Source organism: Octopus sinensis, linkage group LG1 (assembly GCF_006345805.1).
Source record: "Octopus sinensis linkage group LG1, ASM634580v1, whole genome shotgun sequence".
NCBI classification, from domain to species: Eukaryota; Metazoa; Mollusca; class Cephalopoda; order Octopoda; family Octopodidae; genus Octopus; species Octopus sinensis.
In genome coordinates, this window is record NC_042997.1 from 176,450,027 (window position 1) to 176,578,711 (window position 128,685).

General features: G+C 33.0%; 2 protein-coding genes across 3 annotated transcripts; both read left to right on the forward strand.

Moving 5' to 3' along the window:
- The first annotated feature begins 2,478 nt into the window (after positions 1–2,478).
- Positions 2,479–98,591, forward strand: LOC115229790 (trafficking protein particle complex subunit 8). Its single transcript, XM_029800109.2, has 16 exons — positions 2,479–2,844; positions 25,147–25,347; positions 38,028–38,117; positions 40,185–40,359; positions 42,056–42,218; positions 47,688–47,711; positions 59,092–59,133; positions 83,405–83,573; positions 85,736–86,049; positions 88,626–88,732; positions 90,639–90,789; positions 92,399–92,496; positions 94,906–95,011; positions 96,709–96,843; positions 97,223–97,294; positions 98,541–98,591. Exons 1-16 carry the CDS (start codon positions 2,688–2,690, stop codon positions 98,589–98,591), a joined length of 2,055 nt encoding a protein of 684 aa, XP_029655969.2. The 5' UTR covers positions 2,479–2,687.
- A 194-nt stretch (positions 98,592–98,785) lies between these two features.
- On the forward strand, positions 98,786–120,997 carry LOC118765329 (trafficking protein particle complex subunit 8-like). Of its 2 annotated transcripts, none has more exons than XM_036507129.1 (15): positions 98,786–98,953; positions 100,088–100,276; positions 101,412–101,560; positions 103,105–103,179; positions 103,630–103,848; positions 104,987–105,393; positions 106,002–106,152; positions 106,695–106,797; positions 107,288–107,362; positions 108,961–109,019; positions 111,295–111,468; positions 113,025–113,129; positions 114,806–114,951; positions 115,681–115,770; positions 119,905–120,997. In XM_036507129.1, exons 2-15 carry the CDS (start codon positions 100,114–100,116, stop codon positions 120,242–120,244), a joined length of 2,256 nt encoding a protein of 751 aa, XP_036363022.1. In that variant the 5' UTR covers positions 98,786–98,953; positions 100,088–100,113; the 3' UTR covers positions 120,245–120,997. The 2 variants fall into 2 exon arrangements, with proteins under 2 accessions (XP_036363022.1, XP_036363025.1); XM_036507132.1 differs by having other exon boundaries at positions 114,809–114,951.
- Positions 120,998–128,685: the final 7,688 nt, after the last annotated feature.

Below are 128,685 nucleotides of genomic sequence, written 5' to 3' on the forward strand. Positions count from 1 at the left end.
CGACTCTTGAATTACTGTGTATGTAGTCAGGCACATGGCTCAGTGGATAGAGTGTCTGGATCACAATCATGCGCTAGTGAGTTTGGTTCCCAGATCAAACTGTGTGTTGTGTTCTTGAGCAAGACACTTTATTTCACATTGCTCCAGTTCACTCAGCTGTAGAAATGAGTTGTGATGTCTCTGGTGCCAAGCTGTATCAGCCTTTGCCTTTCCTTTGGATAACATCAATAGCATGGAGGTGGGGAGGCTGGTATGCAAGGTAGACTGCTGGTCTTCTGTAAACAAATTTGCTTAGACTTGTGCCTCAGAAGGTAACTTCCTAGGTGCAATCCCATTGTTATTCATGATCGAAGGGGATCACTCAGTCAAGTATTTTTCAGGTAGACTCGGCATGACTGTATGGTAACATTTGCTTGCCAAGCACATAGTTTTGGGTTCAGTTCACCATATGGGACCTTGTGCAAGTGTCTTCTACTACATCCCCAGACCAACAAAAGCCTTGTGCATGTGGATTTGGTTGACGGAAACTGAAAGAAGCCTGTTATGTATATATATATGTTACTGTCTCCTTGCTTTAATATTTTGTGATAGTTGAAAATAAGTATCACTGTCCAGCAAGCTGTGTCCTTCATTTCTAATCTTCTTTGAAAACATGTCTAGTCTCAGGGATTATCTGGAAACAGGTGAGGGTTGGTGACAAGAAGGGCATTCAGCCATAGATAATTTCCTCTCAACAAAATCCTTGAGCATGGAAAAGTGGAAGTTAAACTTATGATGATGATGGTTCTGAATTACACAGAGTATGCCAAGGTTGAGCCTTTTAACTACAGATACAAAACATTTGATGGGCGTTCTCAAAATTTCTTTCTGCTCAGTTTCACTTATAAGGCTTGGGTTGGCCCAAGGTTATTTACAGTAAAAGACACTTGCCCAAGGTGTCATGCAGTGGTATTGAACCCAAAAGTGTGGTGAGCTGGCAGAAACGTTAGCATGCCGGGCGAAATGCTTAGCGGTATTTCGTCTGCTGCTACGTTCTGAGTTCAAATTCCACCAAGGTCGACTTTGCCTTTCATCCTATTGGGGTTGATAAATTAAGTACCAGTTGTGTACTGGGGTTGATATAATCGACTTAATCCTTTTGTGTCCTTGTTTGTCCACTCTATGTTTAGCCCCTTGTGGGCAGTAAAGAAATGGGTATTGAACCCAGACCTCCTCTCCTTGATTGCAAAATAAGCTTCTCAACCACTTATCCATCATGATGTCTATACACACATTTAATAAACAATAGTCTTATCAATGGTTTACACTATTCCAGAGAGAGGTCACAAGAGATGTGTGCATTTCAACTCTTGAATGTTTGCATTTCTTAGTCTGGAATTATTCCAATCGTAGCTCATGGAAAACTGTTCTAGGCATTGATGGCTGAGTACAAGAAGCTCTTATTGGTATCTGGTTAAAAAAGTGTAAGAGCTGGTTTTTATTCTTTGCTGCCTTTCATACTGTGGTATGACAGGATTATGTTGCCGTTGGTGGTATATGGAGGATTTTAAGTGCTCTAAGCAAAACCCATTTTGGTGCCTCCAACTTAATTAGCAAGCATGATGAAGACAAAATTTTGCACGCCATCACACTTGCGCTAGGGGGCAACTCTCCTCATCCTCCTGCTGACTACGCGTCTAATTGTATAAGAAGCAACTTAAATCTTACTAAGCAGTATATTTATTTGGTAGAGTGTTGTTGAAAGAAATTCTACCGACTGTATAGGATGTCAAAGGTATATTTGAACACAGCACTACAAGATAATACTCGTCAGTTTAAGAGGTCTTGCTATCAACTGTAGTGAGATGTACGTCTAAATAGCATCTATCTAGAGCTGAGAATTCCTACAATACATTAATTTCTAATTCTTGAGATTCCATTATTAATTGAACTCTAGATGTCGTTAACTTGAAATTTTGAGTAACTCAATGTCTTACCAGATGATAAAAGTAAAAGTTATAGGCAAAGAAATTTAATAGCGACGGAGTTTGTTTTGTAAGAGCAGTCTCTGTGGCTAAATATCTAAACCATTTTATTTCCAGAAAGTCGCTATGAAATAGAAATCTGTTCATCATCACCCTTATCTTCTCGATATTTAAAAGCACCACTTACACAATATATATAACTTCTTTTGCTTTCGTTCATTCTTTATTGCTTTCCGTTCATTAGCTTATTTTTCTTCCAAGATGCGAAAATTATGGTAAAAATATATTTAGACTAGATTATGTAATTATATATAAAAAAAAAACTATTTACATCTGAATCTTAAAATAATATCATAGATTATTCCTTAGTTCCAAGGACGATAAAATTTTGAGAATCCATTTTCTCATCCTACACGGATTAATTTCAGATACGGAATTAATAAAATAAAATACAATAAAATAAGCAGATTAATGCGAAATGTGCTAGAGTTGTCCCCCTTCTCCATACACGGAAGTTCGAGAGCGCATGATCGTTATCTTAAACGATGGCTGCCGACCAGTCGAAAAAGTATTTAGCTTACAACCAGATTTTATCAGAAAATCGCCCTTGTCTGGGGTTGGGATAACTTTGCTGTAATTATTAATAATCGTAGTTTGATAGTTATATCGTCATTCGTTCATTTCATTGTACAGTTAAACCGAATAATTAAAAAAAAGTGAACGATGGCGCAGTGCAAGCAGACGGCTCAGGAGTTTATCCAGAACACGTTTAGTCCGCAGGTGGCTGTACTGTGTAGTGCAGATGCTGAACATTTGTGTCAAAAAAACAATTTGACATTTGTTGAGTTAGTACAACCATTCTGTCGACTTAACAGCGAAGGTAAGATTTACATTTTACAAGATATTACTCTCACGAAGTGCCATAATATTGAAAACAAGCGATTATTTTGAGGGTGACGCTCTAAATTGGATCAAAGGGGTGGGATATCTTCCTTCTTTTTCTTTGACATATAACGTCTAAACATAGCATTCTGTTTTCTTTTTGTGATCTGGACTTTAAACTTATGTTGTTCTTGTATGTTTTCGATTAAAATTTACCGTGTTTTCTTCTTTATTCGTTAAATTATTAATAACCAGTTTTACAAGTCGATAAATTTTCATTAAATTAGCCATGAGTTTTATTTTTTTATCGTTTACATATTTCTCCTCGGTAGATACTTAAAAATGTTCAACGTAAATATTTTAATCAACTTCATTCCATCTTCGTTACCAAGTTTTCGTGATAAAATCTCTGTACGGTTTTGAATATTCTTATTTTGACACGTTTTATTTTCGAACCTGCATAATAATATTTTCATTTACGGATTTCAATTCATGCTTTTTATCTCCATCGATTCAATTCATAGATTCCTCAATAATGCTGTAAGGCCTTCAAAGTCATTCTTTATTTTAGCAGTAGTAGTAGTAGTAATAATAATAATGACACACATTATTTTGTAATGAATAATAAATAACATTCAATAAATCATTATTTGAAGCGGGGAGGGTGGAGTATTTTTATTGTGTGCTATGTCTTGGGAAAATTCCAACTAATTTTCGTTATTGTGTTTTTTGTTTTAATTATTGTGCTGTTCTTATTTTCAAATGTTGGCCATAACATCCTTTTGCCATAGTGAAACGCCGTGCTGTGAATTGTGTACAAGTTATCGATATGAATATAATTAGCTCTTATATATGTACAGTGTGTCGCTTGCGCTTCATTCAGAATTAGTATTTGTCTGGATTAATTTAGAAGCCAACTACATTTAATATACACTACACTACCCACACGTATTTCAAATCAATACATTATTACAGGCCCTGGATATAGACTTAATTGTACAACTGCATAGAATTTCTTACGTTTAAAAAATTCTTGTATAGTTTATTAACGACTGCATTACTCGAAGCACTACAAATATTGAAATAACTAATTTATACACATATGTTATATGTATGTATGTATGTTTTACATGAATATTTTTGGCTGAAATATTTTTATTTAAATCTATAAATTAGTAAAATTTTTCGAAAGTATATACAAATATAGTTGAATTTATACATTTATTCAAGCACACACACACACACACACACACACACACACACACACATATATATATATATATATATATATATATATATATATATATATATATATATTATGTATTCGTAGCTTCATTACTCAAGATCACTGTTTATATATTTCCTCTTTCAGTGTGCAGTTCTCCATTGAGTAACAATTTAGTTTCTCACTAACTGCAATTTTGGTTTGGAATAGTTATTGTACCTTTACTTTGAAATATGAGTTAATTACTTCCTCGACAATTAATAGATGAACACTCGAAGAGGGGTGGGTCCACATGAACCACAGCCATGTTGTCGATTAACGTGTCATCTAGTTTGTAGTTTTTTTTTTCTTTTTCCTTTCTCGAATTCGTGTAGCTACATCCTTGCATCCATTATTGAATTCATTCATTTATTATCGTTTCTTGTTTGAGTTTTTCAGAACGATTCACCCGATTGCCCGTATACAAAGCTATTTGCATTGTTTTATGCAAACATTCTGAGATGCGGAATATATTTTAAAGACAACTATACTCTATAATAAACTTGTAAGGATGAATAAGAAATATATTTATGCACATGAATATGTGCATATTTATAATTCCAGTGAAAATATTTACATGTCTTCCACCGAAAAATGTTTTTTTTTTTATATCCTGCAAGATTCTTGACAGTAAACCATTTTAATAAGATCATGATTTTGAGAGATGAAACATTTTTCAATATTTACACTAATATTTACATTTATTGGTTTGATCTCCGATTCTCATCAGGTGTCTTATTCATGGATATGCATATCGTGACACAATAATTACTAAACTAAGGGTGATAACGTTCTTAATTGACTTCAAAGAGTATCAAAATATACGCAAGATAAATAAACCAATTAAGGGCGAAGGTAAAAAATACGCACACCACCCGTTTTCGGTGGTTAAACCTAGGGTTAAGGTTACGCCGAAAACTGCTGTGCGTATTCTTTACTTCCACTTCAATTAAGATTAATTAAATATTTTTCATAGTTTATCGAATATATATTTAATAAGGAATATTGTATCTACGTTTATAATAAATCACTTGAAACGAGGAAGAAAAGCAGTACCATGCCACTATGAAAAACACTTAGGTAAATCAGTTTATGGTTGCCAATAATTACAATTAATAAATTGTTCAAATTAGAACTTAATTTTCTAGAAATCAACTACATTGAGGTAGTCTAATAGTCAAAGTATATAAGAAACATTTTTCATCCTACTTTAATTTGGGATTTTGACATATGGTATCTTTGTTTTCTGAGAGAACATTTTATACCATTCAGATCCAACATATTATTTTACTGTATTATTATACATTATTACCATCTCAAAATGAATTCACCTTTAGTTGTTCCACATGTCAGCTGTTTGTACCAATTTTCACGCTCATTATCTTGACACAGAGGCCACATTTTTTCTTTCTATGTTGTCTTTTACATTGCACTTATTTATCCCTTTACTCTCTCACTCACACGCACAACTTTTACGATCTTCAGTTGGTCAAAATTAATGTTATTCTGACAAGTATTTATTAGCAATCCTTTGAAGTTTTGTGTTTATCGATTAGATCAAAATGAAAGCTTTTGAGTATTAGAAACCAGCGTTTGCTTGCTAGAAGCATGGTGACACAGATCTTTTCCAGTTGTTGGTTGTGAATTATTTGCTCACCAATTCTGTTTCGTGAAAAATACAACTTATATTCATAAACTTTGAAAAATCTCCACATTTTGATATTGATTTGGCTTCATTTTGGAAAATATATTATTAAAATTAACAGCTTTGCATATTTCAAATGGAAAAGGAGACTGGATAGAAGATTACTGAGAACTTTTGATTAGAGATTATTTGTAAAATGTTGAGAACTGATCGCATGAAAATGATGCTCTATTTTACGAGAGATAGCGAGCTACTTGAAAAGAAAATTAAATCTTATGATAGTTAATTAATGAAATTGTTTATTTTCTTTCATGTATCTGTTGGGCAGAAGAAATGTTATGGTCTTATATATATTAGACAACAACAATGGAAGCAGTACTGCATCAGTTGATGTTTTTTCCATCTTGCTTGAGCTAAAATCTTTTAGAACTAACTTTGTATTTGTGTGGGATATGTAAAATATTTACCTGTTGTATATTGACCATTGGCGAAAGCAGCAATAGGTATTGCCTAAGGAATCCTATATTTCTTGAATGAAAATTCACGTAAATTATATTTTCTTTGATGGTGGTGGCATGGGGCCATGCACTGTAACAGCACATCACTGCATCCACCATTTGTAGATGATTCCCTTCTCCTGGCAGGTGACAACCCTCCAATTCATAGGTTTGTTTGGGTAGTCATTTGCTGGCGAGGGTTTATGAGGTTGGAGTGCAAACCCTATTTCAGCCTCTATTAGTTGCCTTTTACAACACACAGTGGAAACATTGAATCTATTCTTTGACATGCTGGTCCCCACAGCTTTTGATGAATAGAACCATATTAGTTTCAGATTTTGGCACAATGCCAGCATTTTCAGGGGAGGCTGTAGGTTGATTATGTTGACCCCTGTGCTCAGGTGGTACTTTATTGATCTTGAAATGATGAAAGCTTAAGTTGACATTGGCAGAATTTGAACTTGGAATGTAAAGACAGATGAAATGCTTTGTAGCATTTAGCCTGGCATGCTAATGATTCTGTCAGCTCATTGTATTAATGAGTGAAATTATATTAACAATGACTTATCTAAACTTTGTAATCTATCCTTGGCTTGGCAACGGATAAATAATCTGAAGGCAAAAAAAAAAAAAGAAAATATATATAATTATAAAAGAAAGATAACAAAAATTCTGAAGGAATAAAAAAAAAGTTCATACCAACCAAATAGATAATTTTGTGAAGTACAGGTATATTAAATACATAGCTCATTTGAAAAAGGGGCCTCTGTGGATAGTTCTTTTTCTCATTATATTGAAAATGAAGTCAGTAGAAAGACCTGTATTTAGTAGTTTAGTTCCAGGTTAGCCCTGATGAATGAAGGTTTTTCCAAATGTGTCTATCCCCTTGTTTTCAAGAATAGTGTGCTTTTTCCTTTTTTACAACAGTAGGCTGTGAAAGGAAAATTTAACTGTTATTTTTAACAGGGTAACTGACTACATAGAGGCTCTTTCATAAGCTTGAAATATATTCAATTTTCATTTTGGGAAATACTGCTATATAGGATTAATGCTTCAGGATACATAAAAAAAAATGATTTTTTTTCTTGAAATTAAAGGTATTGCAGATTTTTCAATTCTGTGACATTTCTTTAATAAAAGATCTTAAAATGAATCTATAATGGCAGATGTCTCAATCTACATCTTACATTAAAGTCAGTAGTCTCTCCTTGAATTTTTGGAAAGTTTCCTAAAAATGTCCATGCACATATTGATTTGAATTCACACACAATTTGTTTCTTTGTATATGATTTTTTCTCTCTGTATGTACAAGCATATCCTTGCTCAAGTCTATAGATTTATCCATATACACGCACACACACACATCTTAGCATACAATGTATGATTATATGTGTGTGTGTGTGTACGCATGCATAATCTGTTAAATCTTAGATTTGTAACCTCTGTTAATGATTTAGACATTCTTCTAATCATTTCTGTTTCTTCACATGTTCACACTAAAACTTGTAAACATCTGTGAATTAGTAAAATGTTCTTGGTTCTAAACCATGTATTTTGAGGAAGAAATGCTTTTAGAAGGAAGCAGTTCTTCCAAAACCAGTTGTAAATTTAATCATATTTAATTGCATAACAAAATTATTTTAATTAAAATATTGGTTTTTAGAATTAGGATTCTAATTTTTGAAAATAAATTATCAAGAAGTTAATCTCAAGGGAATGATGAGTCATCACCTTTTTATTGTCAATAAAAATGTAAATATAAGAGAAATCCAGATAATGTGAGAAAATTAATTTTTTGTCATAACAAAAAAAAAATGCAAGGAAATAGTGTATCATCATCCTTTAACATCCATGCTGACATGAGTAAGATAGTATGACAGGATCCAATTGGTCTGAAGACTGCATTGTACTCCAATATCTGTTTTGTCATGATTTCTATAGCTGGATGCCTTTCTAAAGCCAATCACTTTATGGTGTGTACTAGATGCTTCCATAGAGAGGGAGATGGCTTTATGCTAGGAGATGATGGGTTAAAAAGAGCAAGAAGGGGCCAGAACAGAAAAGGTTTCTTGCTGTTGGGGAGCTACATGCTTATTCACATTATAGAAGAAAGGGCATGGGAGTGGATGAGGTAGAAATGGAAAGAGATAAAAATAGTCATAAGTTGTTAAAGTGGACCCTCAAGATTCAAGGTGAGCAGAAGATTGTGTGGGACAGTGAAAGATAGAGATGGGGATTGAGAGATAGTGTGAATGTTATGAACAAGTGTTGAAGGATGATAGCTGGGAGAAGTAAGGAAAAGTATGTGTCAACTATAGAAATTAAGCAGGGTTGAAGAGGTTTGAAGGGTAACCAATGACACATGAGTAGAGGAGAGGACTGAGTGCAGAAAAGATGGGGTGGTGAAGAGCAGCACAATAGTAATGACACAGTAGACAGCATGGCAGGGGAGGAAGAGGAGATAAGTGGTTAGGTATGTTGTGAGAGTGTGGAACAAACAGTGAAGGGCAGGGAGATGAATGGTGATGAAGGAAAGTGATCAATATAAAATATGAGTGGAGAGGACAGTATCAATAAAGGTTTTGAATTTTTGTACAGGGCCAGTAATTTTGAGAGAGGGGTTAAGTCATTTATATAGACCCTAGTGTTCAACTGGTACTTATTTTATTGACCCTGAAAGGCAAAGTCGATCTCAGCAGAATTTGAACTTGGAATGTAAAGATGGACGAAATGTTGCTAAGCATCGCCAGCTAGCTGCCTTGAGGACAGTATTGATAATAAAAGCTAGATAGATAGTGAAATGGCTCTGAGTAGTAAGTGGAGTAAATGGTATTGGGGAGAAAAAAGCTGAAATATGCAGTTTTACTTGTATTTGATTGGAGCAGCAGACGAATGTAGTTAGATAAGTGGTGGGAATGTCTTGAGAAATTTGATTGGGAGAGGGGCAGTTGTGCATATATACATACATTATGCTTCCAGAATCGCAGTTTCTCCAACATGGGTGGGTTTTATTGTGACTTGCAAATGGCTAGATATCCCAGTTCTTTGTCATGTCCATGAAGCTCAGGGTCCTGTGGTGACTTCACCACTTTGTCTTGTGTCTTCCTGAGTCTCCCTCTTCTGCAAACTCTATCCACATTGAGTTGCACTTCTTTGTACAGCTGCCTTCATCCAAATGTACATGTCCATACCAGCACATTCTTTCTTGCATACTTCATCTGATTCCTGTTGTGCCTAGTTTTTCTTTTAATGCATTAGTACTTTGTCATTTAGGCAAACTTATGTTGCACATTCAGTGGAGCAAGCTAGCTTCATTTCTTTCCAGTCTTTTCAAAAATCTGCATTTAAGGGCTATGTCTCACTACAAGGCAGCATTGCAGTTCTGACCACAGGCATCATATAGTCTGCCCTTCATTCTGATGGAAAGGACCTTTGTTGCTAGCAATGATGTAAGCTCCCTGTTCTTATCTTGGCTACTATATTTTAAAAGCCACCACCTCCCCTGCTAATTACATGTCCTAAGTAACAAAAGTTTTCAACTACTTTTAGTGAGCCATCTACGCATTTAAGATCCATTTTCAGTGTACTCAAAGTACATATTACTCCAATACATCTATCATATATGAAGCTTATGTTCTCTGTTAGTCTACCTATGATTTTACTACACTTCTTGTGTGTTCATAGCTTACATTGTGTACGGCATATGAAGTTTTTATTTACTTTTCTGTGTATCAAGCAAGGCCATTTCTCTGAAGATACTAGGATCCTATCTTCTTTCGTACTTACTAAAATCTTAGTTTTTGCTAAGTTTACCTTGAGACCCCTTGATTTTAGGTTTAGCTTCCATGCCTGAAATTTCTTGTCTACTTACCCTATAGATTCAACTATTTGAATTAGAGCATTAGTATATAGGAGTTCCAATCGACAACTAGTAATAAACTTTTCTGTGAAGGTCTATAGAGGCTTCATGAAGTGGAGAGGACTGAAGACTGAACCTTGATAGACTTGAAGCAGCTAAGCATTTATTTTGCCTTTTTCTGTTAGTTGTTTCAGCTGTTAGATTGCAGCCATGCTGGGGCACTGCTTTGAAGTATTTTAGTCGAATGAATTGACCCCAGTGATTATTGTTTTCAAGCCTAGTACTTATTTTATTGTTCTCTTTTTGCTAAACTGCTAAGTTACAGGGATGTAACCACACCAACATTAGTTGTCAAGCGATGGTGGGGACAAACTGAAAGACACACAATGATGGGCTTCTTTCAATTCCTGTCTAGCAAATCTACTCACAAAGCCTGAGACTACAGTAGAAGACACTTGCACAAGGTACCATGTAGTGGGATTGAATTTGGAACCATTATTGTAAATGTTTTATATCTCATTATTTTTAATTTTGATGACTCTACTTTTAATTTAGATTGTTAATGTAAAGTTATTGGATAAAAGTGCCATTTCCCTCTTGGTTTAAAAGATATTTGCATAAGCCAATGTACCATTAGATTTAGTAGGGAGTTATATATAGAACAGTCCTTGTTTAATTTGAATGAAAGATGAGGTTGTTCTATTACCATTGTCTTAATTTAGTTTTGTGCCTCTGTAATGCAATTTATAATTTTATTAACAGCATTGTATTTCCCTGAAGATTCGGTTTTGGGATTTGTTCATGCCACATTCTTGGCAATATTATTTGTTAATGAGGTCTGACTGCAGGTAGACTCTATTGGGATAAAAACAGGTTTTTAAACTTTTTTCTACTGTCAGTATATAAAAGTAAGTACGGTCAGTCTTTCAACTGACCTTACTGTATTAGTTCATAAATTATGATTGAATATCATAAGTTGAAAAATATTTCTTACAACTTTATAATTTCAGTTTGTAGATGCTATGATTATTCCCAAATATTTGAATAAAATTTCTGCACATTCAGTTAATTTCTTTCATTAAAAGCATATTTCACTATAAGACATTTATGATATGGATGTAGCTGTGTAGTTAAGTTTGCTTTGCAACCACATAATTTTGGATTTAGATCCATTGTGTTGAACCTTGGGCAAGTGTATTCTTCTATAACCCTGGGTCAACCAAAGCTTTGTGAATGGATGTTTGTGTGTGTATGTGTATATATGTATATGTACAAATATGTATTGGACAATGGACATTAAATAATAATGATATATATCTTTTGTCTCGTTTGTCATTAGACTGCTGCCTTGAAGAATTTTAGTTGAATGAATTGACCCTAGTACTTTTTCTTTTAAGCCTGGTACTTATCCTATCACTCATTTATGGGGACATAAACACACCAACACTGGTTGTTAAGCGGTGATGGCGGAGGATAAACACAGAAACAAAGATGCACACACATAGATATATACATATATATATACATAAATAGCAATCTCAAGATTAATCAGCCGAAATTGCGAGGATGATCCAGTTCTTGACTGAAGATACAAGGCTTTGAATGACCCGTCCGTGTTTTTTGTATCGTCTATCTGAATGTTTTGTTGTCCCATTTTGTATTTATCTATCTATCTATCTATCCACACACACACACACACACACACACACACACACACATACATGCACATACATACATACAATGGGCATTCTTCAGTGACTGTCTACCATATCCACTCACAAGGCTTTGGTTGGCCCAAGGCTATAGCAGAACACACTTGCCCAAGGTGCCATGCAGTGGAGCTGAATCGAGAACCATGTGGTTGAGAAGCAAGCTTACCACACAGCCATACCTGCACCTATTATATGCACACACACATTTGTGTTTGTATTATTCTTTGCCTTTACTTCATGCGATAGTTGTAAATGAATGTCACTGTCATGCATATGGTGTCCTTCATTGTCAGTCTTCTGTGAAAATATATCTAGTTGTGGGGAAATATTGCCTTACCTGCAAACTGATGAGGGTTGGTTGCAGGAAGGGCATGCAGCTGTAGAAAATCTGCCTCAGTGCATTCCATCTCACCCATGTGAGCATGGTTAACTGGACATTAAAATGATGCTGATTTTGATGGTTTTCAAACATTTGCAACCAATTATATAGATATTTTGAATTTTTAGTTAATAGATACTAAAAAGGAAAAAAAAATTAACCCGCCTGAATTTGTTCCATTAGACTAATTTTTGAGAGTCACTAGGTTAACTACATATGTAAAAAAATGGATTTATTCCTGGAAGTCACATTGCTGAGTAGAATAAAGCAGTAACATATCCAATGCATTGTGTTAACTACATTAATTGAATTGTATCTCATAGGAGTGAGGTCAGACTTTAGTAGGTTAGGTTTCACAAATGAGATGATAAAAGTCTGACAAATACCATAATCTACCCATGATAGCTTTGGAAAATAAATGGTGAAATGTTGATGTTTATAGTTAAGTTTTCCTGAAGAAAGTTTATATACTAATTTTATTAGATAATTAATGTACAGGCATTGCTTTGTTGTTCAGTTCCATTGTATGGTTTTTGGGGCGAGTGTCTTCTATAGACTCAGGCCAACTAAAGCCTTCTAAGTGGATATGGTAAACTGAAACTGTCTCCATTTTCTTGTGTGAGTGAGTTTGTATTTTACCTCATCTACACATGTTCTGTGGTTTGTAAACAATGATGTCACTGACAATGTTGTTTGCTTGCAGTCAGCTATGAAAGCATGTCTGGGCTGTTTGTTGTTCAGTTGTCTGGAAGGTTATTACCTTGCTTGAAAACAGGTTGAGTGGGGTTGGCAAACTGACAGAAATGGCATCTGGCTGTTGAAAACTTTGTCCTGATGTAAGTGCAACCAACAGGAGGAAAGTAAACATTAAAGCAATAACGAAACTGATCTCTACATTCCAAACTTTAACCTCAGTCTTCTCTTTGTTGAATAGACTACAATTAATTGTATTTGAGCTATGATCATCTGTCTTTTTAAAGATTAGGATTATCTTATGTATTCTTCCTGTTTTTTTTTTTTTGAGGCGGTAGGATGTGATTTGAGGGAATTTTAGCTACTATTTTTAGTAAGTCAAGCAACCATGTAGGGACTCCTTTTTTAGTTTGATATTCCAGAATTGTTAAAAGTGATGAAATATGGACACATTTTTTCTCAATTTCACATTCCTTTTTCTAGTAGCATAAATGGGCTATTTTATGAAATTTTTAGTATTTGCATTTAAAGTGAATGAGTGTTCTCCATTTACATACTCATTTTAGCAATCTTTTACTTGCAGCAGAAGTGATACATATTAACTTAAAATTTTAACTCGTGATAAAATTTAAAGATGCAAGCATGGGTGTGTGGTTGGGAACTATGTGGTCTTGGGTTCAGTCCCACTGTGTGACACTTTGGGCAAGTGTCTTCCACTATAGCCCTGTGCTACTAAAACCTTGTGAGTAGATTTGGTACATTGAAACTGAAAAGAAGTCCATTGTGTGTGAATGTATATATTTATATTTTGTATGTGTATGTATGTATATATATATATATATATATATATATAGGGGTTGGACAAAATAATGGAAACGCCTTAAAATTTCAAACAAATTTATTTTAATATGGGGTAGGATCGCCTTTGGCGGTAGTTATAGCTTATAGCTTGAATTCTTTGAGGTATGGACTTGTACAAAGTTTGAATTGTTTCCAAAGGAATTTTTGTCCATTCTTCAGCTAAAACAGTCTCCAGTTCTTGTTGTGATGATGGTGGAGGATATCAACTCCTTACTTGTTTTTCTAAAATGCACCATAAATGTTCAATAATATTGAGATCTGGGGACTGTGGTGGCCAGATAAGATGTTCAACTTCACTAGGCTGTTCCTCGTGCCATTCAGTAACAACTTTAACTGTGTGAATTGGTGCATTATCAACTTGAAAGATTGCGTTTCTCTCCAGAAACAGTTCCACAACCATAGGATGAATTTGATAAAATTAAATGCTTAAATAGTCTTGACTATTAATTCTGCTATGAAGGTAAACCATTGGGCCAATGTATTTCCAAGATATATCCCCCTCAGATCATCACAGATCCTTCTCCATGTTTAACAGTTGGAAGAAGGTGTTCTGGATCAAATGCTTTTTTTGGCTGTCTCCACACATATAGTCGGAAATAAAGGCAAAGGATGACTCATCTGAGAAAACGGCATTCTTTCACTGCTCTAGGGACTAATTCTATGGGTTTTTACTCCATTCTATATGCTTTGCAATGTTTGTTTTTGAAAGTAGTGGTTTTCTGATTGCAGCCCTCCTTGAAATCTACCTTTGTGCAGCTCCTGGCGAAAAGTTTTTGTGGAAAATGGGTTCTCAAGGTGGTCATTAAGCTCTGCAGTAATTTTGGAAGCTGTAGTTTTGTGATCCCTTCTAACAATTTGCTTAAGAGTCCGACAGTTCCTATCTGAAAGTTTTGGTTTTCTTCTGGATTTTTGTTTTGATGAGGTTTTTTCCTCTTTCTCAAAGGCTGTCATTACTTTCGAGACAGTACTTCTTGATACACCATACATTTCAGTTGTTTTCGTTAAGCTAGCACCTGCCATATGAACACCAATAATTTGACCTCTTTGAAAGTCTGATAGATCTGTCATTTTAATGAATTTTAATTGTCCTTTTCTGATGATATCTGAAAAGAAACAGCAATTTTAGCAAAACATATTAAGCAACACTAATAATAATTCAAAAAACATAAAAATAAATAAGTTTTTGATGGTTTTACAGCTATTTCAAAATTCTGATGCTAGGTATTTCCATTATTTTGTCCAACCCCTGTATGTATGTGTATGTGTGTGTGTGTGTGTGTGTGTGTGTGTGTGTATGTATATATATATATATATATATATATATATATTGTATGTTTGTGTGTATCCTTACCTGTGTACCATGTAATGGTTGTAAATGAGCATCATCATGCAAGTGAATTTGTTTGCTTCCATTTCTCTCTGAAAGACTTCTTGCTTGGAAACAAATGAGGATTGACAACTGAAAGGGCGTCTGGCCATAGAAAATCTGCCTCAGCAAATTCCATCTGACCCATGCAAGCAAGAATAATTGGACATTAAATGATGATGATGAAAGAGACAATCTAAGTAAAGTTACTGAGGCACTACAAAATGACTGAAGAAAAGTCTGAACTTATAATCTTGAAATTAGTTGACAAAACATCTTTTCTCATAGTCACTATTCCTATGATAGTGTGGAGACAGACAAATATTTGTATATCAGCTGTTATACTGACAAAACTGCTTATGAGAAATAGGATTTGAATGGGACTAAATACCTTGATCAGAATTAAGATAACTTTCTCGGTCTGAGACAATGCAAAGCAGAATTTAGTTTGATACTTTGTAGTGTAGATTTTACTTGGAATATATATACTTTTATAAGACATCCTTCCAAAGTCAATATAATCAAAAATATGTCATGTGAATAAATAGATGTATAACTTTAAAAATAAATTGTTTTTGTATGAATAGAGTAAGTTAACATATTTCAACAGATGCTGACAAAAATAGCTAAAAAAAAAATGGAGTGGTTGACTTCCAAATTTATATACTTTTTGCAAATATAAGAAATAATCATAAATATAAAATGTCAGATTGACTTTTTGATGTTAATCAAATAATTTAAATGACACAAAGAGTAGAAAACATAGGAAGGAATAATGTAAATTTGACAAATAGAAAAATATGAAAGCAGTTCTAATACAAAGGTAATTTTTAGGCAATTTTTATTCTGAGAGGTGAATAAAACCCTGCCTGAGACCTTATGTTTTAAAAGTTTGTATCTAAATTTAAGCATTCCATCATCATTTAAAAAAACTTTTTGGTAAGTTCTAAATGCCAGCTTAATGACAAAGTTTGTTATTTTACTAGATACTTCAAAATTATTTTAAAAATTAGTGTGATTTCATTAGAAATATGGTCAGTTAGATTAAAGAGAAATTATTGTAATCATTATGTAAGCAAATGATTGGATAGAATATTTGGTTGGTTATGAATTCAAATGTTACTAAGTCCTTAGGTAGATGTGTATTGCAATGCATGCAAACATCAAACTTTGTAGGTCTAGATTGCCAGAGTTTACTTAGACTCCCACCATATTTTCTGGCCTCTGGGTACTTTTGATGGAGTTGCATTACTCTGACCAGATGATAACCTGGTCTTTTGACATGCAGATCTCAGTGGCACTTTTCTTTACATGGTTCTACTGTTTCTCAGAGTGTGGAAATGAAAAAAGTTTCTCCACAGGAAGCCCACTATCAGATGGGGTAGGTGCCAAAACCCATGAATACTACTTCAGGAGGCTGCACATCAGCTGACATATTCTGTACCTTCATCTCTCCTAGTTTGTGACCTGTGCTCCAGTAAGCACATGATTTTAGGAAACCTATATTTAGCTGGGTTACTTAAAGAGTCTAGTGACCACTCATGAGATGTAATCTCTCTCCTTTCTTTCTCTAACTCCATGCAGACAGTTGCATCAAGAAGTGCAGACCTCTAATTGTTGAAAGAACATGTAGGAGTAGACCCAGCAAGATGTGGGACAAAGTGGTGAGAAAAGATCTACAGATTTGGGACTAACAGAGAAGATGGCAGGGGACCCAATACTCCTGATGGTTTGCTGTACTTGAAAAGACATGGCAAGCTAAGTAAAAGCGTGGTTACCTTTGCATACAGACTTGTCCCCTGCAACTCTCCAGCTGAGCATCCCTAATCTTGTGGGCTTGTAGGTGCTGGTTCTACCTAAAAGACACCTAGTACACTTTGTAAAGTGGTTGGTGTTAGGAATCCAAGCTAAAACAGACATGGAACCTTCAGCTGGTCAGCTCCTGTCAAACCGTCCAACCCATGCTAGCATGGAAAACAGATAAGGAACAATGAAATAAATTAAAATAGAATATGAATTAATTTTCTGGACAATTTTCTCCTCTTTTATTAGTATCTGTGAATTTTGGTCTCACCTGGACATTGCCTTTCATATTTTACTGACATACAAGCAAAACATTCATTTTACTAACACAAAACATCTCTCCTTTATCTAGCTCATCTCATACCCTCCAGACTACATTTTCTATTCCAAATCTATTCTGTACATAGAATTAACACTTTCTGCTATTCTTCTGTTTCACCTTGATATCCACAGTAAATAATTCAGTTAATTTGGCTCAGTTTCCCTTCCTCTCTTCCTTGTGTTCACTACTATAGGTTCTCTAGATCTAAATCTATGAAAGCTATACTGCTCATAGTAGCCCCTTGCCCATAAGGTTTAATGCAAGTAATGTATTTCACTATGCCTGTCATGAAAACCTAAGTTGTATGCCTATGGATTTACCCAATATCTTGTCTCTTTGATTGGAATGTTTCTATCAGTTTCAACCATTGTGGCATGTATTGTCAAAAACCTGCACTGCCTCCATGAACCTAGACCTAAAAAAAAAAAAAATCATCCAATGAAGATCACCAGTCACTTTCAGCAAACCAAAGTCACAGTCACTATTCATATCTAGGAAACAATCTTGTATTTTGTTTGTTGTAGTCTTAACTAAAACCCTGAAAGTCCTTACACAATCTCTGGTTTTCTTTCTGGTGACTCCATATAATGTAATGTAGCTAAAACTACATGCCAAATATTAGCTTTCTTTTTAGAACCAGAAAATACTTAATTTATGATCAGTTTGCTAACCTTATATAAAACTCCTCTTACTGGTCTTATATCTGGAACAGTGTTGCTGCTTCACACAACTGTTCTTGTTTGCACCTAAAACACCCACCCATCAATACACAGTACAAATTGTTGATCACATACATGCTTTCTCTTGTTTGCATATTCCATCTCTGTTATGACAGCCTCTGCATTTTGAAATAGCTAATTGTATACCATTTCAACCCAACATATCCAGTTCTCTCAACTACCCCTAGTCTTTGATTCAACAGTTTTTAAACCATAATGAAAAAATTAAAAGCACTAAATTTTTGGAAGTAGTTATAATGATAGAAAACAATTTAATGGTATTAGTAAATTAGTTTGATTCTATATCTTTACTATATTCAAGTACAGTAGTGTTGTCTGAATGCTGAAAGTATTGACATTTTGAATTAAGAATCATGAGTTCCAAACAGCTACCCAAATTTTGGGCTGGATATTCTAAAAGCAAAATTGTTTTGCTTTAAATTTTGAAGTTGTTTCTATCTTTGTGTAGTTTATTAAACACAATTATTTATTTCGTTTCTTTTTGCAGTTAATAGATCAAAGTCTTTAAATTTAATTATTTAGGGATGCCGCTAGTAAGGTGAGGGTTGGCAATGAGTACAGTGAAGAATTCCGGGTAGAGGTAGGAGTCCACCAAGGCTCAGTCCTCAGCCCCCTCCTATTTATCATAGTCCTACAGGCAATAACAGAGGAATTCAAGACAGGATGCCCCTGGGAGCTCCTCTATGCTGATGACCTTGCTCTAATTGCTGAGTCACTATCAGAACTGGAGAAATTTCAGGTGTAGAAGCAAGGATTAGAATCGAAGGGCCTTAGAGTCAATCTAGCTAAAACCAAAGTCCTAATAAGTAGGAAGGTAGACAAATCACATACGCTTTCAGGTAGATGGCCCTGCTCAATCTGTAGAAAAGGTGTAGGTAGAAACTCTATAAGATGCACCAAGTGTAAGCTATGGACACATAAGAGGTGCAGCAATGTCAAAGGAAGGCTAACTAGGAAGATAGTTTTTGTATGTGGCAGATGCTCAGGAGCAATAAACACTGAAAATACTCTGAGACCAATTTCTGCCACATTCCAGGGAGAAAAACTAGAAATAATTGATAGCTTCCGTTACCTAGGTGACCAAGTCAGTAGCGGGGGCGGGTGTGCTGAAAGTGTAACTGTTAGAGTAAGAATAGCTTGGGCAAAGTTCAGAGAGCTCTTACCTCTCCTGGTGACAAAAGGCCTCTTGCTCAGAGTAAAAGGCAGACTGTATGACGCGTGTGTATGAACAGCCATGCTACATGGCAGTGAAACATGGGCCGTAACTGTTGAGGATATGCGTAAGCTCGCAAGAAATGAAGCCAGTATGCTCCGATGGATGTGTAATGTCAGTGTTCATACTCGACAGAGTATAAGTACCTTGAGAGAAAAGCTGGACCTAAGAAGCATCAGTTGTGGTGTGCAAGAGAGACGTTTGCGCTAGTATGGTCATGTGGTGAGAATGGATGAAGATAGTTGTGTGAAAAAGTGCCATACCCTAGCGGTTGAGGGAACCTGTGGAAGAGGCAGACCCAGGAAAACCTGGGACAAGGTGGTGAAGCACGACCTTTGAACTTTAGGTCTCACTGAGGAAATGACTAGAGACCGAGACCTTTGGAAGTGTGCTGTGCGTGAGAAGACCCGGCAGGATAAGTGAGTCCATAACCCGGGATGTGCCAGTCGACTTATGCATACCTTTCCTTCTGGGGACACAAAACTCTACTTGTGAAGACCTGTTGAGGCAAGTGAGAATCGAAATCGATCAACATCAATGGAAATTGCAGCTGTGATACCAGTGCCGGTGGCACGTAAGAGAACCATCCGAACGTGGCCGTTGCCAGCGCCGCCACGACTGGCCTCGTGCCGGTGGCACGTAAAAAGCACCATCCATTTGTAGCCGTTGCCAGCCTCGCCTGGCCCCCGTGCCGGTGGCACGTAAAAAGCACCATCTGATCGTGGCCGTTTGCCAGCCTTGTCTGGCACGTAAAAAGCACCCACTACACTCATGGAGTGGTTGGCGTTAGGAAGGGCATCCAGCCGTAGAAACATTGCCAGATCAGACTGGGCCTGGTGCAGCCTTATGGCTTCCCAGACCCCAGTCGAACCGTCCAACCCATGCTAGCATGGAAAGCGGACGCTAAACGATGATGATGATGATAGTATAACATTCTCTTATGTTATTCAGTACTCATTGTAATCCATTTCATTTAAATATTTTGTTATTGCATTCACATGTATTTAATAAGTATTTATAATGTTTCCAAAATGGCACATGAATTGTGAATGCTAGTACTGTAGGTACATGTTTTATGACCTCTAATTTGCTGTTTAACTGCTTTGAATTTATTTAGCATTTCTCTGTCTAAAATAAATGAGAAATATTTCAGCTGATCTCAGAAAATTAGGTGCATGTTTCATGAAAAGCAGTCATGTTGTAAACCATACAATGTCCAAAGTGAAAAGATATTTTAATTAAAGTACACAGTGAGTGTTTTTAGTCAATCCATTTTTAGAATTGGAGAAAAGAAATCATTTAAGTGTCTGTTATTTAACAACCCAATGAGTTTAACCAGATTGATTTTCTCAAATGTCCCAGAGGTCCTAGAGGATCAAATTAGTTGTAGGGGAGGATGTACAAAAAGTGTAGTAGCTAGGAGTAAGTATAGGATAAAGAAAATTCAGGAAGCTTTTATCTGTGTTGGCAATCCAAGATCTCTCTCTCCAAATGAAAGGAAGATTGTATGATGCATGTATACGAAAAGCAGTTCTACATGGTAGTGAGATTTGGGCCCTGAATGCAGAGGACATGTGAAGGTTAGAGAGAAATGAGGTTAGTATCCTCCACTGGATGAGTAACGTTAGTGTACATGTGCAACTGCTAGTGTGTTGAGAGAAAAGTTAGGTATGAGAGGAATTGGATGCAGTGTGCAAGAGAGAAGACTCTGTTGGTTTGGTCATGTGATTCAGATGGATGTTGATAGCCTCATGAAGAATTATCAATTACTCAAAATAGATGGAACTCCTGGAAGAGGGAGACCCAGGAAGACATGAGACGAAGTACTGAAGGATGGTCCTAGGACACTAAACCTTATGGAGGATATGACAAAGGATTGAAATATCTGGTGCCTTACTGTATTCAAGAAGACTCATTCTCCACAGCAGAAGTACTAATGCTGCTCTGCTTGCTGAAGAGGATTGGTCTGCAAGAATCCTGTGCTGGCACCACATAATAGTTCCCATACCAGCACCAGGTAAAAGCACCCATGCCAGTGTCACATAAAAGCACCTGTGCTGGTGCCACATAAATAGCATCCAACACAATCTGTAAAGTGGCAGGCATTAAGAAGGGCATCCAACTGTAGAAACCAAACCAAATCAGACTGAAACCTGGTGCAGCCCTCCAGCTTGCCAGCTCTGGTCAAACTATCCAACTCATGCCAGTATTGAAGACAAATATTAAAAGATGATGATGATAATTGATATGGAATCTTTTTTTGCTGTTTAACAGAATAAGCACTTCAAATTGAAAGATTACATCTCACTTGTAATTGCTAATTTCAATGATGGTAATAATCAATGATGTATTGGACTTGTTGGTCGATATTCACTCAAGTTCACAGTAACAGAAAAAGGTTTTTTGGAATTTCTTTTTCTTTTCTTTTTCTATTTTGTGTGCTGAAAGAATTAATTACCTTACAGAAAATAGTCATATAATTTTGAAAGTTAGATAAAATAGATGACAGACCTACGAAAAGGTGGAAAGAAATAAGATAAGGCAGATTTGTTGGTTGGATATATAATATTCATTTGAGAGATAAGCCAAGTTCATTGGTGCTAAGTTGGTTTGATTGAGCATTAGTTATAAACTGCTAATGAGAAATGCAACATGATAGTGTGGAGAGGCAATTAATATTTGCAAAGCATTTAACTAGGTTTAGCATGAAAATTATCTAGCTATGTTGCTTGTTTGTTTACACACATCTCTCATTTTTTTGGATTAGATGTTTCCTGTTTGGAGAACACTTGTGTGGAGTGTCAGTGGATTTTTCCCTGAGCCACATGCTATTGTCTCTGGTATACACTATTCATTCATTGTATGAATGACCAACTTGGTGTTGTATACTGTTTCACCATTATTGTTTTAGTATCCATTTCCCATGCTTACATGGGTTGGACATAATTTGTTGAGACAGATTTTTTATGGTCAGATGCCCTTCCTGTTGCCAACCCTTACAAGTTTTCAAGTAACTTAATATTTGCTTATGACCAGACATGTTTTCATGCAAGATTGGAAATGGATATCACTAGCATGATGGTGATATTGTTTACAATTATCATACAATGCCAAGGTGAAGACAGTAACACAGATACACACAATGAGTTTCTTTCAGTTTCCATCTGCTAGATCCACTCAAAAGGCTTTGGCCTGCATGGGATTACAGTAGAAGACACTTGCTCAAGGTACCATGCAGCAGAACTGAACTCAGGACCAAATGGTTGGGAAGCAGACTTCTTACTACACAGCTATGCCTTCTTGATCATGTAAGCAAAGGCACCACATTCAATTTAAATACCTCACAGCAGACATGATCAGTTGTTAACCCTCTATGAAGCTGAAGTAAGAACACTAAAGTACCACTTACATCTGAATGGGTAGTGCTGTATATCACTATACTGGGTCACATCCAAAAGTAGGCTGTTTGACTAACAGAAAATTCACTTACTAATACACTTCAGCTGTCTACCAATACATTGATCCTTTTCTTTATTACTACAACAATAACTTCTGCTTCTCTGAACTAGTTGCTGCACATTCTTTCCTCTGTTCTCTCTTGTCTTTCACCCACCTATTACTTTTACTGTCTCATATCATAGACCCTATACACGAGATGTTTTTTTTTTTTTCAGTCCTTCCTTCCTAGAATTGTAAACCTTTAGAGATTCCACATTTTTCCTTGAGACTGACCTGCAGATGTTACAGTTGACATTTATTACGTCAACTAATAGGTACATTCCAGAAGCTTTCTGACATTTTTCAGGAGATTTATTAAAATCAAAGAAGTATAAAATTCTAATCTCTGCCAAAATATGATACCCTGATTTTAATCCACTTGTGCATTCTGGCCACTTTGAGAAGGTCCCATAGAAGTCCTTCAAAGTAAAGGTGCTCAGGACCCTTGTCTCAAGCCTCCTTCATTTTTGAAATGACAGCTCCTCAGGTTCTTCTTTAGTTTGGGGAACAACCAAAAGTTACAGGAAGCAAGGCCCTGATTGTAGGGAGGATGAGGAACAGTCTTTATGACCATCTCTGACAAATAGATGGTTACCAGGATGCTCAGTTATGAGCATCCTGGGAACAAACTTGGCACAAATTTTGCACATGTTCAGATATTTATGAATAATTCTGTGTACAGTTGTCATACCAACTTCAAATTATATGATTATTTTCTTTATAGATAGGACAGTTTTCATCCAAAAAATTGTGAATTTTCTCAATCAGCTCTAATGTTTGGATGACTTTTTCTATCTCACACCTCATTGTCTCACTCCCTCTCTACCATTTTTTGAACTTCTTGTGCCAGTAAAAAAGTTAATCCATAAGTAGTCTGGTGCATTTCATAGTTTCTGTAATGTTTTTGTCCTGTTTAACACAAAACTTTATAGCAATAGTAAGCTTTAAAATGTCCTGACTGCATTCTGAAAACTAGTCAGCTGTGACTAGTGTGTGTTTAGTAGAGTGTGTTCAAAGTGCTGTTACAACCATCTCCTTCAGTCTGGAATAACAAAAGTTGGCAGGTCAGCTTCTTAGATTTATAGTAATGATATGCTAAAATTACAATAATCTGGGACAATTATGACTGCCTCTCCTAAAACCTTCTGGAATGTAACCTGTATATCAATCTTACCAGTTTCAGAAGAGCTATAATGGATATAATTACTGCCACCTTTCATCATCTTACTATCTTATGAAACAAAATTGTAATGGAGAACTAGTGAAGAAATATTACAAACTTGAAGGTTTTTCAGTAATCTTTATTCTTTAGTTTATCAGTATTGTAATATTATTGATTTATTATCTGATTTGAATTTGGAGACATCTACAATAATAATATTTATTTTTGTTTTTATTTGTTCTAAAACATAAAATTTGTTTCAAGTTCTTAAAGCAAATTTTGGAGTTGATAAAATGCCAATGAATTCCTTGGGTAGACATGCCTTTCCCATACTTTGTGATATTAAGACTGTAGAAATCATGATTATAATAATAAGTTCATGAATTTTTTTTTTTTTTTTGCTTTAGTTTGTATTTAACTGGTTAACTACAGAAACTAGGTTATTTATATTTTTAATATTAGATTATGTTCTGTAAACCATTTTCATGTTTAAAAAATTTACCTCTAACAGATAATTAAAAATATTAGATTTAAGTATTGGAAATTTTATTAGTCCACTTGTTTTGGAATTGCATGTATTGAAAACAATGAAATGGAAAAATGTTTTCAACCACTTCATATTGTGAATTAGCTTTTGTTACATTTTTTAATTTCACAGAATTTTTGAATTCATCTTCTGCTTCCAGGGATTTATTTGGTTGTGACGATAATGAAATTTAGTTACATTCTTCTCAATATTCAGGTTATCTCAGACAATGTCAGTACTTTGAATATGCTGGAAATATTTTATTTTACATTAGTAGATATTTTGAAGCATTGTAGTCTTCATAAATTTTATTATAAATGTAATGCTTAAGTCATATACTTATTTTTACTATTAGCACAATTGTGCTTTTTCTGGTAAAAGATTTTTTTTTTGGCAACAATAAAGTGAACATCTGCCTCATGAGCTATGTGTTTAAAACAAGTAATATAATTGGTGGATTAGTATTTTTTATGACCCTTTCTCTAAAGTACTGATGTTGTGTCTAGTGAGAAGAAATCAATATCTATGTGAAGTAGATGATCAATGGAGATTGCTATAATAAAATTACTTCAAACTAAATATTTTATTGTATCAAGTTAAATATCTAATTTTTCTGAGTTTAAATCATGCAGGTGCAAATACATGTACCAGTAATACATTTAGGACTAAATACTTACAATTCCATACAAAAGCCAAAATTAATCTTGTGCATATGATAAGCAAGTATTATTCTTTAACATACTCTATTTTCATCTTCCAGCTCATATTCGAGATCCCAACAATGTCCTTCACTCAATACATAACTTGAAAATAACAGTGAAAGATTTGAACACACCTCCCCCACAACAAGCTGTTGCTCGGAAAATGATGACCGATACTGTAGCTAGTGCCCAGCCTCAGCTATTGGATGGCAATCAAAGAAATGTTATCTCTGTGGGTGATTATGATCTGCAGCTAAGTGGTAAGTTACAAAGTTATTATTACAATGTGAGAGAGAGGTAGCATTATAAAGGCTTTATACATCTCTGAATAACGAACTTAAGTAATTTAAGTTTTTAAATATGGTAATTTTGCATGGCTTATGTATAATATTGTACAACTATTTAGTAATCTTTTTTTATTTCTATTTTGATAAGTACAGAGAAGTCTGTACTTTCGCTGGAAAGGTCTGATGAGACTGGAACATGTCTAGACTTGTTTCTCACATTTGCAGAAATAATTAAAATAATAATAATTATTGAACTAATGCTTTTTTTTGCCCTTAATATATACTTATTTTAAATTGTTTTTTTATACTCACTTTATATATAGTTGAGTGTCTCACTGAATTGATTTCACTTACTATTCAAACTAATTTTGGTGTTTGTCCTTTCAAGATTATTGATTAAAAGAGATGATTTTTAGAATGTCTTTGTTTTACCTCAGATTAGTCCTGATTGAGGAGACCTGTGATAAAAGGCATTTTCTAGGTAGTGTGTATTTAGGATTACATTATTCACTGCATGTTTTCCTTTGATAAGACAAGTAAATGTGAAAGGATGGATGGAGATTGATGATTTCAAGCAGATTAAGGAACTATGTAGAAGTTTCTTCTTTTGTTGACGTAGTTTTTAGTTTGTTGTTGAGCCCCAAATTAGCACTGATTAAGTAAACCTCTGATGAAAAGATTCCAAGTGTGATCAAAACAATATTTGAGATACATTGGGTGTGAAACAGTGATTTATCTAACTTATATGGTGATTATTCTCCTGAGTAGTATTCGAAGTCCATGTCGGTTGGTCACTAATTTATAACGATGTTGATTATCTGGTTTATAATGGTTTTGACTTGGAAAAGATAATAAATATAGATGTTTATTGAGTAGGAATCTATGGTGATAAACCCGTCACTTATAACTTAATTATAAGTATTATCACTATACATAAATCTTAACTCAGGCTGTTAAAAGGCTGTGATGAATTATACACACCAAGATGCGGAACATGCATGTGTGTTGAAGATAAATAAAGCTCGCTCTTTTTCACTGCTATAAGTTTCATAGTTGCAGAAATAAATTTCATTAACAGGTTGAAGAAAATGAAGAAAGAGAAATTATTTACTAAATTAGTTTATTTAATTTCATTTAACCCTTTAGTGTTCAGATTAATTTGTCAAATGTAATGCTTATCTGTTCACATGAATTTTGATTTATTCAGGTTCAAGTGGGGTGTCCACAATATTTGCTTGTAACTTTGTTAATTTTCTGCATATAGATTTGAAATTTTGTAAATGGGTGCTTATATGCCAGTGGTTTATAGTTAAGTAATTTTAGCTGATATTTCTGATTAAAAACAATAACATTATGAATAAACACTAAAATTCATATTCTTAATACATCTTACCTGTTTGATTTGTTACTAAAATTATCCCAGATGTCAACTGCCAACAATTTTATATTTTTCAAGACGAGGTACATTATTTTGAATTAAAATACAGGTGTAATCGGTACAAGATTTTATTTTTCTATATTTCATCCAAACATTTTTATTGAAAATAAAGTACAAAACTCTTTTACTAGTCAATATACTATTGGCTTTGTACTCTTATACAATTTAATGAATTCATTTACGTAACAAAATGCATCTAATAAAAAAAGCTCATTAACAGGTGAGACAAAGGTGAATACAGGTGTGTAACATACTGAAAATTAATATGCATTTCTCACTTTCAAATATTATTTATAATAAAATGAAAAGGAATATACAAAATAATACAGTTATGACATATTTCTGTCATGAAACTACCCAAAGCACCCTTTACACAAGGGCACTTCGCAAAAGGAACACATATATGAAGTCTTAATCTGATACCCTTTTTCAGTTTTTCTTTTTTGCAGTAAACACAGTCTGCAAACTTTTTTTTCTTCCATTTATCTTTTCCACTTTATGAAAGTCAATATTTTCTCTGTTGATATCCACCTCAGTTAATTTTGCTTTTCTCCCAGTTCTGTACTTTCTAGAAGAAAAGCCCTCACGTGACTGAGATGTGATGTCAACCCAAAATTTCAAATGGTCATAGTCCTTTGGTAGCAGAGGTACCTTGTGGCTTTTTATATATACAATATATGAATTTACTACAGTTAAATTAACTAAAAACCACAAAATGTACCTCCACCATTTCTTCCTAATTCGACCAACTTGGTAATATGTCCAATATTGGTCAGATTTATCAACCCCACCCATATATTTCTTATAGCAAATATTCACTAGGGGTTTCCCCTCAGCAATAACATCAGGTTGTTCATTAGAAGACAGAAATAAAATCTGTCTTGTCTTTGAAAGGAGTAGCTAATAAATTTTCTTTTTGCAATTGTAAAATGTCCACTCTTTTTTTTAAAAATTTTGTTTTCATTTCATGGGATAAACCTTTATGGTTTCCCATAACAGTACTGCACATGTAAGTGCTTACATGGGCAAGATTTTCTGCCAAAGCCACTGAAGGGAAAAAAAAAAACAATCAAAATAGAGGTGTTACTGTTGATGGTGAAATGGTTCAGTAAGAGACCCTACTACATCGTGTCCTAATCCATATGGTCTGTTTCCATTATATTTTTTTGCCTGTGTAAACATCGAAGTTTACACAATATCCAGTGTCTGATTCACAAACTTTCCATACCTTGATCCCCCATTTAGTAGGTTTGGTAGGCATGTACTGCTGAAAATGTACTCTGCCCTTATAGCCTATCATGGCTTCATCTACACTGAGATTTTTCCCAGGTAGATACAGTTTTATAATTATTAAAGAGTAAATCAATTACTGGACGTACTTTGTGCAGAGGATCGTAGTTTGGGTCGTTTTTGCTGGGGGCATTAGCAGAATCAGTTAAATGTAAATACTGAGATATTTTTGAATACCTCGTTTTTGACATTATACTTGAGATATGCAGATCATTATCAGGACTCCAGTAGTTCCACAGTCGAGGAAGCTGTTTAACACCAAACATAATATTGATTGTGAAAAACACTTTCATTTCCCCAGTATAAGTTGGCTTCCATAGTGGATCATTTCTTCCGTGAATAGAAATTATACGTTGCGCATATTTGTTTCCTCTGCAACATTTCCCAAAAAAAACTTTCTGGTAAAAATAAAAATATAGTCCAATGGTTGAGCATCAGGAGGTAAACTGTGTTGTGGACCAGTGTTTTCTATGAAATCGGGAATAGTGATTGGTGTTGTAATCTTTGACCATGTTGCCATGTTTATGATATCATTTTCATCACTTTCGTTCTCAAAATCTTCTTTGTCTGAATATTCACAAATATCGATATCAGATTCATCTGAAGACAAAATACTCTTGTTTTCATTTATGTTTTCTATATCGTCAAGAGTAAAACCTTCAAAGTCAGAATCGCTACTTGCTGATGCCATTTCATTAAAAACTAAGGTACAGACTTCTCTTCAGATGTTGAAAAAAATCATGTAGTCTAAACAATTTCACAGTATTTATACTTGAATAAATGCAGGAAAGGCTTCATCTCGCATTATCTCAAAGCTATGAGAATTCAATGTGATTTGTTTATTTTTTTAGTGATTTCGTAGAGCAGTCGGATATGGCTGGCTTGAACAAATAAAGAGGATTTAATTTTGGCTGGTTTGAACACTAAAGGGTTAATATTTACAGTACATTTATAAGTCAAAAGAAAACTGTCGTAGAGGATTACAACAAAATTTATATTAACTAATTCTTCCATACTAATCTACTAGAGTTTTACACCACAATTCAAAATACCCTTGTTGAATTAAGTAATAGATCTGGCATAAGAATAGCCAATATCTCAGAATGAGTGTTGTGGAATCAAGTGACAACCAACGAACACTGAGAGTTAGTTGTGGAGTTGAGTGACAACTAACAAACACTGATTAATCTCATAAAAATCAGGGTTTTTATAACTGCTCATACCTGAATTCTAAGAACCATATTTTGTGAAAGATTTCTCTGAGATGAAAGTTTAGAATTCAAATATGGGCAGTAATTTTAACCAATAGGAAACTAACAATCATACCTATTTGGGTAACCTGACCATTACATCATATTACCACTGATAAAGGTTTATTATGACTTGCATCACTACATAAGCCCTCAACCAGAAAAATTGTTAAAATTTTGCGAAAAAAAATATAATATAAAATTTCAATACATAGTTGGAATTAATATTTTAGCAAGTCAAATATACAAATTTACAAATGTATCCACATGTTAAATAAATGAAAATAACCACGCATCACGGTTTTACAATAATACAGCGTTCTTGGAAGGGTTATCCAATTGTTCAATACAATTTCTCTGGAAAAAAATTATAAAATCTTTTTTAAAAAAAAAAAATTCCAAGAATATATTCAAACAAACTGAGAAATTTTTTTTGGAAAATGTACAATTCTACCACTTCTAGTTTTCTTTTTGCTGGTAAGTGATTTTAAAATTGACTTGTGGATCCTTTCTTCAACCTTAAGAACTATGATGCATTTAAAGCCCATTTTCCATACTGGTGTCGGTTTGACAGGAACTGGCATACCAGAAGATAGTGCCAAGGTCTATTGCCTACTTTTGTATAGTTTCTACAACTGGATGCCCTTCCTATGCTAACCACTTTTCAGATTGTACTGGGTTCTTTTTAGGTGGCATCAGCAAGGTCACCAAGTAACTTGCAAAATATCACACCTCAACTGAAGAGGGAGTAGTATTGAGGTGGTTTTGTACCTGATGAGAGAGTATGATAGAGGGACAGAAACAGGTGTCTTACTGTCAAGAAGATATGAGGTGATATCAAAAAGTTTCTGGACTAGTTCTGTAATGTGCCAACAGATGGCAGTACATAGTTGCATGTGCAGTGAGAGCTAGCAGTGACCTTCATGAGGCAGTGTGCCAAATGACATCACAGGTGTTTATTTCGCAAGTTATGAAATTTGTGTTTTTGTGATCATGTATATGCTGTAGTCTACAATTTTGTAATGGACAGGAAGTTAGAACAAAGAACCGATGTGAAATTTTGCGTTAAAATTTGGGAATTCTGGTACAGACATTGAGCATGCTTCAGCAAGCTTATGGTGATGAGGCAATGGGTTGTATGCAATGTTTTGAGTGGCACAGGTGCTTCAAAAGTGGGAGAATATCTCTGAAAGATGATGAGTGATCTGGAAATCCTGCCACAAGTGTGACTCCCAGAAATGTGGTATTGTGCATCAAGAACTCATTCCCCAAGGCCAGACCGTTATTCGAGAGTTCAGCTGTGATGTTTTGAAGTGTTTGAGGGAGGACATTTGGTGAAAGTGACTGGATTTGTGGATTGTGAAGAGTTGGAGCTCTCCTCACTTGTGAGTTTCTTGCCAAAAACATGGCATTGCTTCCAAACCTGCACTATTTGCCAGATTTAGCAACTGCAGACTTCCATCCATTCCCTAAGATGAAAATATAGCTCAAAAGTCACCGTTTTAACACCATTGTTAAAATCCAGAGCAAATCGCAGAAGGTTCTTGACTTGGTTATGGAAAATAACTTTCAGGCTAGATTCCAAAAGTGGCAGGAACGCTGGGACTGGTGTATTGTTGCTCAGGGTGATTATTTCGAAGGTGAGTATGTTAAAACTTAGGAGAATAAGTTATTTTTTATTAAACATAACTAGTCCAGGAACCTTTTGATAACACCCCATGGCTACCCCAGTTGGAAAAGAAAGAGGGATGAATAGAGAGAGAAAATGGTGAAGATGTGTCAAGGCATACTCTCAACTTATAAGGTGTATGTAAGCGAAGTGGTACAAAGGATTAAATAGGGTAAGTGGGTAGGTAAATTCGCAAGAGTGCAAAAGGGAAGTGGGAGGAGGTAGGGCTCTACAGTTATATACATATATGTATGATACATCAATTTACACTTAAATACAACCACACACTCTTTTTCTCAGATATACACACACATGTGTATATATACATGCATATATTTATACATACTTACACATGCCTACACACACATCATCATCATACATAAAAATATATACATATGCATATACCTCCCCACCAGACAGTGAAACATTTAGATATATTGATGTAGATATATAAACAATTATATGCATAGAATATCAGATATCTATTGACATATACACACCTTGTGCATATAAGCAGTGTCTATACACAAATATATCAACAAAATATTTAGTTACTGTGCATTTATGAAATGTGTCAGGAATGCATAAAAGCATAAAATGATGCAGTATTCTATAATCAAGAACACTATAAAGCAAATGATATATAGATGTCATAGTGTGTAACATGTTAATGTAAAATAATAGTAAAACCCTACATACAATATAACAGTGTGTCAAAGTGCAGATGAGTATTTAGCAATAATCAATATATGATCAAATGAAATCATTAAGATATATAAGAATAATGTGTGTATACCATAGGTATATATGTGTGTGTGTGTGTAAACTATATATGTAGTGTGTGGTGTGTATATTATATGTGTATAATCATAATATATATGTGTGTGTGTGTGTGTATACATGTGTGTGTAGTGTGTGTGTGTATACATGTGTGTGTGTGTATACATGTGTGTGTGTGTGTGTGTGTGTATATGTGTGTGTGTATGTGTGTATATATGTGTGTGTGTGTGTGTATACATATGTGTGTTGTGTGTGTGTGTGTATATATATATGTGTGTAGATGTGTGTGTGTGTGTGTGTGTGTATATATATATGTGTGTAGATGTGTGTGTGTGTGTGTGTGTGGTATATATATATGTGTGTGTATGTATATACACATGCATGAAGTCATAGCCAACGATTGGTGTAGCAGCATCATAGTCACCTGCTACAAAGGCAAAGGTGACATTTAAGACAGGAATAATTACAGAGGCATCAAACTTCTGGACCAGGCGATGAAAGTCACAGAGAGGGTCATAACCCAATTAATTAGGGAGCGAATTAGCATAGATGAGATGCTGTTTAGATTTGTGCTAGACAGGAGCACGACTGATGCTGTATTCATAGTTAGGTAACTGCAGGAGAAATATCTAGTCAAAAATAAGCCCCTGTACTTGACTTTTGTCGACATGGTGAAAGCCATGGAACAGTCTCCTGCTCCATTATCTAGCAGTCAATGCAGAAGCTAGGGATAGATGAGTGGTTGGTGAGAGCTGTACAAGCCATGTGCAGGGATGCTGTCAGTAAGGTGAAGGTTAGCAATGAGTATAATGAGAAATTCAGGGTACAAGTAGAGGTTCACCAAAGATCAGTTCTCAGCTCACTCTTGTTCATCCATGTCCTCTGAGCAATAACAGAGGAATTTAAGACAGGTTACCCTTAGGAGCTTCTCTACACTGATGACCTTGTTCTTATAGCCAAATCCCTACCTTAACCAGATTAGAAATATCAGCCATGGCAGCAAGATCTAGAATCAAAGGACCTTAGAGTTAATCTAGCAAAAACCAAAGTCTTAGTAAGTAGGAGAGCAGACAAATCACAAATCCCTTCAGGTAGATGACCCTGCTCTATCTGTAGGAAAAGTATTGGTAGAAACTCCATAAGATGTACTTGGTGCAAGCTATGGACACATAAGGGGTGCAGCAATATCAGAGGATGGTCAACTGGGAAAGTGGTTTGTGTGTGGATGATGCACAGATACAATAAACACTGAAAATGTACAGAAAATAGACCTCATCAACCTCCAGGTGGGTAAGCTAGAGGTAATAGATATCTTCTGTTATCTTGGTGACCAAGTTAGTAGTGGGGGTGGATGCTCCTAGAGTATAGCTATGAGAATACGAATAGGCTGGGGAAAGTTCAGAGAGCTCTTACCTCTGCTGGCAACAAAGCGCCTCTCTCTCAGTGAAAGGCAGATTGTATGATGCCTGTGTGTGAACAGCTATGCTACATGGCAGTGAAACATGGGCTGTGATAGCTGAGGACATGCATAACCTTGAAAAAAAAATGAAGCTAGTATGTTTTACTGGATGTGCAATGTCAATGCATGTATGACAGTGTAAGCATCTTGAGAGAAAAGTTGGGCATGAAAGGCATAGGTTGCAATGTGCAAGAGAGACAACTGTGTTGGTATGGTCATGTGATGCATGTGGACAAGGACAGCTGTGTAAAGAAGTGCTGATCTCTAATTGTGGAGGGAACCTGTGATAGAAGTAGACCTAGGAGGACATGGGATGAGGTGGTGAAGCATGATCTTCGAACATTGGGCCTCATGGAGGCAATGACTAGTGACTAAGACCTTTGGTAATAAGGCATACTTGAGGAGACCCGTTAAGCCAAGTGAAATTGTAGTTGTGGGCCAATGTTGGTGTCATGTAACTGGTGCTGGTGGCATGTAAAAAGCACCTTTTGAGTGTTGGGCCTCATGGAGACAAGGTGGCTGATGCTGGTGGCATGTGAATAGCACCTTCTGAGTGTTAGGCCTCATGAAGGCAATGACAAATGACCAAGACCTTTGGTATTATACCATGATTGAAAAGACTCATCAAGCCAAGTGAAATCGTAGTTGTGGCAGATACTGGTGTCATGCAAATAGCACCCATGCCAGTGGCATGTAAAAGCACCCATTACACTCTTAGAGTGATTGGTGTTAGGAAGGGCATTCAGCTGTAGAAACCTTGCCAAGTCAGCCTAAAGTCTGGTACAGCTTGCCAGCCCTAGTTAGACTGTCCAACTCATGTCAGCATGGACAGTGAACATTAAATGATATGTACATATTTGTATAGGCCTACTCAGCAATAAATGTAGTCATAGAGATGATCAAGCTATTGCTGAAAGGGTAACTTGTGGTCAGTGTGGAATGACTTGTAGGTTCCTTGCAGGCCTTAACCCTTTCGTTACTGTATTTATTTTGAGATGCTCTGTGTTTCTTTCAATTAATTTTAAATATAACAAAGAATTTAGTAAAATAACTTAGTTATCATTCAGCTAATGTTAGGAACATAAATTGTGACTAAGGTTTGGTGGAAGATTTTAATTCAAAACTTATGAAAACAAGGCATTTGTTACTCAAAGCCAGAGGCAGTTTCAGCCGGGTTGGTAACGAAAGGGTTAAGAGCCATATCAGATGCCATCAGTTATGGGGAGACCAAATGTGAAATGGGTTTAAGAAGAGGTCTTACTTGGTCATGAGTCACATTCTATATGTATGTATATATACATGTATGCGTGTGTGCATGGGATGTTTCATGTTTTTGCATGATTTCTGTGGTTGAATTTACTCATACCAACTGTTTTACATAGTGTACTGGGTGTATTTTATATTGGCACCGGCACAAGAGATGTAGACATTGATTTTGAAGTTTAAACTTTTTTGTAAAATTTTAGCTTTTCAATGTTTTTGTATAATTTCTTGTTCATTTTGTGGTTGATGCATAACTAAGAAAGTAGGTGGGATATAGTGTATTTTTTGTGGCTTATAAAGGTGAGCAGAAATAAATTGTGAAGAAAGCAGTAGTTGGAGAATATTGAGGAAAGAAGCTGGACATTTATAAGGTGGTGGCAGAGAGGAAGCAAAGACTAAGGAAGATATTCTTCTGGCTGAGTAGGGATCCTTACTTTTCTTCATGTTAAGTAGTGAGGATTATTTTTATATTATAGTTTGGTTTCATTTAGACATCTATGTAAACACAGGTGTTATGTGGTTTGCATTGATCATTTGCATTCAAGCACACTGTCAGCTGAGCAAGAGTTTTTCTTTAAACACTGGCTTTGTAAATATAGAAGAATTTTAGTAATTGTTTAAATATTTCATTGGTAGCAAATGAACTTAGACACACACAAGTATTACTACAAATTTTATCTGCATCCTTGCAAGTTAGTACTCATGTCTTCATCAATGTGTGTGTGTGTGTGTGTATATATATATATATATTGGGCCATCCCATAATGTGATTTTTTTTTTATTCGGAGAGGGGGCGGATAAACTACCTGAATCAACTTGCTATAAAAGCAGGTAGTAATTTTATCTGGTCTTTATTCTTAGTGTAAGTTTTGAAGAGTGCAGTTCAATTTTAAGTTATTTTTTCAAAGCTATAACAGAAGTGACAAAGGAGCATATTCAGCATATTTTGCTTTATGAGTTCAATAAAGGCAACAACACAATGGAAAGTGCGAGGAATATTAATGCAGTATATGGGGATTGAACAGTAAGCGAAAGTCAGTGTCAATGGTGGTTCCAGAAATTCCAAGTCGGAAACTACAGCCTAGAAGACAACCTTTGTTCTGGAAGATCTGTAAAGCTTCGATGAGGATGTCCTGCAAACCCTGGTAGAACAAAATCTCACCGTAACTGTTGAACTAGATTAGAAGCTTGGATTTGGTCATTCAACCTTTCATCAACACCTGTGTGCCATCAGAAATGTCAGCAAATTGAGTCAATTTCTGAGTCTAATCGCATGCAGAAAGTGAATGTGTGCTTTTCTTTGCCATCATGTCTCACGAATGAACCTTTTTTGGACTGAATAGTGAATGTTGACGAGAAACGGGTTCTCTATAAAAGTGTCAGACATTGAAGACAGTGGGTAGGGAAAGGAGAAACACTGGCACCCCAGGCTAAAGAAGGTCTTCACCCACGTAAGATGTTATCTTTCATGGGATATGAAAGGTTTAGTCCACTTTGAACTTTTAAACCCAAACCAAACAATAACAAAGGAGATCTGTGAGCAGAGTTTTCTATTTGAGTTATAGAATGTATGCATGTGTTGGTTGTATCTTGTTTTGAATTCAATAACAGTCAAACCTATTTTTGAAACAGAAGTTGGTGTTATAGCATAAGTGATTAACACTGTGCCATAGGTTGTTATTAACAAGGCAGTTTCTATTTGGGGGGCAGGATTAAGAAATGTTTCAATTACAATTTGTTGGGTTAGGTGTGACATTTTGGTTTTCATATTTAGATAATTTAACTGATTGTAATTAGCAATAGCTTTTCTGCAAAATTGCTTATAATATTCTAACATTATGTTTGTACCAAGTTGTGATACTCACAGTTAGTTGGTCTTTCTGTAGGATACTGAAGCATAAGCTGTCTATAACTGTTGGGAGTTGTAGGTTGATGGGTGGACTGAATAAAATGTATTTTTTTGTTTGATATTGTTTTATTTGTGAATTGAACTTTGTCACTGTACCTGCTATTATGAAGTGCTTGTTCTAAAGTCTTGTGATTTTCTTGAATACAGGTTTATTGGATAACAGAATCTTAAATGTTCTTAACTAGGTTTTTAATATATTGGGGTGGTTGAAGAATTTATGAATTGTATTTTTTATTTTGTTTTTTTTTAAATTTTTTAAAAATAAGTTTTATCTATGGAGGGTTCTGAGTTGATGTCTATGAAGTTAACTGCTTTAAGATGTATGGCAATTGTAATAGAGAATCCTAAGATTCTCTCTCTCGTCCTTCCCATCTCTACTGGATCATTATTACAATTTTGCTGTTTTTCATCCTCCCCACTGTTTTGCACTACCAGTCCTTTCTTACCTGCCCTAATTTGTGTCATTGTTCATACCTTATTTACCATTTACTACAGCCATCCCTCACTCATGTCCTATTTTTGCAGTTTTCATCTGCTTTCTTTCTTTCTTATCCTTTGATGCTTAATTTTCATAGTATTTCACCTTCTCATCCATTCATATTTCTAACCATCTCTCACTCTTCTATATGCTTCTGCAACTCCTACCCATCCTCATTCCCTGTTATGTCCTTACCTACCTTGTATCAAGGGGATCCACCTTGACATTGCTTCACCATTATTTTTATCTTCTCTGCTCCACCTTGACTACTCTCATTCTCTCTTCTATGTGTGTAGCTATGTAGCTCTTCTACAGTAAGAAACTTATTCTGTTCTGGCCTTTTATTTCATACTTTAACTCCTTATCTAACATAAAGCCACCTCTCCTTCTTGACTGTTGCTCCATTCAGACAAAAGGGATCTTAGTCTTGCAATCTGCATGATGACTTCACTAGTGCTGGTGTCATGAAAAAAGCACTCAGTACATGCTTAAAGTGGTTGCTGTTTGGAAGGGCATCCTGCCGTAGAAACCATGCTAAAGCAAACATTGGAGCATGATGCAGTTTTCAGATTTGCTAGATCCTGTCAAACTATGCAAGCTATGCCAACATGGATATGTAATGATGATGTTAATCATGACTCTAATCCAAAATTGATGAATTTAAAGCTTGTTCTATTTATGTCAAGATTTGAAAAATACCCCCCCCCCCCCCAAAAAAAAAAAAAAATTTAATAGCTGTTAGAAAATTTCATACTACCATCAATTATCTACTTATACATTATTTCTATGCAATATAATTGTATTTATAATTATTTACTTTCCAAAAAATTTGTTCTGATTTATGCAATTTTTTTTAATTAATACATTTCCTCTTAAACAATTTAATCTAAAATATAAATGGTAACCAATTCATTTAATTGAGTTGCATCAAATTTTATTGTTAACAAGCTGTTAAAATATTTGAATTTACATTTTTATTTTTTACATCAGTACATTCTTAGTATTGTTTTCATTTGTATAGACAATTTGATTCATTCAAAAATACATAAAAAAAAAGATTTTTTTAAAAATTGGCTATTTTTTAATTTTCTTTTTTTTTATAATTCTATCTTTTCAGCAACCACTCCATGGTTTGAGGCATATCGGGAATGTTTTCTTCATTTACTGCCGCCATCTGATCATGAATTCCTGAACCATTCTATTGCATGTATCCTTAAAATACCACATAGTCATCTTTTTAATATATTAGCATCTTTCTTGAAGATGTTTTATTTTAGGGAATTAGAAAGAAAGTACTTAAAGTTTTGGAGTATTCTTTTGTATTGAAATTGTTTGGCTTAAATTTCATCTTGGGAAAATGACCTTGACATTCGAGATATAGCTTTAACTTGTTTCAGTCATTGGACTGTGACCTTCCAGTTAAACAAATCAACCCCAGTATTTAATTTTTTTTAGTCTGGTCTTTATTCTATCAGTCTCTTTTGCGAAACTGCTAAATTATGAGGACATTAACAAACACCAGTTGTCAGTCAGTGAGTGGGGCAATAAACACACACAAAAATGCACACACACACACAATATATCATTATTGTTTAATGTTCACCTTCCATGCTGATATGGGTTGGAAGGTTTGACAGGAGCTGGCCAGGAAGGGGCCTGCACCAGACTTCTGTGTATTTTTATGGCTGTACACACACACACACACAAACTGGCTTCCACACAGTTTCTGTCTATGAAATTCACTCACAAGACATTGGTTAGTTCAGGGCTATAATAGAAGCCACTTGTCCAAGGTGCTGCACAGTGGGAATGAACACAAAGCCATGTTATTGCAAAGCAAGCTTTTTAACCATGCAACCATCCCTCTAGATAAACACATTAAAATTTTTTATTTTGAAATTCACTTAAACTTTTCTTTTCTTATTGAGATTTTTTATCAATAAGATAATAGTACTTATATAGGATAACTGATATTATAAAATCATGTTTGTTTCTATGAGAAATTGCTATAAAAAAACAGACTGCTTTAGAGATATCTGAATATTTATAAATTATCATTTATTTGGATTTTTATAAATATCTATTTCTATAAATGGAAATAGACTTTCAAAGGTAAACTGAACATGCACATGAGTATTTTGGGAATTGTTATATTTTCTAAACAAGTTATGTGAAGAATTTATTCTGACAAATGAATTTAAAGATTATATTTTTTTTTAAATGTTGTTTTTGTTCCTTAGTTGAATAATTTACAATTATATTTTTAATCAAAGATCCATAAGTACTGTTACTGAACATTATGATCATCAATTTGAGGCAGAAAATATCAATAGATTCACTGACAGTCTGTGAGACTATTGGTCTTTTTTTTCTTAAACCTTTCACATTATAATCTTGGCAGTTAATTCATAAGCCAGAGATAGTGTTGACACTGTGGTTGTGTATTGGTGCAGGTGTGGCTGTGTGGTTAAGTTTGCTTCCCTACCATAAGCTCTTGAGTTCAGTCCCACTGTTTGGCACCTTTACAAGTGTTTTCTTCTATAGCTTCAGGCCAATCAAAGTCCTGTGAGTGAATTTTGACTGATGAGTGCACAAGTTAAATTAGCAGAAGAGAAAAAACTAAAGTAATATAGATTATGCTATGCTGAAGAAAGAGAAGCTGTTCTTCATTATTTCAACATGGAAGGCAACAGATACCAATATGAATGAGCTTAAGGTTCAGTGTTTTTTATATGTTGCCAGATCAGTGCTTGACTACTTTTTTCCTCCAGTGAAACTGGATCTCCTGAAAGTTTTTTTTATCAAAAAAGCTAATTCATTGGGATTGTCCATATCACCAATTTGTTATATATTTGTAGATCTTATTTAATAGTAACATTTATTGAATCTCAGAATTTGGCTATTTTAATAAAGCTATATTGATTGAGGCAGAAAACCAGAAATTTTTGTTCTTAATCAGTTATAACTGAAGTGTATGTACAGTGACATATTTATATTTTAACTAGTCAATGGGAAGATATATTAAACATTAGCATTATTTAAAAAAAAAAGATTTCCTACTTAAGTGGAAGGACCTACATTCATACCAGAAGGGAATGAATGAAGTGTTCGTCTTTATTGATAGGAATAGTATAAAGAAATGAAAGAAAATGCATGGCCAATATTTTTATAACTGGCTTTATTGAAGTATATATGTAAAAGATAAAAGAAATGGAGAGAATGATCTTTGTTTTTCTTTTTTTTTTGTGACTATTTCTCCTTAACACCAATCTAGGTATGTTTGTTGTGTCTTCTGGTCACACAGATCCAGTAGGTGTCTTCAATACTTTGTCACAACAACAGAGCCAACAGCATAATCAATTTCCTAACAAACTGCCTAAATGGTTCTGTCCAAATATTCTAAAGTACTATGTGTTATTACATGATGTTGTGGAAGGAGAACAAGCAAAGTGAGTATCCTATCAATTCGTTTTTTTTTATCTGTTATGTGTGGAAAGAAGAGCTGTTAGGTAGGCATGTGGGAACATCTCTCATTTGGGAAATCTGCTAACACAGAAATGTTAATCTTATTGTAAGACCACTTGGATTCATGGTACTTGTATTTAACTAGTTTCATTAATGACAAGGAGGTGAGAAATATTCTCTTGGATAGAATGCTATTCTATCACATGTAGCTTTCCCAGTGAACTTTCTCCATCTAGGTAAACTAGATGAATTGTTTTCCTGGACACATCAAAATATTTACAGTAGATATGAATTTATTTGTAAGTCAGTATGTTATTGTTTTATTCAGATTTTCTAAATGTTTACAGCAGATTGGACTCTGCTAAGGACACCCAAAGACCAGATAGTAGTGTTAAATCAGATGACAGATTAAGTCTACTACTCAAGAATAGGTTCAGTCCATTTGACAGGCTGCTGTGCAAATTCTGTATACTCAACTCTCTAGATTCGGGTCAGCTCGGGGCTATTGTAGAAGGCATTTGCCCAAGTAAATCTTAATAGTACCAACATTGGTGAGGTCACCAAGAACCTGCTAGACCTCACCTGAGTAGAGTATAGTATTGAGGGAAAATGCTATAATCTGAAAACAAGAAGTTACCAATGGAGCAAGCTTTAAATTATGAACCGTGTTAATGATGGTAGTGGTGGTGGTAGTAGTGGTTATAAATAGGCCATAAATGTTGGTGGGGGTTTGTTGATGATGGTAATAGTGGTCATGATAATTTCTTTTATAGGCACAATACTAAATAACTAAATTAACCCCTATACTTGACTGGTACTTTATTTTATCACTCCCAGAAGGATGAAAAGTAAAGTTGATCTTGGCAGGATTTAAACTCAGAATATAAAGAGACAAGAAATACTGCTAGGTATATTATCTGATATTTTAGCAGCTTCACAAATCCATCATCATCGATGGTAAAACTTACATTATCTCTGTCATATTACTGAGAACTGGTCTTTGGATTTTATGAACTGTTCCTGGAGTAACATCTGTTAGCATTTTCTAGATCTTTAGACCTCAGAAAAATACAGTTAATTAATATTCATGCTGCCAGAATATGATGGTATTGCAAGTGATAGATATCAACTGGCTCATTTTAATATTATGATAATAACAGATTATATTGTTTGAAAGACATTTGTACTGTTTGTATATATCTGTGTATGTATGTGAACATAGTTATTTTATCTTGCATTGTTTGCTTAGAGATGTCAGGAATGAAAATATTTTGATAAATTATCCAACTGACAAATATTATTTGTTGTTGTTTTATTGTTATAAGCTGAATCTATAGATTGTGCTTTGGCAAACTTTGAATTTAATATTTACTGCCTAAACTTTAAAATCTGCTGTTAAACATTGCTTTCTTTTTTTTAATTTTCATAATTTTTTGTTGTATAAAATTTGAATTGATATGAATTTATTCATTTCCCTTTATTATTGTTGTTACTGCAAAATCAGTAGTTTTAGTTATGCCAGAATCAGTTATTGATAAAATAACACCAGCAAAATACTCAAGTCTAATTAATTGTCTATAACATCAATCCTTGTTTTTTCTTATTTGCTTTGTTCCTTTGTTAGATTTCATTATCATCATCATTATTATTATTACCATTAATATTATTACTATCACAAAGGGCTGAGGCTGTCTACCAGAGCATGAAAACCACATTTGGTGCCCATCTATGCCATTTACTTCAAATAAATTCCCGTTCTGTGCAAACTGCAGAAACCTTCAAGAATGATCAAAATATGCCAGACCCATGGAGCCAATTTTTACATCGGGCACCTGAATCAAATGTAAGTGTTCATTGTTATTTTTTACCTTATAATTTAGAAGTTCAGAATAGGTTAATTTAAGACCTTGCTAAAAGAAAACCTAAAAGTTATTTAATACGGTGTTATTTAAAATTCTTGAAAAGTTTCTTAATGCATGTAGCAGAATATTTTGAAATTATATGTTCTCCTTTCAAGGATGAGTGTTTCTCTCAAAATTCTTCAAACTGAGTATTAGGTTTTTCTGAGTAAATATATCTCTGCTGAGTGAAGCTTTTGGATTTTTTTCCTATTAAGTGTGTGTTTGTGTATACATACAGACCTTTGTTACATTTTCACCAATATCCAAATAAATTTTAACATAGCTCATCTGTTTGGCTTATGCTTTTTCATTTCCAAGACAATTTTATGTACTTGTTTTTTATCTTCACCTTAAAATCACTCAGAGTAATAATAGATGGATGTTTTTAAAACCTTGTTTTTTTTAATAATATATACATATATTTATGAATGTGTATATGTTTATGCATACATAAATATACACTTAATCATTTTGAAATGTCCAAAAAGTTTTCTTTCTAAGGTAATAACCATGTTATTTATATTGATAAAATTCTTATTACACTGCCATGGTTTAGGGAGTTAGTAGATATGCAATTAGTAACATTTCTTGTGTAATATAAGTATTTACATTACATACATACTGACATCTATACAGTGAACAACAATAACATTAATATTATTAAAAGAAATTCAGGACTGTTCTTTTCAAATGAGTTAGTGTATTTCAAAAATATTATGTCTTTAGAATAGTAAACATTTAAAAAAAAATAATAAATATAAGAACTACTGTAAATATTCATAAGAATGCTAATTAGCTTAATTCCTTAGCTTAAATGTAACCAAACAATAGTTTCAGTTCCTGAACGCTATATGATTTGAGAAAAGATTAAAAAAGAATTGCTAATTGTTGTATAATTTTTATACATTCTTAATTATTCAGCTGAATTAAAATCTTCAGTTATAATGTTAAGTGCATAATCATTTTGAAGGGATACTTTGTTCTAATACTAATAATCTTATAGGTTACTGAAATATGCACATAAAAATACATGCAGTGTGTGTGTATGTGCAATGTGGAGTATGCAGAGAGAATAATTCTTTTTGTACATTATGCTGGACATGTTTTACTCTGTTGGGGTGAATTATATGACATGCTTTCTTAAATAGTGAGTTGTTGGAGTGAGTGAATGTAGCTATTGAAGATGATTGTTGTAGCTAGTTACAGATTCATCACCTACTTTCACCATGCTGAAATACAGATGATTTGTTTTAGAAACAGGTTTGTTGTCAAAAATTATGTGCAAATTCGGAATAGTCTTCCTGTTGAAACCGAAAACTGTATGTAAAAAAATGCTTTCCTTGTATAATTATACATCTACAAATATATATATAATTTTCAGCAGTTACCAGCTGATAATAATGTACTGAAACAATTTGAAATAAAGCCTGTCCATTCCCCCTTATATAAAAATTCTTAGACACACACATTCACTCATGCACACACTCACACACACATGCACATTCACAGACACATGCACATACACACACTAACACATGCACACTCTAACACACTCACGCTGTAAAACACATACATGCTCTAAAACACATACACACACTCCAAAACACAGTTATACATAGTTACATACACTACAGTTACACACACAGAGAAACTTACATGCATGCATGCACACACTGACACGCACACAGACACACTTGCACACACTCTCCAGCACATGCATGCACACTTGTGCATACATTCACACAAACATGCACTTGTGCACACAAGCACTTGCATACACTCACATTTGCATGCACACTTGCGGAAAGACAAGCAGTTGTGTGCACACATACTTGCACACACACACATGCGTGCACATGCACACACGTTTGCACACACACACAGTTGCACATGCACACACACATTTGCATGTACACACCGACTTGCACATATACACACAAGTGCTTGCATGCACACACATGCTTGCACACACACACACATACACACTTGCACACACACACACACACATGCTTTCACACACACCCACTTGCACACACATGCTTTCACACACACACACTTGCACTTACACACACACACATACACGCTTACACATACACATACACGATTGCTGAATCTGAAGGAAGAGGCAGTACTTTTGGCTTTGCAAGATTTGCAAGACTGCTGGGAATGTTTCGCTTCAACTTTTATGAAAGAGATGGACAAGGTGGGAATTTGAGAGGGTCAGTATTCTGAGAAGAAAGGACTGAGTGCAGGTCTTAGTCTGGGGCCTGGGAAGTTGGTTGGAGACAAAAAGAGTGATGAGAGGAAAAACAAATAAATGGGAATGTCTGAGTGGAAGTCATTTGAGCCTAGTCAGCTTCAATTATAATTAGTTGTAAGAAAGGTAGAGAGAGGAGATGGCATGCTTGTTAGTGACTTTATGCATACACTATGTTACTGAGTAAACTGAAAACAATTGGTGCTTTACAAGTGAAGTTCCTTTTGATGGGTTAAAATTTTCTTTGTCACTCTTGTCATGACATGCAGAGAAATCAAAGATTGGTGAACTGGAATGTTGTAACCAATTATTAACAAATTCGGTGGCATGTAAAAAGCACCATCCGAATCGTGGCCGAAGCCAGTGCCGCCTCGACTGGCTTCCGTGCAGGTGGCACGTAAAATGCATCAATCCGACCGTGGCCGATGCCAGCCTTGCCTGGCACCAGTGCAGGTGGCATGTAAAAAGCACCCACTACACTCACGGAGTGGTTGGCGTTAGGAAGGGCATCCAGCTGTAGAAACATTGCCAGATAAGACCGGAGCCTGGTGCAGCCTTCTGGTTTCCCAGATCCCCGGTCGAACCGTCCAACCCATGCTAGCATGGAGAACGGACGTTAAACGATGATGATGAAAGCATAATCCCTTTAGAACTATGCAGCAAATACAATACTTTTTTGAATATGTAAATTTATTTACCACATTTGAAGCAATTAGTTTGTCATCTATGAGATCACTTCATTAAGAGTTTACTGATCTTCAAATTTCTTACTTTCAAGTTGCTTATCTTTGACTGATTAAAAATAATATACTGCAGCTTTTTAACCATAAGTGACAAAAAATTATGATGGCTCTTATTTTTATGACATTATGTACATGATATAAGAAACCCTAATTGAAAATTGAGCACTACTTCATGTATTTAAATGTGAGTTGTCAACAGTTATGTACATCATAGCCTATATTAGATATTTGCAGACACAGTCATAGTTTATTCATTCAAAGATGAAGCTTTCTTGTTGCTATTCTAAGTTTCCTATTTCAGTTCTTCATTATGGAAATAGAGAAACAGAGTGAAGCATGAGTTTTGATGATTACACAATATTTTGAATTTAGTTGTAAAAACATTAGTGTTGAATGCATGCTTACAAGAAAGTGTGTATAGTCTCTTATGTGTATGTGTTGGTTTAATCATGTAAATCATTAATTCCTTATTTTCATGCCGGTATCCATGTTGATATAGGTAATCTTCAGAGATTGTGAAGATGAGATAAGCATATCTCTCTCTCTTTGCACTCACTGTTCATTGTCCAGACTGATATTGAACTGGATATCTGAGGAATCCAATGCAAGATCTAATGGTCTGTTTACCAACTTATGTAACTGATATTTGAGTGTATATGTGTTGGATTGACTTCTGTATCATATCTTGTTTGAAAGGACTTTTTAGTTGTCCAAGAATAAGCATTAGCAACAGTCTGTCATTCAGAAACTAGATATATCAAGCCATTGATGGACACATCACATTGCTGAGGGAAATTGAATTCATTAACAACTGCATGAAAATGTCTATTACAATATTTTGCCATGCAATTTTACAGAAAATATATACTATGCCAGTCTTTCTAACAGAAATATGATAGAAATTACAATGAAGTTGAATTCATCTACTTTGAAAGCAAGGAATGTTACTGGGAATAGTTAAATCAAAGCTTAAATAAAATTCAATCATAACTTCAACTGGAATTGTTATTGCCAAAAAATGCATACTGTTGTGAGAATCAGTTAATATACTGAACTGAATTTTGCATCAGAATGTGTGTAAAAGGAGAATCAAATGAACCTTTGCAGCCTTGTTTTACACACATACACACATATATAGACAAACTTAGAGATAGATTTTGTGCAGGTGATTGTAGTATGCCCAATAAAGAAAGCACCCAATGTTATGAAGAGAGTAGGGACACTTAGGAGTTATCCTCTGCTTACAACATGGCAAGATATTGGGATTGTCATCTCTTCAGAGAAGACTCTTAGAAGATGAGTTGTAACATTAGGACATGCAAGAAGACAAACACTGTATAGAAATTTATATACTTATTTGTTGGTGTTGCATTCATCATCTTTATAATGTTATTCTCACACACACACACACACACACACACACATGTGCACAAAACATATTCCAGCAGTACTGTTAAAAGATGTTGAATAATTCAAAAAGTTGTACAGTACAGATTTGTTACAATTTATTTTAATCAATTTTTATACTGGTTTATATAAATGATATACTGATATTTCAACATAAAATGTCCGTTTCTTAGCTTAAAAATGTTTTATTCAAGACTTGAGATGTCCTCTATACTTTAATCTGTTGTTAAAATCATTCTATAATGTTTGTACTTTTTCGTCCAACAACTTTTATTGATCTCAGAAAGAGGGAGATTTTTAAAAATTCTTAATCAGAAAAGTTGCTAAATTAATAAAGTGCTTAGGCTATACTACGAATTTAATGACACTGAAGTCCAAAGAACATTTGAAATTGTGACTTGTGAATTTTTCAAGCTGAGTCATGACATTTTATGTTGGAATATCAGTTATGTAAACAATTTTTGATAATGGTGTGAATAAAGTAAATTGTAATAAATCTGGTCGTATGGCTTTCTGAATTCATTTAACATACACTCACAAACATATACATAGACATGTTCACACATGTACTGTTCCATTTGATTACATCAGTAAATAATTTTGAAGTTGGTACACCATATAGAAAGAATAGAAAAGCTTCCTTGCATTCAGTCCATATGCATTTAAAATAAAATATATACAAAGACTTTCTAAAATCTGTTTTATTCTGTTTCTTGCTATTTGAACACTAACAAAAGCTTTGCGTGGTTACACAAAAAAGAAACACATCAACATGCATAGATATTCATTGTATTTCATCCTCTCATTCTCCTTGTATTATATTTCATTGAAGTTCTAACTTTATGGTTTGAATGTGTGTGAGTGAGATTTTTTTTATTTTTTTTATGCAATCATATGCTTTTGTTATTGTTTACCAGTTATATTGGAAAATCAGCACTAACCTCTCATTTTTCTTCAAAACCATCTAAATTCATTACACTCATGCAGTTTGTTACATTCAACAGGTCATCTCTCCACTTGCTGAAAAGGTATTTGCTTTTGCTGTTTTGCTGCTAGATCCTAAGGTTTTGAAGCCCAGTACAGCAGTTGGATATTTCTCTTGTATGCCTAGTTAGAAGCAGCTAATGCACTGTAAAGATTATTTTATTTTATTTTTTAACCTTAGGTAGATAAAAAAGAAAGCTGTATTAAGTTAACTGTACATAATTAAAAAACTTTGATTTACTATATTATTATAAAATAAAGTAAAATATAGAGAAAACCACATTGTTTTAAATTATCAAATATTTTGAAAATAAGTTAATAACCAATGCTACACAAAAGAATTTTTGCAATATAAGGAAATATAAATAAATTGTCTTTAATATTAATTGTTACAAGAATTTTCAAAATACTTCTGTTTCTATTGATCAGGAACATAATTTTAGTTTCAGTGAATAACTTCTTAGATAACATACCTGCATCCACTTCATATAGGATTGAAATCACAAATCATATTGCAATTGAGGGTTCAAAGTTTTTACAGAAATGTCAAGATTTAATTTTAAAAAATCACCCAGAATATAGCAAGGGTCCTTTTTATATTCTCAGAATATTCTCAGTATTATAACACTATCTGTATTTCTTTGCTTCTTCAAATCTACATAATGGTTCCTTTCATGAATGGTAGAAACTTCATTCTGTAGTTCCTAATGATTTACATTTTTGCTCTTCACCTGTCTTGTCATTTCTGATGTTGCTACTTGCTATTGAGATTGTACTTATTTTTTTCCTTTTTTATCCTAAGAGGTTGGTTATTTTTTTTTCTTTACATTTCAAAATACAGATATAGCACAAATAACAGTACAATATGAAATCAATATTCTATACTCAGTTGTTTGTAGTGTTTTGAATTAGGTTATTTAGAAATTCTGTTGACAAAAGTATGTTCAGATACAGCTGAAGATCTACAAAGTGTAAAAAGGCCAAATGTATTGTCTAGGCAGCTGAATAAAATCTTGGATTTGTCTGTTATATCAGGAATATGAAATTTTTGTTGTGTTGATGTTAAACGCTAGAAAACATTGATAGACTTATAGGCTTAAAGGAAATTATATCAGTAGAACTAAAGATAGTCTTATCAGGATGGAAAGAGCAATACAATATTAACTAATGTAGAGAGCAGTAAAAAGTCATTATGAAGTATCAGTGAACTCAGTCATTTATGCTTTGTTCTAGAGCATTAGTGCAATAAACAAAACAGTTCCAACTGAGAAGTAAAATCATACTAAACTTGGTTTATTGAAAAATTGCTTCTGCACTTCATTCTTACAAAAACAAAAACTTCAAAAAGAGTACCTCATAGTATCTCTTGAATAATGAATTTAGGTATTTTCAACTTCTCTAACGAGATGAACAAACCATAAAATACATTATATTTTCAATTTATTCTATCATCAATTTTCTTAATTTAATATTGAAGTATGCTTCTGGTTGTTCTTGTCATTAGTGAGCTCTTTTTCTCAGGTACATTTCACCAATATAGGTTTTGTTTCTTTATAAAATGTCAGTTTAAAGTGGACTGCAAATGTTGGCTAGTTCTATAGATTTATTATTTTGTTTTTATTACTAAAGTTCTATACTTTAGTCAAGGAAAAGTTCTTTTACCTTGTATGTTTTGTTTTTCAATCATAATTAATCCTTATATCTTGTAATTCATCCAATAATGTTTATTTTTCTTAAAATATTTATAGTGAAACAATCTTTTTAAAATAAGTTAAAATGAATCTCATTAGTTTACAATTATCTCTTGATATAACGACCAACAATTATAACTCCATAACCAAATTCCTAAAATACCACTTACTATTTTAAAGCTAATCTTTTAAAATTACCAATTTCTCTTCAAGAGATTCTAATAATAATAATAAAAAAAAAAAGTATCTTATTTGTATGTCATGTAGATGATTAAAAAAAACTGTGCTCAACCATTTCACTGAAAAGGTTCTATCTTCTATAAACTTGAATATGAAACCTCTTAAATAATTTAGAACAAAGGATTATTTAACAAAAAAAAAGTCTTAAAATATATACTCTATTTTTATATGAAGTTAAAACTGCAAATTATATGAAATAATACAGGCTGATGGTTTGTAATTTTACATTGTATTCAGTATTTCTCTGAAGTAGCTCACAACACCATTTCTCTGAATATTTCCTGAAGGGGTTCTAACCCTGAAATATTGAAATATAGTGTAAAATTACAAACCATCAACCTGTATTATTTCTTATAACTTACTTTATTTTTGCTCTATAAATTTAAAAAAAAAACAAAAAAAACAGCTATACTAATACAATACTCTGTTTATTTTTCTAAGATACTTCATTAAATGACTAGTATAATAATTTGTATCTTGAAAAAGTCATTAAGAAACTTTCTGATTTAAAGCAGTTTTAAGTTGTCTGTTGGTATATACTAGAAAACTGTTTATTTGTTTTGCTGCTTTTATAACTGTATGTCATGATGAAAGTCTTTAGAAGGTTAGTTTAAATCAGGGTTATTGAGACAATGCATGAGACAATATCTTCTGATTAATAAATCAGTTTATAAATAACTATAAATGCACTCCGAAAAATGAAGTGTTATTTAAATTAACCCAATTTTCATATAATTTGTTGATTCGCAGTTCTTTCACCATACACTACATGTTATAAAAAATTTGAAAATACTACTTTGGCAAAAGAACTGGAATATGCAGATGTATTTTGAGTTAATATTTACTATTTTTCTCTCTCTCTTGTCTCAGTTTCCCTTGCTTATTGAACATTTATTCAATAATATTTGCTTTTTTTCAGATTTTTAGAAATAAGCTGATTTGTTTTAACTGTGCTTGAGCTTTATACATATTTATACATTTCATAAAGGTTGAGAATAGTCTTATTGTCAAGCAAAGTAAACTAACTGGTTATTGGCTTTCTAATTTTTCCTTACTTTCTTTTCTTTATGTGGAGATTTTTGTTTTGCGGGTGTTTTTGTTTTCTTTTTTTCTTTCTTTTAGCAAGTATAATTTTAAATTTTACTTTTTTTTTTTTACTATTGAATGTATTACTTTCTGAATGTCATTCCATCACTTTTCATACTATATTTTTGTTTCCTCATTAACTCAGGCGATTATTAATAGCAGATAAGAAAAGCACTGGTCATTTCCCATGTGTTGACCTTTGTTGAAGCCTGTTTCTCAATGCTTTATTAATATACACTGATGATCTGACAGAAACTAGTCAGTTTTCTGTAACATAAGTAGCTTTATCATAAATATACATCTATATTTACATATCCAATTTATCTTGTGAGTGTTGTAGAACAGAAGGTTAACTCATAGCAGGCTGACTATGAAACCTGGATTTGATTTCTGGTTGTAGCCAGCTCACTTTTTTTTAGATTACTAATGTCCTTGGATATTTTTTTCTTTCTTTCTTCCCCTCAATTTTAGATTTCCTATCTGCCCAAGGAAGGCATTAGAAAGTCATTTGAAAGTACAGTTTCTGAGACACTATGACAATTCATAGTTTTTGAAATACTTCACTGTATTCAATTAAAACTGTAGAATCTTTAGAAACTAGAGGTAGTTGGTGTTGGTAGTTATTGAGTATAAAAAGTTTGAAAAGTGGAATCAATTTTGTCATGAGGAAAAGAAGTTTAATGTATGGATAAAACTCAATTGAGAGTTTTTGGACAAAACAGTAAACTTCTTTTCCTCATGATGAATAATTTCTTCCACTTAGTGAAGTTTTTGTATTTAGTATATTTAATTTTCTTTCTTCCTTTTCAAATCAATAGCACCATAATGTTTGTTATTATTCAAGATATGGTTTCTGGATTAGAACCAACATTTTTAGCATTCATTGATTATATACAGCAGTAAATATTTGATAATATTGGTTTAATTATAGTCAATAAATTAAATTACTAAAAGGCAAATTATTGTAATGTAAATTTAATGTTATATTCAGTATCATTATGTGAAATATATAGTTACTAAGTCATATCTGAACTTGAGAATATGACTATTCAACCTGTTAAACTGTATGTATGTGTGTGTATGCATGTATTTAGTTTGATTTGAGAATTACATTTTTTTAGGCATACGCAGACATGTCTTATTTTGCTTCCTTATCAAAATATGGTTGGCAATTAGTCTCTGCATGATTTCCAATTTTTTCTTTAGCTTGTTATGAATTTTATCTCCATTTCAGCTTCAGCTACATTTACAATTGTTCTGTTCAAAGGACTGTTCGTTTTTTTTGTTAATTTTCATCTTTTTCTCTTGCAGCTAAGTAATGAATTGCTAAAATGTTTTCAGATATGTGTATGTATGTGGTATGCATGTGTGTATGTACATCTATGTGTTTTGCTAATGGTTACTGAAGCTGACATTGACTCCTGAATCTTTGTCTTTGGATGGGTTTCATGCATCTTTATCTTTGTATGATATACTATTTTATTTTATATATTTTTTGCTTGTAAAGATGATGTAATTCATTTTTTTATAAAATGACAATGCGATATAATCAAACACTATAAGTATGACAGTGGCAACATAGGTTCCAAGGGAACCCAACTTTGGGTCAAGTAAGCAGGATAAAGAGGCCTCAGAATATGCATACATGTGCTATTCTTACTGTTTTGGAGGGAAGCTTCTACAGTGAATTATCCTGTATTATATCAATGCTCTGCGTTCTCAGTCTCACATATCCTGTGAACCTTGTGAAACCTCTTTGTCTGCAAGATTCCAACTAAGGTAGAAATAAATCTCAGAATCTACTATTTATTCATATTGTTCTTCAAGCAACATTTCTCTGGATATTTTCAACCCTCCTATATGTCCTGTATGACCAAATTATCTGGACTATGTTTTAATTAGAAAACTTACAATCTCCACTTTGTTCCTTATAAGGATACTTTTATTGATAATCCTATCAGTTTGTACTTAATTACGGTAGACTGCAACTCTGTCCTTGATGAACTGTTGCCTTGTACCACTAAATCTACCTTAGTTTTGATGTTGTATTGTTCATGGTGTATTCATGAAGTTAAATTATCTACTAAACATTGCTCTACATAGAACTTCAGCTATCAAAAGCTTCCATGTGCACAATGTACTGTTTGCACGCTCTTTGTGACAGTTCACATTGTGATATACTTGTATACATACTGGCTTTTAATTTTGTTTGAAAACTGTTCTGGTTAAATCAAATTATATGTGCCATGTTATGCCTATATTATTCATGTAATTGATCTATTTGTATGTTCTCGAGTTGATTTGGTATTGGCACCACCAGCCTAGATACTAATTTTGTTAATATGGTGCTTTATAAGCCAAACCATTCTCCAACTCCTTTTTTATTGCTCTCTTATCAGATACATTGAGCAAGTGAGGTCACTATCTTGTCAAAGGAATTGTCACATAACAGGATATCCATGATTACTCAGCATTGGCACTTGTCTGCATGTAACATTTTATCAAAGATTTTTCTAAGCAGAGCCATAGGCTCATAAGGCTAGTTTCCTGGATTCTGTGATGTATATATATTTCCCCCTTGGATGGGACACTAGTCCATCATAGAATAACTCACTTTTGCCAGCTGAATGCACTTGAGTAATGTGAGACGAAGTGTTTTTCTCAAACACAATGTATCTCCTGGTCCAGTAATTGAAACCGCAATCTTATTCTATCGGTCTCTTTTGTTGAACAGCTAAGTTACGGGGATGTAAATACACCAACATCGGTTGTCAAGTGATGGTGGCAGAACACACACACACATATATATACGATGGGCTTATTTCACTTCCGTCTACCAAATCCACTCACGAGGCTTGGGTTGGTCCAAGGCTATGATAGAAGACACTTTCCCAAGGTGCCATGCAGTGGGACTGAACCTGGAACCTATTATATATATAAGTCATAAATGACAGAAAAATAGTTTGATGGAATTTTATTTAACAATAAGAAAATTCTAATGTAAGTAATTTATTATTAAATATAAAATTATTTACATATCTTTAAGTTACGAAACAAATTTTCTTATTGTTAAATGAAATTACATCAAACTGTTTCTGTCATTTATGACTTTATCATCTTCTTGTGTATCATACTATATATTCCATATATTTTGTAGTATGTTACATTAAGGTGCCTTTTTCTTTTTTTTTTGTTACAAATGCTACTGGATTATTTGAGTCCATATGTTGTAATTTTATATATAAATATATGGCACTTGTGCCAGTAGCACGTAAAAAGCACCGAGTGTGGTCAGTGCCAGTGTTGCCAGGTTGGCTCCCATGCCTGCGGCATGTAAAAAAACACCATTCGAGTGTGGTCAATGTCAGTATCGCTTGACTGGCCCCTGTGCTGCTGGCATGTAAAAAGCACCCACTATACTCTCAGAGTGGTTGGCGTTAGGAAGGGCATCAATCTGTAGAAACATTGCCAGATCAGATTGGAGCCTGGTGCAGCCTCCTGGCTTGCCAGTCCTCAGTCAAACTGTCCAACCCATGCCAGCATGGAAAGCTGACGTTAAACAATGATAATGAACCTTACAATCATGAATGCAACACACTAACCAGTAAGCCATGTGCCTCCATGTATATGTGTCTGTGTGTTAATAATGATCTCTACTAGCCTGTTTGAATTCAACAGATTATCTCCTGTTTATAAAAGTCTACTTTTATAATTGTGGAAGAAAATCTTCATTGGGCTACACTCAGTTCCTTACTAAAATATCATTCTGAATTGTAAAATCTGCCTTATAATCATAAACACATAAACCAATACTCAATTGCTAATTCTTTATTCATTGCATTCAGTATCAAAGGATAATTCTGCTATCCATTAAGTTTTTTCTTTTTGTCCTTTCATTCTTACTTTGCTAATATGGTTTTTATTTTTTATCCAACACTTTCTCATATTCTTAAGTATGGAAAGTATTTATTCTGATTCAAATCATCTTTATCACTTAACATATGTTTTCTAGGAAAGCATGGGTTGGATGGTTTGATAGGTGGCCAGCTCAAATTGTCTGTTTTAGTATGGTTTCTACAGCTGGATACCCTTCATAAAATCAACTGCATAAGAATGTACTGGGTGCTTTTCCATGTGACACTGGCACAGGTGCCTTCCCATGTGGCACTGGCACAGGTGCTTTTCCATGTGACACTGGCATAGGTGCTTTTCCATGTGGCATTGGCATAGGTGCTTTTCCATGTGGCATTGGCATAGGTGCTTTTCCATGTGGCACTGGCACAGGTGCTCCACAATGTAGCACTGGCACAGGTGCTTGTCCATGTGACACTGGCACAGGTGCTTGTCCATGTGACACTGGCACAGGTGCTTGTCCATGTGGCACTGGCACAGGTGCTTGTCCATGTGACACTAGCAGAGGTGCTTGTCTATGTGGCACCGGTATGGGTGCTTTTCCATGTGGTACCGGTATGGGTGATTTTCCATGTGGTACCGGTATGGGTGCTTTTCCACATGGTACCAGCATCCATGAATTCACAAGACAAGGACCTTTCAGCTGACAGAGGGATATGCTTGTATGTATAGATGGCTATGATTTTATTTAGCTTGATGTGTCTTTCTAAGTACAGCAAATTGCCAGAAGTCTTGGTCCGTTGTCATTTCCTCAGTGAGACCTAGCCTCTGAAGATCCTTCTCACTACTTCATCCTACATCTTCCTCGGTCTACCCATTCCATATGTGTGCACTACAATTAGAGATTGGTACTTCTTTATGCATTTGTCCTCATCCATACACGTCACTTGACCATACCAGCACAGTCTTCTGTCTTGTGTACTACACCTGATGTCTCTTATACTCAATTTTTCTCTGAAATCATTTATGCTCTGTTGTACATGCACACTAACATTACCCATCCAGTGGAGTATGCTAGCTTCATTTCTTTCAAGTCTTCACATGTTCTCACAAGTCATAACCCATCTTGCTACCTTGTAGCATAGCTTTTCGTACACAGGCATCATGTAATCAACCATTCACTCTGAGGGAGAAGCCTTTTGTTATCAACAAAAGTAGCAGCTCTGAGCTTTGCTCAACCTGTTTGTTTCTAGTAACTATGCTTCTGGAGCTTCCTCTGCCTAGGTAACGGAAACTGTCTACTATTTCTAAGGATCCTCCCAGACGTTTGAAGGAGTCTATTTTCTGCACATTCCTAGTATTTATTGTACCTGCACATCTGCTACACACAAAATCTACTTTCTCTGTTTTTTTTCTTCACTTACCTCATTCTCACATCGTATGAAATTATAATGATATATTAGTTGACATATCTTTGACAGAATGTTTTAAAATTTTCTATTTCATATATTTTTTTATACTGAGATGCTTATTAGGCTTAAAACATAGCTATTAATATATAGGTTTAGCAACATTATTTTGAAATCCAAGGCTGTCTATAAATACTCTTCAAATAGATGACTATGTATTCATCCATTTCTGCACAGCCATACATTCTAGGCAGAAGTGGATCAAGATTTAACAATATGTATTTTGTAATAATTAGGGATCGCTTCTGAAATATATTACTCTAGTTAAATAGCCAAATTTCACATTGTAAAATATATTTATTTTGTACAAAATTTTAAGGTATGTTGACAGTTTTGGACTGTATAAAATCAGGCCTCTACATTAAATCTGTCTGATGGTTGATCTTTTCCCCCCACCAAAATGATAAAATAATTACTAGAAATATAATAAAGGATTAGATTCAGGTGATGATGTACATCTACTTAAAAATGAATCAGAATTAGTCCATAAATTTGTATGTCCTTTAATGATGTGTATGTGTATTTTTAATGATATATACATATTTTAGTGTATGTGTGTTTGATATACCAATTTCTACATACAGTTGACTGTTTTCAACAAATAGCTTTTAACAGTTTTAGAAATATTTTCATCTGCATTGTTTTGTAAGGACATCCTTTCTATTATAGAATTTTGAGTAATAGCCAGAATGAATAAATTGTATACCTTATTAAAATTATATGTGTGTATATTTGTGTTTATGCTTCCACACCATTTAAAACTTGTGTTTATAAGCCTTTTTATGTCTAGTTTGACAAGTTGTGATTCATAAGATAACTACTAGACTGAAACAAGCACTAGGGTCACTATGATTAACTAAAATGCTTTGAATGTATGGTTACTGTTGAATGCCTGAAATCAGTAAAATATGTATAGTACAAATTGTTTGACCACAATTTGTATCTCTGGTTTAAGTATTTATTGCATCATAAGTAAGCTCAGCACATTTAGCTGATTTTAGGAAATATAGTAGTCTAGGAAATTCATGATTAGGGAAGTTTTTTTATTGGTTGCATCAATTTTATTTGAATATTTCTTTCTTCTAGATTGGTTTCTCTTAGTTGGTTGGTCTCTTGCAATGCATTTTCAAATTTGTGAAGAGGTAGTGCTCAGCTTAATTCTAGAATGTCTGCTTTGGGGGTTCAAGCAAACTTGGTTTGTGATAGCTTTTTCCCTTTAGATTACATTCATTTATCTCTGCTTTTTACACACACACACACACACACACATGTTAGTTACTGAATATAATCTAATGGACAAGTTTCAGTTTGTTTAAAAGGTCTTGGAATACCAAAATTCTGAGTTGTTGAAACAAATCGAAGCTTGACTATTGAGCTACACAAAAGGAATATATCTACTCTATACCATTGAGTACTCAGTTGAATATTAGTCTTACCAGTCATATATATATATGTGTGTGTGTGTGTGTGTGTGTGTGTGTGTGTGTGTGTGTGTGTTATTCAGTTACTAATGTCTATGTATGCCAATTCTATAGAATATTTAAAGAATGCACTGGAAAGACATTTTGCCAACAAACCAATTATAAATATACAATCTCACACATATATGCATAAACACATACATAACTATTTAGGCTAAAGGCTATATTTTGGAAGAAATTACCATAATGGTAAGAGAGATTACTGAAAAGAAAGGAGATTTTAAATATTTAAGTAGCCAAGTTGAAAGCATTAAACTTTGAATAAAGTGGATGACAGATGTCAGCTAACCTTAAACCCGTTTTTAAAAATATTTGTTTACAATTGAAATATCCAAGTGTTAAACTTCAAAGGATATGAGGCATTATCCTGTTAACTTTTGAGTGTGTTCACATCGAATCCATTTCGTGTGAAAAGAACATTTTTCAATAAAATTTATAGGCTTTGTGGGTAGTGTGTGTGTATATATATATATGTATATATATATATTATTTTCCAATATTGTTTTGTTTTAATGTATTTACTGTGAAACCTTTTTGGACAAAAATTCACTAGCACTTTCCTATATGTTATGGTTTTTTTTTACCCCCTAACATCTAAGAGCATGTCTTTGAGTTTCTGTTTCTTTTATAATTTCATCCAACTTTTAATTGAATTTTGTTCCTTTAACTATAACTGGATAGATTTAGAATGGCTTAATTTAAAGGGAAATTTACATTTCTAAAATACATTCTACTATAATTATTGTGGAAATTCAAACTTTAAGCTAAATATTTTCCTTTATACAATTTCAATAGTTATTTCCTCTAAAATTTTACTAAACACAGTATGGTTAGTAGTATTATTATTTCCTACTAAATAATTATACTTTTGTTTGTGTGGTGATGTTTCAGCACAAGCAGCCATGATAGCACAAATCTATTTACATATTTACAAGAAAAAGGTTGACAATTCAATAGCATGTGTGTATATATTTATGCATGTGTGTGTTTGCGAGTGCATAGATGTGTATATATGTACACACAGTGCTCATATACACATAAAACTGTACATAGGGAAAACAGATTTTTTTTTTCAAATTAAAAATTTAATAAAGATATTACAAACTAATTATATACTGATGTACATTTTACATTTTCAAAATAAATTGAAATGTAAGCTGTAAGTTGTAGTTTCATAAACAAATACAAATAAAATAAGAATATACTTAGAGTGCTTAACTTTTGCAACATAATAAAGTAACTTGATTTTTGTTCACTCTATCAACATCTCATCAGGACAAAATTTTAAACAATAAGTTTTGAATTCAAAACAATATTTCACAATTACTGAAATTTTAAGTGGAAAAAGTTTTTTTTCCCAGGTTTAAACTTTAAAGCAGTAAAGTTAAATTTTCAAGATTCTCTAACAATTTTGCAAAATTTTAAAAGCAAGAAAGTTTAGTTCATCACGAATGAAAATAATGTTTAAAAATGTGTGAATGTTGTTTCTTACTTATTTGATATTTTGTTGTCTGAAGCAGATAATGTGCAATTTTGTGGTCTGAATGTAACCTGTGTTACTTGTGAAATTTTTCTGCAATCCTAACAACCACCGTCCCTTTTCAGCAAAAACCACAGAAAGCTACTTTTCGATACTTCATAACATGGGTAAGTGCAACGAGTCTCCCCCGACGATGCTTCACCTGCTTCTTCTCATAAAACCCATTGCATGTGTGTTTCCATGGATACCACTTTCGAGCACTTATTTCATGTTTCCTAAGCACAGGAATCTGGGATGGATTTTTGACATTTTCACTTAAATATCTTTGAGAAAATGTAAATGAAAATGAAATCTTTCATTACATTTTTCCTTCTGACCTATATTTTAATGGGAACCATTGTGGAAAGTAGTGTGTTACCAAGGAAACTAATTGTTAAATGCTAGCTTTTTGTGCAGTTGTCATACTTCTCTCTAAAGTATTTTTATATGACTTATTAACCATGAACTTTAATCAACAAATATTTGATTTAACAAATATTCTCTATAGCTTGTTGCATCAAAAGGTTATATGCCAATAATTGTGTGTTTTTCTACGTATTTTTTTGTGGGTAAATTCTAGTGAATTAAACAAACCTAAATCTGTTGAGACTGCTTTTTTTTTTCTAACATTGATTAGGGAAATTGCATTGTTAACTCAAGATTTATTTGGTGTTTGATGTATATTTGAAACTAAAATATGTTCTTTGCAAGATCAAGTAAACATAGTTCAATAATGCTTCTGATTCCAAGCTTATAAATTATCTATTGTAGCATTTTTGATTAAACTGTGTTTAAGTTCTTTGGGCCAAAATTTACAAAACATGTTTAAACTTATGCTAGTAAGTTTTAACAACTTCTTCAGTAAAATGTTAAGTTTTTGTTTAAGAGATTATGGTTTGATAGCGGACGTTAAACAATGACAATGATGATGATATATAATTACATTTATAGCTCATTTACCAATATGACATAATGGTAGGAAAAGAAAGTGACTTATTGTTAAGAGAGAAAATAAGATTCTAATTCATGTATATCGAATAGTCATATAATTATGACAAGCAAAAAAATTTACAATTTTAATGGTGAATGGGAAGCTTTCTTTTTCTTTTGTGAGTCTTACTACTTTCTTTCTCTGTCAAATGAAAGTTTAACTAAGACTAACATTCAGTGAGGTTATATTACATGAAATTAAATTGTTATTGCTGTTTCTGATAAATGAAATAATTTATACCATATTATGACTTGATTCACTTCTAAAATGTAATACATGATACTTTAACTTTGTTATTGATGTTCAAAACTATGACCTTGGTTTTAATGAAAATTATATATAAAAAAAAAAAATTCTGTTTATATAATTAATTTTTTGCATTTCTATTATTTGTTTGTTCTGGCACTTTACATACTGAGTTCAATTTCTGCAAAGGCAAACTTGCCTTTCATCATCCCCAGGGTCACTAAAATAAGTCTAGTACTGAATCAATAGTATCAGCTAATCCTTTCCCCTCAAAAATTGATGGCCTTGTGTCAAAATAAGAAACAGTTATTTTTGTGAAGATGGCAGAAGATGGCTTTGTATAAAAAAAATGCCTTGCAATATTTGTTATGGCTCTTTACATTCTGAGTTCATATTCTGCTGAAATCAACTTTTCCTTTCACCTCGCCAAAATTAATAAGATAGAATTACCAGTGAAGTATTGTAATCAACTGCCCATACCCCATAAATTTCTAGCCTATGTTAGAAACAATTATTTGCTTGTTTGACTCCCTACATTCTGAGTTCAAATCATACCAAAGCTAACTTTGCCTTTTATCCCCCCAGGTTTGATAAAATAAGTTCTAGTCTAAGCACAGTGATGGTGATGGGCAAGTAGTAGAAACAGTAAATGTTTTTACAGTATCTAGTTTTTTTTCTCTCTATTTTGAGTTTAAATTTTTAGAGTCAACTTTCATCTTCTCTGAAGTTGACCAAAGAAACATCATTTATATTGTGAGGTCATTCAGTTGACTAAACCCCCTTCTCAACAAATTTATGGTCATGTGCCTATGTGAAAAATCAGTTATTTTCTAGGCTCTAAAACCTTGATTGCATTTTGTGTAACATGAAATGTATTTTGCTTTTAATCTATGTTAAACTTCTCCCTCTGATATATCTACATTTTTCTGAATATTCTGCTTTCATTTTGTGTTGAAAATTGTTACTTTGTTCAGCATTGTAATATGGTGGAGTTAGACAATTAAAATGTTTCTAAATGCAAATTGTTAATCATTTAGGAGTAGCTACTAGGTGTATTTACATATACGTGAAAATTGTATATTCTGTTGTACATTTTATTCATGTTATTTTTCTAAACAAAATCCAAACAAAAATTACATTTTTCATTCTTTTTCTTTAAATGTTATAGTTTCTGTAGATATTCATATTGTCATTGAACATTTTCTATATGTAAAGTATTAAATTTTTTTTAATATTCATATATTTCCTTTGCAAGTTAGTTATAATTAATATTACTCTATAAAACTTAATCTCTTTTTTTTTTTCCTTTTAGATTTAGTGTTTATGAATAACTAATATTTACTTGATCAGCATGTTAGCTTTGTTTTCAGTAGGATTTATTTAATGATAGACTTTTTAGCAGGTTCGGCTGTTAAAGATAAAAATCCTTGACTCATAAATGCTCCAAACATAATATTCTAATTGTTTTGTCTAATTAACTTTTAGCTTTACCTAAATCTTTTTCTGTAGAATGTTAAAATAATTTTGAGACACATCACACTAAATATAAAATCTTTTTTTTTTCAAGTTTAAATGATAGTGACACACAAATTTCAACCTCACTTGTATAGCTCTATAGATCAAAACTTGTGTTACCAAATTCCAAATTATTTTCTTAGAAATTCCTAAAGAGAACCTCTAGTACACTGAAACAGACTAACTTTATCTACTCACAGAACCAATCAACCCATTCATTTATCATACATAGAATATTATAATAACTGCAGTAAACTGTAAAACAATGTGGAACTGGAGTCATGTCTAATTTCTTGCATTCTTTTAAATTTTAATGAAGTAGTGACTAAACTAAATCCATGTCAGTTTCATTTCCTGTTACACTGCTAATATTCTTGTCACATTATCTTATTTCCTCTACATTTGAAACTTTTTTTCTAATAAAGAAAACAGTAGTTTGGTGATTTATATAGTCCTAGCGAGTCATACTTGACATTGTTAAAAATGTATAAAGCCTTCTGGGAATTATGCATGTTTTACTGTAACAACATGTTTCAGCAAGTTAAATGCACATGTTTGCAAGTTCAATGCTCTTATGATGGGGTTTATATGTTGACAGCATGTGTCTTACACTATGTACATCCTGCTTGGGACAACTTATGAAAATGAATATATGCATTATTTAAAATTATACAGCAAGTAATGTACTGAGCCCAAGTCAATTATACTATCCCCTTGCTTAAGGAAAATCAATATTGTAAATTGAGGTGCTTGAGAACTGTTAAAAATGAGTACAAAACAGCTAAATATAAATGTACATACACACAGATACACATTTTATATCCATATCAAGCCTTAAAAAACATACAAATATGCGTTTTGTTTTATTGAAAACATTTGTGAAAGTGGCATGAATGTGTTATTTTATTTAATTTAAAGAGTAGGCGTAATTTGATAGCCTTTGCATGTTTTCCCACTGGCGAGGTTGATGTGATTGATGTTGAGCTTGAACTTACATAAATGGATTGAGGAAGCTTCTGCAAAACAAGAATTTGGTCAGGTGTTTAATACAGATTTGATTAGATGAGACAAGTATGGATGATGAAAAGAGGGAAATCAGGTGTATCAAAAGAGCATATGCAAGATATAACTGTAAGTTCTGAGAAACTGAAACCATTACTGGAAGGTTTAAAGTGAGTGTGTGAAAATAGCAGACAGGCTGTAGTTTATTGGTGAGGAACAATTTAAGAATCGGTTAGATATTCCCACTTGCTCTAGATAACTAGTGCTTTTATATGTAGACAAGTTGTGCCTTATAGAGTCAGCAGATATTGGCAGTTGAACTAGTTTCTGGCCTAAAAGAGACCTGTTATTGCATTAATATATTTTTAAAACTGGCCGCATCCATCCTCTCACACTTATGCTACATCATTCTAAAACTAATCAAATTGAAATATTGAAGCTATGCTAATTCAAAACAATGTGAATAAATAAGAATTACATTTGACATAATATCCTGCATGCTAAAGAGTTAGATATCTTTTATACATCATTAAGAATCAGTGATAATTAATACCCGACATATTTTCAAACTAGATCTATCAAACAATTTTCTTCACCCTACTTGTTCATGCTAACTTGGTCTTACAATTGAAACTGTTTACTGTAATTGTAAAAGAATTATAATTATTTTCCTTCATGCATTTTATCAGAAAAACAATAGCTTTCGAATGTATGCTATATATATATATATGTATGTAGGTGTGTGTGTAGCAAATGTATGTACATGGGTGCAGATATATGTATTATGTGTATATATGTGTGTATATATGCATGTACATGTGTATGTATATATGTATGTATATATGCAGTACATGTGTATATATTATGTGTATGTGTGTATATAGGCATGTGTGTATATATGCATGTGTGTGTATATGCATGTATGTACATGCATGTGTGTATATGTACGTGTGTGTCTGTGGTGCAGGTGTATATACACATGTGCACGCATGTGTATATATACATGTCTATACATATACATACATACGTATGTGTGTGTATGTATGCATATGTGTATATAGGTGCAGGTGTGGCTGTGTGGTAAGAAGCTTGCTTCCCAACCACATGTTTCCAGGTTCAGTCCCACTGCGTGGCACCTTGGGCCAATCAAAGCCTTGTGAGTGGATTTGGTAGATGGGAACTGTATATATTTGTGTGACTGTGTTTGTTCCTCCACCATCGCTTGACAACCGATGTTGGTATGTTTACGCCCCTGAAAATTAGCAATTCAGCAAAAGGGGTTGATAGAATAAGTACCAGGCTTACAATGAATAAGTCCTGGGGTCGATTTATTCAACCAAAGGTGGTACTCCAACATGGCCTCAGTCAAATGACTGAAATAAGAGTATGTATGCGTATGTGTATACATGTGTGTGTGTATGTATGTGTGCATATGTATATTCATGCATGTGTGCGTCTATGTATGTGTGCATATGTGCATGTATGTGTACATTCATGTATGTATATGCACATGTATATATATGTATATGCACGTGTATTTTTATATATATGTATATGCACAAATTTATATATGTATATGCACACATATATATATGTATGTATATGCACACATGTATATATATATATATATGTATATGCACACACGTGTATATATATGTATATGCACACACGTGTATATATATGTATATGAACACACGTGTATATATATGTATATGAACACACATATATATGCATGTATATGAACACACACATATATGCATGTATATGAACACACACATATATGCATGTATATGAACACACATATATATGCCTGTATATGAACACATGTATATATACATATATATGCACACTTCTGCATATATATATGTATATGTTTCTGTGTAATTTTAATTCATATCCTTTACGATTTATTAAAAAAAAAAAAGCGTTTCCAATGGTAACACATTACTAATATCTGTATATATTCATCATTTCATATTTTAGTTTTAACTTTTTATTTATATTCATTTTTTCAATGTTTCCTTATTTATTGTTATTATTTTAACTTTCTGTTAATTTCTTCTTGTTTATTCTGTTCATTATTGCTTAATACTTTACAGCTTGAAATTCTTTACTTTTTTTTTTTTCATTTCAAACTCAGTGCCACTGCACCTTTTCATTGTTGTGTGCTTCAATGGTGGTGTACAGTGGTGCCAAAGTCTCTTAGTTCTCTAAACATTTTGCTTAACACTGGTGCATGTACATTTGGCCAAGCTCTACAAAGCTCTGATCACTGTGTATCAACAAGCACATGTGTTTACTTTTTGTTTCTGCTAATTACTGCAAAATTGCTGAAAATCTGCCAAATTTTCATATAAGCTTTTCTAAGGTAAGCTTGAAGTTAAAGTATCACTAAGTATCTTCGTCAATTTTTAATGCAAGCTTACTGTATATAAGAAAATATTGATCTCCCTCTTGTATTAGTGCAGCTATACTTGGTGGATTTGACACTATTATTATCTTCTCTGCTTTCATTAAGTTCAGTCTTTAAAATAGGTATTCTGTCTCCCTAAATTATTTGTATTGCTGTGTATTCTTTGAGGCTTTTTTCTTAATTTTATTTTCTCTCTCTTTTCATATGTAATGTGTCATTACATCCTAGTATATATATATATATATATATAGGAATTAATTTTCTTCATTACATACATCAATTCATATCAGTGAATTTATTCCATTGATATAAAAACTTTGATAAATATTAATTTAAACTATCAAAGTGTACTAATGTTATTTTATTTATTTTTCTGTATTCTATTTGTATTGCATGTTTTAATTTCTTTGAAGTATTTCATAGTATAATATTTGTTGGTAATTATAATTTTAACTTTGTTTCATAGAATTTCTTTACAAAGTACATTAATTTCTCATTCAGTTTTCAACTGGAAGCTCTTAGTGATCATATTGAGATGCCAAGGAAAAACAATGAGAGATATGAAATGTATGAAAAGAATGAAAGAGGTGTATTCAGTGGCAGTGTGAAAGGTCTTCATAGTCTTTCTGAACAGTTGTGAAGAAATTTGCTCTTTCTTATGGAGTACAATAATAGTCATCGAAATATGCTAACACTTGGAAATATTTCACATAGAAAAGGTACTACTAGAAGAACAACGAGTAGTCAGTGTTAAAGTTGGTTCCATTCAAATAGGAAGTATTTTATACATGAATACAAAAGATGCATGATGAGTTAAATTTAATAGCAGAAATGCCACTAACTTCAATTTTGTTACCTGGGGAATCAATTGTTAAAAAAAAAAAAAATGACCTTGTGCACATTCTCAAATCAACTTTTTGTTGATATAAAAGATAAATTTATACATTATATAAAATGGGTAATTAAAAGTGAACCAGACTCTTCAGAAAATTTGTTCAATGAAAGGTGGCAAAACTGAAGGTCATGCCATTAAGTTTTAAATTAACTAACATGTGAATAATATATTTTTAATACAATTAAGACAGGTGCTCAGTACGAAAAGAAAATTGATTGACAAATTAGATGTAATCACTGGCTCTTAACATCTTGAAAATCTCTATAAATTTATGATGTTGTGCAACAATACTAAGTAATGCACTTTGCCCTCTACATCCTGCTTTTTACCATTCTCAAATGAAAATTATGTCTTGATTCATTGATTAAACTCAATGTACTTGCGATTCGTATGCAAAAGAAGTAACTTTGGTGATCTGAATTTGTGATAACATTAGTTAGTTAAATGGTAATTTATAAATAAATGCATGTGTATAAAGATCAAGACAAAAAAAGGGGGTAGGGTGAAGCATAGGGTTTTGGTTTATAAAATGTTATCAAGAAAGGTATTTTTGAGACTTGGTCAATTATATCTACATTGAAAACCACACATGCCACCTAGTACGTTTCAATTTTTGACTCAAAGAAAAAATTTTAAATAGGACACAACTACATGCATTATTTACTGAACCTTTTCTGGACTTGAAATTCAATGCACCAAGATATGCATACATTCTATTGCTTCTACACATTATTCAGTATGTCAGGTGGTTTGATAACATCACTTCACAGTTGGTATATCTGCATGTGTGAAAATAAACTCAGCTACTTGAGCAGAGTTCAGTTCTACTCTGAAACAAAATAAATATGCTTTTGATATCTAAACCTATTACCTGCATTATCATATCTATCTAAACCCATTACCTGTATATGCATAGATTTGTTGGTAAAGTGTCTAAAAATTAATTCTACTTAATTCTACACAACCTATGTGACTTATGGCCATCTGCACTTCTGACCATAAGAAATAGAGTACATATTGTCTTTTTCACATTTATGTACAATAATTATGGATTAAGTTTTTGTGTTTTATATTTTTATAACCTGTTTGAATGGAAATAGTATTGAAAAATATAAATCTTATGACTAGTCAGTTGGAAATCATGATACCGAGAGAATGTTTTGTGTTGGAAAAATTGAGTGACTGGCATAAGCAAAAAGAGACACTCAACAAAATGCCAAAACAAAACATGTTAAATAATGTACTGTTTTCCCATATGAACAATTGGTAAAAGATTTATCTGCTTTGATATGAGAATTATGTTCAAATGGAGTTGTTACCCTCATGATTATTACAATAAAATCATTAAAGTTATCTATAGATTCATATAAATATATTTTTCTAAAGCTCCATTTCCCAGCTCCTATGATTTTGACATCCTGCTGACACTTCTCTGGATGCCTCAAGAAGTTGTACCCTAAGTATAAAAGCAACTGGATATGAAAGGCAATATTTTTCATGTGCTTAGTTGATGGCACAAAACTTCAGCCAAATGGTAATATTTAAATAAAAAGCTATAACAAAAGAAAATTTTCTAAGTGTTAAGTTTACTGAAAGAGATGGATGAAATGCATTTGGTTGAAAAGACCTGGATTTCTTCTTAGGCCAATGATATTACTTCTATAGAACCTTTTCCATATATATTAGTGTGAATTTGTAAAGATGGAATTACAAGAGAATGAAAGAAAGTGCTCAGTGATCCTTTGAGATTGACCATCATTTCTGCAGCTGTTTCAGTAAGCTATTTGAAACACATTGATAACTGTGGAACATGTGAGTGGTATCTGGAACCAAGGAAAGAGTGGGAAGTGCCCAGGCTTAGATTTTGTTGTACAAGAGATGAAAGTGGCGAAGGAAAGAGTTCCAAATTAAATGGTGCTAAAATCTTTTTAAAAGTGTGACATTGTCAGTGCAGTAGATGAAATGAGATAAATTGCTATTCAAGGAATTTTTAAGAGGATAAACAAGTGACTAACAGATGAGAATTATTTTGAAATTGGAGTTTGATGTATATACAAATGATATTTTGGGGTGTAAAAGTCATAACACAGATTTAGTAGTCATGACTGATTTTCATCTGTAATTCCGTGAACTCCTGAAGCTTTTGTGTAGACATTATAAGCATTTTAAATAAAATTCCTTAAAATCAATTCATAAATGCTTATTTCATTATACTGGTCTCATGAATTTATATATACATGTCTTTCAGGTGTGCAAAACATATGCAGTTTTCTGTTGGTCATCTGTAATCCATTAGATTCTTCGTTTATTGTCAGTCAGTCAGGAATGGCTATTTAAAGCACTGGTTGGTCTGTTTGTTTTGGCCATAGATCATAGCTATACATTTGCATGGTACCTATTTTGGAACCTGTTAGACTATATTAGAAATTATTTGGATTATTTTAGTCAAGTGTGTTTATTATTTAAACACAGCTGCAAGTGAACTTATGAGCAATATTCACAAACTGAAACCCCAAAAATGGAGAGCATCACTTGTATACACAATAGAATAATGCTATGCATTATTAAACCATTAACATACTGAGAAATAAGTGATCAAAGTATTTAATCTCATTTCCTTTTGTCTTTTAATAGCTACAATTTTTTATTCAATAAATACTTGTCATTGTCATTTATATGTTAATTTGTTTTAAAATTTTTTTTACCTGTGTATACCTAATTGGTTTGTTTTATGTTTGATATTCTTAATTTATTAACAAATAATCAATACTAGAATTTAAGTAAACAAAACAACCCACGTTAGTTATTAGTACTTATTCTAATCTTTTCTAAAATAAGCAATGAGACACAGATATTTAATAGCTGTTTATAAATTTCTTTGTTTCAGAAATATATTACTAGTTTAACCTCATTCCTTTTTGCTTTGAATTTATAAAATATTATAGTTATTGAATAAATAGAAAGATAATTGAGATAATGTTACCATTTTTAATCAGTTTTATCTGAAGCTATAGAAATTAAATTAGTGTTCAAACATGGGGATCAATTACTTATCAGTTTGTCGCAACAGTTGATTTGTTGACTTTATCTACTTATTCCCAATAATTAAATTAAATGTTAAATTTTGTGTGCGTGTGCGTAAGCTCTTGAGGTTACTGTTGTGAACTTTTTGAAAGGATAATTGAAATCTATTTAATCAACTGTTGGTAAGAAAAATTACTTGGAATGAGATATAATTCTTAAACATGTATGTTTATTCTAATTGCCTAGTCCTACCCCACTTCTCTCATGACAATGATTTTTATATAATACTTATTGAAATTTCATGTGCTATTTGTTGTTATGAATTTGTTTTTTTTTTTCTCTAGTTTTTGCTAAATAGCTGGACTTTATCTTGATTTACCTCTTCCTTAAAACATTAACCTTTGATTTTGATAAATGTCCATTGGGGTGTGTATGAACCATATCTTATCCACATGAACAATAGTCTACACAGAGACACACAAACATATATGCTGACAGGTCTCATTCATTAGCAATATGTACTTCTATAGTTTACTTTTTTTTTTCATAAGTATTATTGTTATAGCCAAAAGGACATGGTAAATTTCTTACTGCTGTAAATCATCTTATGTGAAGTGAATAAGTTCATTTGTAAAGGAAATGTAGTCTAGTTACTTTAGGCATAATCTATAATTTATACATACTCTTCCATGTATACATGAATAAAAGAAATGTTCAAATAATTTTCTAAATTAAAATGAATTTGATGTCAGTTTTTGGAGGGGAGTTGTTGTTAGTATTTTTCTCTAATTTGAAAGCAAATATCGACCAGTAAAGCCATAACATTAATAATGATCATTGTCTGAATATAAGTAATTTTTTAAAATATATATTTATTGATTTTCCTTGAATTGAATAACACTAATATATTCTTAACAGTTTATAAATAGAAATTGTCTCAAGTGGTGTTTCTGCAGAAGGTTGTGAGTGTGTTTCTAAGTATGTTTGGGTACATATGCAAGCATATTCATATACATATATAAATTATATTTATGATAACCAGATAAAATATTTCTGTGGTAAAAAACGGAAATAAAAGGCATAACATTTTTATGAGCAAACAAGTGAAGGAATATATGAACACAGCTGTTACTCCTGACACGTTTGCTACTTCTGATGTCATATGTCAATGAAAATTTGTACATTTACCACTTTTTTACATGAATTATAACATTTTATTTATTTTTTCCCCTCTAATTTTATTATATATTTCATGGAAGATCTAATTTTTGAAATATACTTTTTGTTCCCTATCCCTCAATGTGATATTAACAAAAATGTTAATTTATAAATTGTGTTAGTTAACATTGATTTATAAAGTGTTACAAATCAATCTATTGTGTACACGTACACTTTTATTTTTTGTTTTCTACCTAAAGATTTTTTTTCTCTATGAACTATTTAAAAGAAAAACTTTATCAATGATGTAGCTAATATTTACTAATTAATCTTTATAAATTAAGATATATTTATGAAAGTTTTATTCTCTCTTTTACAAGCACAAAGAATATTTAAAAAAAATACAACTCAAGAAACAAACTATTCTAAGCAAGAATATTGCTATCTTTGGTTTTGGTATTATTTTCCCATCCAGGTGTAGTTTAGTAGTTTAGATAGGTGTGACACATTGCCATTGATCTTAATTCTGCAGCATCTCATCTCATGTTCTCTGTAAGATCAAAACTTTCTCAGGCTGAAAATAAATTCATTTTTAGGAAGAAAACCATTCAGCTTTTGATGACTGGGCAAACTTTCATTTATTTTTGTGTCTCCCACGCATTAAAATAAGTTTTTAAAATTCAATTCTGTTAGTTCAAATGAATTGATTTTTCTATTTTGTGGTGGTTGATGTAGATTCTAACTATTAAAGAAACAAAATAATACCAAAAGGTCTTTTTTTAAGATGTGTCAAAAAATATTAATTTGATCAAGATCATTAAGTAGATGAAAGTCTATAGGGATCTTTGGCAAAGTCTTCTGCAACATTTCTTGAAATAATGTTAATTCTTACCTCTTTGTTCAGTTTTGCTTAACACAGCTTTTTTTCCTTTTCTTTTCTGCTTGCTTGAAAGGCTAAACTTGTTTAATCTAGCATGATAGTGTTGTTAAGCTTTATTTGTAAAGTATTTGGACTATTTCCCTCTGATCTAATCAAGAAGATTTATCCTTCAAGACACATACGCACATGCACGTGTGTTTATGTGTGTGCATTTAGAAACAAATTAGTTGCTAATAAATTGGTTCAATGATTTCATATTTGAATGTCAAGAAGTAATTATATTTCTCAAAAATATTTAATTTACTCCTATTGTTCTCTATTTTTTGCTTTCTTTTCTTTCCATGAAATGAAACTTTAAATATGAAATAAGAAAAAGACTTCATGATTATTAGTGATTGAGTAGAATCCAGCTCAGAGTTTTGGAGATTTTGATTTCTTAGTTTGCGACATATCACTTCTATTAGTAACTCATTTAAGAAAGGCATGAATGTCACACATTCACATTGCTATTCCACTGTAAATTTGAGGTCTTATTCCTCTGTAAGAAATATGAGATATATTTTAATTCAGACTTATGACATTGTTTAAAAGTTTGACATTTCTTTCTAACTTATTTCCCAGTTGTTACACATCTTAATTCAAACTGTGAAACTGGACAATCTTTGCTTAAGTAGACAGGCATTTCAAGTACTGTTCCTTTTAGTTATTATTCCTCAGTCAATAATTGTTTATATCCTCAACTGTTAATATTAGAAAACAAAAAAATAATATGAAGAGCTTCTTACAAGGTGAAGAAGGACGTGATAATTTATATTTTTGCATTGTAAGAAGCTTTTCACAATATTTCTTTGTATTCTTATATCGTAATGCTTCAAGCAAACTATAACACTGTTGTTAATGTTAGACCTATGAATTCAAGATGAATTCTAACCCTTCAGGTTTTATAATTGCTGCTTTTGAAAGTACATTTGTCTTTTATTCTTTTCAGAATATTTATAGGATCATATATAAAGAATATTTTTCTAACTCCTAAATCTTTTTTGGTATAAAAATGTGCAAAGTTATTGTATATTTTTTCTTTGGTTTGTAATCTGCAGCTATGCATTCAAAATGTGAAAATAGCATGAGAACCAATGTTATATAAAGGGTGAAATTATGCATCTATCAACAATTTTTTTCTTGTTGATTTTTATTAGGCCCCTAAGCAATTATCTGTCTGCATTTAATAATGTTCTTTAACATACACTTAGTAGAAAAATGAAAAAAATTGACATTGAAAATTGAGTAAAAATTTTGGTAAAACTCAGCCAAAGCTTTTTCATTTTCTAATGATACATGCAATTTGATTAATAGATTGAAAATATATACAAAATTTTCAAAGTAAAACATTAACTTCTTTGATTTTGACAAGTACAATTATCAACTTGGAAACTACATTTCTTAAGTACATTTATTTCAACAAATGTGGAATTGAATGAAATTATGTCAGAATAAGATTTTCAATCATTAACATATGTTAATTTTCCTTTGTCTGTTTGAAATTTAAATTTTGAAATTATTACATATAAATGAAATATTTTTCTACGAATGAAATTGTGATCTTGTTCTTTAAAAGTGATATGTTGTAATATGTAGAAAAACATGAGAATGTTATTCTGCTGCAGGTATTTTGTGCTTATGAGAAATGACTGAAGAGTTTATAACGTGATATTTAAGAAATGAGGCAGTGTTTAAAAATGAATAATGAAAGTCTGTGTAATTATCATCTCATTATAGATATTTTGTTTTCATGGGAACTGCTTGAAAATGTATTTTAACCTTATACTACTGAAGCTTAGACTTACTCCCCACTGTATACCATATTTAAGTAATTGAAATTTTAGAATTGTTCTCGTGTTTATTTGACCAGAGTTCGTGATTAATAACAATTGTTCTCATCACAAGGGGAGTAATGAGTTAATTTGAAATATCCTGACTTGTTATATCAAGTATACTGTTTTTCATACTATTGTCATGCAGTAGGTATCTCTGAATATTCCCCCTCTACCTCCAACCATTGTTATCTGATATAGGATTATCAAAGAGAAATCCACTGATTTATCTAAAACTCACTTCTTTGAGACAAGTTTGATAGACATTCAAGTTATTAAATTTTAGATCTCAGAAAACACATTTTGTAGGTAAAGTGGTTAAGTATGAGCTCAAAGTGTTGAAAATTCCTACAGGAGCATGTTCAACTAAGAGCTGTTAAGCCTAGAATTAAGTGGCCAGTTCTACTGGAAATGCATGTATCTCAACTATCCATAAATATTACAGTTGATTTGTTTTTGGCATCATCAAAATGAATATCAGCGCCTGATGCTAAGAGAGCAAGTTAAGCTACTCCATCTTTGTTCATAAGTAAAAACAAAACTCAAGAGAGATTGTCTGATGAAAGATTGTTTAAATTTTGAAAAAGTAGATACTTTATTCATTTATAAACATAAATTTCAAAATATTGTATTACTAGTTATGGTGTACTAAAAATTACCATTAAAAATATATATTGATATTTTATGTGACTTGATGTTTCATTTCTTGTATTTTACCTCTGAAATTATTTTTAAAAGCAGTTCTCATGTTATTTTTTTTACCACACAAACTTTGGCCATTACTTTTATTTATATTTTTTATTACCTAAATAATATAAACACCTATTGTTAAAGCATACTTACAAGTAAACTCATGTCTTTTATTCTTAATTTCTCTTGGAAATTTCTCAAATTTCCATTTTAGACAATTGTTGAATAATGATAACAACAACAACAATAATTTGTCTGTAATCTTATTGATATTGTTAATTTAAAACTTCATTTTCAAAAAAATTCAAAGATTTTATATAACATTTCTGTTTTTCATTGGGAATATCAGATTTCTAACTGGTACAGTTCTGTGAGCAAGTCACATGGTGATAAAGTAATATAAAGGTTGGGTGACAATAGAAGAGGAAGCAAAAAAAAAAAAAAACCCAATAGGCTTTAATGAAAAATTATATATAAATTACATGTAACTAGAAGAAAAGCAGGCGGTTGGCAGTGTGTCAATTTCTACATGAAGAGAACATGAACTGTGAAGAGTTTCAAATTGTGAGGTAGTACTCTTATTAGCAATAAGAAGCCCAGAAACTTATTAAAGTAGTAGTATAAATGAGTCAGAAAATGTCTATTCCTAATTAGGACCATCAAAAGGAATATTTATAGAAATCAAAATGAGAATTATGGCCACCATTGTCGAGATTTTAATGCTCATTTTTTACACTTGCATGGGTGTTGGGGAAATCAGTCGTATCACTAAACACCTGTCTTTTGTCATCTTTTCTGTGAAGTCCAGTATTCTGGGATCTAAAGAGATGAAAAACAGACAATTGGTGATATACTGTAGACATGTCTAAGCATTTAAGGCCAAGAACTACTGAAACTTTGTGGAAATAGTTGTTGAGATGCTGAATGCACTTGGATGGGGTTTTGTCTCCATAGCTATCTCCTTTACTGATCAGAATATGCAGGAAAGGGTTACATATAAACACTGTAATTTACTGCAAAAGTAAGGGTATCAATCTGTTTGAAATTACAAGCTGGTGTATATTTGATTTAAATATTATTCAGTTTGAGTGTGTAGCTGAGTATTGATTTGTAGAAGCTATATTTAGATAAATGAATCTGCTTTGCATGTGGTGAACTGTAATACATTACATTTCTTCATCTCTTACTCTTTTTTTAACTCTCCATTGTTTTTCTTCCACTTTTCTCTTCTCAGCTGATACATGAATACGCAATCTGCATCTCTCTCTTTTTTTTTCAGCTATCTCTATTGTTCCTTTCATTTAATCTCTTTCATTTACACCCTCCTGTACCTACTCTCCTCTTTTGTCTCCCACAGCTAGATAATAGTGGCTCCAGTTTTTTGTTACATTGTTTTACTAAAATACAACATAACAAAATTTATTGGCTTATTTTTATTACCTTCTTCACCTCTAAGTTTTGTCAAATCTTTCCAATATTTGTCCATTTTGTTGCCATCTGTTTCTTTTGCTATGTCTCTGAATCCTGTCTGTCAATTTTGTCATCCATCTGTTGTCACTTGTCCTCTGGATGTAGCCAACTTCATCCAGTCCAACCCAACTCTATTTAAGATTTTGTGAACTTGACATTATCATTTAGTTTTTTGTTTTTAATTTAATTTTGTTTTGTGGTCTTTCTTCTTTATTCAAAACATGTTTGTGAGTATGTTGAGCTGTTCCTGGCTTGTTTGTTAGATCTGTTGTTGGGTTATATGTTTCTGCTTTCATAAAAATTGCAGTGATGATGTGTTGGTTGTAAACTTGTCTTTTGAGGCTTAGGTGCATTTTGTTTCTAAAAATGGAACTTACCTTCTTGAAGTATTGTCAGTCAAAGGTAACGTTTTATATTTCTTTACCTGGTTGTGTTGTTATAAATTGGTTAAAGTAACTTTTTACTATCAACCCATTTTATTAGAGCTTGAATTTTTAAATCTTAAAATTTAAAGATCCAAGAGGCAGGAGATAGTTACAGCCCATAGATGGGTAACTTAGGAGATTCTCATGCCAGATATTAAAAGCTTTACTAAGATCAAGGGCAGTTCTCAAGTTCCCAGAAGTAAGACACCACAAGTGTGTGATCTAAGAGAGAGCAATAGAGTAGTATTTGGTAAGGTTGGTCTTGAAAATGGGACTCATTATGTTTTTATGGAATACGGCAAACTCCTACTTAGAAAGCTTGAGTTTGGTGAGCTGGCTCTAGAGTATACTGTTTAAGAATAATGGAAAAGAGAACCAAGATATTTGTTAGCTTGTAATGAAAAAGAGAACCAAGATATTTGTTAGCTTGTAATGATTGGGAATGTTTTTACACATGGTGAGTGTTCCTATATGATGATGAAAGGGAAGAGTTTGAAAGGAGTTTGTTTGTGCATTGTGGAACTGAAGTGGTATCTTTATTGGCAAGAGTGATACTTAGAGGGCCTACTTGGCTGGGGAGTTGCAGGTAGGAACTATTTGGTGATATTTTGGTTCTGTGAAGGAAGAGGAGAGACATACTTAGAATGATAGTACCTGTCATATTTTTAGTCATCCAATCCATTTCACCCTTGAGCAACTTCTCTCATGTGTGTGTGTGTGTCAGTTGTAATGATACTGAGTCTTCTTTTAATAACAGCATTGCAGATATATTGCTAATAATAATATTGCCAGTGATATTGTTTCAAAAAATTGAATTTTAAGTGTATTCCTTTCCTTTTTTTTTTGTATAAAAATAAAGATCAAAACAAAATATGCAAATACAAAGAGAAAATAGAAGTGGGAGAACCCACATCTCACTTTTTCATTTTCATTTGTTTGTAAGTTTTGCTTGTCTGAAAATGTAAACATCTATTTGCTGTTCAAAATGAGTAATATAATTTATTTTTGTTATACACTATTTAATTTTTTTTATTTTCTGTTTTTATTTGTATCATTAGTTCTTTTTTAAAAAAAAAATTCATTTTTTTCTTTGCTCTACCCTTCTCCCTGTTTAACTAGTCAAAAATTCATCCCATGAAACCATTAGTTTGAAGATGAAGAAATATAAGTAAACCCTGTGAGATTGTGAAAGGTTGCATTCACAGCTGTTTGTTAAAAAATTACTTATCTGTAAATTATGTTCTCTATAATATGGAAATTCTGTTTCAAATATGCTTATTTTTGTTGTTGTTGTTGTGATTGAATGTTTTCTGTTTTAATTGTTGTGATAATTGTTGTTGAAAGCTGTTTTGATCACAAATGGAAAACAAAACTATAATCAGCTTTAGCTTATAATTTATGCAAACAGCTTTTGAAATCCAATCACAGCAGCCTTTTTGGAATATTGCAAAGCTAAACTTCTTTTTTGGTCACCTTACCATAGGTAAATTTTTCATGGTGTTATAGATCAATGTAAATATTTTCAATGCTTAGACATTTTCTTTTTAAATCTATCATTTACCTTTTTCTATTTTTACACTCATTTATCTCTGAATTATTAACAGACAGTGGACATGGCTGTTGTAGTAGCCCACTGAAATAAATATTTGACAGTATTTAGTTTTTGTCTGTCTTATGAGTTCAAACCCCACATGAATTGATCTCATCTTTCATCCTTCCTTGGTTGATAAAATACACAGTAGTGTACAGAATTCCTTCCTTCCTTACAAACAAACAAAAGTTGTTTTTATTGTTCAAGGAATAATGATGTTTGAACTGCATGCAACTCAGTTTTTATTACTGGTGAAAACTATTAACTTCATTTATGTTGCTAAAGCCATTGAGAGAGGTGGTTATGGGGTGTTAAAGTACCACTGCTCTCTATCTGACATTTTGTCATGTCAAATACATGTCTTTTGTTTTGAGATAAAATCTTAGCGATATCAACTTTGCCTTGAATGTTCAAGATCAACAGATTAGAACCAAAAATAAGTTGCGAAAGAAATTTAATTGTAAAGAAAATAGAGTTGGAGCAGACATTTGGTAGTTTCCTACAAAGTGAATGTTATCTAATTTGGCACATTCTTTTCTTTTATTATGGCAGGGTTTGCATTTGCATTTCAATTTTCTTAATTCAATAAAATGAATAGTTGGCAGTGAGCTGGCAGAAACGTTAGCATGCTGGTAAAAAATGCTCAGCAGTATTTTGTCTGTCTTTATGTTCTGAGTTCAAATTCTGCTGAGGTTGACTTTGCCTTTCATCCTTTCAGGGTGGATAAATTTAGTACCAGTTGCATACTGGGATCGATCTAATCGACTGACCCCCTCCCCTAAAATTTCAGGCCTTGTGCCTAGAGTAGAAAAGAATAATATGAACAGTTATGTATAAACTCATTTTGTGCCTATTCTGAAATATGAATACCAGAAAAGATGAAGGGAGAAATTAAATATTTTGTAGTATTTAATTACATCCCTTTATGTTCTGAGTTCCAATCCTGCTGTATCAATTTCTTGACAATGAAATAAATACCACTCAAGTATTAGACTTGATGTAATCCCCTCAAAATTTGTGACCTTGTACCTGTGTTAGAAAACATTTTCATGGTAGAATTAGTATAACAATGGATACCATTACATTGCTGTATTTAGTCATGTTCTGAGTTTGGTTTCCATCAGGGTCAACTTTGTTTTTCATCCTTGTAGGATAAATAAAAGTTAAGTACAGGGTCATTCTCATTGACAATACCTTTCCCCTACAACTTCTTGACCTTATACCTATGTAAGAAATGATAATTATCATGAATTGATACAAAGTTAGCATTCAGTAGCCAATGCTACTGATCAGGTGAATATCTTGATAACACTGCATTCTTGTGTAATTTTTTAATAACCATTGATTGCATCTCTATTCACTACATTTGCACAGTAGTAGTATTAAGAGTTTACTATATCAGAGGGTAATTTTTCTTTGTAATCACACAAAAACTTTTCATCATAGATGTTTTGTTATTTCACTCTGTAATTGTTTGAATTCACAGAAGGCACTATATTGTGATTGCACTATCATTGTTTATTTTTTCCCTCCTTCTCCTCTCAGATATAGGAGACATTTTTAGCATACTGAAAGTATCCAAAAATATTGCACCTTAACTGTTTTAGTACACAAGCAAAACTGTGTTATTACACTCTATCATCTGCTTTGGTACAGTGTTTGATATCACCTCATTTTTTGATCACATTCTATATTTTATTATACAGGAAGCTATGCAGGTGAGATATTTATGACTGTAATTGTTCTAATGTATAAGAATTTTTTTTACATTGTTTTAAAATACAAATGGAAAACTGAAATATTTTCATATATTGTCCGTTGTTTTGAATATGTATAATTTTGAAAAAAAACTTGTAAACTTTTGTTTGGGTTGTGTTAAGAAAAGCTATTATTTTCTATCTCTGTGGTTTATTGTTATGAAACTTTTTCTTAAAAGCTCACTAAAAAATCAAGACATAAATTAAACTCACATATGTTCAAAATTAAAGCATATCAAAATATTGAAAATAAGTAGAATATAAACAAGGTTACCTTTCAAATACATTTATTTTTATCACATTTTCTAATTAGATTGCAGGTTTTTTAAATTTATAACATGAAGTCTGTATTCTAAATCTAGTTAAAAATTTTCAGAAATAATCTCAATTATTTGAAATATTTTGAAGAATAGGATTTTTTCAAAAATGCATGTTGTTCTTTTCTTAAATGCTATTTTGTTAAAGTTAGTTCTCTAATGACCTGTAAAGTGGTTTTCTTACTGAAATATACACTCAACAGGAAACAATTTTTGTCAAAATGGTATTGTCTCTCAATTTAACATATTGTTGCAATCTTCTAGATCTGTATGGTGTTGGTGAATAATTGTCTCATTAGCTCCCTAAACTATAAACAATATCGAATATTTCTCCATTGTCTGTAAAATATGCAATGTTTGAATTTACAGATGGGTTGAGTTCAGAGTTGAAAACCAGTTTCTTTCTAATTTTCTATTTTGTATAATTTAATTTTTGCTTGTTCTTTCAAATATTATTGAAATGTGAATTATTTACACTGGGTTATATTTTCTAACTTATAAACTGTAATATACTTACCACAGTGTTTTGTTGTCCATACAGAAAAAAGGCAGTGTTGCTTTACCATCCAATCTATTAATCTGATTAGATTATAGATGACTATTTTTCTTATCTTTTCATCAACTTTCTCCCTATTTCCTGTCGTCCATTAGTCCACAGTAGTGATTACTCTCTATATTCTTCACTTAAGAAGGTACCATCACTCTGGTCAGGAGAAGGGCAATCCATTTACATGATTAAAAATAAAAACAAGCCAAAAAAATGTTATGTTTGTTTGTAATGATATAAGGAAATTTTTAATGTTTTTGCTTGAACCTTGCATCTCCATTTGTTGGGCATCACCTAGAAAATTCAAATATTTTCTCTTGTCATAACAAACTAACATATATTTCTTGCTTTTGATGTATTGACTCCTGCAGAAAGATTTCTACTAGTTTCTTCAAATTTTAATGATGTGAAACTGAAAGTTAAAAGGAGCTGAATGTGGGAAAGCAATTCATGTAGTGATATTGACAATAAAAATGCTAATATTGCTTCGTTCCAGGGAAACGAAAGTATAAAACATCATACAAGGAAAACTAGATTTTCTCCCATTATGACACTTTATGTAGTCTTCATAAAATCTTAATTTACTGCACTTTAACAGAAGTATTACTGTCTGATAGACTATACTGATGTTAAAAGGTTCCAAAAGAAGTGCATAACTCTGAGGCAGTAACAAATATTTTCTTGATCAATCCTTCAATTTCCCAAACCACAAGAAGTTAGGTTACCAGGATTTTTTTTTTAATGCAAATAGCTCTTTATTCTCTGAAATCATTGCTAACTCTCATGGCTATATAATCCATGGTTATTTATCTCTGTCACTGCTGCTCATTATATACATATTAGTTTTACTTTTGGAACAGTAAAATACTAGAGATAGTTCTCTTAAGTATGTTCTTTTACATCCCACATTTCAAATCTTGTTAACCACTCTAAAACATTGACCACACAGTCCATTACAAACATGTATAAGACAATACATTACACTATCAATTTCAAGAAGTAAAATAGCCAAGTAGATACACCATTAAATTATCAGCTTATTAGTCTTTTGTTATGTATTTGGAAAGTAAGCATCTTTGTATATGTCTCAGTTCACCAAGTGCTACATGTTTCACATCTATGAATAGTTCCTAAAAGAAAAAAATGTGCTATCAGTACAAAATTCCCCCATTATCTCACAATGTTTCAGGTTCTGTTTGCTGAAAGCTATTGAATATTGCTTTTCCCTAGTTCTCAAATTAATTGAAAGCTAGCTAATTTGGTTGCATAATGGATTGCAATTGCTACTCCCCAAATTAAAAGTTTTCTTATAGAATTTCCCCTCTTGAAATTAGTTTATTTCCCAGAATGCTGAAATGGCAGAAATGATAGTATTGGACTAAATGCCTTGCTGTTTTTAATTTTGTCTCTTTGTGTTCTGAGTTCAAATACCACCAGGATTGACTTTGCTTTTCATCTTTGAGGATTCAATATAACAAGTGTGAATAATGAACTGGTGGTAAATTACTTTTCTAGAAATTCGTGGTTATGTACCAAAGTTAGACATTAAATTTTTTTTTCTTTTAATGGAACTTGATATTTATAATTGACCTATTGTAATATTTTATAGATTTTTGGGGAAATCATTTCCTATCTTTGTATGATTATTATCCATTCATATATGTTATCATATATCTGAATGTATAAGATTTAGAAGTTAGAAGAAATATATTCTCTTTTGGGCTAATTTTATATAATACTAATTAGCCTAGGAGAAATTTTAGTAAATTACAGTTGGATGACATTTTGACTAATAACAGATATATCACCTCTTAATGTACTATTGCTGGGAGTTAGTATGGTTGGGATAAATTTGAGATATTTGTGTGCACATAGAAACAAATATATACTGTAACAGTAATGAAAGGAAGTCGAAGATTGAACCTGGATGCGTTGAGTGAGGTTGAAAGATAGTTGGATGAGAACTGGTTGAAAATACTAATACTGTAGTTGGTTAGAACTGAATCAGTTACAAGATAAATATTTAAGACAAACTTCAAAGAAAAGTGCTAGTAGTGATAATAGAAGCTGGTTGTGTACATAATACAACACACTCAAGGATCATAATTATGAAGACAATTTATCTAAAGCCCTAAACCCCTGCCTACCTCCCTTAGTATTAATAAACAAAAGTAATGGGGAAAATATTCAAATGAGAAGTACCATATTTGAAATGAAACCATATCAAAATATCTGTATATGGTCTTCCATAATCTACCATTTTGTTGTCATCTCTAGGCATTAAGCTTAGCATTCCATATCAACAAACATTCTTCAATTATATAGTATTCCTATTCATTACTTGTCTGCAGTGAGCTGTACTTATCCATAGTAGTTTTTACAACTAGGGTAGCATTGCATATTGAAAGGTAGTATGCAACTTGGAGAAAGATATTTGAGCTATCAACTCTTTTTGTCCATTGACTAGTGTGTTATTGATTCAGACAGTTGTCTAGTCTTCTTACATCACACACAAAAAAGAATCTATCAAATACTCTCTGATATTTGTTACTGCCGTAACTGTTTACTGTACTGCTTGTTAATAACATATTTGGTGACTGGATGAATATCTAATTATTATAAATTATTTTCAAAATTTGGAAATATGGTATTAATTGCAAACTTTTATGATTAAATACAACAAAAGCCTAATGACTCATCTGTTTTCTTTATGATTTACACATAATTATACAATATGAATTGCCATATAAAATGTAATGCAAAATGCTTCCTTATAAGTTGGAAGCTGCTGCTTATCATGCGTAATGTTATCACTTGGTTACTGTTATTTAATTTAGTCCCAATCTCATTTGCTTAGTGTTAGCATCTACTTGTTATTGAAAAGGTTTTATCCCAAAGATGATTGCTATTGTATACTTTATCTGTATTATTTGCTGGGAAACATACCTGTTGATTCATAACAGCAAAATAAAATAAAGCCTCTATTGCAAAGTCCTAACCTATAAAAAGTATTTCAAAATACAATAAAAGCATTTAGTCTTAGAAAATAAAGCTTTAAATATTATATTCACTGAGAAATTTATTTCATATTTTGCAACATTGACAGTGATTCATACTGGTTAACATTTTTAAACATCTGGATCATTCTTCATACATATAAATATAACCATTTTGGTATTTAGCATGTAACATTAACCTTAAAGTAAACAAAAGGAAAATTTAGTTGTTACTAATATAAATGCGATAAAAAAAAATCATAACTTGGATATTTTGTCTCTTCAGAAAATTTATCTCTTCTATGGTGTCTACCTTCACATTTAAGTAGTCATTAGATCTGATATTAACATGAAAATCTTTTTTTCTTTCTCTTATATTGCAAAAGTAGTTATTACATTATTTTTTACTTTAAATTTTACATGCGCCCACAATTACTGTTCTTTTTCACTGGATAATCATACAGAATATTCACTTACCTTTGATGTACACATGCTCATATCTGATCATTTTGCTGTCAATTTTGGATTGAAATGAATTTTTATTCTGATTGTAAATTCCTTGTATCATTGATATGTTTTTTTAAATTTTTTGTGTCTCTTGTTGCTTTCAGGAAGGGGCTGATTATGATGTCCCTGAAAACAATCTTTTGAACATACAAGATGAGTTTTCAACACAGTTAAATGAAAGTACAAACCAACCAATTGAGCAAAATTCTAATGAACAGGTGGAGACTGCTGTAGAAGCAATGGAAAGTAAACAATATGGAACAAACGAACAAGGTAAATACCTAAAATTGTCTTTTCTTCTCCACTTTTGCAGCATCAACACTTTGTAAGTTTCAGCCAAATTTGTGTTACTATGACTACAGTTTACACTTAGTGATAAGTGTAAGTTTTACATGTGCCAGCTTAACTTTTGCCTATGTCCATGTAAATGTGCAATTGAAAAAAAAAGTGTTAGGTGCCATGGTGTAGGATATTCTGAGTTTAGTACAAGAGATTTATGATCAGTTGTACATGAGTAAAGTATGAGTGTATACTGAGTAGTGAAGTAAGGTTTGTCTTGGATGTATGAATGCTTTTTGTTTTTGTAATGTCTTATTTTATCGTAAATTTAGTTATTGTATGACTTCTTGTATGGTTCATTTCTTTATACTTGTATCAGTTATAGATCTGATTGAGCAGACTTGTTACTTGAAAGCATTCTTCTGTAATCACTTGCTTTATTTAGAATCAAAGACTATAATACCTAATGCGTTTTATTTTTTAAGGCAGTATAGTATGATTTGAGGAAAATTTGGATATGTCCAGCTAGTTGAGGGACCATGTAGAAGCTCCCTCTGTTTTTGCATTTGATGGTGTTGAAAATGGGTTTTTTTTTGTTGTTTGTTTTCTCTTCACATTTTTTTAGGTGAATTACTAGTTGTGTGTATAATAGTTGTTTTATATTTTGTACATATTTATTTTGATTTTATGTTGAAAATTGGTTTCTTCAAATACATGTTGAATGTCACTTGTTGCAAAATTTTGGTTGTTGCTAAGCCTTAAGTTGCTGATTTGGTAACTCTGATCAAAAGTGTTCCTGCTGTGGACATTGCATTTTTTAGTTTGTTAGTCTGAAATGTTAGTGAGGATACAGAAGTGTTTTGTCTTGATTGCAGCATTAAAAAAAATGTTTTTGTGAGATGACAGATCAGTTTTCCAGTGCACACTGTGTGATTATTGAATAGATGTATACAATTGTTCTAGCACAAGTTTAAAATATCAAGATATTTTTTATCTTTTGGCTGCTTTGTTCCAATAAAGACCCACAACAATAATTGTATTCATTTGTTAAATGGGTCATGCAGTTCACCCCATCTCATCAACATCTGCTACTCTTTATTTGCCTACTTCTGTTCTGTGAATACTTTATTTCTTGAGGATATTTTTATTACTGGACACATATAGTTGAGAGATTCACTTCCAATCACATAGTCAACTGCACAGTAGCATGAGCAAGTGTTTTCTATTCTCTCAGGCTGACCAATACCATGTGAGAGGAATTGGTAGATGGAAACTGCATAGAACCTGTTGTTTGTGGGAGAGGAGGGGAGTGTGTGAGCATGTATTTCTGGAAGATGTCATTTTCTCTTCGTATGAGACAAGCTGAACAAAAAGTATTGTGTTTACAATCTCAGTGAATATGTCTTCTATCACTGTGCTCTTGAAGTTGAATAAGAAAAAAATCCTGTACAGCATAAAGCAAGGAAAGAGTGTTTTACAGCCAGTAAGAGCATCTGGCTGTAAAATATTGCCTCAAATAAATATCTATCCAATCTATTCCATCATAGAAGAATGTACATAAAACAAATAACTGAATACGAATGTTACCCAGTTACTTTCTCTGGTCACATGTTGAATTTCTCTTACAGGCTCATTGAACCTGTAATAAATCACACAAATTATTTACAAATTCTTCATTCTTTATTTACAATGCCCCTATTTCATTGCCATACAGTAAATAGCAAATAAAACACCCTCCTGTATCATACTTCTGGCACATACATTATACATTGTCTAAATATATAAACTTTGTACCTTTACAAGCTGTATTATTGATATTGTTGCAATCAAGGTTACAGATTCATGCACAAAAAATTTTTAAATCTTCATCACTATTCTTGTGTTCAGCATGAAGATTAAGGAATTTTGTTGTGGATATCCTCTTAAATGTTGTGATAATTATTTTTATCCATTACCCTAACAAGCTCCCCACCCTTTATATTGAATCTAATATGCAATCATTTCAGGCTAAAATTTTACTAGATGAGAACCTTCTTTGATTATTGGTATTCCAAAGTTCTTTATGCAAGCACATGCACTCATGCACATGCTTATATATATATATATTGTAAAGCTGTCAATAACAATGAAATGAAATAACTTCTAAATTTTTCCAGTTGGTCTTATAAATTCACCAAACAGTTCCAAGATATTTGATCATCCATTAGCCGAAGAAAGCCGCAGTTTAAATGGAAGCATGAATACTATCAATGCATTGTCTCCTGATGGATCTGGAGCAGCCATTTCTGGAGTAGCCACTACTACTGGTGGTCATTTTATTATTTCTCCTACAGAAAAACCAAAATCTGACCAACATGGCATGTGCCTCACTATTAGTGACCATGACCGATTACGTATTTTCATGCATGAATTCTGTGTACGTGCACTCATTCCATGGGCTGAAAGGCAAATGAGAGTTCTTAACGACCAGGTAAGTAATATTGTGTAATATGCATGCATGTAATGTAATGTATGTTGTGCTACATATGTTTGTTGTGTAATGTATGTTATATATGTATGTAATATATGTATGCCGTGTAATGCAATATATTTTGTGTGATGTATGTATGTATGCTATGTAATACAAATAACGTTGTTTGAATTATTTGGTAGTAGCTATGAGTAAGACTCTTCAATGTATTTAAATAGATATTATGTAGCAAAGCACATTTAGTTTTACTGAATAGGAATAAGGATTAATATAGAAATATATTTGATATCTGACATAAAATGATTTTGCGCTTTTCATTTTAAGGACTCTTTATATTGAGCTAGCCCAGTCATGTTGCTTTAAGTTGTAAACCACTGTATGTGTTTTTTACAGAAGATTTTTACTATCCTTAAAATTCTGTCCTGCAATAAAGTTTCTTAGTTAAACTGGCTGCCTATGATTTCACCTTGTCTTTCATCTCTCAGCTTGGAAGCTTTGTGTCAGCACCTGTAATAGCAGTTTATGCCAATGAGCCTCTCACTGATGTGCATCAAGGTTCAATATTGTCCTCCACATTTTCTCTTGTACATTAACAATTTTTTTGCTGCCTCAAACACAATGTTTATATCAAAGAGACAATCTTGTACCTAACCGTTCCATGGACAACATGCAGTTAATGCGCTCGTTATCATCATCATCATCATCATCGTTTAACGTCCGCTTTCCATGCTAGCATGGGTTGGACGGTTCAACTGGGGTCTGGCAAGCCCGAAGGCTGCACCAGGCCAGTCAGATCTGGCAGTGTTTCTACAGCTGGATGCCCTTCCTAACGCCAACCACTCCTTATTTTACTCTCTAACTTACACTCTTTCTTTTCCAACAAGGGTAGCTGTGTATTTACAACAAGACACCTACCTTCTGTTTCCCTCTGTACTTTTAATCTCTCAACTAGCACAAAGCCCCCTCCCCTCAATATTACTCCCTCCAGTTGAGGGTTTTTGTCTTTTTTGTCTTCCTAGGTACTTAGTGACCTTGTTAGTGATGGTATCATGTAAAAAGCACCCAGTACCATTTATAAAGTGGTTGGCATTAGAAAGGGCCTCCAGCTGTAGAAACCATGCCAAAACAGACAATGGAACATGATATGGCTCCTGGCCTTGTCAGCTCCCATCAAGCCATCCAAACCTTGCCAGTATAACTTGGTCAGTGTAATGATGATAATGATGACAAATAGTTAGCTTCACAGTTTCTGATGGTCTTTCCTGGTAACCCCACTTACAGAAGAATATAGTAGTTAAAACTGCCATGCATTTCAATGGTTACCTCTTCAGAAAATACCTCAACTTTGACCTCTTGTTAACTCTGTGGATAGAAGCATTTTAGACTGCATCCAAACACTACAACTTTTATTGCTCAGAAATATAATTTCTTCTTGCCCTTTCCCTCTGCCTATTTTATTTCTATTACAATGGCTTCTGTTCCTCTGAACTAGCTAACTACATAGCACCTCAACCCAAGTCTACCTAATAGGCTTCTCTCTTCCACACAAATCATTTTGTCCAATCCTTTCTCCTTAAAGTGCCAAAAATTCTGAAATTTTCCATCAGCACAATACCTGCAGGCATCAACTGCTTCAATCTCAACAGTCTCAGAATGTTTTTAATAGTCATGGTTGTTACTCCTTCCATTTGACTAAGACAATAAAAATATTGATCTTTACTATTGTGCCTTCTTAAGGCAATGAGTTGACAGTTATTAGAGCATCTGAAAGAATATTGTGTATTATTTGTTCTGGCCCTGTGCACTGAGTTTAAATACTGCTAATGCCATTTTTTCTTTCCATCCTTTTGGGAACCTGGAGAAGGTGTTTAAAATATCATATCAGCACCCATATAACTCTCTCAGCAGTTGAGGTCTCAAGGAAAGAAAGAGTTTGTTATTTAGAGATCTTTCAGCAGTCAGTATACAGAACTGTAGTTGTGCTACCAATGAATTGTCTACCATAATAATATGATAGCCTACATTCTGACCTCATCATTGTAATAATGGTTGAAGCACTAAAAGTGTTTGTCATATACTCAGAATGAACATATTGTTTAAATGAAAGAGATTTTTTTCCACTCTAGCTACTACTACCAAGGAACTGTTTCATATAATTGTAGTTTTTTTTTTTTTTTTTTGTGTAGTTAAGCAATCAGTTCTTACTTTGATCAGGAAGACAAATTTCTACTTAAATATCTTGAAAAATAAAATAAATCTTTACAAAATATTTTGTTTGTTATAGTTGCTTTACACAGATTATTTTATATTATATTTTTATCTTACTTGAATTAAAATTAAAAAGATTTTGGTATTTTATTTTTTAAATAAATGTTTGTATATTCTTTAAAACAGAATAGATATTGATTTTAAAAAAAGAATTAATCTGTGATATTAAATATAATCCTTTTGAGAAGTTAAAGAAGCAGTCTTAAAAGTTTCCAAATCTCTGTTTATAAAACATGCAAAGATTCTGTGAAGAATAATTATCAAATTAGATAACATCAATGAATTTTTTTTTTCATTTTACATTTTAGCTGACCTCTAGGAAAGGTTTCCACCGGTCATTCTTTAGTGCAACTCGAAAGATATTTGGTGGCAAACCTACTGGGCAGATGGTTACTAGTCAGAACACAACAGTTGTGTGAGTATCAGAATTTTTTAACTGTTAAAATTCATTATTTGCTTGAGCTTTAGAAACTAAATTTTAAAAATTCTATTTCTTTTTTAATATATAGAAATAGTGATTCCCCAGTATTTTGGCTTTATGAAATATTTTCCTCTTATGTTAATTCTCTCTCTTTTGCACTCTTGCACTAATTCACTCTCTTGCACTCACTCACTCTCTCTCTCACTCACTCTCTCGCACTCTCTCTCTCACTCTCTCGCACTCTCTCTCTCACTCTTTGCACATGCTCACTCACTCACTCTTTGCACACGCTCACTCACTCTCTCTTTGCACATGCTCACTCACTCTCTCTTTGCACACGCTCACTCACTCTCTCTCTTTGCACACGCTCACTCACTCTCTCTCACGCGCTCACTCACTCTCTTTGCACACGCTCACTCACTCTCTCTTTGCACACGCTCACTCACTCTCTCTTTGCACACGCTCACTCACTCTCTCTTTGCACACGCTCACTCACTCTCTCTTTGCACACGCTCACTCACTCTCTCTTTGCACACGCTCACTCACTCTCTCTTTGCACACGCTCACTCACTCTCTCTTTGCACACGCTCACTCACTCTCTCTTTGCACACGCTCACTCACTCTCTCTTTGCACACGCTCACTCACTCTCTCTTTGCACACGCTCACTCACTCTCTCTTTGCACACGCTCACTCACTCTCTCTTTGCACACGCTCACTCACTCTCTCTTTGCACACGCTCACTCACTCTCTCTTTGCACACGCTCACTCACTCTCTCTTTGCACACGCTCACTCACTCTCTCTTTGCACACGCTCACTCACTCTCTCTTTGCACACGCTCACTCACTCTCTCTTTGCACACGCTCACTCACTCTCTCTTTGCACACGCTCACTCACTCTCTCTTTGCACACGCTCACTCACTCTCTCTTTGCACACGCTCACTCACTCTCTCTTTGCACACGCTCACTCACTCTCTCTCTTGCACACGCTCACTCACTCTCTCTTTGCACACGCTCACTCACTCTCTCTTTGCACACGCTCACTCACTCTCTCTTTGCACACGCTCACTCACTCTCTCTTTGCACACGCTCACTCACTCTCTCTTTGCACACGCTCACTCACTCTCTCTTTGCACACGCTCACTCACTCTCTCTTTGCACACGCTCACTCACTCTCTCTTTGCACACGCTCACTCACTCTCTCTTTGCACACGCTCACTCACTCTCTCTTTGCACACGCTCACTCACTCTCTCTTTGCACACGCTCACTCACTCTCTCTTTGCACATGCTCATTCTCTCTCTCTTTGCACATGCTCACTCTCTCTTGCACTCGCTCACTCTCTCTTGCACTCGCTCACTCTCTCTTGCACTCGCTCACTCTCTCTTGCACTCACTCACTCTCTCTTGCACTCACTCACTCACTCTCACACTCACTCACTCACTCACTCTCACACTCACTCACTCACTCTCTCTCGCACTCTCTCTTGCACTCTGTCTCATACACAAATATATGCATGTGTATAAGTGTATATTAGTATAAAAAAACACATATCTAAGTCCCTGTTAGAAAGGTAACCGTTAAGGGATGTAACTCTGGTAAACTTAGCCATTCATTAAAATTTGATAAAATGAGAATCAAACTAAATAGAGAGATTGATAAAATTGAATAACATCCTTGAAAACAGCATGGCCGCAATACGACTAAAATCATTAAAACAATATATATGCATGTTTTTAAATAGCTATCATGACTCTTCCACAGTGTAATTTGTTTTCATTACACAATCTCAGATTAAGTCTACCAAACAAATAGAACTCTGAAATATTTAGGATTTGAGAAATGTTATTCTCTGTATTAATCCTTAAACTACTTATTGTATCTTCATAATTTCTCTTTCAGTTATACAACTGAAGCACCAGAGTTACAGATGCGACGACTAGCAGATTTAGCATTCCTTTTCCAGATATATGATTTTGCCTACCACACCTATCAAACTGCAAAAAGGGATTTTAACAACGATCATGCTTGGTTGCACTATGCTGGAGCCCTGGTTAGTGTGGAAAAGACTTTCATTAGTTATTTGATGTGTCCTTGTTTAGCATCCATCTTCCATGCATTTAAAAAAAAATATTTGCAAACAAATATTTTTCCTGATATCTTATAGTTCTGAAGAAAATTTACAACTGAAATATATTTTGTCTTCCTTTCTCATTTGTGCAAAGAATTTTTTACATCCATTTTTTTGCATCCATATATTTTTTACATATATTTCCTGCTTCACAAATGCATTTTATTACATATGTCTGAATTCCTTACAATTGCTAATCACTCAACTGTAAAGTGAGAGAGGAACCTAATTTTCATCAGACATGCAAACTGGAGCAAGTAGAGCTATGTGCTTTGCTCGGTGGTACAACAGTAGCTTAGTAAAACAAATTTGTTTATGGTCAATAGTTCATATAACTTCCAGACATTATTACTGCAGCCATACTCAAACCAGTTAGCAACTGATTAAAGTGAATAATTTCTGAAATTTACTGTTTACTGTATCTTTACATTTATCTAAAAGAATTTGTTCTTATCACAATGTCTCATGATTTGATCAATATCTATAAAGATTGGCACTAAGCTTACACTGGATAGTCTACTTAACTCTGACACTCTTTTACTTGTTTTAGGCATTGGATTGTAGCCGTGCTGTGCACTGCCTTAAAGGGTTTAGTCAATCAACCCCAGTACTCTTTTCTTTTTCAGTCAAGTACTTATTCCATTGGTCTCTTTGCTAAACTCCCAAGTTATGAGGATGTAAATGAACCAACGCTGGTTGTCAAGTAGTAGTTGTGGGGACAACACACACATACACAGTATATATATATATATATATGTGTGTGTGTGTGTGCATGTATGTCTTTGTACCTGTGTTGTTCTCACACCCACTGCTTGACAACCAGTTTGTTTGCATTCCTGTAACTTAGGAGTTCAGCAAAAGAGACTAGTAGAGTAAGTGCTGGACTCAAAACAAAGGAAACAGTTCTGAGGTTGTTTTGTTTGACTGAACCCTTCAAGGCAGGGCACAGTGTGGTCACAATCAAATGAGTGAAACAAACAAAGTATTACTTTAGTAGATTATCCAGTGTAGGCTTCCACACAGTATCTGACAACCAAATTTACTGACAAAGCATTGGTTGGTCCAGGGCTAGAATAGAAGACACTTGCTCAAGGGGCTGTGCAGTAGGACTGAACCCAAAACAATATAGTTGCAAAGCAAGCTTCTTAAACCATGAATCTTATGAATATTTTAGAGGGAAATATGTTCATTCACAGCAGTAACAGTAGGACAAAATTTGTTTACTCTCAACCAAAGTAAGGTCCTATAACCTCACTACCTCCTCCTGGTCCAATAGAAAAAAAAAGGACCTTATGGAGGGGATCACATGACAACTATAGCACCCTTTATTTCTCTATAACTTCTGGAAGAGTTACATCAGTCCTATATAATGTTAACAAAAAAAAAAAAACGAAGTAGACTAACATGTAATTTTTGAACATAAGAATTTAAAAATTAAAAATGACAAGAAAACAGAATTTTCACTCATCAGTTTTGCAATCACTAATTTTGATCTATTTTTATCTTTAAAAAAAAACCTCCAAAAAACTAGGAAATGGCATGTATAACACTGTTCATGCAGGACAATGGCAGACAATACCCTCATCATTACATGGAATCTGCTGTCACAACATACTTGGCCACCTGCAGGTTAGTTAGGTTTCATTTGTTTTCTAACTTTGATTGGTGTGCTCTGGTTTTCTAATATTTATATATGTGTTGTGTGTGTGTATGCATATGTAAGTTTGTGTGTGTGTGTATTTTTTTTTGTTTTTAGTGTGTCTTCACTGGAACTGTGTATGAGCAAAATATTGATTACATCTCTTGTGAACAGTATTTCCAGCAGCCTTGTGGTCCAGTTTTAATGTGTGAAGACTAGTGAAAAACAAACCTTACCTGAAAACCAGGGTTGGCTACAGAGAAAGCATTTGACTGTAGAAAACTACCTTAATTAGTTCTGTTTAAACCATGATAACATGGAAAAAGCAAATATAAAAATATATGGAAAGCTTGAAGAAATACCGCAAAGCATTTGTCATATAATAATGGCAAAAATATCTTTATTCTTATGGTAAATCGACAGAACATATTGCTCTAAATAATATTTAACAGTATCTAGTTTCCCTGCTTCTGTGTTTGTAGTTTAAAGCTGTCTGTTTACAGGATTCTGTTAAACCAATTATGCATCTTCTGGGCAGATTTGTACCAGTGTAAGGAGTTGTTGCTGCTGTTGTTAAGGCTGTGAACTGGCAGAATAGTTAATGCATCAGACATAATGTTTAGCGTTACTTCCAGCTCTTTGTTTTGAACTCAAATGTTGCTGATGTACCAGTTGTGTGCTGGGGTTGATGCAGTTGACTAAACTTCCTCTGAAATTTCAGGCCTTGTGCCTCTATTGCAAAGGATTATGTCAGCAATACCTTGCTTCAACTAGCTTATAAATTTTGTTTTAGCTGTTTGCCAAGAGTCTGTTCAAAATTTTTCTTCTATGAAGGGTTCCTCAGCTCTGTTGTATTTTCACCCTTCAAATCAGAATTGACAATTATTTTTATAAAATGTACTCATTTCTTCTAAAAAAATTTTATAATGCATAACATTGAATTATTCAATAGAAAGCCAGGGGAGTGAGATTACAGACGAGAAGAGCAGTGTTTACATCTCCTTTACTGTCAAACCCAAATGCCACCACTACCAGTACCAACCAAAGCAACAACAATAAAAACTGAAATCAACAATAATGAAAAAAATAATTGTTGCTTCAACACAATTACCAATTCCAATACAAACCTCATCATTAAGACCAAAACAGTAATAAAAAAAAATCAAAACACTACAATTCACAAATTGGATGTTCACAGGTTCTCATGTGTTGTACTGCCAGTGGAAGAATTTTTTTTTATCACTCCAGGATTTAGAAAATGCTAAAAATCACCTTATGAATTCTAACTAGAATGTAGCATTAATATACCTGAATTCATCCAGGAAGAAATTGATCTCAAAACTATCATTTACAGATGTATAGGAATGAAAAGCCAGAAAATAGAGCAAGTGACACAACAGCAAATACAAAAATGCCTCAAACAAATCTGGGGTATCAAAATGTACATCACTGGGGGGGGGGGGGGGGAATGTGTGGTAGAAATGAGATTTCCAATTGAGGATGAGGCCAGGAAGTACTCCACAACAATCCTAATGAATGACAAACTGGTCCTCGTACCAATCTACTTTAGCTAGAGAGTAGTAAGAATAAAGGTGTTTGGTGTGGCCCCAGAAATAAACATGCTGACTAGCTAGCTGGTGGCAGTTGTCCTTTTTTGACAGATGAAACCAATGTTCAGCAAGTCCAAAGGATGGAGCTTTTGATCTAAATGGATCAAGTATGGAAGTCATCCTAGACCTGACCAATCTGCCAAGTGACTCACAGCTGTTTGCGGCTATTGTGGTGAGCAGGAGTGACAACGTTTCTGGAGAGACCTGGAGATGTCAAACCAACTGACACAGAGGACTTTTGGACTAGGTTACTTGGATAATTAGTACTGCGGTTGATGTAATTGATTTGCTGCTCTCTCAAATTCTCTCAGTGTGTGCCAAAATTAGAAAGAGTTATTATTATTATTGATAGAATTGTTAAAGTGTTATACAGAATACCTTTTGATATTTTTTTAGCTCTTTACATTCTGATTTCAAATCTTGCTGTCAGCTTTATCTTTCATCATTCTGCTGATGATAAAATAAAGCTCCTATCAAGCACTGCAATCAATATGATTGACTATACCCCTTCCCCAAATTTCAGGTCCTGTGCCAGTATAAGAAATCATTATCATATAAGGCATCTACTTGGAATTGTTTTATTACCACACCACAATTATAAGATACTGGAAAGTAATAATTTGTATTGGTATTTTTGTTCTTAAATTGTATTTTAAATTACATTTGTGTGAATTGTTTCATTTATTTTTCAAATATCTGAATGTCCATATTTACATTTAACACATGCAAATATAGTCTTTGAAGAATCTTAGCTTATAGAGGCTTTTTTTTTTTCGTTTTTTTTCACAGAAATCCACAGCTTGCTGCAAGGGGAACACTAATCAGTACAGAAGCTTTAAAAAGCAAAGGCATGTATGGAGAGGCTGCTATGCAATTTATTAAAATGATTAGTGAGGTAAGATGTCACTATGTCTGATTAATAAATCACCATCTTCATCTTTGTTTTAATTCTCTTTTTCTCTTTTACTTGTTTCAGTCATTTGACTGTGACCATGCTGGAGCACCACCTTTAGTCGAGCAAATCAACCCTAGGACTTATTCTTTGTAAGCCTAGTACTTATTCTATCGGTCTCTTTTGCCGAACAGCTAAGTTACGGTGGTGTTGTTAAGCGATGTTGGGGGGACAAACACAGTCACAAACACACACATACATACATATATATATATATATATATATATATACGCCAGCTTTTCGGTTCCTGTCTACCAAATCCACTTACAAAGCTTTGGTCAGCCTGAGGCTATAGTAGAAGATACTTGCCCAAGGTGCCACACAATGGGACTGAACCTGGAACCATGTGGTTTGTAAGCAAGCTACTCACCACACAGCCACTTCTATGCCTAATATTAAATTTTTCTGCACATATATTGCTATGGCATCTTCACAAATCTTGGTCTTTTATGGTTTTTTACCCTTGAAATTCCACCTTCATGGGTTTGATCTAACATGTTTCTTAATTACTTCTGCAATGAGTATTTTCTAACATCAGTTCATACCATTCTACTCGGTGTTATCAACTGTGGCTGTATCCCTATAAATTCTCAGCAGGAAAGAGAGATACATGGCTGCATGGTTCTCTCTGTCCCTGAGGCACCCATGTATCTCCTCTGTAGCAAGAATCCTGTCCCTCTTTCATACTTCAGCCTCTCAAAATCTGTTACAGAGCCACCTCCCTCAAGGCTTCACCCTTACTACTGACCTCACCAATGTTAGTGTCACAAAAAAAAAAAAAGCACCCAGTACACTCTGTAAAATAGTTGCATTTGGAAGGGTATGCAGCTGTAGAAACCTTGCCAAAGTAGACATTCAGACCAATGCAACCTTCAAGCTAGTTGGATTCTATTGAACTGTCCAACCCATGCCAGCATGGAATATAGATGTTAAATGATAATGAAATCAATCCATATGTTGTATTCAGTATTGTGTGGAATTCCTTTCCCACTCAACTTTACTGTAGACATTGATTTGTAGGTGTTCATGTTGAATATAAACTGTATCAATGTCACTTTTATTTTTTGGAAAGCTGGCAAAGGTTATATATGCAACCATGGAATTCAGCAGTCACAAATTAGTAAATGGTTTATCTTTTCATGGGTTTCTTAACATTGTTACTTGAGTACCATTTCTGCTTGCCATTAAGTTTAGAAACCTAATATAAACCTACTTTCAGTAAGGGACATATTAATATTTGTCTATACTATAAGTGAACCATCTGTATTATGTTTATATATAATACTCCTTCATTTTAAACTTCTGGTATCTCCTTTTCCTATTTACTAAATCTGTTTTCCTATCTACTTACTTTTGGATGTGCTTATCCTTACTTCAAACTGTTTACTTATGAAATTGGTTTGGAAACATTTTGTGTGTCTGTTAGTCAATCAGGCACCTTGAAGCAAGAAGAGTCGTGTGCTCTGCTCAACTTAATCGTTTTAGTATACAAGATTATCTTTATTTAATATTAAGCATGTCTTGTTGCAACACCTATATTGTATTGTGTAATAATTCGGAAAACTTGGACAGAAAATTATATATAAGAAATACTTGTGTAATTCTTTGTTACTATGTCTGTGTTTCTTTATTTATTATAGCAAGATTCTGATCTAAGAAGTGCATTGTTACTTGAGCAAGCAGCTCACTGTTATATCAAAAAGCGTCCACCTATGGCACGCAAATATGCCTTTCATATGATTTTGGCTGGTCACAGATTCAGCAAATCAGGTCAAGTAAGTGAATACTCTAAATACTTTTGTGTTACAGAAAACATGTTTTTATTTTAAAGATTTTTATTGCTAGATTCTTAAAATATACCCAGGAAACCTATACTATTCATAAAATTATTGTGCATTTAAAAAAAAAAAATTTTTAAGTTTTTCTAACCTTTTGTTGAGTCATATTTTTAAGATTTATATTTAAACAAATAATAAAATTTCCTGATAAAAGTTAAAATGATTTGATACATATTTCTGCAATACTTTTTGTTTAATCATTATTTGGTTCTTGATTGAGATTATTCAACAGATATGATGATACAGGCTATTAAATTAAAATTTCAAAACTTTGTGATTCATTCAACATGACAGAAATTAAAAATTTTTTTTATAGAAAAAACATGCTTTACGGTCATACTCACAAGCCCTTCAAGTTTACAAAGGCAAACATTGGTCTTTAGCAGAGGTAAGAATTTATGAGATGATATCTTCTTTTGGCAGTATATTATGCTATTGTGGTTCTGTAGATTCAGGTGATCTCTTATGAAGTCAATTTATGTTATATAGTCAGTTAAATGAACTTGCCAAGGGTCCTGTATATTTCAGCATTTATTGATTTATCATATGGAGTGCAGTTTAATCATCTGGGCACATGACTTATTCCACTATCCATACTTTTGTGTTCTTCTAAGTTCTGGTGATAGTCAAAGGTAGGAAATGTAGCCTTAGTTGGAGTACAAAAGTTAATGTTATTTTTCAATTATCATTAGTTGTGTGCAACCCAGTGCTGTGTTTATAGCTAATAGGTTTTGTTTCACAAACAAAAAGAAAAAAAAACTTTCATTGAATCAGATTTTGTATCAGTAAATTACTCAAAATGTTAGACTGTAATGTCTGTTCACATGATTCCGATTGGAAATAAAAACTCGAGGTGTATGTTGATATGTCACAAGATAGGATTTGATGTTGGCAAATTGAGCTACATAATATATTGTACAGAATTTTACACTTCTGACAATTTCTTAAACTTTTGTTAGTCACATGGGATAAATAGACAAAAACATCTACCTCCCAGAACAACTGAGCCATGAGTGTGCCACACCATCTGCAACACACCCACACTGAGTCACAATAGTAGAGGAAGGGAGCAAAAAAAAATAAGTTGCCACAAATTATAAATTTTATTTTTTCATGCACGCCCTTTTCAAGTCTGTTGGTCCGGTTGCAATCGGGAGTGTCCCATTCTCCGGGATCGAGGTTTCATTACTGGGGAGTGTATGTTTTGTTTTCATCTTCCCAGCTAGAGCGGACCGCAATTCCACTGCAAGTCTTAGTCTCAACTATAAATGGAAGAGAAGAATGGGAGCTTTAGGTGTTTTCGCTCAATAAACACACACAATGCTCAGTCTGGGAATCGAAACCGCAATCCTCCGACTGCAAGTCCACTGCCCTAACCACTGGGCCATTGCACCTCCACTCAACTATAAATTATGAGCATTTAAAAAGGTCTAGGGTGTCAATACATTCCATGTGACTAATGATTGGTTAAATGTTATTTTTCCATTTGTTTGGTAGATCTAGATTCTGAATATATCAGTGAGTGTCAACCCCATCTTTTTTTTAAAGCTTATAAATGAATTTGTATAATATTCAAATTATTTGTAAACTTCAGTAAATTTTTTGATTAATATAAACCATTTTCTGTTTCAAAGGATCATATCAACTTTATCATTGGCCGCCAGTCTTTCATCTCCCAATTCTGAGCCAATAAGTGTTTCACCAGCAGACTGGTACCCTCTTGACAGCTCCTTATATAGCTGGTACTAGAACTTGTTTCATTCTGTCAAATATATTATTAAATACCACTAATTATTTGAAAAAATTTTCTTCGGTTTTATTTTCATATTTTACTTGTCCTAAAGTTAAAAGTATTATCAATCTCTTAGATTCTTGCTCTTCTAACAATATTTCTTTTAAATATTCTTATAGCAACTCCTTGGTCAGTCATTAAATGAGGGAACATTATATCCAGGGCCACTTCCTGAACTTCCGCTGCCAACTGTAGATAGCAATGTCACCAAAGTGCTTCTCTGTAATACTGTTACTCCAAGAACAATATCTGATGGTATAATCAACCTAACATTTGGACACATATTTTATTATTATTGTTTCTTTTCTTTTTCTAAGTTTTACATGCTTACTATGGAAAATGTAAATTGTTTCATCATCGTTTAACATCAGCTAATAATAATTCTTTCAAATTTTGGCATAGGACCAGCAATTTTAGGAGGAGAGGGTTTAGTTGACTATTTCAACTCCAGTAGTTGACCAGTAGTTTATTTTATCAACCCCAAAAGGATGAAAGGCAAAGTTGACCTTGGCAGGATTTGGATTCATTTTATAAATTAGAAGACTTGGTATTTTGTCTGATACTCAAATGATTCTGCTAGCTCACTGCCTTAATAATCATAATTATCATGCTTTCTACTATAGACACAAGGCCTGAAATTTTGGGAGAAGAGGTTAAGTTGATTACATTGACCCCATTGTTCAACTGGTACTTATTTTATGGACCCCAAAAGGATGAAAGCAAAGTCAACATTGGCGGAATTTGAACTCAGAACATAAAGGCAGGAGAAATGCCACAAAGCATTTTGTTTGGCACAGTACTTATTCTCTCAAGTTTTGAGGGAGTAGGTTAATCCATACTATTGACCCTAGTACTTGATTTCCAATTTATTTTTATCAATTCTAAAAAGATGCCAGCGTAGAAAACAGACGTTAAATGTTGATGATGATGATAATTGGCCGATGCTTGCTTCCTTTTTTGAGATGACTTAGTGTGATTCAGACATATCATCCATGACTGCATTATCTAGTTGTGATCTTGTATTTCTAGCAAATCATATGACCATGTAGAAACCTTTTTTCAATACAAGTTATGCTAAATAATAGTTATGACTCAAGTACAGATTTTGTCTCTACTAACTCTTTGAATTACAGAATTATATGTTATTGTAATACTTCGGTTATAATTTCTTCCTCTTTATAAAAACACTTCAGAAGTAATGTTGATCAATTTTAATACAATTGTCAATGTACTACCCTCTTTTTTTGTTTGTTTGTTTGTTTGTTTGTTAATGTAAAATTCCAGTTTAAATGCAAATTTACTAATTTACTTCAGTGAAAATAATGATAGTGTCTATTAGGGTTTTCCTTATATGCTTTTGGTGTTAATTTTTTTTTTATTTACTTATAGTGAATCCAGTTCTTGTTGGTGTTTGTATGTCTCAGGAGGATACTGAAAATGAGAAATGGTTTGAGTTAGAGAAACAACTTGTATTGAGTACTTGCAACGGAGGCAGTTTACCGCTGAATTTCCGACCAAGCTTACATTGCTTTACAGATTCTACAGATAATAAATTTAACCCAATTGGTTTTGTTGGAGGTTTGTGTTACTGGAAGTTTTTTTACTCAAAGTATTCACCATAACTTGTTTTTAATTTACTGTTAATCAGATAAATGACTCCTCTCTCTCTTTCTGGATAGAAATACAGTCTTTTTTTTATCTTTATTGTGCATCAGTAGTTATTTTTTAAGTGAGATTGTTAGTTAAATTTCTACCCCAAGAGCACAAATCTATTTTTACTATTGATTATAAATTCTCATTTAATGTAACATGTATTCATAATATGAACTGGTATCCCAGAATATGATACATTAGTTCTCACAACCTTTCACTCTTGATAAGAAGGATATTATGATAATGCCAGTCTTTAAACAGATTATAGTATTTTTGTTTAAAAGGGAACTAAAAATGATCATAAAAAGCTTTGTATGACTGAATATAGATTCTTGCTATGTTAAGAGAGAAATGGTTAATGATATAAGTTTGTTGTTTTTCACATCAATATAACCATCATATAGAAGAATTTATTTGAATAGTTTTCTAGAAGTATCTTTTATATTTGCTCCTTTCAAGTTGTAGTTGAAAAGAATCCATTCAGTGATCTGCAATATACCTCTTAAATTTTTTAACATTTGTGCTATTGAATTATCAGTATAAACATATTGCTATACCTTACTTTTTATGTAGATTGTGTAAGATCAGAATAAGTTAATATTAGTCATGAGCTTATATTAGAATTTTTTCCCTCAGTACATTAAGTATGAGGGCCCTAACTTATTCTTCATGCAGATAGCATTCCTGAGTAACTTTGGTCATGAAGTTTTTAACCCTTAAGCATTTAGACTGGCCATATCTAGCTCTACTTCTTTTATGTTCAAACTGCCCAGATCCAGCCTCTTATCCCTACCTGACAATATCATTCTAAAAAGGAACAGTCACATCATTGAAATTACAAGGCTATGAGATAATGCATGATTAATTTTTAAAAATGTCAATAAATAAGCATTATCTTTGAATGCTTAAGAGTTAACTAAACTTGTTTCTTCTCTGTTTTGATCCACTTGATCCTAAAACCTGTTTCATCCATTGAAATGTTTAATAGAATTGCGTTTTTCATTTAAAATTACTTTTTTTTTTCACTTTTTTAATGTTCCATTTTTTCTTCTTTTTTTAGAAAAAGTTAGTGTTGAAGTGCATCTTGTGAATCCTCTTAAGATTACTTTATTATTAACTGATGTAGTTTTGTTGTGGACATTTTTGCCTCATCTACCTGATAATCAAGAGAAATCACCACTTATAACCAATGAAGTTTCTTCTGTAAAAGTAAGGGCCTTTTTCTTTCATTTTATTTCTTTCTTTTGAATTCAAACTCTACTGTAGTAACTTGAGATGTATAAAAAACTTCATGTTAGAATAAGAACAATTTCTGACCAACAGATAATAATATCATTCTGTATATATGACACAACTTGCCAAATAGCCTACCACAACTCCAGGTTATTTGCTACTTAATTATCAGGTTGTTCCGAAAATAATGGCTACTCTAAGTGTAGTTTTGAAGCTCAATTTTATCGTAGTGTTTTAATTATATTTTAGGTGAATTTCGACATACTTAATAATTGATGTATGCTCCTTAAATTTTTCTACTTATTTTAAACAGAAAACATTCTTGAAGCATAGGCGCCCTTAATTATGAACATGACTAAAAAAGACCTTTGCTTGCTTTTCTTGCATGAGTTCAAGCTTGGGCACAATGCCTCCCAAACTGCTGCCAATATCAACAGAGCATGGGGAGAGGGGTCCACAAGTGATCGCACAATGCGAAGGTGGTTTCTGAAATTCTGTAGTGGTGATGAGATCCTTGAAGATGAAGAAGGTAGAGGAAAGTCATGCAGTCTTGACAATGAACAATTGAAAACAATTTTTGAACCAAACTCACATCAAAGTGCCAGAGAAATGTCTCAGACACTTGGTATTGGTATTGCAATGGTCACATGCATTCTGCAGAAGATTGGTATGATGAATGGGTTCTGCAGGAGCTCAATGAAAATCAAAAAGTTCAGCATTTTGAAGTGTGCTCGATGCTCTTTCTGTGAAGCACCAATGATCCTTTCCTTGACCAAATAGTCACTTGTGATGAAAAGTGGATCCTTTATGATAACCACAAATGATCAGGTCAGTGGACTGATCATGAGTCCCCCAAACATTTCCCAAAGCCAAAGTTGCGTCACCAAAAGATAATGGTGACTGTCTGGTGGTCTGCAATTAGTGTTGTCCATTACAGCTTTCTGGAAGTCAATCAGAGCATTACAGCAGAGGTTTACAGCTATCATCTTGCTGAAATGCATGCTCACTTGCAAAAAATGAGACCTGCATTGGTGAATCGGCGTGGCCCAATTCTGCTCCACGATAATGTAAAGCCACATATTATAAGAATGACGCTGCAGAAACTCAGATTTGGGATATGAGATTTTACCATATCCTCCATATTCTCCTGTTCTTTCACCCACTGACTACGATTTTTTAAAGCATTTAAACATGTTTTTAAGTGATAAAACCTTCAGGCCTAAACTAGAGGTGGAATCAGCTTTCAATGATTTTTTAGCACAAAGCCAATAAGTTTTTATCCATAAGGCATAAATAATATCGTTGAATGATGGCAGTTATGCATAGATGTTCACGGCTCATACTTTGACCAATCAAAGCATTTCTGTTGTGAATTTTTTCAGAATAAAATTATGTTTCTGAAATTGGCCATTATTTTCAGAACAACCTAATATTTACTTCTGTGATGCTCAGTTAATTAATGTTTCTGATTAAATTACCTCCAAAGAATCTGTTAATATATTTTAACGTCTCTCATACAGAATAAATTGGCTGATGAAATTATTCATACAGAAGTTTTAAAAGAAGTTACATTAACAGGAAATATGGAATTACCGGTGAGTATATTTAATTTCATTCTTCTTCTACTTCTCTACCATTTTAATTAAGTTTGGGGATTGTGGGGTATTACGTTAAAATGTGAAGAAATAAGATCTAATCAACAATAGTTATGTAGTAAAAAAAAAAGAAGAAAAATTTCAGTGAACAACTCTGATCTTGGCAAATACAGATGCCAACACTAAACAGGTTTCAGTCGTATGAAATCTCATCAGTGAAACATAACCTTCTTCATACTTGCCAGATTTGTAATAAGAGAATGGTTAGGGTTTCAAATAACCTGTTTATACCAGTATGAATTATCGGTGTTGTTTAGAACCATAGTGGTTGTGATGATGTGAATGTGAGGAAAATGCAATTTGTTTATTGTTAAGATATTTATTGTGTATATTTTTTTCTACATTCAAAAATATTTTATTTTTAAAATGTGATGCATTTGTTTTTAATAGGTGCAACTATCATTAACACCACAACAGACAGGAGAACTACGAATTGTGGGTATTGCTTATAATCTAGGTACTAATTCTCTTCAATCATCAAACAGTACCAACAGTTTGATATTAAATGATGGGAATTTAACTGGAACAACAGTGACAACATCAAGTAAAGTTTATGGACCAGATCGCAGGCTCGATCTGGTAATAAAGCAACAAATGCCAATCCTTAAGGTAATTTTTCTTTGCTAAACAGGGTTAAATATTCTTTCACATGAAAACACAAAAAAATTATAGACTAATATCAATTTGAAAAATATATTAGGACATTTTAGCATGATTATTAGGCAATAAATTTTATAAATCTAATGTATTTCTGCAATCAAACATTCCAAAAATTTGTTTTAAACACTTCAATTATGTTTTAATATATACACACACACACACACACATATTTATAGTGGAAGCACATGGTGTAGTGCTTAGAGCAGTAGACTTGCAGTTAAGAGATCACGGGTTCAAATCTCAGACTGGGCAATGTGTGTGTTTATGTGTGAAACACCTAAGCTCCACATGGCTCTGGCAAAAGGTAATGGTGAACTTCTGCTGACTCTTTCGCCACAACTTCCTCTCACTCTTTCCTCTGCATCTAGCAACTCACATGTGACAAACCAGTGTCCCATCCAGGTGAGGAATCTATATGCCTATGAAACTGGGAAACCAGCCCATATGTGTCGGGCATGGCTCGAGAAGGAACAAACACACACATACACACACACACATACATATATACATTCATATTCATATATGTACATACACACATACATACATATTTATATATGTACAAAGGTGCAACCACCTCTATAGTGTTGGTGCCTCAAAAATATGCACCCAATATACTCTGTAAAGTAGTTAGCATTAGGAAAGACATCCAGGCTTAGAAATGACTAAACTGAGACATTGATGCATAATGTAGTCCCCAAACTTGGATCCTGTTCAACCCATACCAGCATGGAAAGTAGCCACAAAATGGTGATAGCTAATAAATCACAAATCCACTTCTTAGTAATCAGTTACTCCAATGAATATATATATATATAGCATTATTAGAATATACACCAAGTTGAATCAGAATATTTTAGAATCAATTAGAATGTTTTGCTTAGAGAAATAAACAAACATTAATTTTTATTGTAATTATTTTCAAAATATAATAGAAAGTGATCAAGATTTGATGAAGAGGTTAAGGGTTTTATAACAAAATAGCATATAGTGATGTATCTATTTGATTTGATTTTTATAAAACTTCCATCTATTAATGTATATACTTGACGCATTAATAATTTTTTTTTTCTGGTATTTATCCTTATAGGTTGAATTAGATAAAATTCCAGAAACCCTTTTGTGTGGAGAAGTCCAAAGTATCACTCTGAAGTTCTGTAATGATGGAACAATTCCATTGAAAAATCTCAAAGTAGCATCCAATACACCTAGTTTCTTGGCTCTTGGCACTGATGTGGATCTTGTTGATTCTGTACCATTTTCTAGTATATATCAAACACAAGGGGAAGATATTTGTGGAGAAATACCTGGCAATGAGCCAAAAGAGGTTGCAATGAATGGCATTATAGTAATTGATATACCCATTCCAAATGGAATATTAAAACCAAATTTTACAATGACTGTTCCTATGTGGATACGGGGTAACGATGTTGCTGGGGTGCATACTATCAACTTTCTCTTCTATTATGAGCCTGTTGAACAAGATACTAAAATAAAGTGAGTTATTCTTTCTATTTTTTCATTTTTCCCCTTGACATTGTTTTATGTAGGTATTGATAGTTTTTTGGTTTTTTTTAGAGAAGAAACTTAATGTTATTATCATCATTGAATTCAAATACTACTGAATAAGACTTTGCCTGTCATTTTTCTGGAATGGATAAAATATGTAATAATAAATCTCTGAACGAGATGTAAACAGTAACTGCTTGACAACGTAAAGTATACTAGCCATCTCAATATGTCTAACCACTAAGGGTGGGTGTTACTGTAGCTTTTAGCCCCAGGAGATCATCGTCTCCAGCTGGCTTTAGACACACTTTCTGTGCTCTTATGGTATTTGCAAATACCATAAGGGCACAGAAAGTGTGCCTAAAGCCATTTGGAGACGATGATCTCCTGGGGCTAAAAGCTACAGTAACACCCACCCTTAGTGGTTAGCCATATTGAGATGGCTAGTATACTTTACGATAAAATATGTACTTAACAAATACTGGGATCAATTTTTAATCAGCCATAATCCAAATAACTGACCTTTACTTATTTTTAAAATTATTTTCATTAAAAACCACTCATTCTAAATGTGCTTTTTGTATTGTTTTATTCAGATACAGAGTATTACGTTATTCAGCTGTGATAAATACAGTGGAATCATTGAATGTGCAAGCAACAATTCAAAGGAGTAGAGCATGTGTACAAAAATGTTCAGAGGATAAAGATGAGTGCTTCATAACTTGTGAACTTGAAAATTTGAATTCTGTAAGTGTTTTCTATTTTATTCTTAAATGAGAAGAAAGCCTAATTGATGAAATAGTTTCAATATCTTAAGATTGTTAATCCCCTTCTGTTTTTCCATGATATGATGTGGTAAAAATCAAAAGCACTGAAGCCAAAATGATTGTGTATATTTGAGATTGTATATTATTGTGTGAGAAACAGCTGCCCAGACTGTAATAGCTACACTGACCTGTAGCAACATGATGGAACAAAGTTAAGTCAAAATGTGGCTGTGTAATTTTAGTAATGATCACCAACAAACAAACAGGTTACTACAAGAATAAAGCTTAACTAAAATTACATAGAATAATTATTACCTCACTACAATCAATTTGGAGGTGAACAAGGATGATATTAATGAATATTTTGAAAATAGAATCTTGTTTTGGTTAAGCAGTACAGTGACATCTATACTGCTCTTGGCTTGGTTATAATGTTATGTATATGGGACTGTTTGCAAAAATCTGCTGGAATAGATTTGAAGAAAGCTACATCTGGTATTTTCATTTATATTTCATTTATAGGGCCAAACAAAAGCACCTCACTTAAAAACAATCCAAATAAAGCAGATGTCATGTGCTAGTAGAAATTGGTCTATTAACTACCTCAGTACTCCAAAGAATACAGGTAAGATATTTTTTTAATTATATAATCATAATACTTTTGTATGATTTTTGCACGAATGCTAAATTTCTAGAAAAGGAACTGCAAGAGAAAAAGCACTAACAACTACATCTTGCAATAGATTTCTTTATCAATTTCCATCTGTTGTAAATTAAAAATTGTAAGAATATCAAATATTGTTTCCAAAGATGGTGTATTTATGACTGGTTAGTCATAAATGTTATAGACAATATTTTGATAACGAAAGGTTTGTAATTCCTACAAGTAAAACTGAGTTGGGATTACACTCTTCAAATAAAAATTTAATCAAAACTGCTAATACTTCGTAGCATTGGTATTTCACCCGTAACTAAGAAAATGCCTACAGATATGTTATGAAAATAATATTGGTAGCACAAAATCCTTTGAATATAATTCATCTAAGTTGAATACTATGGTTTTCAAAAAAAAAAAAAAAAAGAATATTTAACTATAATTTCAATTTGATTTTCAGAATTACTCATTCATAATCGTGAAACATTGCAAATGTGTTTGAAAGCTATAGGAAAAAGAGCAACCTGTTGTGAAGGTATCTATTTCTTCTTCAATCTACTTCATGTATTTCTTCATTTAAGTTTTCTAAAAGATGCAAGCAATCTAACCCTTTAGCATTCAGATTACTCTGATAAATGTAATGCTAATTGATTCACATTGTTTTGAATTAATCATGCATTATCTTGAAGCTTTGAGACTTCAGTGATGTGATAGATTATTTTTAGAATGACATTGTAGGGTAGGTGTGAGAGGCCAAATCTGACTGGTTTGAACATATGGTAAAGTAGAATATTTGGGCCAGATGTGGCCTGTTGAAATGCTAAAGGGTTTAGTGTCTAAATATCTGAGATAAGTTAATAAGATTGTAATCTTATATTTACAATTCAGTTTGAACTTCCAATTGTCATCAGGTTTCTTATTCTTGGATATCTACATAATTTGAATTCAGACTATGTGCATTTATTTCTAAAAGTGTTGTATGTTGTTTATATATATATATATATATACACACACACACAACAGATTTCATTCAGTTTCTGCTAAATTCTACTCACCAGGCTTAGGTCAGCCTGAGGCTATAGTTGAAGACACTTGCCCACAGTACCACACAGTGGGAGTGATCATAAAACTGTGTGTTTGGGAAGCAAACTTGTTAACCACACAGCCACCCCTATCTATCTACCTACTTATGTATCTAAACCCCCCAGCTATTTTGTAGAACATTGAAATATTGGTTTCAGATTTTGGCTTGAGGCCAGCAATTTGGGGGAGGAAGTAAGTTGATTACATCGACCCCAGTGCTCAACTGGTACTTATTTCATCAACCCCCCAAAAAAATAAAAGGCGGAGTTGACCTTGCTAGAATTTGACTCAGAACAGAGATGGATGAAATGCTAAGTATTTCGCCTGGTATGTCACCAATTCTGCCAGCTTGCCCCTTTCAGAACACTGAAATAGTGATCACTATCAATTGGTGTCATTGGCCTGAGAGTTCTATCTTCTGTAGGATCGTCAAGAGATTAACGTCTCGTCATGTGTCGTTATATTGTGTCAGTGGTTGCTTGTAGATTACATACTACTGAAGGTGTTCGCATTCCATCTGGCAGCAAAGTTTAGCAGAATTTGATGGTTTATTTTGAAAGTTTTACTGAAATGCACCAAATTCCATTCAAATTTTTTACTGTTTTATCGCCCCACTTCTTAGCAAATGTGATTTTCATTTGCATTGTTAGGAGTAATCTTTAAGTTCTGTAGTACTTCCTTTGCTGCATAAGCTTGCAGTTTATTTTCATACTCAACAAATGCTATATCACATTATCAACCATGCACCAATTGAATCTCTTTAGAAATGAGAGATTGAGCAAGCAACATAAACAACACCATTTCTGTAGTTTGTTCATGAAAATTAGTTAGAACAGAATTTGATTTGGGGGTTACTCTAGAATGGTATTTTATCTGCTATATTTGTAGCATTTTGAACTGGCTGTTGTATAAAATTGTTAGTTAAATGGGTCTTAATAGCATTCATAAAAACTAGAATAGCAACAGTTTTTAAGAAATCTTGCAAATAAAATACCGATTCTGTGATATTTTCCATTGAATTTGATTGTATTTTATTTCTGTCTTTTGTAGGTGAATCAGAAAAGTCTCGTAAGGTGTATTTTAGCAATACCCATTTTAATGAAACAAAAGTAAGTTAGAAACTGCAATAGTTTCATTCCTCTTTAATTTTTGTCTCCTCAAAAGTAATTTGAAATATTGATAAGTTCAATTTTACATTCTCAGCAAAATTAATTTGGAAAATTGAAAGTTTACTTATGGCTGGATACCTTCACACTGTTGTAAAGACTTGTTAGATGATTTGATACTAGAAAACCATTTAAATAGAAATTGCTTGGTCTTTTGTCTGATGCATTGATGAAGACATACTCATTCATCAGCATTCTAGAATCATCATCATCATCATCATCATCATCATCGTTTAACGTCCGCTTTCCATGCTAGCATGGGTTGGACGGTTCGACCGGAGTCTGGTAAGCCAGGGCTGCACCAGGCTCCAGTCTGATCTGGCAGTGTTTCTACAGCTGGATGCCCTTCCTAACGCCAAACACTCCGCGAGTGTAGTGGGTGCTTTTTACGTGCCACCTGCACAGGTGCCAGGAGGGTCTGCCTGTTTTAATTAATCAAACCCATTAGACGTTAATCAAACTGCTCAAAATTAATTAATAAGCACCAAAATTTCAATGTGCTAAGATCCTAAACATCAGGTCTCTCTCAGCTAGAAATACTGCAACGACCACAAAACAATACCAGTTCTCTCCCAGCCAGAAACACTGCAATGAAAACAAAATACCAGGTCCCAGCAGGAAATACTGGAATGACAACAATACAATACTCCAGTCCAGTAGTTCTTGGAACTTTTAAGATTTATGGGGACGGAAGGGGTCCATAATTGTAGAAATTTCCATGTGTAGAACCAGTGAATATACTTCACTGAAAATTAGATATATATATATTTACGAAGTCGAGACAAATATCCGCAGCTAGCAGGCTTATGCTAGTCTAGACTGATGATGGGCAAAGACCCTGAAACATGCGTGTCTCTAGATGCAGGCCTAGCTGTTGGGGGTATTTGTCTCCCCTTCGTAAATATATAAGGACACAGGGAAAAAATGTGTCGAAGCCGGCAGGAAGCGTTGATGCTTCCTAGGGCTAAACAGCGGTGGTGTAATTCCCTACTGTCACGTTAAGTTGACAGTATACAACCATTACAAATTCGCAAACATTTTCCTGAAAATGCCGAAAAATAAAAGCGATGATAGGTTACTTAAACTGAAGAATAGAACTAATATTTTTGCTTTGTATAAGTTGCTCTTCATATATAACAGATTGTGGCCTGTATGTCTGTATGCTAACATTCCAGTATAGTTTTACTACTTGAAAATCATGGCTAATAACTAGTGCTTATAAAATTCTGTTTGTATTTTGTGCAGTACTTAATATAATTTAATATTTACTGTATACTTTATATATGAAGAAAAAAAAAATAGAAAGGCCTTTCAAAATTTTGACTTATTATATGAAACTAAGGTAGTGGAGTAGAAAAAAATATAAGCCAGATGTCTTTGATTTGTACAATATATATGTGAAATCAATTGAAATTTGTTGGAAATTATGATTTGAAATTTTGTTTCTAAAGTTGGGTTTATAAATGATTAGTACAAAAGAATGTTACAGAACACTGAAATACATATGTTATTTTGGATGTTTAAAACTGAAAGAAAAAAAGCGATTGAAGTATTTGGTGGATGGCAGAGTAACAGTGAAGGAGACATATGAAGTAGTGAAAGTAGATTGCAGTACGTTGGGCCTCAAACAAGAGTTTATGGAGAATCAACATGATTGATGACATAGTTGTAAAGTAGGCCTGTTCATTCCATGCCAGGCTGGGGAAGGGGAAAGGACGCTAAAATAACGTATTTATAAAGTAACATCAGATTAAAATGTATCTAAACATTAATATTTGGAAGTAAAAACAAAAAAGGATTGTGCTTTTTTTACCTGACAAACCATGGAAAAAGTTTAGTAAAATAATTGCCATTCTAAGGTTATTATAAATATTGTAATTAATGCCATCATGTATGGAAAATGCAAAATACATATGTCATTTGATAAATTTAATTCTTTAAATTAGCACATATAATCTCAGAAAAGCATTAGATTATGTCATTTTGGAAAAGAAAACTCTATGCTGTTTCTTACTGTTGGGGGACAATAAAATATTTTATAAGTTGAATCTTCTAGTTGATTTACATATTTGTGAACCACCTTTTTTCACTTTGCAAAACTACAGCCACAGATTTTACTTTTGTAGCTTCATGGAAAGTAAATTGTTGCTTAAGTAATCTTTCCACTTCCCATAATTTTTATATTTTATGTTTTCTAACTTTTATTTTTCTATTCTAGATTAAAAGTTCCAAGACACCTTGCTCGGATTTTTATTACAAATGCACACAGAACTGTGATCAGCAGTCAACTTTAATATCCAGTTATTCACCTAATACTAATAATAAGCATTCCAAATTCAGTGACCTTGATACTGCCATTGAAGTGAATTTAACATTAATTATCTTATGGCAGGTAAATACGGTTTTACTAGTTTCAGCCTGTGAACTGTTGTTACTTCGTTATTTCATAAATTAATCTGAATTTTCTTCTCAGTACCTATCTTATTTCAGTCATTAGACTGCAGCCATGCTGAAGCACTGCCTTGAAAATTTTTTAGTCAAATTGACCTTTTTTTAAAAAGAAAAGCCTGGTACTTAGTGGTTCAGCAAAAAGGGCAATAAACTAAGTCACAGGGATGTAAACTCACCACTACTGGTTGTCAAGCAGTAAAAGGGACAAATACAGACACACACATACACATATATAATTGGTTTCTTTCAATTTCTGTCTACTAAATCGACTCACAAAGCTTTGGTCAACCTGAGGCTATAGTAGAAGACACCCATGGTGTCACGCAGTAGGTCTAAACTGGAACCATATGGTTGGGAAGCAAACTTCTTACCATACAGCCATGCCTGCACCTATATTTATAAAAAGAAGTCTTGAAAAATTTTCCTATGTGGTATAAAAGTCTTATCCATTTTTAAAAGTAATTTGAGAATTTTCTAAAAATTAGTTATTGTAAATGTTAAGATTTATTATTAGAATAGAATAGTTTGAGTGAAGCATTGTGTAATATTACATTAGATTAACACTTGATAAGGCTGAAACATTGTAAAAATGAACTACGAAACCATAACAGTTGAAATAGAATGTAAATCTCCAACTTTTGTTCTATTTTCATTTTTGTAGTTCACTTTGTATTTTGTTTCGCATTGTTTTGGCCTGATGAAATTTTATGTAATATAATCTTTGTACAATCCAATTCAATATCTATGCCATCTAAATGCATATACAAAGAACTGTGTTATATATAGTGTCCCTCTGAGTGTTACTCCTGTCTGTTAACTTTGCATTTCATTCTTCCTGGGTTGGTAAAATAAAATGTCTGTTAAGAACAGGGGTTATACAATCAACTATATTCCTCTCCCCAATACGTATAGTCTTGTATTGTACATGGGACATTGAAAGAGTTTGCTAATGCATGCTAAGCATGCGAATTGGCCTTTCTTCAGTGCTTATTTGTTATTTTAAAAACTTTTTATCATCATCATCGTTTAACGTCTGTTTTCCATGCTAGCATGGGTTGGACGATTCAACCAGGGTTTGGGAAGCCAGCAGGCTGCACCAGGCTCCAGTCTGATCTGGCAGTGTTTCTACAGCTGGATGCCCTTCCTAACACCAACCACTCCATGAGTGTAGTGGGTGCTTTTTACGTGCCACCGGCACAGGTGCCAGGGGAGGCTGGCAGCGGCCACAATTGGTTGGGGCTTTTTACGTGCCACCGGCACTATTTCCATTTGATATTTATTCTGATGTTTATGTACTTGACTCAATAGTTCTTCTCAAGCACAGCAGGTCACCCTGCGATTCAAGGTAAGCACAGCAGGTCACCCTGCGATCCAAGGTAAGCACAGCAGGTCGTTCTGCAATCCAAGGTACTTTTATATGTATTGGTAATTGTTTCATTGTTTCTGAATGAATATGAATTAGCTATTTTAATTGTATGTTTTGTTCCTTTCTCATAGGCTTTAGTGGTACAAGATTCAGGTGAGACAGTTACACTGGTTGGACAACATCATGTAACCTTTACAAAGCTTAACAAGTCTGCAACATCTTATCCTGTAACTAAAGTTAGTAAAATTTAAAATATTCTTTATTCAAATGTTTTACATTAACAAAAATTTTTTTCTTGAATGTGAAATGAAAGCCTTTGGCTCTTGATGACAGTTATATTATTCTTTTTACCTTTGCTACATAAATTAATATAAAGTAAATCAGCCAATGAGAGAACATTTACATCATTGCTTGACCTAATAGAATTAGCAGACAAATCTCCTGCAAAGCACACTGTCTTTTAAAAAAATGTCACATTGGATAATGTAATCTAAGATACTCTATTAGTAGTAACTCAAAACTGGATAACAACAATGGGTGTTGCACTTACATTTTTTAGGACACATACACTTGACATTGAGTCAAGTACATCAACATCAAAATAAATATCAAATGAAAATTGTAGTTATGATACCTGTGCCGGCGGCACATAAAAAGCACCATCTGAACCGATGCCAGTGCCGCCTTGACTGGCTTCTGTGCCGGTGGCACATGACCTGCTGTGCTTGAGGAGACCTATTGAGTAAAGTACATCAACATCAAAATAAATATCAAATAGAAATTGTAGTTATGATACCTGTGCCGGCGGCACGTAAAAAGCACCAACCAATCATGGCCGCTGCCAGCCTTCCCTGGCACGCAAAAAACACCCACTACACTCACGATCAGACTGGAGCCTTGTGCAGCCTCCTGGTTTCCCAGACCCCGGTCGAACCATCCAACCTGTGCCAGCACAGAAAACAGACGTTAAATGATGATGATGGCACACACATATACAACCTCTGAGTTGAATGACTGGTGTTGAGAAGCAAAGCCAGTTCTAAAGAGAAGTAACAAGAATTTACAAACATAAATCATGCCATTTGCGTTTTCGTGGATTAGTAGCTATAAAACAGAAAAAAAAAAATGTTGGTCAATCCCATTTTGTGAATTTCTTTCAATCATATTTGTTAGTCTCTTTGAACAAGAACTGTGTCAACCTCTGTAGTCAGAGGGAGCCTACAAAGGCCATTAGATGCAAATTGCCATCCTTCTCTGATTAATTAATTAAAAAGAAATTTGCCATCATCTTCTGTTGTAACCATAATCATTGTTTCATCTGTAATCTGGTTTCAATTTACTTAGCCTCTAATAACTCATGATACCTCTTGAATTAGTTAACACAAGCAGTGCTTTTGTTTTGTTTTTTTTTTGTTTTTTTGCAAGTTAAATTTTTGTTTGTTTTAAGTATGTATTGTAAAGTATACAAAAATTAATCTGAACTAACAATAATATAATCCTCATTAGTGGATATTCTTAAGACAGTAATAAATCTCTTTTGACAGCATCATCATTAAGTGTCTCCTTTCCATGCTAGCATGGGTTTGACTGAAACTGGTAAGCTGGAAGGCTGTACCAGGTTCCAATCTGATTTGGCATGGTTTCTAAAGCTGGATGCCCTTCCTAATGCCAACCACCCCCAGAGTGTAATGGATGCTTTCTAGGTCATTGGCACAGATGCCAGTCACATAACACTGGCATCGTCTACGGCTACAATTCCACTTGGCTTCCAAAGGAAATAGAATGCTGTGTTTAAATAAGAAGTAAAATAGAATATCATTTTAGATTTATAATTCATAAAATTTGGCTCTCTTATATTACATTTGTAAAACCATAAATTTACTCTTTTTTTCCTTCTTTTTTTTGATTCCAGCAGCAGCCTGATGTGGGTCCTTTGAAATTCATAAAAGACATTGAAAATATTCCTGTACCTAAACCTAGCCTTGAAGTTAGCACACATTTGGTTCACTACAATTTCTCACATGAATCTAATATTAAACACCAATTTAAGAAAAAATGGTAAGATAGTTTTATAAGATGTATTATATTGTTTAACCCAGCCTCTTACATTGTCTCTATAGAAGCTGTAAGTTTATTTAAATGTTAGCAAGTCTGTCTTGGTATGGAATACCACAACATTATAAGCGGAAAATGTAACCTCTCGAAAGAGCTGTTCTTCACTCCTGCTCCAGTGTGTGGGCTGCGGGGTCACTCTGAAAAGCTCTATCTACAACGATTTCATCTCAATCAAAGGAGAGGGGCTTTCTCCGTCCGGGTTGCAGATCCATGGAATAAGCTGCCAGACAAGATAGTGAAGATGCCGACGACCGCTCTGTTCAAAGTCTCTCTTTACCAGGAATGGCCTGAACTCTTTGTATGACCACCCTCCCTGTACATAACCTCCTGTCCCCCTACATGGCCTTGCTTTTGCTTTTTGAGCCACTAAAAATTTAATTGAATTATCGAGATTTTTTTCCTTGATTAAATCTTTACAAAATGATTCAGTTTACTGTTTAAGTTGGATAATTAAACTTAAACGTAGTTGCTAAATTTATATAACTAAATTTGATTTCACCATTTAATACAATGATAAAATTTATGATTTACTAAAATTAAACTGTATAGTTTCAGAAAGTCATGACTGTTATAAAATACACTGTGATTATATATTGTCCTAGTACATAGGAATGACTATACATCATTTTATGTAATCTTCCTTTAATAAATTTATTTTTGCATTATTTGTAGTCTATGTCTGCTGCCAGTAAGAATGATTTTATGCAACTGTTCAAGAGTTCCAGTACATGTTCTCATTGATACAGGAAAATCACCAGAAAGGTTAGTACTGTTAGTCATTCATAATGTTTAATTTTCTTCTTTGTAGAACAGGATAGAAGTATTAGTCTAAATATATTTGTTCCATTTTTTTGCGCAGCATTTCGTGGTTGCATTCCACCCATCTTCTTTTGATACTCCATTAACTTAAAGTGTTATTGTTTCTTAAGAACGCCTCAAAATTTTTCCAGTAGGTTTTCATTTGGAACCTGACAAAGATTTCGTACATTTTGTCAATCAGTTTTAACATCAGAATGTTAGATTTATTTATTTACATAGCTTTCTTTCATAGTAACATTATCCTTTGTCAAGATTCTGATATTTTGTGCCTGCATTTCCTCAATCCTGTATGTTTGTTTTCAAGAAAATCTTTCTGTTAATTCCTACTCTAAGATGTTTTTGTATTTGTTGTATGGATTAAAAAGAAAAACATTTCTATTGAACTTTAAAATAGGTAAATTAATATCCATATATTTAAACAATTAATGCTACTATTGTTTATTAAGAGTAACCTTTGTTCTATCTATTATCTTTCATGTTAGTTTTCCATTTTATTAGTGCAATGTTTAAAAGAAGCTTACCTGTATTAAGCAGTTTTGCTATTACACTGGTCTATATTGATAAGGGTTAAGTATTTGGTAATCAATTGTTGTTTGAAAAATGAATAGATTAAGAAAAACAAATTTTGTTTCTGATTTAACTTTTGTTACTTATATAATTGACATAGTTTTTTTTTTAAATTACTGATGCATTAAGAGTGTTTTTTGATGCTATGGTTTACTATAAAATAAACTTTTAGATGCTTTATACTACCTCACAATGGACAGAAAAGGAGGGATCAGTTGAATCAGTTTCAGTTTTTACTGAGATGTCATCAGCAACTGACTGTCTTTAACTGTTCGTGGTGACATTGTATTTATAGCCATTATTATTAAGGGTTTTATTTAACTGGATATACTGATTTGCATAAATGTTGCCTTTCTTGGCAGTGAGTTTAATTAATAAATTAGGCATTAGTTTAATTAATTTACACATAAAATGTTGATTGAAATCTAGGTTTATTTTCATTTTTGCAGTCATATTAATACTATATCAATTTGCTCAAACACATCTTACTCAAATTTTTCAGTTAATTTCATTATCAAAATGTTTGTAAAACTTTAGTGTTTCTCTTTCCCCAAGTAGGGAAGAAATTGATTGCTTATTATTTATAAAGCAAAATAGATCTTCCTTGTGAGAAGTTTAAAATTTAAGTTTTATTATTTAATGCTATATGGAATTCAACAAACTATTTTACCATTTTCAATATTTTATTTCAATTTCAACAACCAAAAAAATTATCTTCACTCTATTCCCTTATTCTTTTATACTCTCATATGCATATTCCTGTTGGCATTGTTACTCCAAATTTCAGAATTTCCCATTTTTTTTTATTGAAATGCCAAGATTAACACTGGTTATAGGGCTTTTTTTCTCTTATTTTTTAAACTGTGTATCGAAGTCCCTAAATGATTTAAAGATTATAATCATTTGCATTTTGTGTGAGAAAGGCAGAGATAAAGAGAAAACGGGACACAGAATATATTTTGGATTTTATTTATTTAAAAAAATGTCTGATGGAATACAGATTCATGTTATTCCACATGCTATTTTATTTGGCTTTTCACAACTACTTTGCTTTCTTTCACTAGTTTTGATCTGTTTCTGACATTTCGTTGCTTTAGTTCTGACCACTAGTTTTTGCTTTACATTTTATTGGGATGGAATATATTGGGATATTTTAGCATGGATTTGTTTTTTATACAGCTGCATTTTATCTTCCAAATCACTGCTTTTTTTTTTTTTTAACTGTTTCGGTTCTTATCTCACATTTCAAAAAATTTTCTTTGCTGATACTATATATTGCCACATTTTATAGTTAATGCAGCTATTGGGAATAGTTTATAAATCCAGCCTCACAGATATTAAAATTATTCATTTTATCTGCATATGAGGCATTAGTATTTATAGTTCATAATATGTAAGAAAGGACAAAAATAATTTCACTTACCTCCTTAAGAAGAATAAATATTAATAACTTTATTTAGTCTAAGAGAACCATGTTCTTGATTTAACTTATGTAAATAATGCATATATGATATTTACTTGAATATAAGGTAATGTCAAATATGACTTCCACAGCTAAAAATTCATTTGTTTTATCCTTTTTTATATTGTTAAAATATTACACTGTAAGCAATATCTCTTTTTCACATCCTTAGTTGTTTATAAAGGTATATACTCATGATTTTTTTTACTTTACTAGCATATATTGGTAATGTAACTTACTCATTTTAAACTGTCGTCTTTTAAACAATGGTGTGTAACTACACACCATTCTAACAGAATTACACATCATGCTAACAGAATTAACAATTGCCATTCAATTGTATATGCATCCAGTATTTCATAGCTGTAGGCAGTGATCTGTAGACTTAATTTAAATAGATATCTCAGGATTACTGCCTTTAGTATAGTTTTCATAGGTTTATTGCATTAGTTATTTTAAATGGGTATAATGCCATCCCCATATTCCATTTTGCTTCTGATTTCATAAATTTTTCTTGATATACATAAATACAATATTTTGCTGGAGTGGGTGATGATTAAAAACGTTTAGCTTGCTTTTAGATGTGGGGATAAAACACAAATAGAGGTGAGGAGAGGTTAGCTACATTGAGTGGTTTTTAGCTAAGTTAATATGCAACATCTAGTTCTGAAGTGCAGAAACCATTGTAGTTGCAGTAAAATAGACATTGCTGATAAGGAAAGAAATTGTGATTAAAATTCTCAAGTGTTCTTAGACCAAGCTGGATGTTGTAAAGTTTGGTTCATAAAAGGATTCTTGGGTTTGTCTCACATAGTTTTTACAACAATGAAAAGCTGAGACAGTTGATCTAAATTTTCCAAATCAATTTTTTTATTAAATAACGTAAAACCAGTTAGAATATCCAAAGCACTTCAAAAGCTCAATATGTTATAGAAATTATGTAAAGCATAAAGAAAATCTTGTTTATTATAAACTTCACTTTAATTCTTTATATCCTCTATAGAAAACTCATATCTAAACATGCGAACTAAGAATTGGAGCAGTGAGGATTAAAAGAAAAAGACACTTAAATGCCTATTGGCATTTTCTGTATTATAGATTAAAATTAGTTGCTGCTGTTGTTGTTGATAGCCTAAGTTAGCTGTGTTTAAGACATACAGCATAGAGGTGGCTGATCTAATGTGGTAATAGTGTTGAATTTTGTCTGGTCAGGGTTTTAACTATAGCCATCCTGTCTTTTTGGTGAGCATGTTGTCCTTAGCTTTGAGGATTTAAATTATATAGTACTCATTTGAAAGTCTAGGAAAATTGGCTGGTACACTGTGTAATTACATATAGATATTTTTTCATTGTAATTCTTTAACATAGCATAAAGGATAGCCTCTGGCAAATCAAGAACAATTTTCAGTTGTTGTTCTCAGTACAACAACTGAAAGATAGTTACATACATACATATATAATAATTATATACATATATAATAAGATAGTTATATACATATATAATTATTTTATACACATGCACACATATACTACTATTACTGTTACTACTGCTAACTAATAACTAAGTGTAAAAGGGGGACTAAGGCTAATGGTGAAAATATATCTTTTATCTAATTCATCTGAATTATTTAAGAAAGAAAAATTAAAATAGACTTCTAATGTATATATACATAAGGTATGAAATGTTTTGAAATCCTTTTACAATTTGAGAAGAAATAATTAACTGCCACGACAATAGATTTTTAGCTTCAACTTTTTAATTTTTGTCTCAAATATATTTTATTCCTTGAAAAATTTTTGGTTCAAGCAAAATCTAAACACTAAAAATGTTAATTCAGTAAGTTGTTATTTCATTTTATTTAACCTTTAATATAAATGCTAAATATTTTGAATTGTTACATTTACTTTGTTGATATTGTGTTTTGTACATAGATAACTTGTAATTTTCTTAGTTATAAAGATTTTCTCAGTAATAAGTCTAGATAAATGAAAATTGTTTCTCAAAATAAAAATAAAAAACGCCTTCCAATTTTTACTATTATTTTTAGGCTGAGCAGTAGTGGTGACCAGGTTTTTATCTCAGCAGAAACTACTACTTCATCTGGAATAGGGACACCTGCACCATGTGTTGGATTACCATCATATTTATCTTTGTACCAGCAAAGTCAGAGCAATGCTTTTGTATGGTGTGGTCATTCGCTGATTGATTTACATATAGGACCCCAGCACTCACAAACTGTTACCCTTACTGCATGCTTTTCCAAGCCTGGAGTCTATAATATTAATCAGCTCTCAGTATTTGTCACCTACACAACTGATTCCTCAGAGATGATCCTGCAGAAACAGAGTGCTCCCAGTCTTGTTGTTATAAGTGATATTTCTTCATGATGATCCACATTTTTCATAATGGAGAAGAAGACTAAAAAATTTTTTTCTTTTCCAGTTCATAAATTTAGCAACTTAATTTTTTTCCCCCCTGAATGACGGTACTTAGCCTAACTAACCTTGGTGATTACTTTGACACCAAAATGACACTATTTCTGATTTTCCAAAAGTGCTAATATGAACAGTCTCCATTAATTGAAATCAAAGACACACATACAGAAGCTCACACAAACTTACACACACAAAGTAGCACTTCAAAATATTGGTTTGTTGTGTGCACATGAATGGAAACTTAAGATGACTGATTGATGAGAGATTTTATTAGATGAATGGATTGTTTCAAGGGACCTGATTACTATATAAAAAGCAGAAAAGAAAATGGCAACTTTGTAATTGTGAAATATTTTGATTGTATTTACTATTCTGGTAAAGGAGCTTATTAAAGTTTTACTTTGCCTTTTCACTGACCTTTAAGTATATTTCATTATTTATAATTTTTTTTTAATTGACCTTCAAATCTTTGTTGCATTAGATTTCTATTTATTTTTTCCTCAAATTTAGCTTGTACTTGCAGATTTTGGGGGTTTCAGAAGAATTAATTGAGCAACAAATCTGGTGTGTATAAAATCTGGTTTCAATTCCAAAATGATAAGATTGTAAAACATAATTTTTTTTTTCTAAATAAAGTATTCATATTGTTAATTCTCCCATTATCTATGGAGATATATACAAACAATTTCTTAAAATATAAAAAAATGCTTTTCTAAATTCATTTCTTTAAGTTATCACTTTCTTAGTGTTTACTTGTTATTCATTTAAATATCTTGAATCAAAACACTTGAGTTCTTAAGAAATTAATATTGACTCTCAATTGAAACCAGTGTAACCAAAAAGAACATATTTGCTGGCATATAATGAGTACCAGAGTTAAAGAGATACCAACAGCTTTAGAGTTGTGATTTAAGAGGAAAATGTATTGTCCAAGTTCACCCAAACATTTTCCATGACCTGCTCTATAAAAGGTTTTCAGGATACATAAAAAGCAACAAACAAATATATGCCAGCAACTATGTATTGAGGAGCCTGAATGCAAAATAGAGAGCATGTTATTGATCTCATTTTATTTTTGCCATGGAAAGTAGTTACTATGCAAATGTTTGATCAGCATTCTTGATGTGAACATCTCATTTATTCTTTTTTTTTTTCTGGCTTTTTTATTATTATTATTATTATTATTATTATTATTATTATTATTATTATTATTAAAGCAGTGAACTAGCAAAATCATTAATGTGTTGGAAAAATGCTCTGCAGCATTGCTTCCATCTCTTTGTTTTCTGAGCTCAAATTCTGTTGAGTTTAACTTTGCCTTTCATCCATTCAGAAGTCAATAATATAAGTACCAGTTGAGCACCGGATTCAATGTAATCAACTAACTCGCTCCTCTTTAAATTGCTAGCCTTGTGCTAAAATTTGAAACCATTATTATTATTGTTATTATTATTATTATTATTATTATTATTTGTTTAAGAAAGCATCATGTCCTAAGTGTAGATCCAATTGTAGAGATTGCAGGGCAATTTTCGGGTGATTTTACTCCTACACTGAGCTGAACAGGCAATTAAATAGAATTTCTCTTACTATATAAAATGCATGTTCTAAAAAAATAAAATTTTTTATATTAAATACACAAATGATAGAAAGAAGAAAAACAAAAAGGGAAATTAAAAGGTGCTCAAACAAGTTGTCTGTATGATTTATTTTGCCCTTCAGTAGGATCATGAGCTAGATTCTTTAGATATTAGAACCCCAGTGCCCTACCCACCCTGCCACCTATATTTCTGCTCTCAGGAGGTCTTCCCTACAGATTTTTCTGTAATTCTCGTGATAAATTATTTAAAAGAAAATTTTCCCTCTCCAATTTTCTCTGCCTCTTTCAGTGCATGAAAGGAATAGCTGGTTATGGGTTTTATACATGATAACACACCTCAGTATTGAGCAAACAAAATCTCTTGCCTAGGGTCTACCAGATACTGTAATATTTTAACAAGGAAACAAATCTGACAAAGACACACTTATGTTGACTACAACTCCTCATGATATTATCTCCCCTGTGTTATTCCATTCTTTATTATACCTACACGTGTGCATGCACACACACAATTATCATCATTGAGCTGTAAAGCCACATAAGTGACTCAAGGGCATAGTTTTGTGCATGACACTCATCGAATTTATGTGAATTTAAGAGCCTTACATGAAATAGAAATCAATAAGCAAATTAGAGCATATATTCCTTTATCATTTAATTCTGTTTTGCCATATTGAATTTTTTTTTCCTAGTATGTACCACCAAGCATATATATATATATATATATATATATCTTTTTTGAAACAGTGGATCTCGAAGCACATAAAGCTATAAATATGTAAATATTGGATAGAAAAAATTGAAGGTGACCCATATCAACACACACACACACACACACACACACACACACACACACACACACATATGATGGGGTGTTGAAAAGTTCCTGGCATTAGGTAAAAGAAAATACAGGAGGATCAGTTAATTATGATTATTATTGAAAGTAATCCCCTCTCAGATTCACACACTTATTGCAGTGGTCCTTCAGTTTCTCTAAGCCCTGTAAAAGAACTTGAAAGATGGGGCCTCCAACCAGGCCTTTTCAGCACCCCATTTTATATGCTCATTAAAATTAATGTGCATAAAATATTTTCAAAAGAAAAATATTTCGATCCTTTATGTGTGTGTATATGTGTGTACATGCATACATACCTTTTTCTACATTTATTTGTCATTTGTTAAAACAGTGAATTTTGTTTCTCTTAATATCATGTTTATTCTAAAGTTTATCTATGCAGTTGATTTACTATTTCCTTATTTTGAGTTTTATTATTTTTTTTTTAAAGAAACCAGTTCTGTACTTGTACATTATTCACTATCTATGGATGATCAATATACTATAAACATCCACTGTAAATTGTAATATCAATAACTTCTGTTCACCACTATGTATAATTTATTAACATTGTAGACTTTGATTTTTGAAGTAGTACGTCGTGGAATCTGTTAGGAAACACTTGAATTAAGAAGGCAAATGTGAGATGGAAAAATGGGTTGGTGAATATGTGTATACACATGTGATATGCAAACACACACAGAGCTAAAGTTGGCAGTCAATTCCTCCTGTCCATCATACATTGCTTCCAGTGCAACATAGGATGCTTTTGCACCTCTCTGAGTATTTAACCCTCATACGAACACTCATTTGTGTCAGTATATCTGATATATAGATCTGCACATGTGGGTTTAGAGGTTTACTTCTCAATCCTATTGCACAGCATCATGGGTGAATGTTTTTTTACTATAACTCTCTGCCAGCTAATGCCTTGTGAGGGAATTTAGTATATCAAAACAGAAGTGTGTGTGTATGCTATGGCTACAAATGGTGACCTCACTGTTTGTAGCTGGGCTGCAACTGGTGATGTTTGTCAGCACTTCTTGTTAACAAACTGTCACTAGCTCTGTGTGTTTGAAATTCTTTCAAAAGAAGAATCTTTTCTTATTTGAAAAAACAGCTAAGGGTTAGTAAGAAGAAGAGCATCCAGCTGAAAATATCTTGCCTCAATATAACTCCAGTCTAAGCCATGCTAGCATGGAAAAACAAACATTAGAGGAACATACATTCATACATATGAACTAAAAAAAAAATACTTTAGTGTAGAAATATAGTTATTAATAAAATTCAGATATCTACAAAAACTGTATTAATTTATTAAAATACTATACTGCTGTGATGGGATAGTCTCTTTGTTTTGTTGACCACCTTTCTTTTATATATTTTATTAGCACCTAAACACATGTGAGTTAGTATTATATTTTACTTCTAACATTACAATATTTTTTTTTCAAAAATGAAACTGAGAAATAAATACATAAAAATGATTTATTTGGGAAAAAAGTGATTATTTGTTTATATATGGGATTTATTTACCTTCCAATTATAATTTTCATTATAGAAATATTCTGAATAATACAAATTTGCTGTCTTCTTTAATGGAAAAAAAAGTCTCTAAGAAAGATATATTTTTCTTTAATTAAATTTACTTGTTCACGTGGTGGTCTTGAATGAATAACGAATGTATAATATAAATATAGTTATAAATGAAGAATAATCAAATTTTCAAAAAAAAATTGTTTGAATGACATTCTAGTTGAACAATGGCATTCTAGTTTGTCATTTTGTTTTTGTGAAGTATTGATCTCCCATGGAAAGATTGAAAATAAAGTGTTATTTCTATTTACTAAAATCCTCATCCTTTCACTATCATTCAAAGAATTATGTTTTATTTATTTCTCTATTTTATTTATTTTTATATTACCGGGGCTACACAAATCTATGTAGAGTTCAGTGAACTTGACCATGGACACAGAAACGTTTTGCTGAGCTCGTGCTCATCTAATACTCTAAAAATTTGACCTTTTAACAAATTCACTTCTCGTAACACTCCCTCCTTCAGTCTCTATGTACTTCTGTTTTCCATTTCACATTACTATCAACACTATTACATAATGCGGAAGCTACTGTCAATCATCGAGAAATGGCAGCCAAATTCACTCAAATATAGTAAAACAGTAGAATTTGAGAAAACTAGTGATGTTCAAATACATCCTATTTTTAAAAAATTAAAACATGGACATTATGTCCCTAATATATGAAGGTACAAAATGGTTATGGTTGAAATACCTTTGATCATATATTGATTTAATTGTAGCATACCTGAGGCTAAGCAACAACAACAATCACCTATCTGCCACCATTCAAATTCAGTATTATCTGCATTAAATTTCACCCAGCTATCATCTGAACCTCATTATCTGGTAATGTCTCAGAAGGCTACAAGATTTTCCCAACTCCATTGATGAAGAAATGTTTAAGAATCCTCCAACATTCCCATCTTCCTATTGTTTAGGAATGTTTAAAACTCCTACAGCACACATAATTACCAACTCCTGCTTTCATGGAAGGTTTAAGATAACTTACCCTCCTTTTCCATTGTGTAGGAAGATTTAAGATGGCCACAGTATTCCCCAGTCTCGTCTGACATATTACTCACATCACACCACCTCACCAAGTATTTTCTTTTTCCATGCAACACTAACCACTAAGCCTACTTCTTTCCCAGACTGACAGTCCTCTAGAATTTCCATCCTGCTCATGTTTTTCTTCTGATGTTTTAGCAAGTTAAAATACAAGCTATCAATTTTACTAATCTCTCAGAACCTGCAAAAGTCTTGGACACTGCTACATTCTCCCTCTGACCAAACCATTAAAATAAGTACATCCACTATACAATGATGGATCTTGCATTAGTTTCAGTGATTATTCCAGTTGTTCAATAAATGAAACTACCTATTTGTTGAATTAAAAACGAATGTGGTTGAGTATTCCACAGACAGTTATACCCTTAACATAATCCTTAGGAAGAATCAGTGTGTCGTATATGATAAGGTTGGCTCTTTGAATCTCAGATTTACTATATGACAGGTTTTCATACTGTTTCTATTTAACCAATGTTAGTCACAAGGTATGAAGAGCAGGTAAGTTCAACCAGAGGTTATAATAGAAGCACTTGCCTAAGATGTGATGCAGTAGTCACCATATTTTTGTCAATGCAACATTAAGAACTTCAACTAAACTCTTTTCTAAAATTACTAAAAAATTATATTGGAGGCAAAGAACCTCTATAAACCAACAAGAAATTCTGCCATTTCTTTGTCTTTCCGTCCTCCCCAAATCCCTTTCTCTTAGGAGGGATGATAAAGTTAGTGGAAAGGAGCCAGAGAAGACATGAAAATACTCTTAATTGATGCCAACACTCACCATTACCAGTTTCCAATAAAGAAAGAAAAATGTTTCTGAAATACTTTAAAAAAAAATTATCAGTATGTTGGTTGTAAAACCTTGCTTGCTCTTACTCTCCCTCTCTCATTGTTTTTGATTACCAGCAAACGAATGAGTACTCAGTACATGTAGATTATATGAAACTTATAAGTTCTGGTAAAACACTGGTTTGTTTCTCATGAACCCTTTAGCATTCACATTATTCTGTCAAAAGTCATGCTTATTTATTCACAGTTTTAAATTAATCATATATTATCTTGTAGCATTGAGATTTTGATGAGGTGATCACTTATTTTTTAGAATGACATTGTAGAGTAGGTATAAGAGGCTGGATCTGGCCAGTTTGAATGTAAAACAGAATAGTTTGGACAGATATGGCCAGTTTGAATGCTAAAGGGTGAAAGATCAATCTGGTGGTGGGTTGTACCTTAGCAGGATCTGTCAGTAATTTTATGTGACTTATTGTGTAGTGGAGATACAGCAGATTACTGATATGGGTAGGGAAAAGCCAACAATTTGAATAGCTTGAGAATTTTGGAAGTTTTCTGAAAGAAATGGCTCTCTGTGACAGCAGAGATAAGATCTGGGCTCTTTTGTTAAGTGATCATGTTGCCTGTTTCAGAATTTGGAATTATTCAGTTAAGCATAATTCACAGTCCTTGCTCTCTAAATCCATTATATTGCAGGCAATTCCATAATTTTTTGGTATATTGTGCTAAAGAAGTACAATTCACTCATTCATCTTCGATGAGTGTAAATGATGGTTGTATCTAATCTTAAAGTGGCTTGCAATAAGTCCTGGGTGTTATTTTTGCTATATATACTGCTTCTCATAGAGGCAAGATTTTTCAAGTGGACAATTTTGGAGTTTTCTGTAATTAAAAGCTGGCTGTTGGGGTGGGATTGGCTTTGTGTGTCTGGGTAGGGTGTGAGATCTGGGAAGTCCTACTGTCCAGACAGAAGGTTGCTTTCATTTATTGGGGTTGAAAAGTTTTTAATATTTGCATGTATTGTTGGTAAATGAATTAATCAAGATAAGACATTCCTATCTATGCTGGTGTAGGGAAGTATCCAGTCATATAGGAATTTTTTTTAATTCAAGGTACTCTCAACAAATATCCCTACACTAGAACCCTGAACTAGATAAAGATGGAAGTTTATCAATGTCCAACATGAACAGCTATACCAAAGAAAAGAACTGGTCTGAATAGTTAAGGAATACAGTTTGAGCATCAGTATTAAAACCAACCTAAGAATAGTTAGTTTTTAAACATGACACTAAATCTGTTTATCCAGGATAAAATAATTTTGGATACACTATAGCTTTAAAAAATTCATGATAATCATTATTGGAAGAATTTATTAATGTGCAACTATCACAAACTCTTCAACACTAATAATGTAAAAGTAAGATAGTGTTGTCAGGGCAGCATTGCTTTCCAGATTTCATACCACAATCTAAGATGCGCACTTAACCGGCTAACACTCTAACAAAATGGGTATGATGCAGTCTTCCACTGAATGATTCTAAACAAAGAATCAATCCACCAGCAGATTATATTCAACTTCACATCACCGGAAAGTCCTCATGTGATATAAAACTCTGAGTAAAGAGATAGTAAAGTCATCAGCAGTTTCCTAATAAATTAAAATATTATTAAAAATATTTCTTTTTTTATTGTCTTTCTTTTATCTTTCATTTTATCACTTTTTTCCTTTTATTTCTCTCACTCATACACTCTCTTTTCTATTTCTATATATTTCTTTTCACTTTCTCTATTTTTCTTTATTTTTATCTCTTTTTTTTTGTCTTTTTCTTTTAATTTTCTTTCTCTCTTCCCTTTATCTACCTTTTTTTCTCCACTCTTTTTCTATTTTGTAAACCTCCAGTAGGAAGAGCAGTACCTATGATCTTTCACAGGGTCTTGGAGGGAGAGAAATGGTGGTGGTGGTGGTGGTGGTGGGGCAGCAAGAAAATAAGGAGTGATCTGGTTTGAATGCTTTCAACTGAGTAGGATCCCTAAAGGCATCCAAGGGCCAGGTGGTGGTGCTTTACGAAACAACAGATTTCCTTTATCTCAGAAACATTTCACAAAGAGGAATATATCAGTTTGTTAAGAAGAGGAGCCTACTTGGTAAAACTTTTCTGAGTTATTTTCTCTCTCTTTCTCCCTCTCTTTTGCTCTTCCCCTTCAACAACCAAATATACCTATACTCGTGTACACACACACACACACACACTACTTACATGAAATATTAGTTACACTTGCTCCAGACCTGATTTAGAAAAATACATTAACATCAGCTCACATTTCTACTTTACGTCACAACAACCTCCTTTCCTCTCTATGCCTGCCTCTGTGTGTGGGGGTGTCAGCCTCTGTGTGTTTGTGTGTACTGTATACGTGTTTCTTGCTGTGTACATGCATTTGTTTACTTTTCTTACGTATGAATGTGTATAATTGCATGCTTCTTTCTTGTTATGCATTGTGTATGTGTGTCTGTGCATGC

Excerpts from the sequence above, each read along its gene's own strand:
- LOC115229790 (XM_029800109.2), top strand. The coding sequence starts at position 2,688 with ATGGCGCAGTGCAAGCAGACGGCTCAGGAGTTTATCCAGAACACGTTT. Across the intron at positions 90,790-92,398 it reads TGCACTATGCTGGAGCCCTG|GAAATGGCATGTATAACACT; the intron begins GTTAGTGTGGAA and ends CCAAAAAACTAG. Across the intron at positions 97,295-98,540 it reads AACATTGGTCTTTAGCAGAG|GATCATATCAACTTTATCAT; the intron begins GTAAGAATTTAT and ends TCTGTTTCAAAG.
- LOC118765329 (XM_036507129.1), top strand. The coding sequence starts at position 100,114 with ATGTCTCAGGAGGATACTGAAAATGAGAAATGGTTTGAGTTAGAGAAA. Across the intron at positions 103,180-103,629 it reads CAGGAAATATGGAATTACCG|GTGCAACTATCATTAACACC; the intron begins GTGAGTATATTT and ends TGTTTTTAATAG. Across the intron at positions 106,798-107,287 it reads CAGTACTCCAAAGAATACAG|AATTACTCATTCATAATCGT; the intron begins GTAAGATATTTT and ends TTTGATTTTCAG.